This window comes from Triticum aestivum, chromosome 2B, assembly GCF_018294505.1.
Source record: "Triticum aestivum cultivar Chinese Spring chromosome 2B, IWGSC CS RefSeq v2.1, whole genome shotgun sequence".
In the NCBI taxonomy this organism is placed as follows: Eukaryota; Viridiplantae; Streptophyta; class Magnoliopsida; order Poales; family Poaceae; genus Triticum; species Triticum aestivum.
In genome coordinates this window covers 739850401-739994579 of record NC_057798.1, presented here as the reverse complement: position 1 = coordinate 739994579, position 144179 = coordinate 739850401, and the positions used below count along the sequence as shown (strand labels likewise).

The 144179-nt window shown below is 46.9% G+C and overlaps 6 protein-coding genes and 2 pseudogenes across 6 annotated transcripts; 5 read left to right on the top strand and 3 right to left on the bottom strand.

Moving 5' to 3' along the window:
- Window positions 1-5774: 5774 nt before the first annotated feature.
- LOC123047073 (golgin candidate 2) lies at window positions 5775-11820 on the bottom strand. The gene is made up of 10 exons (XM_044470569.1): window positions 11622-11820; window positions 10983-11540; window positions 10128-10238; window positions 9814-9873; window positions 8608-8665; window positions 8378-8433; window positions 8143-8235; window positions 6867-6992; window positions 6466-6513; window positions 5775-6350 (listed from the first exon to the last, which is right to left on the bottom strand). The coding sequence occupies exons 1-10, from the start codon at window positions 11673-11675 to the stop codon at window positions 5988-5990; spliced, it is 1527 nt and encodes a 508-aa protein (XP_044326504.1). The 5' UTR covers window positions 11676-11820; the 3' UTR covers window positions 5775-5987.
- A 136-nt stretch (window positions 11821-11956) lies between these two features.
- Window positions 11957-14855, bottom strand: LOC123047072 (uncharacterized). The gene has a single exon (XM_044470568.1). The coding sequence runs from the start codon at window positions 14831-14833 to the stop codon at window positions 12212-12214; it is 2622 nt and encodes an 873-aa protein (XP_044326503.1). The 5' UTR covers window positions 14834-14855; the 3' UTR covers window positions 11957-12211.
- A 35669-nt stretch (window positions 14856-50524) lies between these two features.
- LOC123047071 (endonuclease 4) lies at window positions 50525-53396 on the top strand. The gene is made up of 8 exons (XM_044470567.1): window positions 50525-50940; window positions 51047-51218; window positions 52138-52230; window positions 52320-52462; window positions 52588-52680; window positions 52765-52832; window positions 52927-52997; window positions 53084-53396. Exons 1-8 carry the CDS (start codon window positions 50824-50826, stop codon window positions 53206-53208), a joined length of 882 nt encoding a protein of 293 aa, XP_044326502.1. The 5' UTR covers window positions 50525-50823; the 3' UTR covers window positions 53209-53396.
- Window positions 53397-78001: 24605 nt separating this feature from the next.
- Window positions 78002-79384, top strand: LOC123039525 (3-ketoacyl-CoA synthase 6-like). Its single transcript, XM_044462658.1, has one exon. The coding sequence runs from the start codon at window positions 78008-78010 to the stop codon at window positions 79382-79384; it is 1377 nt and encodes a 458-aa protein (XP_044318593.1). The 5' UTR covers window positions 78002-78007.
- Window positions 79385-79711: 327 nt separating this feature from the next.
- On the top strand, window positions 79712-88711 carry LOC123039524 (3-ketoacyl-CoA synthase 6-like; annotated as a pseudogene).
- Window positions 88712-116929: 28218 nt separating this feature from the next.
- On the top strand, window positions 116930-118828 carry LOC123039522 (endonuclease 5-like; annotated as a pseudogene).
- Window positions 118829-131772: 12944 nt separating this feature from the next.
- LOC123042381 (3-ketoacyl-CoA synthase 6) lies at window positions 131773-133528 on the top strand. The gene has a single exon (XM_044464850.1). It carries the CDS (start codon window positions 131781-131783, stop codon window positions 133269-133271), a length of 1491 nt encoding a protein of 496 aa, XP_044320785.1. The 5' UTR covers window positions 131773-131780; the 3' UTR covers window positions 133272-133528.
- A 1091-nt stretch (window positions 133529-134619) lies between these two features.
- Window positions 134620-136746, bottom strand: LOC123042382 (uncharacterized). Its single transcript, XM_044464852.1, has 3 exons — window positions 136455-136746; window positions 136135-136359; window positions 134620-135487 (listed from the first exon to the last, which is right to left on the bottom strand). Exons 1-3 carry the CDS (start codon window positions 136481-136483, stop codon window positions 135355-135357), a joined length of 387 nt encoding a protein of 128 aa, XP_044320787.1. The 5' UTR covers window positions 136484-136746; the 3' UTR covers window positions 134620-135354.
- Between the last annotated feature and the right edge of the window lie 7433 nt (window positions 136747-144179).

Below are 144179 nucleotides of genomic sequence, written 5' to 3'. Positions count from 1 at the left end.
TAGTTGTCTATCATCCACAATAGCCTGCCTCAACAATGAGAAACTTGCGTAACTAGTTTTTTGTCGCACTACTATTGTTTGTCGCCTACCATATGCAAAGCAATAAAACACTGAATTTTTTTAGTTGCTTGCATTTGTGACAACAGTTGCCTAATCATGCTCCATACTCATGCTCAAAACAGAAAAACAGAAACATCACTAAGAAATATATCTACTTTTCAACCAAATCTAGTTGCTTGCATTTTTTTACAACAGTTTGCTAGAAATCTTGAAAAAGACAAGGCATCAAGAACCAGCCAATAATTTGTCTACCATCCACAAATAGTCTGACTTAATAATCAGAAACTTGTGTAACTAGTTTTTGTTGCACTAATATTGTTATCGCCTACCATATGCAAAGCAGCAAAACACTGAATCCAAACAACTTTTTTCTACTAGCACCCACTCACCTGTAGTTAAGTTGCAATTATGAAGGTTTTTTAGGAACAGCTTCTCTTCTGGCGGTATGCCCTGGTGCGATCGCAAATATTTAGTCAATGAAGGTTCCTCAATCAATGGATGGTTATGCTCAGCAATAAAATAAGTGACCTCCCAATGGCCATCAATCAATTTTACTATCATCTTGGCTTTGCACCCAGTCTGTATTATCCTTTCTCTTTTCTGTTTCTTCCTCTTCTTCTTTTTGTCAGCAGCATCATCAGCAAACACAATTACATTGTCTTCTCCATCATCATCATTCCCACCTTCAGAAGGATCTTCTAGCATTTCAACGCTAGGTGCGGTCACAGTACCGTGGTCATCGTTTTTGGGTTTGCGAAACTTGTTGCAAACAAACTGGTACTTGTGTATTTCGCCAGTAACAGTAGACCATCTGGAAGTGTTCATCTTGATTGAAAAAACTCACATGCTGAGCATAAGCATTATAGTGTTCTCTTGCACCTTGCAAAGTGTCAAACCTTGTACCTAATGAAGGTTCCTTTGGCTGGGACCACACTTCATCATTGTTGTCAGCGTCTCCCCCTGCACCCTCATGCCCAGCAGTCCCACCTGTTGCACCCAAAGTATCTGTGTCATCAAGTGTGTGCTCTTCTGTGTGCATTGCTTGCATGGCAGGGTCAGCAACATTTTGCGTGGTTGGAGGGTTTGGAGAGTCAGACACGAACTCATGGATATTGTTCAGTAGGGGTGCCTTTTGCGTAGAAGGTTGTGTGCAGTACATGGGCTCAATGTTGTCCACTCCAACATTGGCTGGCAAGTCCCAATTAAGGTCATCCGGCAATTCGTTAAGGTCAATCATCTCCTGCATAATTGGCAAATAACAAACACACAAGTTAGAAGATGGAATCAACTACTGACCAAATAAGTAGGAATAATACATCAACTTCAGGCAACAAAATCAATCAACACGCAATGTCTTATTTCATATTTTGCATGCACCAATCAATACAACAGAATCATAGATGACAAATAACCGTTTTTCTTTTTTTTCAAGTGGAGAAATCAGGGTCAGGGGAAAGAGGTGCAGATGAATGTTGAGTGGGAGTATTATCAGAAGAACATAAGATGACAATCTCAGTGAATCTCTAGTTTGCAAATGTATTGGAAAGTGTTGATATATATGTAGTAGTATAACTACTAAATGACTTGTTTTGTGTTTTTGTTCCTCAAATTATGACCAGTTCTGCTTTTTTGATTGGGGTTCTTCACCCCATGTGTTTCAATGTCATGAGCACAACCGTCCCATGGTTTTTGCCTCGTTTTTTCCACTTCTTACACACTTGCAGGCTAATAGGGGTCGTGAGCTGGAGCAGCAGAAGGTGGCACCAACCACAAGCTCAAGGTACTATTATCACAATCTTTGAACATAGCATTTTTCCATCATAGTTGGGCAGCACAAGCACAAGCACAAGGTCACAAACAACAAACACTTTGCTCACCATGCACATTACTTTTGCCTAAGCACATGCATACTTGCCATGAGTAATGTGGCAACAGGTGGCATGCCTGGACAGTCCTGAACTTGCTCATACTGACACATTTTCTATAGTTGCTTGCATTATTGGCAACAGTTGCCTACTCACCTGACACACAATTGCTTGAAACAAAGATGCTAGTAAGAACATGAACCTAGTTGCTTGCATTTTTAACAACAATTGCCCACCAACCTGACATGCTCTCCCCATGTTATTTTTTTGCTCGAAACAGAAACGCTAGTCCAAATATTTTTTCCTAGTTGCTTACATTTTAAACAACAATTGCCTACCATTGATGCATACTCTTGCTCAAAAAACCTAAGAAATACATCTACCACATCTACTTTGCCTTCAAGAACTAGAAAACTATTCCGGTTTTTGCACTTTCTGTGTTTGTTGCCTACAATGTGCACCAGATTTGTTTGCCCTAAATATGTTGAACTTGTTTGCTCTTGCTTTGCAATACATTTGCCTACTCATCACAGATCTCGTTGCTTACTTTTTTATCCTCTTTCTCCTTCTCTACAGAAGAACAACAGAGCATAGAGAAGACTCATCTTGGACATATGGTAGGGGGAGGGGAGTGGCAGGGGGTTGGGGGTGGAGGTTGTGGGAGATCCACCATGAAGAAAGAACGGGGAGAAGGGTAAAAAACGCACCTCTATTCACAGAAAACAGTTGATCTTTCAGTTGATCTTTTTCGAAGCTCTAGTGTTTCAGATCCATGGCGATGTGTAGGCAGGAGATTTCCTTGGGGTAGAAGAAGGGGAGATATGGGGGAGCAGGTGGAGAGAATGGTTCCTTGGGAGAGAAGGATGGGGCAGAGAGGAGGGGAAGCACGTGATTGCGAGGGAGGGGCAGGTTGGAGGAGATATGGTGGCCACCAGTCTCGTCCTCCCATCGCGGCGTGGGATCTCGCGCGTATACACTGGTGGGACCAGAAGTTTCCTTTTTTGCTGGAGGGGGGCCAGAACTTTCCAAATCTGGCAGGTTGCCAGGGATCCTTACCCAGCACTTAGTTGCTGCCTAGACGCCTCCTATATTTTTTCCGTACGGCGGCAACATCTATATGGATTATAAAGGTAACATATATTTACACACAAGGCTAACACTTCTTCCTTGATGCCTTTCTTTTCTTGGGCTCCTCCTCTTGGTAGAAGATCACATATGACCAACCCCCCTCCTTCTTGTCCTCATCGAGCTGGTACTAGTGCATCACCCACTTGGTATTGTGCCACTTGTCGCCAGAACCAACATAGATCACCACAATCTCCTTCAGCCTGTCTACCGGTAGTTGGCCTTCAATGACAGCCTATTGTCGGTCTTGTGCCACATTATGTTTATGCAGCGCTCTCTCTGTATCTTGTGATGTTTCCTCATTCTAATCTTGTGCGCCTTAGAAGAACGGAAGAAGAAATGTTTGCTCATGTTTTCCATTGTCACACCTGCCCAAGCGATGATCTGATGCAGTAATTAACAATTAGTTTGAGAATTGTCATGTGTGCATGATATGCCAGCGTTCAACATTCTCTTGGGGTGGTGCCTTCATCTCTTCGCGGTGGCGTGTTCACGGTCAAGAACTCGGCTACTCTTCTAGTGCTTTGGGTGGTGTTGCTGCGCTCAACGTCTATGTATATTGCCTTGGGTGTGTGCGTGTGTTGTGATGGCGTGCGTTTGTATCAGGTTGTTGTTGGTCATTGCTTTATATATAAAGCGGGGTGAAAGCCTTTTTGAGTAATGTTCTCTTGGTTGGTTCAACAAATAGGAATATATGGCATGTCTCATACCTGAACCAGTCACATGGTAGTATATGAGATATGTAGGGTAACTACCACCGGGTGGTTGGATGGATTTTCCTTATATATATCGTGCTAGTTAGGAAGGAAGCAAGCAATTTCGATTTGAGTCTCGCCTGAATTTTTTTCATGATGGGCATAGCATATGGCTTCTTTGGTGGCTATAGCAGGTATAACTCATCAATTAGAGAGTGAGATCACGCGCCCTTATCCCTCGCTTTGGCCTCGAGGTGTTCCATCAGCTCCAGGTCTATGGGATCGAACATGAAGCCAATCAACGGGAACGATCAATACTTCATGCACTACACAACGGTTAATCCCAATACAAACGTGATTATGCATCAACCCCTTGTGTGGCGGAAAGATGTAACCGCTAGTCCAAAACTGAAATACAAATATAAGAAAACCCCAAGAAACTCTAGCAAAACCGATAGATTTACAAAAAATCCAACAACAATCCAATCCCTTCTACTGATTAGGAAACTTCTACAAATATCAGAACAACAATCCAATCTCAAGAACAACAGTTTTTTCCTTGCTAGTCCTTCTTTGAAGCTTCAATTTATTTTTGTTGCTTCCTTTTGAGCTCTTCGATTTTCTATTGTTGGGCAACTATTCTTGAGTTCAGGTCCTGTTGATACCTTTCAGTTGACGCTTTCGCCTCTGACTCCTGAGTTGCAACAATCTACATATTTGTTTTTGGCGGCACACCTTCGACTGAGGAGCAGTTTTCTTGACCTGTATTTTCTTCTGCATTATGATTGAATGTTGCTGGTGCAGTGTTAGAAACATTTAATATTTTGGCTAGCACACTACATATGAACTTCAAATATTTCAGAATACTTATGTATGATACTTGTGCAGACCCACTCATCGTCCTATCATTCTTTTTGGTGTGGGTTGCTTTAAAAATCAACTGCGGATGGTTCCTCATTACTTTCTTTAGTCCTATGTACAAGAAATAGGACATGATGAACATCAGTACCACATGTCATATACTTGTCGAGATATGTTGTTAGCATTTAGGTAGTTAAAATACTTAACATGATGTTGTACTGTGAAATCTACTCCCTCCGTCCCATAATGTAAGATGTTTTTTGACACCAGTGTAGTGCCAAAAAACGTCTTACACTATGGGACGGAGGGAGTAGCATTTAGAGCTAGTGGTTTGGTGATGCTTCACACCATTTTGGTTTGCTTTATTCTTTGCAAAGATTCCCTATGATTTGGAGCTTACATTTAGTATGTCATGAAATTATGATGTATGAAAGTATAAGTCGAATCTCACAGATTATGTATCACCATATCTTGTAGTGCTCATCAAACCACTGGTCCAATAGTTCTCCGGAAAAATATAAAAACACTATATGGCCTCAACATCATCGTCTGTTCACGATTAAGTTTTTTAACCAATTTTTAATAGATTGAAGAGAACCTTGTCCAACATCATTTGAGAAGATTTGGGCATATCCAGTGCAGGCCTCCAAAGCTTCAGTGCATAACGGACGGCTAAAGCGTGTTGATAATGTCAAGGAGATCGGGTCGACCAAACTTGACATGGGAAGAGTTTCTAAAGAGAGATCTTAAGGACTAAAATATCACCAAAGAACTACTCCATCGGTCCCTAATGTAAGTTTGAAAAATGTTCTTATATTATGGTATGGAGGGTGTAGTCATTAACATGGATGCGTGAAAGCTAATTATCCATGTGTTAGAACCATGAGTTGGTTACAAGATCTTATGCTTTCAACTTCACCCAACCCAACTTGTTTGGGACTAAAGGCTTTGTTGTTGTTGTAGAGTAATAATTTTTCCTTTGTTGTTGATGTACTCCTTTCGTCCCGAATTACTTGGATGTACTCCTTCCGTCCCAAATTACTTGTCATGTAAACACATGGAAATGGATGTATCTGCGACAAGTAATTCGAGATAGAGAGATTTTTTTTTCTTTTACTCAAGTCAGTTTCTTAAAAATATCTTTGCACACTTAGGAGGCCAATTCATCTTCTAAGGCAATATTCATGTTGTTCATATCTGAGTTGGTATAACCATCCATCAGGTCACCTACCGAGCACAAAACCAGTAATGTCATCTGTAATCTGTCAACAAGTCGTAACGTGCCTCGCTTCTCGCTGCACAGCAATAGGCAAGCAATAGGCTACGTCTATATCTATGATGTACACAACAACAAAAAAATACAGAGAGAGAACACATAGGGTTAAATGCTAGTCTTGTTGATCGACTCCAGAGAAAAGGTGGCGCCGGGGCGGGTGTCAGGCACAGCGGGATGCGACGACAGTATGTACATGACCCATATGTGGAGGCACACCAGGTACACCGCAGCCCCGACCTGCGCCTTCGGGTTTCGCCGGAGGAAGATGTGACCGGCCGAGAAGATGGAGTCGAGCTGCCGTATCGCGTATCCCAGATGCTGCTGCCCCGTCCGTATCCTGTCACGCAGCCTTGGGGAAGAATATGGTAAATATGATTCTTGCCATGTACCGGCCTCGATGTCTATCCTTGACGACGAGCTTGAGGATGCCAGCAACGAGGTGTTGGTGTCGAGCGACCTCGAAACGGCCTGAAGACGATGGACGATGTCAGTTGTCTTGTGTGTGGTTTTAACTGAGTAGATTGACTGGGAATCTACAAACTATGATGAATTGAATATGGTGGGTCAGTTTACATGTGCATACCTCCATTCTCAGTACCAAAGTTGACTTCTCTGAAGACAGGGACTCGACCTGAAAGAAAATATTTTAATCTCAACATTACATAGTGTACCAAAGCATACATCAACCAATGGTTTCAAGGAAGATTGACAGATCCACTATCTAGAAAGATAATGACAAGTTGGATAATGACATTACAATTTACATTAGCTAACAAATTTATAACCAAGCAAAATTAGTCGAGCATTATTTTCCTCCGCAAATAGCTCTTTGTAATAAAAAGGGTGCTGAAGTCCCAAGAAATGCTATAAATATAATCGTTTCCAATCACAATTCAGGAATCCCAAGGCATGCCATAAAATATAATAGGTTTCCAATCATAATTCAGAAATCAAACACTGGACCAGCACATACAAGGAGCTAACCTGCATTTGTTTCTGAATCAACCGATCAGTGAGTTGATCAAGCCTCTTCTTGAGCTCAATTTCAACCTCTGTAGGTTGCACCATGTCCCTTCTTGTCAGCTCAATGTTTTCTTCAATCTTCCTTGCCTATGGATAAAAAAAGGAAATCCCGATGCAGACAATTATTAAATTTTAACTAATTTCTGCAAACAAAAAGTAAAAAAAAACTCAACAGATGACACTCAGGGGCTGTTTGGATAGCTACCAACGCTGGCCATACCAAAATATTGGCGAGCCAACGTTATTTGGCGGTTGTTTGGATCGGGGCCGAAAAATTGGCTCGCCCTGCTTGCCCCAAGCCCCTCCGTGTTACACACGGGCGAAACAAGGGTGCCGAAAAGGTTTGCCAAAAAATTGGCGACGTTGCTTCGCTGTTTCTCCGTGTGTCTGGGTAGTGCATGCAGTATAATATTTGTTTTTTATTTCCAGTAACAACTCAGCTGATTAGCAGGCACGTGTATTGCTGCATGGGATTAGCGCGTGTATTGCTGCATGGGATTAGCAATTCACGGGTGCTGCACGTGATTATAGGTTCCCAAGTGCAAGAACCCCGTTCATTGTTTTGCTGATTTTTTTTTCAAGTTGACTCCTTCTAACCATTAACTTTTGATCAATGTACAGATCGTCAATTATAACCGATCCGTTTAAATGTTTCCTAGAACCAACATAAATCATTATACCCCTGTCGCAAACCAAACAGAAGTCTATTTTGCCAAAATTTAGGAAGATACAATGGCTATGATCCAAACAACAACAACTTGCCAAAATTTTGGCCATGCCCTTGCATTGGTCATGCCAAAAAATTGGTGGGGCAAGATGGGGCACAAACCAAACATACCCTCAGCCTGTAAGCACTGGATAGTACTAAGAATAGCATGCTCTAAGGTGCACATACACAAATAATATTCTACAAAAAAGTTAGACAGCTATGTGCTATTAATATGTGGTTATAATTTATTTCAGCCCCTTTACCCGAGATGATGTAAAGCATAAAAGAAACGTGTATACGGTAAAAAAAAACATAAAAGTTATTTTGACCTATGTGTCTCAAACCAGATCAATGGGATCTCAAAATATTTAGCAAGTTGGCACTCCACTGGAACGAATCCTGAGCAGTACTATGCTAAAGTAAAGAACAATTATTGCATAAAGCAATATGTGGACAGAGTCCCTAGGTCAACATACGAAGTAACATAAATGAACCATCAATTTTCAAGTTATAGCCCGGAGAACATACCTTCTCCTTCAAGCTGACAATTCTATCACAGGTCTGGGTGTATTCTGCATCAATAATTTCGTCTTCCAGCTTTAACCTTCTCAAGGATTCTATCTAAACAAGATCTCAACGAAGTTACAAATGGAGAAGATAAGCCTTTCCTAAGCTAATATTTTAAATCGAATAGCTTAACAAACATCATTTCTTTCATACAGAATAGAAGACAAATAACATCAAGGGCAATCCAAATGCATACTTCATCAACCAAAGGGGCACTTGTCTTCTGTATCTTCGCTATCTTTCTCCTGTACTCTGCTCATTGAAAAATAAAGAGGTATGTAGTGAATATGAAATACTAGTGCTATTTACTAATGAGAAACTTCCTGCAAAGAATGTCAAGCTAATAATATCGAACTGGCGTAATAATCAGAAACAAAAGCATTTAAAGCTCAAAATGAACAGAAAGCCAAAGAATGGCTAACTTACTATCTTGAGCAAAAGTCTTCAAGTCAACTTCCTCTCGGAGATGGGCCACTTGATCAATCTACTCACAACAGAAAGAAAAACAAAATTTAAAACTCTGCTCAACATTGATGTAGCATTCCACTACTCGTCCAATTCTACTACCAGGGTTATGGCAACTATTTTCCACTAGCCACTTAATCATATTTGTGTATGAATACGTAGAGCATGCTCATTTTAGACAATCCCAATCCAACACCAATTACGTCTTAATGGCAGCATTTTAGAAAACAATCAATCCAGAATTGGGACTTGAATTTTGCACGATACAAGCACTAACGAATGGCAGCATTCTCTAAATTCAAAAAAGAAGCATGAAATAAGCTAATCTTCAACTGGCACTCTTATATGCGGTTTGGGCCCACATAGCGTACAATAAGACTTTCTACATACATTCTTCCTTCTTGCTAAATGCCAAAAACTGGGCCATGTATTCTGCACGATATAGGCACTAGCAAATGCCTGTGCCTTCAAATCTAAAAGGGAAGAACAAAATAAGCTAACGTTCAACTAGCACTCGTATATATGGTTTACCCCTGCATACCATACACGAGTTCATATCCTTTTTTCTTCATGATGAAACTGGGGGGGGGGGGGGTCTACAGTAAAAATAGGGAAAACAAATCCACAAATCTTAACATTTTGGCGGTTCTTTGCTCTGCCCACGTTTCGTGCATGTTTTAGAATATTATCGTAAGGGGTCTACAGTAAAAATAGGGAAAACAAATCCACAAATCTTAACATTTTGGCGGTTCTTTGCTCTGCCCACGTTTCGTGCATGTTTTAGAATATTATCGTAATGTTACCAACTACTCCCTCCGTCCCAAAATAAGTGTCTCAAGTTTGTACTAACTTTAGTACATAGTAGTACTAAGCTTGAGACACTTATTTTGGGACGGAGGGAGTATAATACATAGGTAAGTTGATAGTTAATTATGACTGATCCCCGAACCACAAGTATATACTCTATGATATTCTTGTTATACAGTAGACTGTTTCGGTCAAACATAGAAAAAATGTGGTCCACAGCAAAACTGTATATAGTATATACAGAGAAAGTGCGCTTGTACATACAGACAAACTTTTGGTACTAAAAGGAATCGGAAATGAATAACAACAGACAATCAAGTGACATAAAGAGATGAGGTAGAAGAGGAAAATAAAACATACTTGAACTTCCAGGTTCCATTGTTCCCTGGCAAGTGACTTTGCAAGCTCTGCATTTGTAACCTGCATAAATATTTGGTAAAGACATTGTCAAGACTTGTAGTGATTATACGAACTAACATGCCCAGTTTATGCTGTAAGTGGTAAGAGATATGGATCTTATATACAGCAAGTATAAAGCCTAATACACACACTTTTAGGACACTGGGAGAACATAATATTCTCTGCCACGAAAGTAAAAAGGGGTATATTGTGTTGCTTGTTTGAAAGCATGGCAAGAAGAACAGATGCATCATTCTAAACATGGTGACACACACCTCAAGCTCAGCCAACCGCACAAGGGCTTCCATTCTAGTGCTGTGATGCCGTTGTTTCTCTATCTCGGTAGCTTCCATGGTTTCAATCATACTAGTCTGCAACTCTGAAGCCTGCAATTAAACATGAAAATAGTTGGAAAAGAATAATGATAAATAAATATCATTTTCTGGAAATCAAACTCACATGACAACTTATTGTATGAAATTGAGTTGTCAACCCAATCTCGTAATTTACAATGCACAGTTGTGGGAACAGAGCATGAGAAGGCAATCAGCATTTGTCGTGAAATAAGCATCACTTAGTCAACTCTCAACTGACAGTTTGAGACCACTCAAATTTTTTATCCATGAGCAATATTTGCTAAAAAGCCCCATGAGAAACATACCACATAACAAAATCAGTGCTAAAAACTCAGAGCAGTAACAGACTAGTGATAGGCTGATAGCAAGAGCAAAGTCCATCAACATAATTGGAATTCGGGTTATTTACCACAATCTAGAAACAAGGATAAGCCCATACCCAGGTTGCTTACTGCCATTGTTAAGATCAGCATAAAATTGCATAGCCAGGCAAATGTCAAATTGTATCATTCTTGTTAAATGTCTGCTTCCTAGTTTGGGTTTCTTAGTTATTGCTTCTTACAGTACAAGACACTGCCTGAACTGATCCTAATGACATGCATGAACTCCTGTACTAATTCAAGCATTCAGTCAATGGCTCAAGTAGAGTGAACATCAATGCTAAGGCTTACAACATTCTCTGTCAATCCGCTCATTGAGTCATAGGACATAGTAGCAATCTCTCAAACTACACAAGAGAACCTAAAATCGCCACGAAGATTGAAGCAGACCCACCTCCTGTGCTTGCTCCTTCTCACGCACGGCGAGCAGCTTCTCGAGGCTGGTCTTCTCCCCCTCCAGCCTCGCCACGGCCTCCTCCCTCTCTGCAATGGCTCGCGCCGCCATCGCCGCCAGCCGCTCGGCACGCCGCCGGCTCCGCTCCTCCTCCCTCCGCCTCTCCTCCTCCGAATCGTCGCTCCCGGACCCATCGGAATCGTCATCGCTCCCGCTCCCGCTCTCAGACGGGACTCCCTTCTCGGCCTCCTCCCGATCCCTCCGATCCCCCTCCGCCTTTGCCTCGACCGCGACGGCAGGCTCGGCACCGGGCTGATCCTGCGCGGAGAGATCCGCCGCGGCGGAGGCGGAGCGGCGGGGCGCGGAGGGCGGCGGAGCGGGAGGCTGGGAGTGGCGCCTGGCGGCGATGCGGAGGCCGAGGGAGGGAGGCGGGGTCGCCGGCGGCGGCCTGCGCGGGGCGGGGGCGTCGAGGAGCGCGGCGGAGGAGGGCTGCTGGAGGGCGGTGAGGTCGGAGGCGGAGGAGGACTTGCCGAGCGACTCCGCCGCCTGCTGGTCGATCTGTGGGAGAAGACGAGTGGGTGGTTAGAAGAGCTGGAGAGGGTAGTGAGGACGAACGAGAGGGGGGAGCGCGGCGCTTGCTTGGTGGAGGAGGGTTTCCGCGGCCTTGAGCTTGGAGGAGATCCAGCCGGCCATGGCGCCCCGCCGGCGCGCGCGGATTGGAGCGGCGGCGCGGGTTGGTGGATCGCCGGGCCGCGCAACCGCCGACCGAAGGGCGTTTGGTTGTGCGTGCTGCTGACAGACTCACAGATCCATTGTGTCAAACAGCCGGCCGGCCAAACGTTTGTTCATAGGGAATTTCATCGTGCAACAGTTTCTACTTTGGCAACTTGATCATACATCCTTCAAAAAACAAGAACTTTATCATACATACCGGAACACATGGTAATTGCTCAAAGTGAAAATCCATGCTATCATTTTTGTTTGGCGAGAAACTTTATTTGTCATCTTCCACACTTTGTTATACAAATAATGATAACATTTGTTCCCTTTAATCACCTAGTGAAGGTTATCTTTCAATACACTTTAGCTGAATACAGTATATAACAAGTTGACAACTCATCATTACTTCACATAGCATTGTTAGTCTGAATATAGATATGACATGGTAGCCTTCATTCCCTTAGATATGACATGATATCTTTCATTCCCTTTCTGATAGGATGTCCACATCAGTCTAACAACCTCTTTTTGAGCACACGCGGATAACTCGTTAGGCTCTCCTCGTATAACAGCGGAACTGCAGACATAATTGCACTAGGGATTTCTGCATTTAGCTTCTCCATAGACATATTGTTGCTGCATTTCTTCAAAGAGGAAGCCTGGAGTATGTCTTGTCCCGTTACCGATTCCATGCATCCATGTATGTTGTGGCCCGAGCGTGGCCTTTTGCTTGGTCGTTGCAATCCTTCCGAAGCTCTAGGAAGTTCCCTCCTTTTACCGGTGCAACGAGGCATCCCGTCTACTGCGCACAACCTCTCAAGTGTTTTACCAATTGGATCGTAGAGACCAACCTTCCTTCCGGTGCTCAACATTATCCTGCCATCCTTGGAATCAATGGACAACGGAACCACGACATTCGACACAAGAGAGTAGTCGGGCCATGCTTTCAAACATATGGTGTATGCTCTGTCCCACCGATCATGCTCCTGCTTCCATATCTGTAACTCATCCTCCATCGAATCTGCAAGAACAACACACAACGTTCCCTGAAGCTCTGTCACAAAGCCATGCCGACGGCCATTGCTGCACCATCTTGCAATGTGTGAGGGGCAGGGGATGGTGTCATATTCATTTCTGGCAATGTCAAACGCCACTATGACCTGTTCATTGATCGGACCCAGCAAAGGATCGCCCATCCAGTAAAATACCCCAGCCACATAGGCCGGTGGCATGTCATTCACTGGAAGTGGCGGGTTGGAGATACTATATTGGTACCAACTACATCGCTGCCATACCGAGCATGTCAAGCGATAATTGCGAGATCTTAAGTCCTTATGCTTATAACGAATGATTATAGCTATATGCTCCTGATTCAACGGACTGAAACCCAAGCCAATGTTCTTATTACCTATTGAGAAGGCGGAGTTTTGTTGTATACCAGCACAACCATCATCGGGCCTTTCCCATGGTGTACGCACAGATGACCCTGGGTCGGAAGGGATCTTGTAGCAGTAACCTGTGCAAGGGTTGTAAAGATAGTCTTCTTCTGCAGTGCTTACAAGGTTCAAGCCATGGCAAGGCTTGGAGCAAACCACCTTGGTCTCCAGTCTTGCACCTTCACTAGAGCTGGATCCCTCGGAAAGCCATTTCTTGAGCGGAGTGAACCGGAAGGGTGCCTGTTGGGTGCCCTTGCCCACGAGCATGATCTTTGCCCCCTGCTTGTCCATTTTCTTATGCGTTTCCAAGTATGAGCGCGTAAAGACCTTGCCCTCAACCAGTCTGCGCCACTGGGTGCAGACAGTTTTGAACCGTGTGACAGATTTAGCAGGGAGCCGGAGCAAGATCTCCTTGACAGCCTTACCCACGGGAGATGACCATGACGTCTCCTCATTTGTTCTATGGACCGGAGCAAGACTTTCCTTGAATAAGCAGAGATGGAGGGAAGAAGACTCGGCTTGATAGCCTAGGTTTGTATCCTCGACCGAGAAAATGGTTTCGGTGGTTCCGGACGTGGCATCCCAGGCATGCACCTCGTGTTGCGCCGTGCCGATGATGATCTTCTTCCCCGATCTATCATTGCCCGTAACACCAAGGACTCTGACAACCTGAGGCTCAATACGAATTGCTTCAAGCTCGATAAGAACCTCTCTTGTTGTCTGCGCCGACAAATCGATGCGATAATCCAGGGACCAGTCGCCAGAGGTAGAGCCCCGCAGCAGCTTCCATATCTCCAGTATGCTAGGTGAATCGGCACGAAGGTCGCGGGCCATGCATAGGTGGCCGTCAAGCTCCACCAAGTGTGAATTTCTAGACGTTATGAAGGGCGGCGGCTGGACCCATCCGAAAGCCTCCTCTGTGATGGAGAAGGACATGATGGTGGACATGGTTTTCTGAACCAGCGGAAGCATAAGCCAGTGGAGAAAACCATCCACGAACACCGGGGGCAGCTTGTCGAGATCAGCATTTGCAAGGGCAGCTTGAGCAGCTCGGGAGGACGGCACTCCTCCGGCAGCAGGCGTCCACTGGTCACCACACCTGCCTCCAACTCCAAGAGTGTATGTCTCGCATTTGGTAAGGAGCCTGCTGTCCCTAAGCTGCTTGTCGTAGCATGACTGCGTGAACAGCCTGACAACCTTGTACTCCTCGGTCCGCGGATCAAACCCCAGTCCGGCGCTGGATCTCGGCGCGTCGGGGCAAGGAGGGAGCCGCGTGACCGCCCTGGTGGCAGCGTTGAGCACGTAGTAGGCCGGCGGAACGGCGTCGTACAGGAGGCTGAGGCCCCGGCACTGCGCGGCCACCGGGCCGACGAAGTTGCCCCGCACATCGTCGAGGGTGAGGAGCACGTCCGCGCTGGGGCCCGACGGCGAGCAGGAATAGACCGCCGTGGAATTGTATCCCGCGGTGGGCGCGACGAAGAGCAGCCTGGGTGGAGCCGACGCGGCGTCGGCGTCGGCCTTGGCCGCGTGGAGCGTGCAGAACTCGTCGCTGGAGACGTTCGCTGCCCAGGAGCGGCACACGGCGCGGAAGCGGAGCAGGGACTTGATCGGCAGCCGCAGAAGCACCTCCGTCATGATCTCGTCCGGCAGCGCGCTGCTGGACGGGACGATCTTTCTCCTTGTACGATTGCCCATCTTGGCTCGGGATACTTGCTAGTGCTTGATGTTGGCGTGCAATCAGGGCAGCCAGATGCTTCCTATATAGCAGATGAGGACGCATTGTGGACCAACTCGGTTCGGATAAAACGAATCCGACAAGCACCAGAAGTAGAACATTGTCTGATTTGAGGGGGACTCACCTTAGTGTCAGTTTGGGCGTTAAGTTACGTAGATCCTGGGCCGCGCCGCGATTCGCGTTACCGATGGCCCACCTCCTTGTATAGTGCATGTATAGCCCGGCCCAAGTTGAAGTATATCTGTTTATTAAGTTAAAAAAAATGTATATCTTTTTATTTGCTACGTGTATCGCGGCCGCACCTGGCCCCACCATCGTTTGTACCGCCACTAAAAAGCAAGAGTTTTTTTTTAGAACTAAGACACCACATGCGTCCGGTTTTAACTTAATAAAGCCCCCAACAGGCAGCGTAAGAAACACAAGTCTTAATACATCACCAAAAGCCCTTCAGGCCCTTGCAAAAGATGAAAACGATGGAGTCACGACGAAAGCCAAATAGGTCGAAAGCAGTTTACAAGGCAAAAACCCGTACAGAGCGCGCAGGCCCGACAAGCAGCAAAAGACACCACGTCCTAGACCGTGGTTGAAGGCTCCCTAGCCAACACGTACACCTGCTTCAAACGATCTTGGGCAGTCTTGAGAAGTTCAGCATTCTTGCGCCTTCCCAACGGACTCCACTGCTGCAAGAAGAGGTTATATTTGTAGATAATATTAGCCGGATGTGTAGAAAAACATCCCTCGATAGTAAGCTTGTTCCTAGTTAACCACAAAGCCCAGAGGAGTGCCCCTACACAACTCCACATAACACGCTTAGCCGGCCCCTGAATCACATCTAATAAGTGAATAAGCTCTGCCGCCGATTTAGGGTCCCACTGGACACCTGCCGTTGTCCGAACCGCGCTCCATGCAAACCTCGCTAGTGGGCACATAAAGAAGACGTGGTTGGCATCCTCTGGTGCACCACACAGCGCGCAAGGGCCATTGGCTGGGCCATTGCGCTTGGCCACGTTCAGGGAGGTGGGAAGTATATTGCGGAACATTTGCCAGAGGAAGAGTTGATCTACAAAGGCAGCCGCGCTTCCACAACCCTTTGATCACAAGTTGCGCCGGCCCTTGGCACATCTTGTGATATAAAGATTTAACCATGAACTTGCCCGAGCTAGTGAGTGCCCAGCTCACCGTGTCTGGCTGGCCCGATAGGCCGATTGGGCTAATCATCAGAAGCAACGCCGCTAGGCTAGTCTGCTCTTGCCCGCTAAGTTCCCGTTTAAAATGGATTTCCGGTGGGGTTGACGCCAACGCCTCCGCCACCGCCATTGCCGGGTCGACGACAATGTCATACAGGTCTTGAAATTCGGTCCAAAGAGGTTGGGCACCAATCCAGTGATCTGTCCAAAAGCGGGCGGACCGGCCATTCCCAATCGAGAATTTTGCCCCCATGGCAAATGTCGGTTTGATTGCTTGCAGGTTGTTCCAGAAGGGGGATCCCCTCGTCCTCCCTTCGAAGGAATTCCCGTCCGGGAAATACTTTGCCCTTAGGAGATCGATCCGCAGCCTGTTGCCCCCCGGGCAATCTTCCAGATCCATTTACACATCAGAGCGCTGTTCAGGATCCTCATGTTGGTGATCCCAAGGCCCCCAGGGCTTTGGGTTGACACACCCAAGCCCACTTAACCATATGATATTTACGATTAGGGCTCGTTCCTTCCCAAAAGAACACGACGTCGTATAGGAGGCTGAGGCCCCGGCACTGCACGGCCACCGGACAGACGAAGTTGCCCCGCACATCGTCGAGGGTGAGAAGCACGTCCGTGCTGGGGCCCGAGGGCGAGCAGGAATAGATTGCCGTGGAATTGTATCGCGCGGTGGGCGCGACGAAGAGCAGCCTGGGTGGAGCCGATGTGACGTTGGCGTCGGTCTTGGCCATGTGGAGCGTGCAGAACTGGTGGCTGGAGAGGTTCGCCACCCAGGAGCGGCACACGACGCGGAAGCGGAGCAGGGACTTGACCGGCAGCCGCAGAAGCACCTCCGTCATGATCTCGTCCGGCAGCGCGCTGCTGGACGGCATGATGCCCCTCCTGGGATACTGGCTTGTGCTTGAGGGACGCGGGGTTTTCCATTCGCGTTGCGTATGCAGCGCAAATCCAAACCGCTCATCCGAGGTACAGTCTAATCAGCTGGTCCACTGTTTGTTTGCCATGCATGTACTGCATGTGAGGCCACACGCTATGGAAGACATGATATAGATTCGTTTTCTCACTAGCCTTTGCATGCACCGCACTCTTTCTCTCCCATGCTCGAGTTTAGGGCCAAGTTCTTTTACCAAATTCTCTCAGAATCTGATCCCTATATAGATTCTCTCAGAATCTATGTGCCCCATTTGTTTTACAATCCTATCTAGTTATGGTCTAATTAGGTAGGATTGTAAAACAAAAGGGGATCAAAGATTCTAGGAGAAGCAGAGGGGCAGATTCTGAGAGAATCCTGCGAAAGAACTAGGCCTAGATGGCAGACTAGCTGCACAATTTTATCCGGTATTGCATAACTGATGTAGCTAATAACGCTCGGGTCAACAGATTATTTATCTAGTTGCAATTTATAGTGTAGCTGAAAATTCTTTTAATGTATGATGCAAAGTTCTTCGGATGATGAAGCTAAAGTACAACACATGTTAACGCTCGACACCACTAATTACAAGTATAAATTGCTTAAGAACTCTATGAAGGATTATTTGAACTTTACAATAAAGTTAGAAGAAGTTTTGAGGAAAACAATAAAACCATAAAGTTCTTTTAGTTTTGAAGATAAAGTTCAGAAAAAGAGTTTTTTTAATAAAGTACTATACCTACTTTTCAAAAGTTATGAGCTATACAACCAAGTCCGATATGTGCCCTCCAGCGCTCACTAGTAGAAAAAGGCCCATTTGTCCTGGTTCATAAGGCCCATTTGTCCCGGTTCCCGATCTGGGACTAAAGGGTTGGTACTAAAGCCCAATACCTTTAGAGCATCTCCAGCCGCGCCCCCAGAACGGCCTTCTCATGCGATTATTTTGCGCCGGCGCCGAAAAAAGGGCCCAGTCGCGCCCCCATGAGCCCGTTTTTCACCGGCTTGGGCCGAAATCAGCGCCGGCGGACCCAGGCCAAACCCGACGTCCCGGGGGGGCGCCCGGGGGCGTCGGGGCGAGTGTTTTGGCGTGAAACAGCCACGGGCCCGCCGAGTCAGCGAGACGGCCGCTTCGTCGGCCTCATCGCCTCGGTTTCCGCAGGAATCAATGCGAAGGCTGTCGCGCTGCCGCGCCGGTCAGCCTCCATTGATGCCTCACGGGCGGCGCAGTGAAGACGTCGCCGACGCGCGTCCCGCCCGCATGCGCCACGCGCCCGCCCGCATGCCGCCCCCCACCATCTCGCTTCGGCTATAAAAGGCGCCCCCTCCCCGCCGGTGAGCGCCACAGCCTCCTCCTCTCCCTCCCGTGAAAGCTTTCTCCTCGCTGGCGAGCTCTCCCACCACTCCCTTGCCCGCCGACGAGCGAAACAATGATGAAGAGATACCCAGGCGATGGCGCATCGGCGAACGGCTTTGGCCACCGACACCTCTAGGAGCCGGAGGCGCGCCTTCTGTACGAGGCCGAGTACCCGGCGCCCCCTGACATGCGCGTGCCGGGTTCGTGGAGACTGAGTGTCGGCGGCGTCCCGGTGATGCCGGTGCCCGAAGGGGCGGCACGGCGGGCGGAGATCGCCTGCATCCGCTCTTTGCTGATGGAGGAGCAGCGGAATGAGCCGAGGTACGCGCCCGACAGCGAAACGCTGTGGACACTGTACTTCGAGCGCCGCCACGAGGAGAAGATCGCCTCCGTCAACGACATCATCCTCTGCGCCCGCCTCAACTCCGAAGGACGGCGTGAGTGGTGGGGCATCCCCGGCCGTACACTCGACGCCGTCCTAGACCACATCGAGATGAGCAATGTGCCGCGGCTGGAGTACCTGACGCGACCCTCCTCGCGCCGCCGCGGCAGTTCCTAAATGCCGTGCCGAATGGAGCCGGGGTCGTCCTCGTCGTCGGGCTCTGGCTCGCCGGCCCTCCGCCCCATCAAGCCCGAGCGTCATCGTCATCGACAGCGACAGCGACGACAAGGGTGAGGCCGGGCCGTCAGGCACTGTCCGCGACCCCAGCGAGGGATGCAGCAGGGGACGCCGCAGGTGAGGCGCGCGACGACGACGACACCGGCGACTACACCCGCTTCTACAGACTTCTCGGCATGTAGACGGCAGCGGCGGTGATGGTGGCGGCAACGGCTAGGCTTTTTAGTTCGTTTTTAAGTTAGTTCATGCATGTTTTTACGTTTTTGTACAAATTTCGACGAAAAATGGCCGAGTTCATGCAAAAGTCGCCGAGTTTGCAAAAAAATTAAAACGAACTTCGCCGAACCCGCGGTGACCGTGGGCCTGTGACTAGGAGCGAACCGAAGCCCAGGGGGCGATCTAGCACCGGCTCACCCCTAGGCCACTCTTTTTCGGCGCCCTGGGGGGCCAAACGGCTGGAGATGCTCTTAGTCTTGGTTCGCCCAGGAACCAGGACAGATGGGGCTCCACGTGGCCGCTGCGTCTTGCCCAGACAAGAGGGCCTTTTGTCCCAGTTGGTAGCACCAACCGGGACCAAAAGGCATCCACGCGTCAGTAGTTCAGGGGCTGACTTTTTTTGAAGGGGGGGGGTTGGGGGTTTTGGGGGTTTTGTAGGGTTAATTTAGGGGTTTCACATATTGTGTTAGCTAGATAATAGAGAGAAGTGTCCTCTCTTATCTCTGTGCTTGGTCGACGCTACGTACTATACGTATAGAGAGGACTCGACACACTAGGTAGCTAGTAAGAAAATGAAGGAAACCATTAAGTACAGAAGATCGTCATGAACATATATAGAGAGAAGTGATCGACCTCTCCTTCTTCAAGAGATTGGTCGAACAACAAGTTTTCGTATATCTATCCGACGCTACTTGCTACATATATACAATATAAGATCTCTTACAATCCCCTAAAACTACTGGAATCTGGCATTTTGCCGTCTGCCTCCTCTTTGCCGTCCGCCAACTGACGACAAATAGGCTCTTTGATGTCCGCTTCCACAAAGCGGACGACAAAGAAAGGGCTGATGGCAAAAAGGTTATTTGCCGTCAGCTGCTTCTTTGCCGTCAGCCAGCTGACGGCAAAGAGCTAGAAGGCAGACGACAAAGAGCAGGGTGTGCCCCACAGGGCACGGCGTGGCTAGGTCAGCCTATTTGCCGTCAGCCTAGTCTTTGTCCTCTGCCTGCTGGACCTTTGTCGTTCGCTAGCGGACGACAAAGAACGTGCCCCCACTAATTAGTAACAACCGCTCCCTCTCTGTCTCTCCGGCCCCACCCCACTGCTCTCTCCCCTCTCTCTCACCCCTCTCTCCATCCCGCGCCCCCACTCACTCGCGCCCGCACCGCCGCCGCCCCACCCCGCCGCAGCACCACCCCGCCGCCCCGGAGCCATGCGGCCCCATCGCCGCCACCGCCCAGCAACCCTCCGCCCGACCATCGCCGCCCGCCGCCGCTCGGACGCTACCGCCGCCCCACCCCGCTGCAGCACCACCCACCGCCCCGGAGCCCTGCGGCCCCATCGCCCACAACCGCCCGGCGCCCCCTCTGCCCCCGCCAGCGCCACCCCGCCGTCCCGGAGCTGCGGCCCCGTCGCCACCACCGCTGGCGCGCCCTCCGCCCGGCCAGCGCCCCTCCGCCAGCGAGCAACCCCGCCGGCCGGTGCCCCTAGGCCCTGCCGGCCTGCCGCAGGCCTCCCACCCCTACCACAGGTGAGCCCCGGCCACACCCCTCTTCTCCTCTTTTTTTCCCTGTTTTTTCTGTTTTTAGATTAGATTACTTTTAATTTTGTTTTAGATTTAGTTTAGTTCAGATTACTTTTAGTTTGGTTTTATATTTGGTTTAGTTTAGATTACTTTTAGTTTGGTCTTAGGTTTAGTTTAGTTTTAGGTTTATGTTTAGTCATGGAAAAAACTAAGAATAATTAGAAGAAGAAGAGGAGAAGAAGAATATCTAGGTTTAGGTGTAGTTTTTTCTTGTTTTGTTTTAGGTTGATTAGTGCTAGGTGTAAGAAGAGGAAAAAGGAGGAGGAGAAGAAGAAGAAGACGAGGAGGAGGAGGAGAAGAAAGAAGAAGAAGAAGAAGAAGAAGAAGAAGAAGAAGAAGAAGAAGAAGAAGAAGAAGAAGAAGAAGAAGAAGAAAGAGGAGAGGAGGAGGAGAAGAAGAAAGCTAGAGTAGAGGAGGAGAAGAAGAAGACCACCGACACCCTGACCCCGACCCTGACCACCGACACCCTGACACCTGACACCCCGACCACCAACACCCCGACCCCGACCCTGACCACCGACACCCCGACCCTGACCCCGACACCCTGAGACCCCGACAATCGACACCCGGAGCCCCTACCCCAATCCCCGACCCCCGACACCCTGACACCACACCCCGACCCCGACCCCGACCCCGACACCCTGACACCCCAACCGCAACACAACACCCCGGCACGACACCCCGACACCCTAAAACCACACCACACCACGACCCCAAAACCTTGACACCCCAACCCCGAAACGACACCCTGGCACGACACCCCGACCCCAACACCCCGACACCACACCCCGACCCCGACCACCGACACCCCGACACCCGACACCCCGACCACCGATACCCTGACACCACACCCACCCTTACCCCCAACCCCCGACACCCTGACACCACAACCCAACCCACACCCCGACCCGACCCCGACACCCTGACACCCCGACCCCGACACGACACCCCGACCCCAACACCCGAACACCACACCCCGACCCCGACCCCGACCCCGACCATCGACACACCGACCCCAACCCCGACACCCCGACACTCTGAGACCCCGACAATCGACACCTCGACCCCTCCCACCCCGACCCCGACCCCCAACACCCTGACACCACACCTTGACAGCACACCCCGACCCCGACCCCGACACCCTGACACCCCGATCGACCCCGGACATGATTATGATACAAAAACATCATATATATTTGTGTTGATCGGGTGTATTTTTATTATGTTCATGATGATGATACACTTAAATTATATACATATTATTATGTTCATGTCAGGTATCCAATTTTTTTATGTTGTACTAATTTCGTTTACTTTTTGTCATTGCAGGTGTTGACATGATGGTGGGCAAGGGTCCAAAGCGCCCCGAGCCTCCTGCGAGCGCTACTAGGAGGGGTGGTTCCATTATTCCACCCCAGCCCCTCCGGAGAGTGTTGCTAGACAGTATGCAGACAACTCTGGCGGGCGCTTCTTCTTCGGCTGGGAGAGGTCAGGGGAGGACGAAGAAGGCTGGTAGAGGTGGACGTGGCAGCGGGAGAGGTAGGAGGGCTGCTACACCTTCCTCGCCGCCACCCTCAGCTGATTCACCTGACCATAGGACTGCTCAGTCTGACGTGGACCCGTATCGGACTCCAGTCCATGAGCCTCTGGTCGCTGATCCTTCGCGCCCACGTGAGTCCGGTCCCAGAGTCTTCGTCCCAGAAGACTCTAGTCACGGGGTCTTCGTCCCAGAACACTCCGATCCCGCAGTCTTCTTCCCATGAGACTCCAGAGGCTAGTGGCCCAGAGGATGGTAGCGAGGATACCTTTTCAAATGATAGCTACAGCGACGACGAGATGGTTGAGAAGGGAAAGAAGGTCTACAAGCTTGGTTGTACAAAGCTCCCGCCCGTGCCGACGACCCCCGACCAGAGGTGGTTGATTGCGCCTAAATGGTTGAAGTAAGTGCATTTACTATTTTTTAACCTTTTGCCTTCATGTTCCTTCAAATTAATATCTAATGCGTTGGCCTTGTCATACTGCAGGGGCTGGGTATACCCCCGTGACCGTGGTGTCCTCAGGCCCAACCAGGTCCTTGGCACACTTTGCCGGCAGCACTTCCCTGGGTGGGTCATGATGCCTGGTGAGGGTAAGGTTCCACAACTAGCACTGAGCTGGGAGCTGTACTCTGTTGCCCCGGCCCCTCCAGGGAGATGGTCGCTGGTGTTGCGTGCGAGACGGTGGCCGACATTGTGTTCCGTCGGTTTTGGGTAAATTTCTCCTTTACAGAATTAAAAATGAACACTACCTAGCTAGTGATTGTACTAATCATTGTTGTCTTCTTTGATTGTAGACCTTCTACAGGGTTTTAGAGGGAGAACAGGAGGCAGCAGCTATGGTTGTCGAAGCCGAGTGCAAGCGCCTACTTTAGAACTTATGGCATGAGGCTCGGGTGTAGGCCGTTCAAGACTATTATGCCTCGAAGGGTATTAGGAGGGCCAAGAAGAAGTGTTGCGACAAGTTTCTGAGTAGGGAGAAGTACTTGGCGGTAATTATACCTATTCTTAAGGCCTTGAACTTAGTTTTCTCGATTTGATTCGTAGTGCTGAAATTTCTCTTGACTCACTTAGGTGCCCCCGAGATGGTGTGTGGATAAGATGGACTGTTGGGAGGTGTTGGTGGATGCGTGGTGCTCTCCCCAATGGCTAGTCAAACATGAAAGGGCTAAGGATAAGCACGACCAAATGGAATGTGTGCCACACCATCAAGGAAGCTCCAACCTGTTTGAGTACGGGGATAACTGGGTATGTGGTTTGCTACATGATTCATGCAATTTCATTCTTCATGGTAGCATTTATCCTTTCCAAAATGACTTAATATGCTTAGTTAGTTAAAAAAGGCATACCTACCTTCGATAGTTCATTTATGACATATTTAGCTCTAAAATGACATAATAACCTTTAGATACTCTATAAAATGACTTAATATGCTTTAGTTAGTTAAAAAAATGGCATAACTACCTTCGATAGCTCAATAACGACCTAAACTAATCTTAGCTAGTTCATTCATGACATAATTAGCTCTAAAATGACATAATAACCTTAGATAGCTCTATAGAATGCCTAAATATGTTATAGTTAGCTAAAAATAGCATAACTACCTTGGATAGCTCAATTTTGACATAATTAGCATACTTTGGTCAACAATGGCATAATAATCTTGGTTACCTTGAAAATGACCTAAACTTAGATTATTTTCCTCGAAAATGACATAATAACCTTTCTTAGCTCCAAAATGACCTATTTACATAGCAATATCATTCTTCATGCTAGCTTGAGCCCTTAACTAATATTTTGTTCCTCTCTCTCAAGCGCACCACCACAAGAAGCATGTGCCAAGTTTGTTCGACCTCTATGGCATGGCCCATATGGCCCCGTACAAGAAGGCCAAGCCATTCACGGAGTCTGACCTAGATCATCCAGAGAGCTTCACCAACATCTCCTCCCACCACAAGCTTGTGAAGTATAGAGACGAGGGGAAGACGAGGAAAGGGGATGACTTTAACCCGAGCCAGGATCCTTTTGATACAGAGCTGGTGATGATTTCTGGTGGCGGGACGTCCCATGGCTCTCAAGCCATTGGTGATGGACTGATATGTTGTCCTAATACTCTCCCGTAGATCAAGAAGGGCCTGAGTAGCACTGATCCTAAGATAATGCCTCGTGCACGGCCCGCGGAGCTCGCCATCGCGGTTAGTTATACGGACTCTCTCACCTTTCCTCCATTGCATTGTGTGTGCGTCCGTCGATGATTACAATGCTAACGAGGAGTGATGTGTTGCAGGCAGCGGTTGAGAAAGAGAGATTGAAGACCCAGACGCTTTTGGAGGAGGAAAAAAGGGAGGAGGCTGATACGTCTCCAACGTATCTATAATTTTTGATTGTTCCATGCTATTATATTACCCCTTTTGTATGTTTATGGGCTTTATTTTACACATTTATATCATTTTTGGGACTAACCTACTAACCGGAGGCCCAGCCCATATTGCTGTTTTTTTGCCTATTTCAGTATTTCGAAGAAAAGGAATATCAAACGGAGTCCAAACGGAATGAAACCTTCGGGGGCGTGATTTTTGGAACAAACGTGATCCAGAGGACTTGGAGTGCAAGTCAAGAAGCAGCCGAGGCTCCCACGAGATAGAAGGGCCCCCCCTATAGGGTGCCCCCTGTCTCGTGGGCCCCTCGGGCGGCCACCAACATACTTCTTCCTCCTATATATACCTACGTACCCCGAAAACATCCAGGAGGCGAACGAAACACAATTTCCACCACTGTAACCTTCTGTATCCGCGAGATCCCATCTTCAAGCCTTCGCTGGCACTCTGCCGGAGGGGGAATCAACCACGAAGGGCTTCTACATCAACACCATAGCCCCTCCGATGAGTTGTGAGTAGTTTACCATAGATCTACGGGTCCATAGTTATTATCTAGATGGCTTTTTTCTCTTTTTGGATCACAATACAATGTTCTCCCCCTCTCTTGTGAAGATCTATTCGATGTAATCCCTTTTTGCGGTGTGTTTGTCGAGATCCGATGAATTGTGAGTTTATGATCAAGTTTATCTATGAATAATATTTGAATCTTCTCTGAATTCTTTTATGTATGATTGAGTTATCTTTGCAAGTCTCTTCGAATTATCAGTTTGGTTTGGCCTACTAGATTTATCTTTCTTGCCATGGGAGAAGTGTTTAGCTTTGGGTTCAATCTTGCGGTGTTCTTATCGAGTGACAGAAAGGGTTGCAAGACACGTATTGTATTGTTGCCATCGAGGATAACAAGATGGGGTTTATATCATATTGCTTGAGTTTATCCCTCTACATCATGTCATCTTGCTTAAGGCGTTACTCTGTTCTTATGAACTTAATACTCTAGATGCAGGCAGGAGTCGGTCGATGTGTGGAGTAATAGTAGTAGATGCAGGCAGGAGTCAGTCTACTTGTTATGGACGTGATGCCTATATACATGATCATGCCTAGTTAATCTCATAATTATTCACTTTTCTATCAATTGCTCGATAGTAATTTGTTCACCCACCATAATACTTATGCTATCTTGAGAGAAGCCACTAGTGAAACCTATGGCCCCCGGGTCTATCACTTATCATATTTGCTTTCAATCTACTTTTATTTGCATCTTTAATTTTTGCATCTATATTATAAAATACCAAAAATATATTTATCTTATCTTATTATGTTTATTAGATCTCACTTTTGCAAGTGGCCGTGAAGGGATTAACAACCCCTTTATCGCGTTGGTTGCGAGTTCTCAGTTTGTTTGTGTAGGTGCGTGGGACTTTTGAGGAGCCTCCTACTGGATTGATACCTTGGTTCTCAAAAACTGAGGGAAATACTTACGCTACTATTGCTGCATCACCCTCTCCTCTTCGAGGAAAACCAACGCAAGCTCAAGACGTAGCAAGAAGGATTTCTGGCGCCGTTGCCGGGGAGGTCTTCTCTCAAGTCAAGACATACCAAGTACCCATCACCAACCCATCTCCCTCGCATTTACATTATTTGCCATTTTCCTCTCGTTTTCCTCTCCCCCACTTCACCCTTGCCATTTTATTCGCCCTCTCTTTCCCAATCTCCCCCTCTCTTTTTCGCTTGCCTTTTTGTGCTTGCTTGTGTGTTGGATTACTTGTTGCCATGGCGCAAGATAATACCAAATTGTGTGATTTCTGAAATACCAATAATAATGATTTCCGTAGTACTCCGATTGCTCCTCTTAATGATGTTGAGTCTTGTGAAATCAATGCTGCCTTGCTGAATCTTGTTATGAAAGATCAATTCGCCGGCCTTCCTAGTGAAGATGCCACTTCTCATCTAAACAACTTTGTTGATTTGTGTGATATGCAAAAGAAGAAAGATACAGATAACAATATTGTCAAATTGAAGTTATTTGTGTTTTCACTTAGAGATCATGCTAAAGTTTGGTTTTCTTCTTTGCCTAAAAATAGTATTGATTCTTGGAACAAGTGCAAAGATGCTTTTATCTCTAAGTATTTTCCTCCCGCTAAGATCATCACTCTTAGGAACGATATTATGAATTTTAAACAACTTGATCATGAGCATGTTGCCCAATCTTGGGAAATAATGAAATTGATGCTTCGCAATTGCCCTACTCATGGTTTGAATTTATGGATGATCATACAAAATTTTTATGCCGGTTTGAACTTTGCTTCTAGAAATATCTTAGATTCGGCCGCGGGAGGCACATTTATGGAAATAACGTTGGGAGATGCTACAAAACTTCTTGATAATATTATGGCTAATTATTCTCAATGGCACACCGAAAGATCTTCTAGTAAAAAAGTGCATGCTATAGAAGAAATCAATGTTTTGAGTGCAAAGATGGATGAACTTATGAAATTATTTGCTACTAAAAATACTCCTCTTGATCCCAATGATATGCCTTTTTCTTCCTTTATTTAGAATAATAATGAATCTATGGATGTGAATTTTGTTGGTAGGAATAGTTTTGGAAACAATGCTTATAGAGGAAACTTTAATGTTAGACTGTTCCCTAGTAATTCCACTAATAATTATGGAAATTCCTACAATAATTCTTATGGTAATTTTAACAAGATGCCCTCTGATTTTGAGAATAGTGTGAAAGAATTTATGATTTCTCAAAAGAATTTTAATGCTTTGCTTGAAGAAAAATTGCTCAAGGTTGACGATTTGGCTAGGAACGTTGATAGACTTTCGCTTGATGTTGATTCTCTTAAACTTAGATCTTCTCCTCCTAAGCATGATATCAATGAGTCTCTCAAATTAATGAGAATTTCCATTGATGAGTGTAAGAAAAGAACCGCTAGATTGCGTGCTAAAAAAGATAGCTTTATAAAAGCGTGTTCTTCTAGTTTCCATGAAAATAATGATGAGGATCTTAAAGTTATTGATGTGTCTCCTATTAGATCTATGTTTTGCAATATGAATTTTGATGATTATGGGACTGATGATGAATCAACTTTTCCTAGAAGGCGTCCCAAGAATTCGGAGTCTTTAGATTTTGATGCTAAATTTGGTAAAAGTGAGATTGGAAAACTCACAACTTTAAATAGCATTGAACCCACTATCTCGGATTTCAAGGAATTTGATTATGATAATTGTTCTTTAAAAGGGTGTATTTCCTTGTTGTAATCCGTTGTTAATTCTCCTCATGCTTATAGTCAAAACAAAGCTTTTACCAAACACATTGTTGACGCCTTGATGCAATCCTATGATGAAAAACTTAATTTGGAAGTTTCTGTACCTAGAAAACTTAATGATGAGTGGGAACCTACTATAAAGATTAGAATTAAAGATCATGAGTGTTTTGCTTTGTGTGATTTGGGTGCTAGTGTTTCCATGATTCCAAAAACTTTATGTGATGTTCTAGGCTTCCATGATCTTGATGATTGCTCGTTAAATTTGCACCTTGCGGATTCCACCATTAAAAAGCCAATGGGAAGGATCAATGATGTTCTTATTGTTGCAAATAGAAATTTTGTGCCCGTGGATTTTATCGTTCTTGATATAGATTGCAATCTTTCTTGCCCTATTATTCTTGGTAGACCTTTCCTAAAACGATTGGCGCGATTATTGATATGAAGGAAGGGAATATTAGATTCCAATTTCCATTAAAGAAAGGCATGGAGCACTTTCCAAGAAATAAAGTCAAATTACCTTATGAATCTATCATGCGGACTACTTATGAATCAAGTGCCAAAGATGGCACTCGTTAGATCTATCTTTGCTTTTATGCCTAGCTAGGGGCGTTAAACGATAGCACTAGTTGGGAGGCAACCCAATTTTTCTTTATGTTATTTGTTTTTGCTATTGTTTAGAAATAAATTTTGCATCTACCTTCTGTTTAGATGTGTTTTTATCTTTTAATTAGTGTTTGTGCCACGTAGAACCTATAGGATAAACTATGATGATAGTTGATTTGATTCTGCTGAAAAACAGAAACTTTGCGCTCATGAGAAAAAAAATCAATAAATCACATAAACGTGATTTTGCATTGATTATTTTTTCTGCTGATCAATAAACAAATTTTCCAGTATGTCCTATTTTGGTAGGATTTTTAGAGTTCCATAAGTTTGCGTTAGTTACAGATTGCTACAGACTGTTCTGTTTTTGACAGATTCTGTTTTTCGTGTGCTGTTTGCTTATTTTGATGCATCTATGGCTAGTAAAACAGTTTATAAAACATAGAGAAGTTGGAATACAGTAGGTTTAAAACCAAAATAAATAAAGAATGAGTTCATTACAGTACCTTATGTGGTGGTTTTGTTTTCTTTCACTAACGGAGCTTATAAGATTTCCTGTTGAGTTTTGTGTTGTGAAGTTTTCAAGTTTTGGGTAAAGCTTTTATGGACTATGGAATAAAGGGTGGCAAGAGCCTAAGCTTGGGGATGCCCAAGGCACCCCAAGATATTCAAGGATAGCCAAAAGCCTAAGCTTGGGGATGCCCCGGGAAGGCACCCCCTCTTTCATCTTCGTTCATTGGTAACTTTACTTGGATCTATATTTTTATTCGCCACATGATATGTGTTTTGCTTGGAGCGTCATGTATTATATTAGTCTTTGATTTTTAGTTTACCACAATCATCCTTGCTGTATACACATTTTTGGAGAATCCTATTTGATTAGAGTTTGCTAGAATACTCTATGTGCTTCACTTATATCTTTTGAGCTTGATAGTTTTTGCTCTAGTGCTTCACTTATATCTTTTAGAGCACGGTGGTGTCTTAATTTTGAAGAAATTTCTAGTCTCTCATGCTTCAATTATATTATTTTGAGAGTCTTTTAGAACAGCATGGTATTTGCTATGGTTACAAATTTGGTCCTAGAATGATGAGTATCCAAGTTGGGTATAATAAAAACTATCATAGAAAGTGAATTGGATGCTATGATCAATTTGATGCTTGATAATTGTTTTGAGATATGGAGTTAGTGATATTAGAGTCATGCTAGTTGAGGTGATTATGAAAAATACTTGTGTTAAGGGTTGTGATTCTCGTAGCATGCACGTATGGTGAACCGCTTTGTGATGAAGTTGGAGCACAATTTTATTTATTGAGTGTCTTCCTTATGAGTGGCGGTCGGGGATGAGCGATGGTCTTTTCCTACCAATCTATCCCCCTAGGAGCATGCACATAGTGCTTTGGTTTTTGATGACTTCTAAATTTTTGCAACAAGTATATGAGTTCTTTTGACTAATGTTGAGTCCATGGATTATACGCACCCTTTCACCCTTCCACTATTGACAGCCTCTCTTGTGCCGCGCAACTTTCGCCGGTGCCATACACTCACCATATACCTTCCTCAAAACAGCCACCATACCTACCTATTATCGCATTTCCATAGCCATTCCGAGATATATTGCCATGCAACTTTCCACCGTTCCGTTCATATGATACACATTACTTTTGTCATATTGCTCTTTGCATGATCATGTAGTTGACATTGTATTTGTGGCAAGGCCACCTTCATAATTTTCATACATGTCGCTCTTGATTCATTGCATATCTCGGTACACCGCTGGAGGCATTCATATAGAGTCATACCTTGTTCTAGCCTTGAGTTGTAATTCTTGAGTTGTAAATCCATAAAAGTGTGATGATTTTCATTATTAGAGCATTGTCCTAGTGAGGGAAGGATGATAAAGACTATGATTCCCCCACAAGTCGGGATGAGACTTCGGACTTTACAAAAAGAAAAAAAAGAGAGAAAAAAAGAGAAAGGCCAAAAAGAAAAAAAGGAAGGCCAAAGAAAAAAAGAAAAAAAAGAAAAAAGAAGAAAAAAATAAAATAAAAAAAAAGAGAGAAGGGACAATGCTACTATCTCCTTTTTCCACACTTGTGCTTCAAAATAGCACCATGATCTTCATGATAGAGAGTCTCGTATGTTGTCACTTTCATATACTAGTGGGAATTTTTCATTATAGAACTTGGCTTGTATATTCCAATGATGGGCTTCCTCAAAATGCCCTAGGAGTTCGTGAGCAAGCGAGTTGGATGCACACCCACTTGGTTTCTCTTGTTGAGCTTTCATATATTTATAGCTCTAGTGCATCCGTTGCATGGCAATCCCTACTCACTCACATTGATATCTATTAATGGGCATCTCCATAGCCCGTTGATACGCCTAGTTGATGTGAGACTATCTTCTTTTTTTGTCTTCTCCACAACCACCACTCTATTCCACATATAGTGCTATGTCCATGGCTCGCGCTCATGTATTGCGTGAAAGTTGAAAGAGTTTGAGATTATTAAAGTATGAAACAATTGCTTGGCTTGTCATCGGAGTTGTGCATGATTAAATACTTTGTGTGATGAAGATAGAGCAATAGCCAGACTATATGATTTTGTAGGGATAACTTTCTTTGGCCATGTTATTTTGAGAATACATGATTACTTTGATTAGTATGTTTGAAGTGTTACTATTTCTTATGTCAATATGAACTTTTATTTTGTATCATTTGGATCTAAACATTCATGCCACAATAAAGAAAATTACATTGAGAATTATGCTAGGTAGCATTTTTTTACATCAAAAATTTCTTTTTTATCATTTACCTACTCGAGGACGAGCGGGAATTAAGCTTGGGGATGCTTGATACGTCTCCAACGTATCTATACTTTTTGATTGTTCCATGCTATTATATTACCCCTTTTGGATGTTTATGGGCTTTATTTTACACATTTATATCATTTTTGGGACTAACCTACTAACCGGAGGCCCAACCCATATTGCTGTTTTTTTTTGCCTATTTGAGTATTTCAAAGAAAAGGAATATCAAACGGAGTCCAAACGGAATGAAACCTTCGGGAGCGTGATTTTTGGAACGAACGTGATCCAGAGGACTTGGAGTGCAAGTCAAGAAGCAGCCGAGGCTCCCACGAGATAGGAGGGGGCGCCCCCCTATAGGGCGCACCCCCCTGTCTCGTGGGCCCCTCGGGCGGCCACCTACGTACTTCTTCCTCCTATATATACCTACGTACCCCGAAAACATCCAGGAGGCAGATGAAACACAATTTCCACCACCGTAACCTTCTGTATCCGTGAGATCCCATCTTGGAGCCTTCGCCGGCACTCTGCCGGAGGGGGAATCGACCATGGAGGGCTTCTACATCAACACCATAGCCCCTACGATGAGTTGTGAGTAGTTTACCACAGACCTACGGGTCCATAGTTATTAGCTAGATGGCTTCTTCTCTCTTTTTGGATCTCAATACAATGTTCTCCCCCTCTCTTGTGGAGATCTATTCGATGTAATCTCTTTTTGCGGTGTGTTTGTCGAGATCCGATAAATTGTGGGTTTATGATCAAGTTTATCTATGAATAATATTTGAATCTTCTCTGAATTCTTTTATGTATGATTGATCTTTGCAAGTCTCTTCGAATTATCAGTTTGGTTTGGCCTACTAGATTGATCTTTCTTGCCATGGGAGAAGTGTTTAGCTTTGGATTCAATCTTGCGGTGTTCTTACCCAGTGACAGAAAGGGTTGCAAGACACGTATTGTATTGTTGCCATCGAGGATAATAAGATGGGGTTTATATCATATTGCTTGAGTTTATCCCTCTACAGCATGTCATCTTGCTTAAGGCTTAACTCTGTTCTTATGAACTTAATACTCTAGATGCAGGCAGGAGTCGGTCGATGTGTGGAGTAATAGTAGTAGATGCAGGCAGGAGTTGGTCTACTTGTTATGGACGTGATGCCTATATACATGATCATGCCTAGATAATCTCATAGTTATTCGCTTTTCTATCAATTGCTCGACAGTAATTTGTTCACCCACCGTAATACTTATGCTATCTTGAGAGAAGCCACTAGTGAAACCTATGGCCCCCGGGTCTATCTCTTATCATATTTGCTTTCAATCTACTTTTATTTGCATCTTTACTTTTTGCATCTATATTATAAAATTCCAAAAAATATATTTATCTTATCTTATTATCTTTATTAGATCTCACTTTTGCAAGTGGCCGTCAAGGGATTGACAACCCCTTTATCACGTTGGTTGCGAGTTCTCAGTTTGTTTGTGTAGGTGCGTGGGACTTTTGAGGAGCCTCCTACTGGATTGATACCTTGGTTCTCAAAAACTGAGGGAAATACTTACGCTACTATTGCTGCATCACCCTCTCCTCTTCGAGGAAAACCAATGCAAGCTCAAGATATAGCAGAGGCGGAGTGGGAGAGGGAGAGGGAGAGGGAGGAGACGACGGCTAAGCTGTTGGAGGAGGAGAGGAACCGCAACGAGGCGTCTCACCGGGCCCTATACGAGCTCATCGTGGTATGTTTCTCGTGCATATTAGCCCAATCATGCACGTAATGTTCACATTACTAACTAATATGACTAACTCGTGAGAACCAAATGTGCAGACCATGTGTGAGAAAAATAGTCAGGCCCCTCCGCTGATGCCCTAGATTGCTCCGGCGACCACGGTGAGTTTGATTTGAATGGTCCTTAGTTACTAATATTCACATTTCAGTTTGAATCATGCTAATGAGACATTATTGGAAATGATCTTTGGTTCAGCTTCGCTCCCAACAAGCATCGACCAATCCTTCTGCATCTGCCAATGTCGGAACCCCGACCGGTCCTTCACCTCGGTCTGCCACTGGCATAGCCCCGACCATTCCTACACTTCCATGATAACGGTATTTTTCTTCTTATTTAGCCTGTTTAGTCCATTTATGACATAATTTAGCCTATTTAGTCCACAAATGACATAATAAGATGAAGAAAATCAAGGAAGAGGAAGGAAAGAAGGAATAGGAAGAAAAGAAGAAGAAGAAGAAGAAGAAGATCTTCTTCTTCTTCTTCTTCTTCTTCTTCTATTCTTCTTCTTCTTCTTCTTCTTCTTCTTCTTCTTCTTTTCCTCCTCTTACTTGTTTTTATTCGTAAAAGGCATCATAACCTTGCTAACCTCATAAATGTCATATACTTAGCTTATTGTCCTCTAAAATGACACAATAAGCTTAGTTAGGTAAAAAATGGCATAATTTGCTACGTTAGCTCAAAATGGCATTTTTCTTCTTATTTAGTCCATTTATGACATAATTTAGCCTATTTTGTCCACAAATGACATAATAAGATGAAGAAAATGAAGGAAGAGGAAGAAAAGAAGGAATAGGAAGAAAAGAAGAAGAATAAGTTCTACTTCTTCTTCTTCTTCTTCTTCTTCTTCTAGTCTTCTTCTTCTTCTTCTTCTTCTTCTTCTTCTTCTTCTTCTTCTTCTTCTTCTTCTTCTTCTTCTTTTCCTCCTCTTACTTGTTTTTATTCGTAAATGGCATCATCACCTTGCTAACCTCATAAATGTCATATACTTAGCTTGTTGTCCTTTAAAATGACACAATAAGCTTAGTTAGGTCAAAAATGGCATAATTTGCTACGTTAGCTCAAAAATGGCATTTTTCTTCTTATTTAGCCTATTTAGTCCATTTATGACATAATTTAGCCTATTTTGTCCACAAATGACATAATAAGATGAAGAAAATCAAGGAAGAGGAAGAAAAGAAGGAATAGGAAGAAAAGAAGAAGAAGAAGAAGTTCTACTTCTTCTTCTTCTTCTAGTCTTCTTCTCCTTCTTCTTCTTCTTCTTCTTCTTCTTCTTCTTCTTCTTCTAGTTTTTTTCTTCTTCTAACTTTCTTGTTTCCCATTTTGCAGATTTAATTCACTATATGGAAGCTTGCATGGATGGAGTGCTTGCTTTTCTGTTCTTCTTTTCGTTTCTATCGAAGAATAATGTGGAACTTGTTATATGGATGCATGGAACAATGTGTTGGATGAACATTGTGATATTAGTGTAAGATGTATGGATGAAACTGTGTTTCTTATGTATGTATGTTGTCATGGATGGAGCTATGTGTTGGATACATCATATGTCTGCTGTGCCCGTGAAAAAAAATATGTATAGCTGTGTGTGAATTCCAGTGAAATTAAATGGATATAAATAAAAACAGGGGATATATAGCCTCTTTGCCATCCTCTAGCGGACGGCAAAGAGCTTTGTCGTCTGCTAGTAGACGGCAAAGAGGACACGTGGCAGCTACCTGTTGAAACTGTGAACATTGGCTGCCTATTTGGACAGTTTGCCGTCCGCTGGCGGACGACAAAGACCTTTGAATCTTTGTCGTTTGCTGGCAGACGACATAGCTGGCCATGTGGCAGCTTCCTAGTGCTGGCCTAACTGAGCTCTTTGACGTCCGTCAGCAGACGACAAAGAGCTTTGACTCAGTGCCGTCCGCTGGCGGACGACAAAGAGCGTCGTTAACCCCTTAACAGCTCTGACGCCACCCCACTGCCGTCCAGTGTCTTTGCCGTCTGCTGGCCTCAGATGGCGGACGGCACAATCCTTTGTTGTCCGTTTCTAGGAAGTGGATGGTAAAGAAGGCCTTTGCTGGCACCTGTTCAGACAGACAGTTTGCTGTCTACTAGCGGACGACAAAGTGTTCAGACGGACAGTTTGCCGAGTACTAGCGGGCGGCAAAGAAGTTTGCCGTCCGGGATCTATTCCTTTGCCGTCTGCCATGGCGGACGACAAAGAAGCTGATTCCAGTAGTGTAACATCTGAACTCAAGTTCCACATGGTATTCTCCGTCTTTATTGATGACGTGGTAGAGAAAGAATCCCGCCAATTACTTTGAATTGCTAGTATGCGGTCAAGAAAGAACATCTGAACTCAAGTTCATCCCGCATCTGAAACATCTAATTTGAAGAAGGGGGTCAATACATTATATATGAATGAAACTCAACACAAACGATGGTAATAAAATAAAATTGTGAATATTATTGCTTACGTACTTCATATTGTTTGTCAGAGTAGCCCCACTCATAGGTCGTGTGGCGGATGAACTCGCAAATGTATTTTTGACAGAAATCATTCCCGTGTTCCCGCCACAACCACTTTAAAAGAAATAGAGGCCAATCAAACTGATAAGCAAGCATGCTAAATGGTATTGATGAAACTAGCTAGAATCAATGGGAGATGCGTGGAACTAGCTAGTAGTACTTACTTTCGGGTGTTTAAATCGCAGCTCCGCCAGCAGTCCCAGAGCTTGTGCGGTGAACTATTTCCAAACCCTACCAGACAAAGAAAAAAATTACTTGATATCAAGAAATGAACAAAGTTGCCAATATGGTGTGATAATGATCGATTGAACTTACTTCTCGAGCATTTTAGTCATGGTCGCATACTCCTCGGGATCTTTTCGTCTCGAGTCTATGACGTTTACTAGTCCCTTCTCAAGCTTAATCTCTAGCGGAATAAAGTGGAAGCTGCGCACTCATGCATAACTCATCAGTTACATTACTATAACCTCGAGTAATAAGGGAAACTGAATATGCACAAGACAATAACACCCACTTGAATTCGTAAGGAAAGAGTATTGTATCTTTGTTTTGATTTAGAAGTAACGATCGTAGCAAGTTGGCCTCGGTTTGTTTAGCATCATGTTTAACACTCCATTCATCTATGAGATTTGTGTTAATGAACCCAATATCACCGATTTGTCTTTTCTTGGATTCAGCGATCTTCAATCTGCATAATATAGCGAGGATAATTATATATACATGCAAATGAAAGAGCTGAGCTATATATAGAGACTTAATTACAGAAGTAGTACTTACAGACAGTAGCAAGTGATGATTACTTTGTCGAGGGCCTTTTGATTGAAAACTGGAAGAACTCCTCATATGGAATAGACAACAAATCAATTCCAACGAGGTCGTGCTCCTATTTAACTCTCAGCGTCAAAGTATCCTTCCCACACTTGCTGCAGATGTCATGTACCCATCATGGAATCTTTGCATCATCGTTGTTAGAGGAGGATGACCAGGTTTGACGAGAGGCTTACCGTGCCGGTATCTGAATGTGTCCACCTCTAGTGTATCAAAAAGTGCAACGTCAGGCATGTAATCTCTAGGATTGGTACTGGGCAGCATCCCTGGAAGATTAGCAACGATATCGCTATACACCTTGAGTGGGGGGCATGATTGCTTTGCTTGTTCACCAAGCTGGGGAATTGTTTTCCCACTTATTTGTTCTGCTAACCTTTGATCACTGCAGGTACTTACCGACCGCTTCGCGTCCATATATGTCCTTTCAATAATGCGTTCATAGTTGGTTTGTGGTGGACACGTTGGTGCTCGCTTCAGGGCATCCAAAGTGCGCTTCGCTTTCACCAGATCTAGCTTATCCTCCGGAGGTGGATCTTTCTTAGCTCTTACCGCTTCAAAGAAGTCGTTCACTTGGCCTTGAACGACCTGCTCGTTTTCCTCCACGGTCATCTCATATGGTAACTTCTCTATAGGCTTGCGAGATGGACCGAATCTGTATTGCCTCCCGCCTCTGGCTGTACTGCTAGACGCTGGAGCAGCCGGAGCGGCTGCGGCTGTCTTCTTTTGTTGCTTACGAGGCACTAAAGAAGGAGGCGGAGCACTACGACGTGCCGGAGCGGCCGGAGCGGCAGCGTCTTTCCTCCGCCGTTGCTTACAAGGCGGAGAAGGAGGAGGCGGGCTGCTCGGACGCACTGGAGCAGGCGGAGAAGGAGGCCTAGGCGGAGTACTGCCGCTCTCACACGTCGGAGCAGGAGGCGGAGTGCCCTGATTCGTCGGAACGCAATCCATAGGATTTTTCAATTATTATTTAGATTTCATAGAAAAATTCAAACCACTCTAATCTCATGTGAAGATTCCTATGTTTTTCTCGTGCTCAGTCGAACATTCATGCAATCCCATTGTATCCGAGATGACATTTTATTTCCATTTATTCAAAAAAAAATTTATTTCATTGTTTTTCCTGTTCTCGCATGTTAGAAATATTGGTAATAAAAAGGCCGAGTAAATTGCTTAAAACCACAACTTTGAGGGCTAGGTTTGCGAAAAACACTAGGATACAGAATCGCTGCAGAAAGCACCATGTCTCACGTAATTGTTTTGCAAAAACCACTGATCGGCGGATCAGGCCGTGTTTAGTGAGTTTATGACAGGTCGGGCCCGTTTTTCGCCTACGTGGCACTCTAGGCCGTCCCAACAGCCGGCAGACGGTGTTAGACGACGCAGTCATCGCCGTTCGTTCCTTTAGCTGTCTAAAGCGTGAACTGTTGCCACTTTTCCACTCTTCTTGCTCACTCCTCGCTCGTGCATCTCTCGCTCAACGCTCTATTCTTGGTCGCTGCATCCGTCGCCGCCGCGCCTCCGCAGCGCCATGGTGTCGTGGAGTGATGGGTCGGATAGCAGCAAGCACACCAGGGAGTACATGAGCTCAGCTTCCGATGACGGCGCCATTAAGGTTAGTTCACAGAGTTAGGGTTAGGGTTTGATATTTGGGGATTTCTCGAATGAGCTTCTTTTCAAACAATGGACCAAATCTCTGTCATTCCTTTACACTCCAGGTTCCAGCTAGTACCGAAGACTCGGATTTCGAGGGCTCTAAGACAGATATGTATGTTTTGTGCCATGGACACGGGAAGGTAGCAGAAAGGCGTGTTGCCTTCGAAGGGATTCACACTAGCAGGAGGTTTCTTTGTTGTACAGAGAAGGTATGGTTCCAACTTAACTATGACAGATCTATCATGTGTTTGCACTGGCAGGCATGTATATTTGGGGAAGTTGTTGATTAACTTAACAGATCTGTCATTTGTTTTCTATGGACATGTAATGTGGCACTCCAGTAGGCATTATATTATATTGTGAGTTTGGACAGTGGATTCATTAATTGTTTACTCTGCCAGCATTGTTTAGTCTGGCTAGCAACATTGTTTAGTTAGGTCATTTTGTTAACTCTGCCAGGTTAGCTTATTTTAAGATAGAAGATGCATGGTTTAGCACACCAGCATTGTTTAGTCTTGATCTGGCAACATTGTTTAGTTAGGTCATTTTGCTAACTCTGCCATGTTAGCTTATTTTAGGACAAAAGATTCATGGGTTAGCACACCAACATTGTTTATTATAAACTAATCTAGCCTATCATTGTAAGCAAGTCACTGTTATGTAATTCTTTATGTTAATATTGTTTTTTAGGAAGGTAAAAATGTGGACTAGTAGAGTGGATTGATCCATCTTGGCCCAATACCCTTGAGAATGCACTGTCCAAGTTATGGTCTATGTATGAATAGACTAAGATAGACAGGACTGAGGAATGTCTGATGCATTCATTTGCTGTTCATGACCTGACACAAGAGAACAAGAAACTCTAGGCAGCCTATGAGAAGTTGGTTGAAGATGTCAATGCACTTATGGATGCCCAGGAGAAGAGGGCAGTGATACAAAGGAAAGATGTTGAAACCACCATGTTGTAGGAGAAGTATGACACTGTGAAGAACATAGCAGCTGCTCAGGCAACTGTCATTAGGAACATGAAGTTGAAGCTAGCTGAAGAAAGGAAGAATTTGCATATCCACATTGATGGGCTCAAAAAGACAGTTGAAGAGAGCAATGTGAAGCTGGAGGGGATCAAGGCCATCATAAATGGATAAGCAGTGCAAGAAGAATGGGCAATATCATTTGGCATTTGCTGACCTTTTGCAGGGTGTGGTTTGGCATTTGTTGTAATGATAGTAGTTTAAATTCTATTAACTATGAGTACTCTTGAACTATGGATATGTAATCTTAAGTAAGATGTTTGCATTTGAACTAGTGCTGAATGTGGTGGTATTTGAACTAGTGGTGAATGTCAAGCTATGATTATGTATGGATTTGAACTAGTGCTGAATGTGTTGGTATTTAGAGATGGTTGATGACCCACAAGTGTAGGGGATCTATCGTAGTCCTTTCGATAAGTAAGAGTGTCGAACCCAACGAGGAGCAAAAGGAATGACAAGCGGTTTTTAGTAAGGTTTTCTCTGCAAGCATTGAAATTATCAGTAATAGATAGTTTTGTGATAAGGTAATCCGTAACGAGAAACAAGCAATGAAAGTAAATAAGGTGCAGCATGGTGGACCAATCCTTTTTGTAGCAAAGGACAAGCCTGGACAGGTTCTTATACATAGAAAAGCGCTCCTGAGCACACATGGGAATTATCGTCAAGCTAGTTTTCATCACGCTCATATAATTCACGTTTGTTACTTTGATAATTTGATATGTCGGTGGACCGGTGCTTGGGTACTGCCCTTTCTTGTACAAGCATCCCACTTATGATTAACCCCTATTGCAAGCATCCGCAACTACAAAAGAAGTACAAGAAAGGGGCACCTTCTTTTGTAGTTGCGGATGCTTGCAATAGGGGCACAGAAGTAAACCTAACCATAGCATGAAACATGTGGGTTCGATTTAGGGGCACAGAAGTAAACCTAACCATAGCATGAAATATGTGGATCCAAATCAGCCCCCTGTGAAGCAACGCATAAACTAGGGTTTAAGCTTCTGTCACTCTAGCAATCCATCATCTACTTATTACTTCCCAATGCCCTCCTCTAGGCCCAAATGATGGTGAAGTGTCATGTAGTCGACGTTCACATAACTAGCATCAACTACAAGGAGTAATCAACACTACTAGTGACCCACAGGTACCAATCTGAGGTTTTGAGACAAAGATTGAATACAAGAGATGAATTAGGGTTTGAGAGGAGATGGTGCTGGTGAAGATGTTGATGGAGATTGGCCCCCTCCCGATGAGAGGATCGTTGGTGATGACGATGGTGATGATTTCACCCTCCCGGAGGGATGTTTCCCCGGCAGAACAGCTCCGCCGGAGCCCTAGATTGGTTCCGCCTCATGGCGGCGGAGTTTCATCCTGAAAGCTTGCTTATGATTTTTTTCCACGGTAAAAGACTTCATATAGCAGAAGATGGTCATCGGAAGGCTGCCAGGGGGCCCACAAGGCAGGGGGCGCGCCCTGGGGGGGCACCCTCGTGGACAGGGTGTGGCCCCCTGAAGTTGATTCTTTCGCCAGTAGTTTTTATTAATTCCAAAAATGACTTTCGTGGAGTTTCAGGACTTTTGGAGCTGTGTAGAATAGGTCTCTAATATTTGCTCCTTTTCCAGCCCAGAATCCCAGCTGTCGGCATTCTCCCTCTTCATGTAAACCTTGTAAAATAAGAGAGAAATAGGCATAAGTATCGTGACATAACGTGTAATAACAGCCCATAATGCAATAAATATCAATATAAAAGCATGATGCAAAATGGACGTATCACTGGTTAATGTTATCTTAAGTAAGATGTTTGCAATTGATGATTTTGGCTTTAGTATGTTTCTCCTCAACTGATGATTGTGAGTAGGGTCAAGTGAGGGTTTTTGGCTTTTTGTCGACGCCGAGGTTTCAAGTAGGGTCAAGTGAGGGTTTTTGGCTTTTTATCGACGCCGAGGCATCAAGTAGGGTCAAGTTAGGGTTTTTTGGCTTTTTGTCGACGCCGAGGCATCAAGTAGGGTAAGTGATGGTTTTTGGCTTTTTATCGACGTCGAGGCATCAAGTAGGGTCAAGTTAGGGTTTTTGGCTTTTTGTCAACGTCGAGGCTTAGGGTCAAGTTAGGGTTTTGGATTTTTATCGATGCTGAGGCATCAAGTAGGGTCAAGTGGTGGTTTTTGGCTATTTATTGACGCCGAGGCATCAAGTAGGGTCAAGTTAGGGTTTTTGGCTTTTTATCGACGCCGAGGCATCAAGTAGAGTCAAGTGATGGGTTTTTGCTTTTTATCGACGCCGAGGCATCAAGTAGGGTCAAGTGATGGTTTTTGGCTTTTTGTCGACGCCGAGCCTTCAAGTAGGGTCAAGTGAGGGTTTTTGGCTTTTTATTGACACCGAGGCATCAAGTAGGGTCAAGTTAGGGTTTTTGGCTTTTTGTCGACGCCGAGGCATCAAGTAGGGTCAAGTGATGGTTTTTGGCTTTTTATCGACGTCGAGGCATCAAGTAGGGTCAAGTTAGGATTTTTGGCTTTTTGTCGACGTCGAGGCTTCAAGTAGGGTCAAGTTAGGATTTTTTTTTGCTTTTTATCGACGCCGAGGCATCAAGTAGGTTCAAATGATGGTTTTTGGCTATTTATCGACGCTGAGGCATCAAGTAGGGTCAAGTTATGGTTTTTGGCTTTTTATCGACGCCGAGGAATCAAGTAGGGTCAACTGATGTTTTTTGGCTTTTTATCGACGCCGAGGCATCAAGTAGGGTCAAGTGATGGTTTTTGGCTTTTTATCGACATCGAGGCATCAAGAGTATCACAGCATCAAGACTATCACATCATCAAGAGTATGACAACATCAAGAGTATCACAGCATCAGGAGTACACCATCACCGCAAGAGTATCACAGTACTACTAGAATGCCATAGTTTGACACAAATTGATCATCACAGTTGATCATCACAGGACTACTAGAATTCCAATGTTTGACAGAAGGATCATAACTGGAGTAGCAGAACAGTACCAACACAACATAGTTTAACAACACAACCAAAATGCCATAGTTTGATACAGCATCAAGACAACATTGTCACCATTCTGCACCAGAGACAGTCAAGTATCCCTTCATTCTGTTGCTGGGCCTCCTAACTCTCTAGGAACCATCAGTTGGTCTTTGAGGCATGAAAGCTAACTTTGGTCCCTTTGCAACAGCTGATGAAGATCTGGTTGCTGGTGCCTTACCCTTGGGAGCAGCTGGTGCCTTACTCTTGGGAGCAGCTGATGAAGATTTACTGTTTGCTGCCTTACCCTTGGGAGCAGCTGGTGCACTAGCAGCAACTGATCTAGTTGGCCTCCTATCTGGTGTGGTATTAGTAGCAGCACCTGTTGCAGCAGCAGATGTTGCCCTCCTTGCCGGAGCTGGACTGGTAGCAGATGTTGCCCTCCTTGATGATCCACCAGCAGTGGTAGCAGCAGAGGCTGCAGTCCTTGCTGGTGCTGGTGTACTTCTACTATCAGGTGGGTAAGAGCTGGTGCTTGGCTACAATGAAACAAGTAGTTTAATATTAGTAAGTAACAAAGTAACAACAAATTTAGTCCTACTATTAGCAGAGTGGCTACCTGATGTTTGTTCTTTCTCACAGCAAGTGCAGGCTTGAGAGCATCATGGTAATTGGTGTACCTATGGCCCACCTTATTACAGTTGGAGCAGGTAATTGAGGCCATCCTTGAAGTGTCTTTGGGAGCTGGCTTCTCAAATTGGCCCTTTCTCCTCTTAGTCTGTGCTCTGCCCTTGTGTTCTTTGAAAACAGGAGCCTCAGTGTCCAAACTATCTGTCCTTGGCCACATGTCAAGGCCAGGTACAGGATATATTATAGGACTGTAAGCTGCCAGGTACATAGGTTTTTTTGAAGAAATCATGAACAAAGTCCTCTGGCTGAAGCTTAGCCTTGTGTATAGCAGAAACATCATGATTGCAAGGAAATGATGTCATATCCCACTTCTTACACCCACAAGTCCTATGTGCTAGGTTGACAACATATGTTCTCTCCCCACTAGTAACTTGGTAAAGGTTGGGGCTAGCCATCAATGATTGGCAGTTTCTAGACCACTTCTTTGCTTCCTCCAATTTCTTTGCATATGTTGGACAAATCTCCCATCTGACAGTCTGAGTCTTGGTTCTATTTGTATTAAACTTGACCATTAACTTTGTTCTAATTCCATCAACCATGGTCCTTATTGGCTTAGCCCTGACATCTAGAACCCACTTGTTGAAAACCTCACTTAAGTTGTTAACTACTAAATCTATTTTGCAATTTGTGTCCATGGCATGTCTGGCCCAAGTGTGCTTTGGGATTTTACTAAGCCAAGCTCATGCCGCCTCACACTCTCTCTTCAACTCATCCATTGCAACATTATAACCATGTTCAGTGTATGAGTAACTTGCTTCATCCATGTATTTCTTTAATTTTGGCCCTCTAAACCCAGCATTTTGAAAGTTCTGGTAAATGTGTCTGAGGCAAAACCTTTGTGGACAATTGGGAAAGACTCTGTTTATGGCTTTAAGCAGGCCCTGTGTGAATTTAAGTAAAGCTTAGTGACTAACTTAGTGACTACATCTATATGAAAGTAACTACTATAAAGAACTAAATGATTGTGTACAGAAAGTAACTACACCTAAATGCAAGTAACTACTAGAAAGAACTAAATGAAAACTAGAAAAGTGGATTTCATTACCTTCTGCCTATCAGAAATTATTGTGTAGTTACCAAACTTCCCAGATTGGCCTCCTAGTGCTACCTTCAGCTGATACATAAACCAAGTCCAGGAATCTGTGTCCTCCTTATCAACAATTCCAAAAGCAATGGGAAATATATTATTGTTCCCATCTTTCCAGTAGCAGTAAGGATCTGTTGACTAGTAGTGAGCTTTATGAAGCATCCATCCAGACCTATAAAAAGTTAACAAGTCAGCATGAACTAGTTGAAAACACACATTAGACCTATACCAAGGAATTACCTATGAATGGTCTGCAGCCATTGAGAAACCCTTCTTTGCATCCATTTAGGCAAAATAATAATGCATGAAACCTAGGGTTTTTGCTTGGATGCTCCCTCAGATGTCTTTTTTTCACTATACACCTTGAACCCGGATTAGTATCTAGCACAGCCTGCAAATAATCCCTAATCCTGGTGTACTGGGCCTTCTGATATCCTAGCACAACATTCTTTGCTGCCTTCTTAGCCTTGTATTCCATGTGGGTTGATACTTCCACTCCATACTTGGTCTTTGCAATGTTAATTATAGTAGTGATTGTTGTGCATGGGTCATTTCTGATTGCTTCCTCACAAAATTTTGCAACCCACTTAGCAGTAACTTTTGTGTTCTCTGACACAGAAGGGCAAGTGTGCACCACATACTGCTTCCTTATGGTAAATGTCTTCTCATTTGCAATCTGAGAAGCTGCTACATAAAAAGGACATGTCTCATCTATGCATTGTGCTATAACCTTGTCACTGCAATTTCTATGGTACTCATAGTTCCTGTTCTGTGCAATGTGCATTGTTTGAAGTGCATTCCTGAACTAGTACACATCAATGAAGCAAAGATGCTTCACAAATTGCTCAGCTGGGTGAGATCTCTTCTCATCATACCATAACCTTTTCTTCATCTTCTTAGCTCTGGATTTCCTGCCATTGGGCAAAACATATGCCAATGCCTCTGCACCATCATCATCTTCCACACCCAAGTCCATTGGTTTCCTGTCTTCAACAGAAGATGGTATCCAGTCCTCCTCAAACAACTCCTCTACACTTGCATGTGATCTTCTTGTTGGGCCTTTTATGTGTTTCTTCTCCTTTTTCTTCTTCTGTCCATCTTGCCCTACCTGCTCCTCTTGTTCCGCTTCCTCCTCCTCTTCCTCCTCTGCATCCTCTTCTTAACTTTCAGGCTCATATAGTGCATCCTCCTCCTCCTCTGCCTCATATATTTCCCCAACATCTGTGTCCCCTTCAAAATGAAGGAGTGGATCTTCCCTCTATCTTTTCATCTCCTCAAGCCTAGCAAGGATATCACCATATTCTTCCAAATTATCATCATCACTGTCCTCCTCATTATCCATCACTGCAGCTTTTCTCTTCAAAGAAGTGTCCTTCTCTTTATTTTTCTTATTCTTCCTAAACATTTCAATTTCCTTCCTCCTTGTCTCCTCCATAACCTTTTCAATTTCCATTTGCTCCTCTAAATTCTATACATGATTTTCTTCCACTTGTACATAAGCTAAAGCAAGTTGCTCCTCCAAATTGGTGCTATGCTGTGTTTGAAACTGTATGGGCATTGGCTCCACTTCTGCTGCTTCTGAACTTGCTGCTGCTACATGCACATTTGGTGCACTGAACAACACTCCTTCTTCATCTATCTGATACAGTTTGGGCTCTCCAATTTATTCTAGAGGGATTTGCTGCTCAATAACATTGGAGCTGGTGTTTGTACTTGCAGCATTGGGAGAACTAGCCCTAACAACTGTCACATTCAATATCTTCTGATTTTGCAATGCTATGTTGTCTAGAATTTCCTCAAGCTTATCATCATCATCTATTTCTTCCATTCCTTATATCCCTAGCCCCGGATCCCTAACATAGTACATGTAATCTTTAAATCCATAACCTTCTGTTTCTATCAGTGCTACTAGGTTGTAAAATGTTATGTCTGACATCATCATAGATCTCTCAATGTTGTCTCTGTCATGGAAATGCATCCTCAATTCTCAAACCTCATCATCCAGAATACAAATAATATAAAATACATAGCAGTATAAGTGCTTAATTAAAACCGAATAACACTAATGAAACAACTCATGTTAGTGCACTAAAACAATGCTTTGTCACTTATAAAGCAGATAACGGGATAACTCAATTAACCAAATGTCCAATTAATACAGCACCTTAAATCAACTAAATCGGCTCGTTTCTAAAATCAACTAATCTAAAAATGTCAACCCTAAGGCACAGGACAAACAAAGCACAACATCAGAACTAATATAAAAATGTCAACCCTAGGGCACAGGACAAACAAATCACAACATCTGAACTAATCTAAAAAATGTGAACCCTAGGGCACATGACAACAAAATCACAACATCTGACACTTGTATTCCATCTGATAGGATAGAGCAATATGAACCCTAACCCTAGGAGTACCCTGGCAATGCAATTGAATGGAGAACGGGAAGGGAAGAGCAAAGAAAAGTGGATCTCACTATACGCCGCCGAAGGATGACCCGATGAGCTGGCTTCACCGCCGTGGCGAATGCTCTGGCCGCCCTCTATTCCATCGAATACTGTGGGTCCTCCTCCTCATCTTCCTCCGTCGGCTTTCTAGGGTTCGAGCTCCCGCAAAGCTCGCCTGGATCCACTGCAGGTCCTCCTCCACTACCTACGATGCGTGCGGCGCTGCCGGACGGAGCGCCGCCACCAGCATCTCCACCTTTCGCCGAACTATGCATCTCTGCAGTGCAAGGGGCGGCGGGAGTGAGGGGGCGAGGGAGAGAGGGAAGAAGAATAGGGGAGGGCGACGGCGGCGGGAGCGAGGAGGAGGGGGAAGAAGAATGGGGGAGGGCGACGGCGGCGGGAGCAAGGAGGAGGGGGAAGAAGAATGGGGAAAAGAGAAGGATGTGGGGATGACTAAAGACGAGCCCTAACGGCGTCGTCTAACACCGTCTGCCAGCTGTCGGGACGGCCTGGTGTGCCACGTAGGTGACAAATGGGCCCGACCTGTCATAAACTCACTTAACACGGCCCGATCCGCCGATCAGTGGTTTTTGCAAAACAATTACGCGAGACGTGGTGCTTTCTGCAGTGATTCTGTATCCTAGTGTTTTTATGCAATTTACTCTAAAAAGGCCCTTACTCTCCTATTCTGATGGTGCCGCGGAACTCCAGTGACGACGTCTTCGGCACGTCATGAGCATGTGCGAGATAGAGAAGTTGGAAGGATTCCTGAAGATCGGATTATGTTTTTTCGCTTATGCCATGGACTTCCTTGCAATTATAGTTATCTAATTTAAACCCTAACTCTTTCAAAAAGGAAATGAATAAAATAAAAATAAAGTTACCCTGCTTTACCTTCTACAGTAGTTGAGATAAAGAGATTGACTCTTATCAGATGATGAATCCAGTGCTTTTGCAAAAGATACTGCTGTTTGTGCTGCTACTTGAGCAGCATATTGATTATTCGGAAGTATAGAATAGACTAGGATTCGGTCCTGGCTTGTCTTGTACTCCAAGTTGGTCTTTGTACTCCTATATATACGCACACGAGGCTCAAGCAATACAATGAACTATTCCATCAATCCCTCTCTCCCTTCTAACATGGTATCTATCGTAAGTCGATCCTAAACCCTAGCTGCCGCCGCTTTCGCACATGCGCGCCGCCCCCGGGGCGGTCGGCCTCCATGACCGCCGCCGGGGGCCGCGCCGCCCGTACCTAGGGTTCGTCCGCCGGTCGTGTTGACCTTCTGCCCTAGAGAGTCTTTTTCTCGAGCCCTTGCTCCGGATTTTTTCGCTCTCTCGCCGGTCGTTTTGATCGGCGTTTTTCTTTTTAGTTTTCCGATCTATGCTTGATTGGTTTGCGTCGCCCGCCGCCGCCGTCGACACCGAGCGCCTCTACTTCGACCCTGGCGCGACCAGCCGGCCTCTCCTCCGACCCGGCAGCCACGCACGTCGAGGCGGCCCGTCAAGGCCAGCCGTCGTCCGCGCGTCGGTCCACCCGTCGCCCTGCGCCGGCCTTCACCGCCCTGCTCCAACCGGGACACCTGCATCGCCCCGACTCGGCGGCCACGCGCCATGCGACGGCCAATCATAGTCATCGCTCGCGTGCCGACCCGCCCATCGATCCACATCACCCGCCTCCGCCGCGTCTACACGGCGGCCCGGTGGTCTACCTCGCCGGCCTCATCCTCGGCTGCGTCGGGACGGCTGCGTCAGGCTTGTCAGCTGCCTCAACTCGGGCGCCGCTGCTCCGTTGGTCGCTCGGGCCTCGCTGCCCGGGCGCCGGTGTTGCTTTGGCAGCCCGGGTGCCGGTGCTGACAAGCTCATCCGCACGACGTCTCACTTCACCCGTCATCGCCGACTTCATCTCGGACTCCGCCGCCACCACGCCTCCACCGAGCGGCGTCCCCGACCTCGCGCGCGATCGGCTTGATCACCCGTTGGCCGCGGCGATCCGCCTCATCTACACCGCGCGACCGACCTGGCCAGTCGGTTACGCACGCCTCCGTAGGTCCCGTGAAGATCGTCCCCGAGTTTAGCGCGCCTCTCCATCGATCGAGCATTGGGCTGCCGCTGCATCGCCCCGTCGGGCAGCAGCGCCGCCGCCCCGTGGTTCTGCTCACGGCTGTATCGACCCGTGCGTCGCCCCTTTGGGCCGTAGTGTCGCGATACGCGGTCCCCGCCGCCGCCCCCAGGCCGTCCCCGCGGCTGCACCGACTCGTGAACCGCCATTGCGTCGCCCCTTCGGGCCGCAGCGTTGCAGCCTACGGTCCCCGCCGCCGCCCCAAGGTCTTCCCGCCGTCGCCTCGACCCTCCTGCCACCGCTGCATCGCCCTTTCGGGCCGTAGCGCCGCAGCCCGCGATCCACTCCGCCGTCACCGCGCGTCGACCTCCCGTGGTATGCGCGGCACCGTCTCCCTTGGCGCGGGAATGCCATCGTCCGCGCTGGTCTTCTTCACGCTGTCAGGGTTCTTCGCCTACTTCGAGCACCGCCGCCGCACTCCTAACCTAGTCGCCGCCGCCGCCGTCAGGCCGCCGCCGCCGCTCTTCTTTGGCCGTCACCGCCGCTACCTTCGTAGCCGCCGCGCCGCCTGTCCACCCCCTTCGGTCTTCGTCCAAGCACCAGCCCGTCGCCGGCGTCGCCGTCATCTACCGCGACCACTTCGTCTACTCCGACCACCGTTGGTGACATCGGCCCCGCACCGATGGGCGCCGCAATCGTCGTCGAGTTTTTCTCTGCTGGCCCCTCCGACTTCTCCGACATGGAGCACAGCTCGTGCAGGTCCCTCATCTACGCATGCCCGGTGCTGGCAACACTGATGCGTGCCTTCATCCACGACGTGTCCCCGGGCCTGGCAAGCCTGGTCGGCGCTTCGTCAACTTCGTCTTCGTCCGTCTACGCATGCCCGGTGCTGGCAACACCGGTGCGTGCCTTCGTCCACGATGTGTCCCCGGGCTTGGCAAACCCGCCGCGACGCGTCGTCAACACCATCATCCTTCCGGCGCACACCTACTTCGAGACCACTGTGCCCATGCTAACTCGGCGCCCTCTTGCGCCCGTGGCTCCACGGCGACTTCCTCGACACCGGCCACCTCGACTCGACATCGACCACGGCATTCTTCGCACGGCTACCTCGACCACGGCTCCACCACCCACGCTCTCGGCTACATCGACAAACGGCACAAAGGGCTACCACCTTGCTTGAGCAACCTCGTCGGTTTCCACTTCAGCCACGACTTCCGCGATGCGTCGATCGTTACGACTGTGGGGGGTGTCTGTCGGCTTGCCTCCGGATTCTTCTCTAGTCTCACCGTCTGCGTCGCTACCGTTGTGACTGCGGGGGATGTTGAGTATATTGATTATGAGGAAGTATATGATAGACTAGGATTCGGTCCTGCCTTGTCTTGTACTCCAAGTTGATCTTTATACTCCTATATATACGCCCACGAGGCTCAAGCAATACAACGAGTTTACTAGTCTATCCCTTCTAACACTACTTATAACTTTTCTTTGCAAAAACGGAAAGTTTGTGTATCGTTTCATTGATAGGTACTCCAGTAGGAGAGAACCTGCTACTAATCTATTTTGTTTAGAGGTATTTGTTGTCAGAAAATTGTAGAATTTTCGAGTTTTCTTCACTCTTTTAACTTTACTGTTCATAACGAGTGCATTTGAGCTCAGTATTAGAATGACACTTGCACTAATACCACTGCGCTTTATTGCTTTTGTGAAACCGAGCGCTGCTGGATGCGGAAGTTGAACACCATGTGGAGACCTGCACCTGCCTATTTGTTTACCCCCCACCAGCGTTCAACTTGGCAGGCAACACGGCAAATTCAACGTGCAACTGGGCACCTCCTCCCAATCCCAAGACGCCAAATCCAATGCATCCATGCACCTCCGACCCAAACCTGCAGTCGGGTACCAGTAGCGTGCAAGCCGACGGTGCATGCCTTTGTGCTAAGGCCTTATCCTCGAATTGTTTAAGGCAGGCGCGTGAAGGCATGCTCTGTACCCGGGTCCAAAGCGTGAAGAATCGCTGTGCAGATCAGGGCAGAGTGCTCGTTGGGAGTGGACATGAACACGCAGTGCGCGTGTGCGATCACAGGAGCCACCATGATTGCAGCCACCATGACTCCAAGCAAGTAGGGCAGGGGAGATGCTCCACGTTCGCATGCCCCGAGCAATCGAGCTTGCCAAGCTTCACGTGGTCGTGCCAGTCCACTCCCTGGCTTGGAGGTCTCCCTCGATTTCACCTCCTCCGGTTGTTTAACTGGGACCAATGTGGGCGGTTGTATAAACGAGTAGGCGTGCCGCACAGAGCAAGCAAGAGGCCGCGCGCAGCACAGTGCCGCAGCCGCTGCAAGACGCAAAGAGAGAGCCAAGCCTTTTCCCTTTCGGAAAGGACAGACAGAGTCGAGGTACCGCGGCTAGGGATGGGGTTCCTCCCGCTGCTTCAGGTCGTCCTCCTGGCCGCCGCGGCGGCGGCGAGGGCTCCGGCGGCGCGGGCGTGGGGCGAGGAGGGCCACTTCATGACCTGCAAGATCGCCGAGGTACGTACACCAACCACCGGACCAGCTCTAGTGGTCAGTGCTCACTCCTATCTGATTCGTCCGGTAGACTGAATAATGCCGGGGCTGAGATCGATTTTCCGTGCAGGGTTTTTTGACGAGCGAGGCGTCGGCGGCGGTGAAGGGGCTCCTGCCGGAGTGGGCCAACGGCGAGCTCGCGGCGGCGTGCTCGTGGCCGGACGCCGTGCGGCGCCAAATGCCGTGGTCCAGCTCCCTGCACTTCGCCGACACCCCCGGCGACTGCAAGTTCAGCTACGCCAGTAAGTGCTCGCTCCTCTCCTGACTGTCCTGCATAGATACACTACACTCTGAAGTCTGAACTCTGAACCCTTCGCCATCGACTCCCATAAGCTTGTGTTGATGTGGATCCAAAATTTTGAAGTAAGTACTAGTAGTTCTTGATCGATTTGCAAATATTAGTCAAATTTCTCAGTCCACAATCATACTTGTCTAGAAAAAAATATCTGCAAATATTTTATAGAGGTAAATACACCAGTGGTGCTTGAACTTGACACGGATGTGCAGTTTAGTGACTGAACTTGTAAAATACATCGAACTGGTTTCATAACTTGGCATGGACGTGCATATACGGTTCAAATGACCTTTGTATCCGTCCGCCACGCTGATGAGGCGCGCCAACATGGCATGAGACCCGCTGTCAGTGACTGTACAACGGAGACAAGGGTGTGTGGCTTGGTTTTTTTGCGGAGACTCCTCTGGAATTAATTTTCATACAATAAGGCCCTTATAGAGAATCTGACAAATTTGTTGCTTCGTGATGATTCATAACCTTGCGCTATAATTAATTTCGTACTATAATTATAAAATACTAAAAGACTAGCGTTGTGGTGGTTAGAAAGGGCGACCTACAAGTCAAGTGTATGCTGGGCTAGCCAGTAGACCACTTCACATTTAGTGTTAATTTCGAAATAGTAGTTAGTACTGCTTTCTTAGTCAAATGGCGAAACTGAATCTGGTTTCGTGTAGGTGAGTGATAGTACTAGTTGAAAAGTATTTCCACTTTGTTGTCGCCCGTCTCCAAGCGCTCTCTCTGGTTCCAACGCCAAGAGCTCCAGCTCCAGAGTGTATACCGGAATCTCGCGCCTGTTACCGAAGCACAGCTAATTTGTTGAACGGGGCACGCCACTGATATACCTTCCTTCTATCTGAACTCAACAGGGGACTGCCACGGCACGAAAGGGGAGAAGGACATGTGCGTGGTGGGAGGCATCAACAACTACACTGCCGCGCTCCAAGACTCATCAAGCCCGTGTAAGCATATGTACTTATACTGAAACCTACTGACAGAGCACACAACAACTTTGGCTCACTGCAATATGGTAGTACTCTATATCATTCAGATAATCGGACGGAGAGCCTGCTGTTCCTGTCGCACTTCCTGGGCGACATCCACCAGCCCATGCACTGCGGCCGCACCGCCGACCTCGGCGGCAACACCATCGTCGTCACCTGGTACAACACGACCAAGACCAACCTTCACAAGGTATACGTCGGCTCCATCGATGCATTGTTGCAGAAATCAGCGACCACTTGACTGGACCCATGCATGATGCATGGTTCTTCTCTGCTCCCCTGCCTAACATAACATGGGTGCATATATGGTTTCAGGTGTGGGATGAGAAGGTCATCGAAACGGCCATGAACAGGTTCTACAAGGACGACCGAAGCGCCATGATCCAGGCCATCAAGCTCAACCTTACCGTAAGCTTGTCACTTCAGGCTTGAGCTTTAATTAACCTTGAGCTGTGATTGAGTTCTTGAGTTTACCTTTTTTTTCTCCGACAGAACGAGTGGTCTAAAGAAGAGAATCAGTGGGCGGCGTGCTATACTCGAACCACAACCTGTGCTGACAAGTAATTAAGCTCGTCATGACAATATGCCTGAATCTAATTTAAGCAGCAACCCTGAATCTTCAGAAACTGACGGATGGAAGTGCTTCTGGTGCAGGTACGCAGAGGAGAGTGCGGAGCTGTCGTGCCCCGCGTACGTGGGCGCTGAGCAAGGCTCCAACTTGGAAGGTAAGAAGTGATGAACAGTTTATGGTTTGTATGGAAGAAATGTGGTTGATCAGTCGTCTTGGGATTAAAAATGTCTGTGCATGCAGATGAGTACTTCTTCTCGGCGCTCCCGGTGGTTCAGAAGAGGATTGCCCAGGGAGGCGTCAGGCTGGGTGCGATCCTCAACCAGATCTTCAGTGGGAAGAACAACAGCAGCATTCAGAGCAGCTAAGGTCCATTAGACGAAACTAACGAATGAGATTGTGCAAGGGGTTAGCCCAAACGTTATGAAGGAGAATAAGGTTATCATGTTCGTCTGACCATGTTGACTTCATACTATGTAAGTGAGTTGGTCAGTGCGTACTTCTGTAATCGAATCCAGTATTTCCTGAATGTGATGATATAAATTAATCAGTGTTAGAGGTTACTGGTAACACCGAATATGTGCACTAAAGTACAGTTACCAGACACTACAACAAGCACCGGGAGGAACACATACAGGCGTGCGTGACTGTCAGTCACGTGCAGCCTGCCTCTTGGTAAAGGAAACATAGCACACTGTTTTTGCCCCTTCTGATCGGCCTCCAATGTCACTGAGAAATTGCCATATTAGCTCCAGACTGACACTCAAATTAAACAGTAAGTACTGCCTTAGATGGTTACAGTAGGAAGTGAAATTGTAGTAACTGCATGGCAGAAGTGATGGCCGTAGTGAGCCGATGAATTAGGTGATGGAAGCTAGCTAGCTACTGTACATGTGATCAATTGAAGGATTTCACACAATTTCGCTGCTGCTTGTGCACAAGGTAGTGAGGAGTCGCCCTGATGGACGACGCACACAACCTGTTTGTTGAAATTTCTGACAAATGAGGAGGACAATTTTGAGGGATGCGGATGGATGAGAGGAAAAATGAGGGGTCAAAATGGATTGAGGGGACCGTTTTGTGCAGTCTGCTGTAGATACTCTCAAGCTATGAAAAAACTTTAGATGTGTTTGGTTTATGCCCAAGGTTGCCCCACCAAAAGATTGGCTAGCCAAAATATTGGTTGAGATTTTGGTTGCCCATGGCTTGTTCAACATTGGCAAAAAAAAAATGAACTAGAGTTGGCTAGAGTTTATTGGCATGCCAAAAAATTGGAAGGATCCAAACAAAGACCAATCTTTGGGTCATGACCAAAATTTTGGTAGGGTACACTTTGACCACAATCCAAAGATACCCACCTCATGACAAAGGATTCCCTATAAAATAGGAGACTAGATCGCAAAATTCTGGACTTCTAGATGGCTTGGTGGATTAGCGTCTTCTGAGATTCTCCTGATCTGTTCAAGATTGCTCGTTTGAAGTCCATCTCTGTTGCCGAGGCTGTCTCTCAAAACAATTGGAAGAAAGGATTACACCACCCAAACCCCACCGCCCAACCGGAGCCAACCAGCCAAACCACAGCCCAACACCATGTGCCATCGAGGTTGCGCCGCCACCCACGTTATCTCACTGTGAGCACCAACACGATGGCAAGAAGACCGGAGAGAAGAGCCAAGCGACAGGAGCAGCAGCACCAAGGCCGAGCGGGAGGGAACCACCTCCACTTTCGTAGTGTGAGAGGCTCGCGCCTTCGGTACCGTCGCGGCCACCTTCCGGACACGACAGCGGGGCATCTCAGGCCACCCCTGGCCCGGCAGGGCCGATACGGGCCCGCTAAGCCCCGCCGGCCACGCTGCAGCAGGCCAGCGTCAGCGTCGCCAGCACACCGCCGTTCATCGCCGCTCCCCCACCTTCTGGGAGTCACACCACAGACCCGCCCCGCCGCCGGCCCGCCTAGGCCCAGATGGGTCCCGGAGGGCCCAGATCTAGACCGAGCGCATCCGCCAGGACGCGCCGCTGCGCCACCCTGCCGCCAACAACGGCGCCGCCACACAGCCGCCCGCCCATGCCGCGTCGGGGACACCCCCCCCCCCCCAGCCAGACCGCCGCCGCCTAGGAGCACCCGGGAGCAGCTCCGCCCCGCGTCGGAGATCCACCGGAAGAGGAAGGTCAGGGGCCGCCGTCACCAGCATCCCAGGGGCCAGGCCGGCCGCGGGCGCCAGCGACGGCGGCGGGAAGGAAGGGGAGATGGGGGGGATTGGAGGAGGAGGGGGTCGCCGCGCGGCCGGTCGCCTGCGGGGGCGACACGGTCGCGAGAGGAGAAGAGGGAAGGAACATATATCTTGGAGAACCAACCCCGATGTGCATCTTTCTGACGAGGAAAACTCCATATCCTGGAGATGGAATGACCCGGGCCAATATACTACAGTCACGGCCTAACTTTCAAAAGCTTTGGAAGTTACAAGTGGAACCCAAGTGTAAGTTGTTCCTCTGGCTTTGGATTAGACACTACAATTTTTTTTGAAGCGGGGCAAAAGATTTGCCATTTTCATTTTTTTAAGGAGAAGAGAGTTGCCCGGTTAATTAGAGGAAGACCGGACGAAAACCTAGATACAAACCCCATAAGGGGCACACGCGTGCGACCTGGCCAAAACAACGCCAAACAGTCGACCGCAACGTCGAGGACATGGCAGCTCCGATTTTGCTGACGAGCATCACAGGAGAACGTTGCAAGCCTTGCACCGACCTAGTCCAACGCAACCTGGAGAGCACCGCACGCTGAAAACCGCCCTCATGGAGTCATCGTTGCCACAGCGGCCCCGCCTCCTGCAGCTCCGTCGTCTCTGTCACAACCAGAAACCAGCATGGGCACACCCATTGGTGCACCGTACCTTTGACATCAAAAGGACAAGCCACGACTCGGGCATTGCTTGCCACCATCGTCGTTGCCACACGCGTCGCAATGCCACACCAACCTCACCGTCGGCCGAGCACCTGCCGACCGCGATGCTGTGCACGTCCAGCCTACATGAAGCACAAAAGGGACCAAGATCTCCAAGACGGTGCCCCCAAGAGGCAAAACAACGTTGCAGACGCCGCCGCCGCCGCCTGATCCAACCAGGATCCTGATTTTCGCCCGGAGATCTTGACCCGAGAGATGAGAATGCACAAATCACCACGACGGAGCCTCCAAGGAAGAAAGTGACGCCCACGAGCACCGCCGCCGCCAGCCGGCAAACATCGGCCAAGCTTTCGCCCGGATCAGCAACACCACCACTCCCACGCGGCCGACCGACGCCAACCAGCACCTCCACTGACCCGCGCACCCCTGCATAGCAATCGCGCCATCGCCAAGCAGGGACCACCACCACGCCTCGCTGCTGAGCCAACCTGCCCCGACAGGAGAGACGAGCCTCCCTCCACCAAGCACACCGCGGCCACCGCGACGCCCACGCGAACTCCACGGTTGCCAACACATCAACCACCGTTCTGGGGCCGCCGCCCCGGAGTCCAACATCGCCACGCCAGGCCGGCCCCATTGTGCTATAGCCACCGCACCATGCAGTCACCGCACCGTAGCAGGAAACCACCGCTGGTCGGCTGAATCGACCACGCCCGGCCAGATCAGGCAGCAACTAGCCCTCCCATGGACCACCATGAAGGAAATATGCCCTAGAGGCAATAATAAAGTTATTATTTATTTCCTTATTTCATGATAAATGTTTATTATTCATGCTAGAATTGTATTAACCAGAAACTTAGTACATGTGTCAATACATAGACAAAACATAATGTCCCTAGTATGCCTCTACTTGGCTAGCTCATTAATCGAAGATGGTTCAGTTTCCTACCGTAACCATAGACATGTGTTGTCATTTGATGAACGGAATCACATCATTAGGAGAATGATGTGATGGACAAGAACCATCAGTTAGCTTAACATTATAATCGTTACAGTTTCATTGTTACTGTTTTCTTCATGACTTATACATGTTCCTCAGACTATGAGATTATGCAACTCCCGAATACCAGAGGAACACTTTGTGTTCTATCAAACGTCACAACGTAACTAGGTGATCAAGAGCTCGAGGGACGTCATCAGGATGAACGTGTGCAGAACGCGAAGGTGCCGTACGTTCGGTGCTTGGATCGGTTGGATCGTGAAGACGTTCGACTACATCAACGTTAACTAAACGCTTCCACTTTCGGTCTACGAGGGTATGTGGACACACTCTCCCCACTCGTTGCTATGCATCTCCTAGATAGATCTTGCATGATTATAGGATTTTTTTTGAAATTACCGCGTTCCCCAACAGTGGCATCAAAGCGAGGTCTATGCGTAGATGTTTTATGCACGAGTAGAACACAAAGAGTTGTGGGCGATAATAGTCATACTGCTTACTACCAATGTCTTACTTTGATTCGGTGGTATTGTTGGATGAAGCGCCCCGGACCGACATTACATGACCGCATTCATGAGACCGGTTCTACCAACGTACTTTTGCATATAGGTGGCTGGCGGGTGTCTGTTTGTCCAACTTTAGTTGAATCGAGTTTGACTACAGCCGGTCCTTGTTGAAGGTTAAAACAACACACTTGACGAAAAATTGTTGTCGTTTTGATGCGTAGGTAAAAACGGTTCTTGCTAGAAGCCCGTAGCAGCCACGTAAAACTTGCAACAACAAAGTAGAGGACATCTAACTTGTTTTTCAGGGCTTGTTGTGATGTGATATGGTCAAGACATGACATGATATAAATTGTTGTATGAGATGATCTTGTTTTATAACAAAGTTATCGGCAACTGAGGACCCATATGGTTGTCGCTTTATTGTATGAAATGCAATCGTCATGTAATTGCTTTACTTTATCACTAAGCGGTAGCGATAGTCGTAGTAGCAAATAGTTGGCGAGACAACAACGATGCTGCAATGGAGATCAAGGTGTCAAGCCGGTGACGGTGGAGATCATGACGATGCTTTGATGATGAAGATCATGAGCACAAGATGATGATGGCCATATCATGTCACATATTTTGATTGCATGTGATGTTTATCTTTTTATGCATCTTATTTTGCTTAGTACGGCGGTAGCATTATAAGATGATACCTTACTAAATTTCAAGGTATAAGTGTTCTCCCTAAGTATGCACCGTTGCTACAGTTCGTCGTGCTGAGACACCATGTGATGATCGGATGTGATAAGCTCTACGTTTACATACAATGGGTGCAAGCCAGTTTTGCACGTGCAGAATACTTGGGTTAAACTTGATGAATCTAGCATATGCAGATATGGCCTCGGAACACTGAGACCGAAAGGTCGAACGTGAATCATATAGTAGATATGATCAACATAGTGATGTTCACCATTGAAAACTACTCCATCTCACGTGATGATCGGACATGGTTTAGTTGATTTGGCTCACGTGATCATTTAGATGACTAGAGGGATGTCTATCTAAGTGGGAGTTCTTAAGTAATATGATTATTTGAACTTTAATTTATCATGAACATAGTCCTGATAGTTTTTGCATGTCTATGTTGTTGTAAATCAATGGCCCGTGCTACCGTTCCCTTGAATTTTAATGCGTTCCTAGAGAAAGCTAAGTTGAAAGATGATGGTAGCAATTACACGGAATGGGTCCGTAACTTGAGGATTATCCTCATTGCTACACAGAACAATTACTTCCTAGAAGCAGCGCTAGGTGCTAGGCCTGCTGCAGATGCAACTGTGGACGTTGGGAACGTCTGGCAGAGCAAAGCTGATGACTACTCGATAGTTCAGTGTGCCATGCATTACGGCTTAGAACCGGTACTTCAAAGACGTTTTGAACGTCATGGAACATATGAGATGTTCCAAGAGTTGAAGTTAATATTTCAAGAAAATGCCCAAGTTAAGAGATACAAAGTCTCCAATAAGTTCTATAGCTGCAAGATGGAGGAGAATAGTTCTGTCAGTGAACACATACTCAGAATGTCTGGGTACCATAACCACTTGACTCAGTTGGGAGTTAATATTCTTGATGATAGTGTCATTGACAGAGTTCTTCAATCACTGCCACCAAGCTATAAAGGCTTCATCATGAACTATAATATGCAAGGGATGACGAAAACGGTTCCCGAGCTCTTCGCAATGATAAAGGCTGCGGAGGTAGAAATCAAGAAGGAGCATCAAGTGTTGATGGTTAACAAGACCACTAGTTTCAAGAAAAAGGGCAAAAGGAAGAAGGGGAACTTCAAGAAGAACGGCAAGCAAGTTGCTGCTCAAGGAAAGAAACCCAAGTCTGGACCTAAGCCTGAAACTGAGTGCTTCTACTGCAAAGGGACTAGTCACTGGAAGCAGAACTGCCCCAAGTATTTGGAGGATAAGAAGGATGGCAAAGTGAAAGGTATATTTGATATACATGTTATTGATGTGTACCTTACTAATGCTCGTAGTAGCACCTGGGTATTTGATACTGGTTTTGTTGCTCATATTTGCAACCCGAAACGGGGGCTACGGATTAAACGAAGATTGTGTAAGGACGAGGTGACGATGCGCGTCGGAAATGGTTCCAAGGTCGATGTGATCGCCGTCGGCACGCTACCTCTACATCTACCTTCAGGATTAGTTTTAGACATGAATAATTATTATTTGGTGCCAGCGTTGAGCATGAACATTATATATGGATCTTGTTTGATGCGAGACAATTATTCATTTAAATCAGAGAGTAATGGTTGTTCTATTTATATGAGTAATATCTTTTATGGTCACGCACCCTTGTTGAGTGGTCTATTTTTACTGAATCTCGATCGTGGAGATACACATGTTCATAATATTGAAGCCAAAAGATGCAAAGTTGATAATGATAGTGCAACTTATTGTGGCACTGCCATTTAGGTCATATTGGTGTAAAGCGCATGAAGAAACTCCATACTGATGGGCTTTTGGAATCACTTAATTATGATGCACTTGGTGCTTGCGAACCATGCCTCATGGGCAAGATGACTAAAACTCCGTTCTCCGGAACAATGGAACGAGCTACTGACTTATTGGAAATAATACATATCAATGCATGCGGTCCAATGAGTGTTGAGGCTCGTGGCGGGTATCGTTATTTTCTTACCTTCACAGATGATTTGAGTAGATGTGGGTATATCTACTTAATGAAGAATAAGTCTGAAACATTTGAAAAGTTCAAAGAATTTTAGAGTCAAGTATAAAATCATCGTAACCAGAAAATAAAGTTTCTATGATCTGATCATGGAGGTGAATATTTGAGTTACGAGTTTGGTCTTTATTTGAAACAATGTGGAATAGTTTCACAACTTATGTCACCTGGAACACCATAGCGTAATGGTGTGTCCGAACGTCGTAACCGTACTTTATTGGATATGGTGCGATCTATGATGTCTCTTACTAATTTACCACTATCGTTTTGGAGTTATACTTTAGAGACGACTGCATTCACTTTAAATAGGGCACCATCAAAATCCATTGAGACGACGCCTTATGAACAGTGGTTTGGCAAGAAACCAAAGTTGTCATTTCTTAAAGTTTGGGGCTGCGATGCTTATGTGAAAAACCTTCAACCTGATAAGCTCGAACCCAAATCGGAGAAGTGTTTCTTCATAGGATACCCAAAGAAAACTATTGGGTACACCTTCTATCACAGATCCAAAGGCAAGATATTCATTGCTAAGAATGGATCCTTTCTAGAGAAGGAGTTTCTCTCGAAGGAAGTGAGTGGGAGGAAAGTAGAACTTGATGAGGTAATTGTACCTTCTCCCGAATTGGAAAGTAGTTCATCATAGAAATCAATTTCAGTGATTCCTACACCAATTAGTGAGGAAGCTAATGATGATGATCATGAAACTTTAGATCAAGTTACAACAGAACCTCATAGGTCTTCCAGAGTACAATCTGCACCAGAGTGGTACAGTAATCCTATTCTAGAAGTCATGTTACTAGACCATGATGAACCTACGAACTATGAGGAAGCGAAGATGAGCCCAGATTCCGCGCAATGGCTTGAGGCCATGAAATCTGAGATGGGATCTATGTATGAGAACAAAGTATGGATTTTAATGGATTTTCCCGATGATCGGCAAGCCATAGAAAATAAATGGATCTTCAAGAAGAAGACTGCCGCTGATGGTAATGTTACTGTCGACAAAGATCGACTTATTGTGAAAGGTTTTCGACGAGTTAAAGGAGTTGACTACGATGAGACTTTCTCACCTGTAGCGATGCTTAAGTCTGTCTGAATCATGTTAGCAATTGCCACATTTTATGATTATGAAATTTGGCAGATGATGTCAAAACTGCATTCCTGATTGGATTTCTGGAAGAACAGGTTGTTTATGATGCATCCAAAAGGTTTTGTCAATCCAAAGGGTGCTAACAAAGTGTGCAAGCTCCAGCGATCCATAGGTTCAGCCATAGGTTCAATCATGTATGCAATGCTGTGTACTAGACCTGATGTATGCCTTGCTATAAGTATAGCAGGCAGGTGTGACGTCCGGATAGTTACGCTAGAGTAAGCCTCTGCTAATGGTGCCACGTCACCTCGGTTACTGTTGATAAACTCAAGTTAGTTCAAAAATGATTCAAATTAAAATATAAAATATAGGCAAACAGTAAAATTTTCAAATATCAAAACTAAAATAGTTCGGGTTGTGCCAAATAATGCATAGGTAATTATGATGAAGAAACCATGCTTTTATAAAATGCCTAAGTACTCCAAAATGAATAAAGTAGTAGCAAAAACAATTATTTGAATGCTTTAAAATAATAAACAAATATTGTACTAGTTTATCTAGTGACCAAACTTTTTGTGGTGGTACTAAATAATGGCTAGTATTTGTTTTGACAAGTGGCACTTCTTACAAAATTCTTTTGGTGGCTCAACTTAAATGCAAAACATGAGCTAAGATTTAAAACAAAGAATTAAAGAGAAAAGAAAAAAAGGAAAAAGGGCCTACAAACTACTTCGCCACTCGGCCATAAGTGGCCACGCGGCCCAGCTCACCTTCCCATCTCCTTCCTGTTCACAGAAGCCTCGTGGACAGAGGGGGCGCATCCGTGGCCGGGATGGCAATGCACCGGCCATCCGGTGAAGCCCCGACGTCCTATAGGTACCCCGACGCCCTTTCCCGAACCCTAGCCTATCCACTCCTTACCCCTCTCTCCCTCTCCCGTTATAGAAGCCGCCCGCCGCCACCATCGCCGCCACCTCGTCGATCCGGTGGCCACCGGCCTCCCCTCCTCGTGCCAAGGCGTCCAGGAGCTTCACCATCATCGTCTCATTCGCCTACGTGCTCTGAATCGAGCCGGGACAGCCCGTACGCTCGCCATCGAGCTCATCTCCGCCGCCGTTCGTCGTTGGTTCCGACGGCTTCACTGCACCCCGCGCCTACCCGAGCGTCTCCCCGTCAACGATGTGAGCCGACGCGCTTTTCCCCTCTGCCTTCCCCTTGATCTGCATCCTCTGACCGCCGTGCTCGTCATTGTCGTCCCCGCGCTCAGCCGCCATGGCCGGAGCTCGCTCCGCGCGTGCTCGCCCGCGGCCCTGACCACGTCCGTTTCCCCGCTCACCCCAGCGCGCGACCGCCTCGCCACCTAGCTACTTAGCTTGCTCGAATTCGAGTCGCAGCACCACACTCGCACACATCCGAGCCCCGACCCCCGCTCTACTTGTCGCTGCTGTTGCCACCAGCCACCTCCGGCCAACCCGCCGCTGCTAGCACTGCCGATGCCCTGTGCATGCGCCGCCCGCGCCTTGCCTCCCTCCCGTGTGTGTGCTGCTGCTACTGCCTCGTGCCCAGCCCAGTCCCCCTTCCACTGCCGACGACGTCTGCCCGGGCGCCTCGCTGCACCTGCCGGAGACCTCCCTTTCCCGCACGCCTCCTCCCCATGCTCACCCCCTGTGCATGTGGCCGCGCCCCCAGTCGCCTCCCTGCTCGCGCGACGCCGCAGGGCGCCGGTGCTCATCCGCGCATGCCGACAACAGCGCCGGCCGCGCCCGTCGCCCCCCGCGGCACATGCTGCCTGTTCAGGTGGCCCCTTGTCGGCGGCGCCTTCCGCTGCTGCTCCGGCCACCCCTCCGCCGCCTCCCTGGCTCCGACCGTCGGCGCCTGTTGTGCCGTGTGTGCCGGCCGGGGGGAATCCCAGCCGAGGCCATGGCCTCGCCCTCGATGGGCGCTCACGCCTGGTAACCGCTCGCCCGGGCACCCGTTTGGCCCTATGGGCCACTGTCCAATGGGGCCCCCATGCCCTTGTTTTAAAAAAAGGAATTATAAAAAAGAGAGAATAATAATAATAATTAATTAATTAATTATCTAAATAAATTAACTTATTTAATCCTGATTAGACTAACCTAATCACTAATTAAACTAATTGATCTGTTTTAGTTAATCACAGTCAATGACAGACGGGCCCCACTGCCCTGTTTGACCGGTCAACGGTCAACGCTGACTGCTAGCGTCACGCTGATGTCATGATGACACAATAAACATTTTTGAATTAAATAATTATGTTATTTCTAAATATAATTTAAAACTTTGAAAATTAATATAAAATAAACCGTAGCTCTGTTGAAAAAATTTTGTACATGAAAGTTGCTCAGAACAACGAGACGAATCCAGAAACGCAGCCCGTTCGTCCGCCACACATCCCTAACCTATCAAACTCGCAACTTTCCCCCTCCGGCTCCTGTGTCCGGAAACACGAAACACCGGGGATACTTCCCGGATGTTTCCCCCCTTCACCGACATCACCTCATACCGCGTTAGGGCACGCCTAGCATCACATTTTGCTTTGTCATGCATCGTCATGCATCTGTTTGCATTGTATTCATTGTTTCTTCCCTCTCTTCTTCCGCTAGACACCGAGACCGACGCGCTGCTACCCAGTACGACTACGGAGTTGACGACCCCTCTCTCTTGCCAGAGCAACCAGGCAAGCCCCCCCCCCCTTGATCACCAGATATCGCCTATTCTTCTCTATACTGCTTGCATTAGAGTAGTGTATCATGTTACTGCTTTCCGGTAATCCTATTCTGATGCATAGCCTGTCATTGTTGCTACAGTCATTGATACCTTACCTGCAATCCTAAATGCTTAGTATAGGATGCTAGTTTATCATCATTGGCCCTACATTCTTGTCAGTCTGCCTTGCCATACAATTGGGCCATGATCACCCGGGAGGTGATCATGGGTATATACTATACATATATACATATATACATATTACAGATGGTGACTAAAGTCGGGTCGGCTCGAGGAGTACCCGCGAGTGATTCACGGATTGGCGGCTGAAAGGACCTTTGTCCCGACGGCCCTCTGTGTGGATCTTTGTGGCGGAGCGACAGGGCAGGTTGAGACCACCTGGGAGACAGGTGGGCCTGGCCCTGGTTGGCGTTCGCGATTGCTTCATAATAACACGCTTAACGAGATCTTGGTATTTGATCTGAGTCTAGCCACTGGCCTATACGCACTAACCAACTACGCGAGAACAGTTATGGGCACTCGACGTCGTGGTATCAGCCGAAGCCTTCTTGACGTCAGCGACGGAGTGGCGCGCGCCGGATTGGACTGGAACGCCTACTCTTGTATAAGGGAGGCTAGGTCTGCTTCCGGCCGCCCTCGCAACATGCAGTTGTGCAATGGGCGATGGTCCCAGACCCCTGCGCGCATAGGATTTAGACCGGCGTGTTGACCTCTTTGTTGGGCCTAGGTGGGGCTGCGACGTGTTGATCTTCCGAGGCCGGGCATGACCCAGGAAAGTGTGTCCGGCCAAATGGGATCGAGCGTGTTAGGTTATGTGGTGCACCCCTGCAGGGAAGTTAATCTATTCGAATAGCCGTGTCCCTCGGTAAAAGGACGACTCAGAGTTGTACCTTGACCTTATGACAACTAGAACCGGATATTTAATAAAACACACCCAGATAAGTTCCACAGACAACCCGGTGATCGCTTTTCCACAGGGCGACGACGGAAGGATCGCCGGGTAGGATTATGCTATGCGATGCTACTTGGAGGACTTCAGTCTACTCTCTTCTACATGCTGCGAGAATGAGGCTGCCAGAATCGTAGTCTTCGATAGGACTAGCTATCCCCCTCTTATTCTGGCATTCTGCAGTTCAGTCCACCGATATGGCCCTTTACACATATACCCATGCATATGTAGTGTAGCTCCTCGCTTGCGAGTACTTTGGATGAGTACTCACGGTTGCTTTTCTCCCTCTTTTCCCCTTTCCCTTCTACCTGGTTGTCGCAACCAAACGTTGGAGCCCAGGAGCCATATGCCACCGTCGACGACGACTACTACACTAGAGGCGCCTACTACTACGTGCAGGCTGCTGACGACGACCAGGAGTTGTTTAGGAGGATCCCAGGTAGGAGGCTTGCGCCTCTTTCGATCTGTATCCCAGTTTGTGCTAGCCATCTTATGGCAACTTGTTTACTTATGTCTGTACTCAGATATTGTTGCTTCCGCTGGCTCGTCTATGATCGAGCACTTGTATTCGAGCCTTTGAGGCCCCTGGCTTGTATTATGATGCTTGTATGACTTATTTATGTTTTTAGAGTTGTGTTGTGATATCTTCCCGTGAGTCCCTGATCTTGATCGTACATGTTTGCGTGCATGATTAGTGTACGATTGAATCGGGGGCGTCACAAGTTGGTATCAGAGCCGACTGCCTGTAGGAATCCCCCTTCCACACTCCTTGGCCGAAGTCGAGTCTAGACATTGCAAAACTTTCACTAACATGGCTGTGTGTCTTACGGGCACACGTCGCCATTGGGTGGTAGTAGGATCTTTTATTCCTCGCCTTTACTCTGGGTCTCTGATATCTCTTCTATTCAGGTTAAATGATTTGCTAACTTTAACTCTAGGTTCTCGTAAATACTTTCTCCCGGAGAGCCCCTCGGTCCGGACGATCGCTTGCTTCACCAGAAGATACCGAAGACACTCTATGATGTTCTCCCGAGACCTTGTGCCCGTCGCTTTTGCAACTCCCTACCACCGATATATCCCTATGGATAAATACATACACTTGTCGCTTTTATGTTTATTCCCAGTTGATCTTGTTATTACAAGATACACCGAAATTCTCTCTATTGTTCCGAGAATACTTTGTGCCTACTGCCTTGCATTTCTTTGCCACCTGAATACCCCTATGGATAATTACTCGCACTTATCGAGTATCCGCTCATCCCCAGATGATTCATGTATTTCACAATAGTCTTGAAATACTATTCGATCCTCCAAAATTCCTCAGTTGCTTATTGCTCTGCAATACTAGTCTGCTTGCATTATGGATGCTTTCGATAAGTCTGGCAATATTCGTTAGTATCCTTAGACACCGTGATTTTGATCCTATTGATTCAAAATGAGTGTGAATGCACGCAATCATCAGTTGATCCTTTTAAATTATCTTTCCGACTCAGACGTCACTTTAAACATGAGCTTGATCTCGACCAATCAAATTGTTGTCGATTTTACCCCTAAGCTTACTCAACTTATCCATCCTTAATCAGAGTGTTTGCTTCTGATCCTTTGATTTGGTAATCATAATTCCTTTACATGTGAGCTTTGAATTAGTCAGTTGCTCCTATAATCCAATGCCTTCGCATTGTTTCTTCCTCTGGTTGTGTGCCGATACTCACATCAGTTTCACTAAGGACTGTCAGATCCTTTGTTGAAATATCATTCGACAGTGTCCTTCGTATACAAAAACCTCGAGAAGTTCTTTCCCTGATACATAATGCCTTAGGTAAATTGTATCCTCTATTTTTGTCAACCATGCTCTACTATCGAGCTTGTGTTAGTTACTATTGAAGCTTGTGGTATATGTTTCCACGATACCCTGACGGGTTGAACCTATGCCTTCCTTAATATGTGTGAACTCGAAATTTTTCATGAGTCATACTCATCTGGTATTACACCAGGTAAAACTTTCAACACTAATGCCTTTATCAAAGCGAGAAGTGAATGGGAGGTTATACATTGAAGAAGTGGGAGTCGACGTTGAACCTTGCGTTCATGCCCATGGACACGATGTATAACTTATCATGGAAGCTGCTCGTAAAAATAGTTACCCCCTTGTTATAAGTTCATCCTGTATCCGTGGTTCGATCATTTATGATCGAGGTTTCCGACCATGTTCTTCTTTAAATACCATTTCTCGTGCAAGTTTAAGCACTTGTATTCTGTAGAGTAATACCCCAGTCCAACCTCTACTTTGATTTTTCCTCGAGTATTACCCCCTGGTATCTCGAGGATATCAACCAATTGCACTACATCTTATGCATTTCTGATGAAGAAGTGCCTTTCCCCGTCATAGTCACTCCACGGGTTCTGGGTTGCCGTCAACCGAGAACATCGATAAGTGAATAGATTCCGCGCTCCGATACGATAACTCTAAGTAATTTCCATTGCTTATGAGTTTAATAATCCTTCAATTCATTCCTAGCCTGATTGGCTATATCATTATCGTGCAACTTTTAACTGTGCTACCTGGTCCTTATTCCCGGAGCACCACTTTCGACAATGAGCTAAGCTTACGTCGATTTTCCTCATTATATCATTTCGCCTTGAACAGCAAGCTTGATTTCGAGTTTGTGTCGTACTCATGGTTCCAATAACCTTTCGCTTCGTCATTCCTTTGACTTGATGTCATCGTCGGTTAATTGCATCTTCATGAAATCTCTCGACAAATGTGTCGTGATCATCATCATCATCCCGAGCTCTTCTAGGATAACAATTGAATTCATGATGAGAAAGACCATCCTTGCCCTCGATGATTAGTGTTATCATCGACCACTCTACTGTCTTCCCTCCAACACAAACTTGTTCATGTTTTGTGTTATACCTTTGAGTTCCTTGCTATCCAGTATTTGTTCTTCTTTATCTTGGAGTATTACCATCTTTTATGTCAAGGATGTTGTGAGGACTGCTCCACCTCTTAAGGAATTCTTGGTATTGTGATACTTCTCACCCTCACCATTCTTTCTTGGTCCGCGTGTTGATTCTAATTGGGATACCAACACGTGAACCATGCTGCTTGGATTCTGTACTTCTAGCAACCCTATTGCTTTGAAGTTAATGGTCGACATTTAATCCTTAGACCATTGGTTATCGAATCACCATCCTAACATTGATCCTGCTACCTAAGCCCATATTTCGGGTGCACCTTTCAACCAGTGATTAATTGTGTATGTTTCCCTCGAGTATACATCATTATATCATTTGATCTGTTAAATGTTATCTCCTTGTTCACATAATTGTGGAAATCCACCTTTTTGTAAATCTCAATGAATTGTCGCTGAGCCCATCAACCACCTCCTCACCCTCCCCTTGATTTAAGGATGAACTCCTGCTTTGGAACTCGCTTCCATAGTACATTTCCAGAGAATCTTACAATGTCGTCTCGCCAAATTGTGTTGCACCCCTTCCTTCTCAGGCATCCTGAGTCTGAGGTATCATGACCCCAACCAGATTTGAAACTCGGCCAGATATGATGGTTCGGATATTTTCCAAGAGTCTTCGCATTGATCCTTATATGAATCGATAAGGTGATGTCACGCCTAGCACACCTGGCCGGAGGACCTGCTGTTATGGTTTCCTTTTTAACAAGGTCAACCATTCTTCAATGAGGAAATTGTAAGACTTATTCTATAAGTTGTTCCTGATGAATCCTTTGTCTATCCAAGTCCGACCTTTTCTTGAAGACCTTGTCAATGCTATCTCGAAGCATGTCTGTGGTGCTTCGATTTTCAAAAAGAACATTTGAAGCCCAATGCTAAATGTTACTTGCTCAATTATCCAAACACCGTTGCATTGGTAATGTCATGAAATTTCTCTCCTCTTTCCTAAAGAGTTTTCTACATTATATCCTGCCAAGGATATCATGCTCTGCTTGTCCTTGGGAAGGGTATACCCCTGATATATGTGTTTAAACACATTTTCCTTTCCATTGTTCCAATTACTCTGATAATCATATTTTCCTTTCCATTGTTTGGTTTAACCTTTCTTGTGATCTATATGATCTAAGCGGTAATATTCTCCTGATTATGAACACATCTCGGTGTACAATTCTGTCAGCAAGACGCTGTTGCTATTGTTGATGACATTCCGGTAGCCACCGCTGGACAAGAACTTTGCCTATTGGTCCGCCTCGTTCAACGAGCAGGAAAATGGTTCTGTTCGTCCCTCGCCCTTGGTACCGACGTTGTTGCTGACATATAACTGACAGGCTACCCGCTGACACGCCTTGCTATCATGACCATGCCAGATGTCACCACTCCTCCTACTTTTATCCCACATGGTGGGCCCATAACCCACAGTTCCACAGGATCGAAACCTGACTCTCCTGTACACCACCTGTTCCCAAGGTTGTTCCTCGCGCTTGACTTTGTATGTAATTCACGGACCACTTGTCTAGTGATCTATTCAGGTATGAGGCACAATACCTATTCTCGTTGCCCTGACACTCTTTCACCTTCTGATTAGGCATCGAACGATTGCCTATCCGTTTAAAACTTCTCATGGTACCTTCTTACTTGGCTCTCGATATATTTTTAAGTTTCAAATCGAGAGACACTTATGCTTCTTCCCTGAGTTAACCGTCTGATGCTCGATCTTGTTAGAATCCATCCATATAGAGTTTTCCCTGCTTACCCTTTCGTAAGTACGGTGAAGATCCTGAAGGAAGGACGGACGGCAACTTCATCATAATGACCTGAAGCAGAGGAATGAAGACATCAACGCTATGGATCGACCACCTCGAGAAGAGCAACCAAGGCCGAGAAGATTCGTTAGGATTTCGTAACCAGACCTTTCCCCCTTATTCCACCACTTAAATCTCGGTACGAGATTTCTTGTAGTGGAGGAGAATTGTGACGCCCAGATAGTTAAGCTACAGTAAGCCTCTGCTAATGGTGCCACGTCACCTTGGTTACTGTTGATAAACTCAAGTTAGTTCAAAAACGATTCAAATTAAAATATAAAATATAGGCAAACTATAAAATTTTCAAATATCAAAACTAAAATAGTTCGGGTTGTGCCAAATAATGCATAGGTAATTATGGTGAAGAAACCACGCTTTTATAAAATGCCTAAGTACTCTAAAATGAATAAAGTAGTAGCAAAAACAATTATTTGAATGCTTTAAAATAATAAACAAATATTGTACTAGTTTATCTAGTCACCAAACTTTTTGTGGCGGTACTAAATATTGGCTAGTATTTGTTTTGACAAGTGGCACTTCTTACAAAATTCTTTTGGTGGCTCAACTTAAATGCAAAACATGAGCTAAGATTTAAAAAAAAGAATTAAAGAGAAAAGAAAAAAGGAAAAAGGGCCTAGAAACTACTTTGCCACTGGGCCATAAGTGGCCACGCGGCCCAGCTCATCTTCCCATCTCCTTCCCATTCATAGAAGCCTCGTGGACAGAGGGGGCGCGTCCGTGGCCGGGATGGCCACGCGCCGGCCATCCGGTGACGCCCCAACGTCCTATAGGTACCCCGACGCCCTTTCCCGAACCCTAGCCTATCCACTCCTTACCCCGCTCTCCCTCTCCCGTTACAGAAGCCGCCCGCCGCCACCATCGCCGCCACCTCGTCGATCTGGTGGCCACCGGCCTCCCCTCCTCGCGCCAAGGCGTTCAGGAGCTTCACCATCGTCGTCTCGTTCGCCTACGTGCTCTGAATCGAGTCGGGACAGCCCGTACGCTCGCCATCGAGCTCATCTCCGCCGCCGTTCGTCGTTGGTTCTGACGGCTTCACTGCATCCCGCGCCTCCCCGAGCGTCTCCCCGTCAACGATGTGAGCCGACGCGCTTTTCCCCTCTGCCTTCCCCTTGATCTGCATCCTCTGACCGCCGTGCTCGTCATTGTCGTCCCCGCGCTCGGCCGCATGGCCGGAGCTCGCTCCGCGCGTGCTCGCCCGTGGCCCTGACCACGCCCGTTTCCCCGCTCACCCCAGCACGCGACCGCCTCGCCACCTAGCTGCTTAGCTTGCTCGAATTCGAGTCGCAGCACCACACTCGCACACATCCGAGCCCCAACCCCCGCTCTGCTTGTCGCTGCTGTTGCCACCAGCCACCTCCGGCCAACCCGCTGTTGCTAGCGCTGCCGATGCCCTGTGCATGCGCCGCCCGCGCCTTGCCTCCCTCCCGTGTGTGTGCTGCTGCTACTGCCTCGTGCCCGGCCCAGTCCCCCTTCCACTACCGACGACGTCTGCCCGCATGCCTCGCTACACCTGCCGGAGACCTTCCTTGCCTGCACGCCTCCTCCCCATGCTCACCCCCTGCGCATGTGGCCGTGCCCCCAGTCGCCTCCCTGCTCGTGCGACGCCGCAGGGCACCGGTGCTCATCCCGCGCGTGCCGACAACAGCGCCGGCCGCGCCCGTCGCCCCCCGCGGCATGTGCTGCTCGTTCGCGTGGCCCCTCGCCGGTGGCGCCTTCCGCTGCTACTCCGGCCACCCCTCCGCCGCCTCCCTGGCTCCGGCCGTCGGCGCCTGTTGTGCCGTGCGTGCCGACCGGGGGGAATCCCAGCCGAGGCCATGGCCTCGCCCTCGATGGGCGCTCACGCCTGGTAACCGCTCGCCCGCGCACCCGTTTGGCCCTATGGGCCACTGTCCAGTGGGGCCCCCATGCCCTTGTTTTAAAAAAAGGAATTATAAAAAAGAGAGAATGATAATAATAATAATTAATTAATTAATTATCTAAATAAATTAACTTATTTAATCCTGATTAGACTAACCTAATCACTAATTAAACTAATTGATCTGTTTTAGTTAATCACAGTCAATGACAGACGGGCCCCACTACCCTGTTTGACCGGTCAACGGTCAACGCTGACTGCTGGCATCACGCTGACGTCATGATGACGCAATAAACATTTTTGAATTAAATAATTCTGTTATTTCTAAATTTATTTTAAAACTTTGAAAATTAATATAAAATAAACTGTAGCTCTGTTGAAAAAACTTTGTACATGAAAGTTTCTCAGAACGACGAGACGAATCCAGAAACGCAGCCCGTTCGTCCGCCACACATCCCTAACCTATCAAACTCGCAACTTTCCCCCTCCGGCTCCTCTGCCCGGAAACACAAAACACCAGGGATACTTCCCGGATGTTTCCCCCCTTCACCGACATCACCACATACCGCGTTAGGGCACGCCTAGCATCACGTTTTGCTTTGTCATGCATCGTCATGCATCTGTTTGCATTGTATTCATTGTTTCTTCCCCCTCTTCTTCCGCTAGACACCGAGACCGACGCCGCTGCTACCCAGTATGACTACGGAGTTGACGACCCCTCTCTCTTGCCAGAGCAACCAGGCAAGCCCCCCCCCCTTGATCACCAGATATCGCCTATTCTTCTCTATACTGCTTGCATTAGAGTAGTGTAGCATGTTACTGCTTTCCGTTAATCCTATTCTGATGCATAGCCTGTCATTGTTGCTACAGTCATTGATACCTTACCTGCAATCCTAAATGCTTAGTATAGGATGCTAGTTTATCATCATTGGCCCTACATTCTTGTCAGTCTGCCTTGCTATACTATTGGGCCGTGATCACTCGGGAGGTGATCACGGGTATATACTATACATATATACATATTACAGATGGTGACTAAAGTCGGGTCAGCTCGAGGAGTACCCGCGAGTGATTCATGGATTGGGGGCTGAAAGGACCTTTGTTCCGACGGCCCTCTATGTGGATCTTTGTGGTGGAGCGACAGGGCAGGTTGAGACCACCTGGGAGACACGTGGGCCTGGCCCTGGTCGGCGTTCGCGATTGCTTCATAATAACACGCTTAACGAGATCTTGGTATTTGATCTGAGTCTGGCCACTGGCCTATACGCACTAACCAACTACGCGGGAACAATTATGGGCACTCGACGTCGTGGTATCAGCCGAAGCCTTCTTGACGTCAGCGACGGAGCGGCGCGCGCCGGATTGGACTGGAACGCTTACTCTTGTATAAGGGAGGCTAGGTCTGCTTCCGGCCGCCCTCGCAACGTGCAGGTGTGCAATGGGCGATGGGCCCAGACCCCTGCGTGCATAGGATTTAGACCGGCGTGTTGACCTCTCTGTTGGGCCTAGGTGGGGCTGCGACGTGTTTATCTTCCGAGGCCGGGCATGACCCAGGAAAGTGTGTCCGGCCAAATGGGATCGAGCGTGTTGGGTTATGTGGTGCACCCCTGCAGGGAAGTTAATCTATTCTAATAGCCATGTCCCTCGGTAAAAGGACGACCCAGAGTTGTACCTTGACCTTATGACAACTAGAACCGAATACTTAATAAAACACACCCAGATAAGTTCCACAGACAACCCGGTGATCGCTTTTCCACAGGGCGACGGCGAAAGGATCGCCGGGTAGGATTATGCTATGCGATGCTACTTGGAGGACTTCAGTCTACTCTCTTCTACATGCTGCAAGACGGAGGCTGCCAGAAGCGTAGTCTTCGATAGGACTAGCTATCCCCCTCTTATTCTGGCATTCTGCAGTTCAGTCCACCGATATGGCCCTTTACACATATACCCATGCATATGTAGTGTAGCTCCTTGCTTGCGAGTACTTTGGATGAGTACTCACGGCTGCTTTTCTCCCTCTTTTCCCCTTTCCCTTCTACCTGGTTGTCGCAACCAGATGTTGGAGCCCAGGAGCCAGATGCCATCGTCGACGACGACTACTACACTGGAGGCGCCTACTACTACGTGCAGGCTGCTGACGACGACCAGGAGTAGTTTAGGAGGATCCCAGGCAGGAGGCTTGCGCCTCTTTCGATCTGTATCCCAGTTTGTGCTAGCCATCTTATGGCGACTTGTTTACTTATGTCTGTACTCAGATATTGTTTCTTCCGCTGGCTCGTCTATGATCGAGCACTTGTATTCGAGCCTTCGAGGCCCCTGGCTTGTATTATGATGCTGAAATACCTGTAAAGGACTAAGGATATGTTTCTCGTTTATGGGGTTGACAAAGAGCTCGTCGTAAATGGTTATGTCGATGCAAGCTTTAACACTGATCCAGATGACTCTAAGTCACAAACTGAATACGTATTTTTATTGAATGATGGAGCTGTCAATTGGTGTAGTTCCAAGCAGAGCGTCGTGGCAGGATCTACGTGTGAAGCGGAGTACATAGCTGCTTCGGATGTGCCTATGTAGGATCTAAGAGAACCAGAAACGATCTACGTGGCAGGATCTAAGAGAACCAGAAACGATCTCGAGATTGAGCCAGAATTAATCAGATTCATGTAGAAAGATTTCATCGTAAACACCCCATTTCTAGCACACTTCCAATGTGTCGAATCAGGTTGGTCGGATAATTGAACATCTATCAATCTCCGGACCAAGTTCATCCAGGCAGTCCATCGCTCACCAACTAACGCACTCTGACCTGGATATTCAAGGGAGCTATTTGAAATACTGTGCCTATGTAATCCTCCTTACATTGCAAGATGTTATATAGGGTGGGATATTGTATAACTAGGGAGTACTATTCTTATTCTCATGTATTTTAGTGATCTAAACGCTCTTATATTTCTTTGCAGAGGGAGTATCATGTACATCTAACCATGTTGACTTCATACTATCCGTGAAGATCCGAGGTTGAACAATCGTTTGCTTTGCTTTTGAAGTAAAGAAACATATGCCTGAGTTGTAGAAAATGCGAGAAAAATAGATAGCCCAAATTAGTTGGTTACTGCGTTTAAAACCTCATCAATATCTATGGTCTAAGGGCATCTCCAATGCGCCGTGCCGTAAAACGCTCGCAAACGTCCGGACCAATGCGTTCGAACCTTTTTTGTCATCCAATGCAATGCCACATACGTCCGCGTGTTTGAATTCTCGCAAATTGAATACAAAGCGGAGAGGTTTGCAGGAGTCTGAATGTCCGCCTCGCGGATCAAAAACCACCACGTACCTGTGCCACAGCTTCTCTCCTCTCCATCCACCCAGGATGGCGGAATGCCGCTACTATTTGGTGGAAAGAGTGACGTCCGATTAACACAAGCTATTTGGCGGAAGGGTTGCAGCTCATAAACATGTACTAGAAAGTTTTTTTTTTTTGAGGGAAACATGTACTAGAAAGTTAACACACAATTGATCGGTTACATGCATGTTGCAAATAAATATAGAAAGTTAACATGATCAGTTATTTGAGGGAAGAGTGGAAGGCCTTCTAATGACCAACGTTTATATTATAGACTAGAACGTCAAGGCGCGCTTTGCCGCGCCCGCCATCTTGATGAAAGAGTATCGAGACAGTAGAAATATTGGTGAAAAAAATGGAAGGTATAATTATCAATGGAGATTAGAATTATAATACACAAGTCAGCTTCATGAGATTTTACAAAATCCGTCGCAAATCCATAAGAAAGAATTACTGAGAATGTTCAAAAGATCAACAGAATACTTATGAGCTTTGGTGTGAAGTATATAAATGAAACAGGATATTGGATTTAGCATTTCAACACTAAACTGCATAATGAAAGGTTGTGCATCCCTCATCACTCGATGAAGAGGGCGAGGGCTTTCCCTGGTTAAATAATAATAATATTTAGTCACGTAATAAGCAACCTTTCAAACGGATACCACACAAAAACCTAAAAATGAAAAGAAAGAACGTCTCAAAGTCTAACGTATTTTTTTAGGAAGATAGAGAACCTAAGTAGATTCCCTATCCTGAGGGAAAAAACGAAGATAATATAAATATATAAAGTTGGCCTAATAATTGCTATACCCTGCCGAAGCTAATGCAATTATTTTGAACATTCTGAAGTTGTTGCAAAAACTGCTGCAGTGGGCAGAACACTTAAATTATAATCGGTATTAGTGGCCATGCAAATGTATGAAATACAGGGTACATGTCAAGGGCTCCATTCACCATCACAGAATCCGAATAGAAGAAATGATACCAAATAAACACCTTAGTCTATCTCAACAGCAGTATCAGATCATCCGTTGTTTGATAGGGTACCCTATATTAATTCCTTCCATCAAGAAGCTGAAATAATTATATGTCCACAAATTGTGTTAGCATAAGGAAAAGAATCACACAGAAGGCAGAGGGCTGCATACTATGCTGCAAGAACTTGAATTGTACTATATCTACGGATGCCATGAAGCGTAGTATTTACCTCATCGCTCATCCTCAAATGCTATTTCTACTTTATTTCCTGATTTTTTTCTTTGAAAAAATCATATCCTTTAAATTTCCTAGTCACAGGATAGCAGATTACTTCTGGCGACACGTCCAACAATTAGAGGACAACTCTAGTAAAGAAATTCATTGATCCGACACCAGACAGGGTCAAAATATATAGATAGTACTACCTTAGATAACACATGGTCTGGAAGAGCATCATTTAAAGCAATTTTACTGGTGTCGTGGTGTCACAGGACAAACCTGCAACTCGGTGGACGAAATATATATCAAGCAATCAAAACACCTTGAATTGTTCATTCCTGTAAATTTTTCATAATCTTTACTTTTAGTCAAAATTAGCTAGGTTTGGAAATTGCAATCTGAGAGCAGCACACCATATCTCAAACCGATAAGGAATTTGGACCTCGGCATCAAACAGAATTACCAGAAACTGAATGAATTGCACGTATGAAAAATAACCTCATCTTAGTAACTCTTGGCCCCCAACGAAAGTATGAAACCTCAGCATCAGACAGAATTAGCATAAACTGAATAAATTGCAGGTACGAAAAATAACCTCATCTTAGTAACTCTTGGCCCCCAATGAAAAAGTTGGATAACGGGGGCACACCAGCAGTTTGATTTGCCAGTTTTCCGATTGAAACCATTGGCATGAGATAGCGCAATTCTTCCCCAATTAAGTATAAAACCATCAACAGTAAACCCTAAAATTTAATTTCTCAAAAAATAATTCCTAATCAGTAAAGAATCAACAGAAAGATAGTGCATGTATGAGATTGAAACCTAAGAATTAACATAGGGCGTTGGGTGAAACGAAGCTTGAAGAGGGAAAAACAAATCCGATTTCAGTTTTCCTCTTGCTCATAACCATACGCAGCGATGCACCATCGCACATGGCCATGTGTTTCTACTTTCTACCACTCACTCGCCATCGCTAGCACATGCAATAGCCGCCCTAGCGAACTGTTAGGTTTTTGTGGGGAACAACAGGGTGAGCCGGTTCTCCTGCCGCTGGTTAAGGCACAGAGGCGGCGCCAGTTAAGAAGGGGCTGCGGAGGAAGAGTACATGGCGGGTGGTTGGCACCGACGTGGAGGCAGACGCACAACAGAAGCTCGCCGACGGCGGCGGCGCATCGCGGAGGGACAGTGAAACTGTTAGTTCGGGAGGATTGGTTTTTTTTAGGGCAGTTCGTCCGGGAGGATAGCGTCTGATGGTAAGACGTGGGCCTTCTACGGCCCAGTAACGTAGAGAAACGCGAGCTCGTTCCGCGGAGCAGCGGCCCTCGAGACGGTGCACGACGCGCGGGGGCGACCTGGGACAACCCAACTTTGATCTGCATCGTATGTTCGAAGATCCGATGGCTGAGACAGTTAAATCGCTGTGGAGGCTCGTAGCTAGCTGTGTTATATTGTTTTTTATTTAATAGTTAATTGATCGGTTATTTGGTGGAAAGGTTACGCTGACAAGCTATTTGGCGGATGGGTTGCAGCTCTTGCAAAGTTATTTCGCGGACGTGAATTAGGTTGCAGCTATCTCAAGTAAGAAATCATCATTGTGTATTGCGCAAGGCTACATTCGAGGTATAAGGTTGGATGGTCAGTTCACGTATCTGGGTCTACGAACACATTCGCAGACGTTTAGTGTATCTGATTTGCGGCACGGAGATGCCCTAACTTACTTCCTAATAATCCGTAAGAGGTCTCGTAATGTGAAAAACATGGCTACGCACTAACGTGCAACATGAATAATATGATAGGAATATGGCTGGGAAGTTGGCATGCACGGTCTAATACTGCTGGAAGTTAATTTGTTCTAGCAGTGCATGGCTATGACGTTTCCGAAAATCTCCCACCAGTACAGTTCCGTGCACAAGCGTACACTAATCAAACTACCCAACAACATGAGTTTGGGCTCTCATCACAAGCATCTGAGATTGCTATAAAATGGAAACAATTGCTTAACTTTCATTATACCATCCTGCTACCAACATCATCGTCACCACAATGACACTCACAGCTGCGGTCCTCCCAAAAGTTGCACAATGGCTTGCCGCTGCACACGAGTGTGTGACACAACCCAGTCCTATCCATCTACTAGTTGTCGCTCTTCTAATCGTCACGGCTACCGCCTACCTTGCACTCCGTCCTAAAACCGTATACCTTGTTGACTACGCTTGCTTCCGGCCAAGATCCAACTTCAGATACACAAAGGCAACCTTCTTCGAGCATGCACACCTCTCACCTTTCCTTGATGATTCTACCACCAACTTCATAGCTGCTATTCTTGACCGCTCAAACATGAGCGATCAAACGTACGTGCCACCTGCGTTTGGCTATATTGAGCCATACTGTGGGCTTGATGAAGCACGCGCCGAAGCAGAGTTGATTGTCTTCCCAGTGATCGATGACCTTTTAACCAAGACACGCATCAACAACAATGCGATTGGTGTTCTTATCACCAACTGTAGTTTATTTTGCCCGGTACCATCCATCAGCGACATGATTGTGAACCGTTACAAGTTGCGAGATGATCTCCGCATCGTCAATCTCTCTGGGATGGCATGCTCTGCATCATTGACCGCCGTGGGGCTCGCGAGCAACATGCTACAGGTCATGCCTTGGGGTTCACACGTGTTGGTGGTGTCGACGGAGATCATAGGGCCATCCTACTATGCAGGAGATAATCGTTCCATGTTGTTGGGTAACATCTTGTTTCGTATGAGCGGTGCTGCCAAGCTTTTGTCTACTTCTAGATCCAAGGCTAGGTTTCGGCTTCAGTATCTTACACGAACGATCACAGCAGCAAATAATGATGCCTATCGGTGTGTGTATCAGGAGGAAGATGAGAAAGGAAACCTTGGGATCGCTCTCTCTAGAGAGCTCATGAATGTCGCTGAAGACGCACTCAAGGCCAATATCATGGCAACTGGGTCTCTTGTCTTACCGGCGTCAGAGCTTCTCAAGTTTTTGTTTTTCTACGTGACAAAAAAGATGCTCTTCTGGTGGAAGGTTGGACCATACATCCCCAACTTTTCTCTTGCATTTGAGCATTTCTGCATCCACGCTGGTGGACCAGCGGTTATCACCTCAGTACAACATGGACTCAATCTATCAAACAAGCATGTTGAACCATCGCGGATGACGTTTCATCAATTTGGAAACCAAATGAGCGCATCCGTGTGGTACGAGTTGGCATACATAGAGGCTAAAGGCCAGATGAAGAAAGGCAACAAGGTGTGGATGATCGGATTTGGTGCAGGATACGAGTGCAACACAGCTGGGTGGGTGTGTATACAACCATCTTCTGATGTGGATGGACCCTGGGCTAACTACATGGATCATCACTCAACGATGTCTCCAACAAATGCTAAACAAACATAATTACTAGAAGACAGGGGCGGATCTAGAGATGAATGATGAATCTACCCTGATGCACTACTTTTCTATGGTTTTAGAAGTTTCAATGAACAATGTACTTATTTACCGAACAATAGTGTATTTCATGGAATAATGTATAATGTACGAGGACAATTAAATGGCAAGCAAACTGCTTGATACAGAAAAATATATGAAAAGGATAATGTGTCTTCTCTCAATACATTATAAGTTTGCCCGTGCCCATGATTCTGCAAGAATACATCATCAAGTTAAAATAGGCAAGTGGAATATAATGGAATGGCCAAATGAAAGCATCAACCACGATGATTGATGTTCCCAGTGATCGATGACCTCTTGGCCAAGACAGGCATCAACCACGATGTGATTGATGTTCTTATCACCACCTGCACTTTATTTTGCCCGGTACCAACCATCAGCGACATGATTGTGAACCGTTACAAGTTGCGAGGTGATCTCCGCATCATCGACCTCTCAGGGATGGCATGCGCTGCATCATTGACCGCGGTGGGGCTGGCGAACAACATGCTACAGGTCATGCCTTGGGGTTCACACGTGTTGGTGGTGTCGACAGAGATCATAGGTGCATCCTACTATGCAGGAAATAATCGGAGATGTCTCGTAAGGCGACTGGGGGGGGGGGGGGGGGGACGAGCGGGGAGACAGCAGGCGCGCCGCCTCGCCTCTCCGGCAATCGACGGCGGGTGGGGGGCCGGTTTTGGGCACTCGCAGACGCTGACGAGGACGATGCAGATGGAGATGTGGACGAGTCTCGGCTATCTCCACCGTCGCCGACTCCCTCTGACCAAATCTGCGAGTTCTTCAATGCCGGATACATGGAAGAGGAAGCGGTGACGACCATTGACAAGGTGCTGCCCCTTGATGATCCGGCCAGGATAGGGCTGCACGCGGGCAAGAAGAGGAGATGGTGTGCCGAGTGGTTCATCGGAGAACGTCGGCGACGGTGGTCAAGCCTTGGAAGGGCCCTATCCCGAAGGTCAGTCTTCCTAATCTTACCGTTTTCGATTTAGTTCGGCCGGAGTCATGGATCGTCGTTAAGAGAAAGAAGAAAGCTCGCCGGACGGTGGCTAGATCGGCGCCGGCGGCGTCTGCGCCGGTCATGCCCGGAATTCCGGGCATCGGGATCGCTGCCGACCGAGCGCTTCGTTTGAATTTTTTGCTTGGCCGAGAGGGGCCGATTCAGTGTGCACATGGGCCGAGTTTGGTTGGGCCGGGGTTAGATGGGTATGAGGCCCAGGCTAAACCGCTGCCAACCCAACTAATCCTGGTGACGGACCGAAGTGAGTTCGGTGAGGTGGACGGGCCGGGAATGGCTGGGTATGAGGCCCAGTCAGGTCGAGTCCTGATCGCTAATGTGGGTGACGGAGTATGCCGTGATCGACCGATGTTCCCTGTCTCTTCCTCGCCAACAAGGGTTTTTCATCGCCGGAGTCCGAACCTTCGTTCTGCTGGGGGTGGTCGTGCTCGGCGAATTCTTCCACTTGGGGTGATGGCGGGCCGCAGTGGTGCGCTGCCGCCGGGGAAAAAACCCGTCGTGCCCTCCGGGTCCGGACGCGCCGGGGTTGCACCGCCGCCGGGCGCTGGCGGTGGCCGTGGCGCGGTGCTGCCGCCGGTCCCTGGGACTGGCCGTGGAGGGGCGCCTCCACCGGTTTCGGCTGTGGGTCGGGGCATGGCCACGGCCGGTGCGGCTGCGGGCCGTGGTAGTGTGTTGCCCGGTGCCCACCCGCCGGCGACTGGTTCGGCTGGTCTTGCGGTCGAGCGTGGTGGGCAGCTTCCTGGACCTTGTCCACCGGCGCCTGGGTTGGCTGGGATCGCCGCTGCGGGCCAGGGTGGCGCCGCACCGAGGCCGCCTGCGCCGAGGAACCCGGGGCTGACGATCGGGCAACAGCCGAGGCCGGCCCCACTGCCTCACCTCGTCTCCAAGCCTACGCAGAGCAGGGCTGGGACGGTGCAGACGCAGGCACCGCCTTCGCCTCAAAACTCTGGTGTTGGAGGTTCTTTTGCCGCGCCCCGGGGTCAGTGGGGAGATGATGGTTTTAATGCTTATGAGGTTGGTCAGCACCGTGGCTCCTCGTCGACGGGTGATGGTCGAGGATATGCTTGGTAGAGCGATGGCTCGGCAGCGCGACCGTTTATGGGTCCCCCAAGAGGTTTTTTTGAGGGGGCGTCTAGCCCGGGCTATCGACAGTGGGGTGGTTTCCGCGGTCATCGTGGTGGTCGTGGTGGTCGAGGTGGCCGGTACCGCCCACGACAGCCTCATCCGCCCGCTGTCGAGCAGATGGCCGTTGACGGGTATGTTGAGGAGCCGGTTTTGTCAAGTCAAGCTATGGAGGTGGTGTCGGCACTAGCTCATGCTGAGATACCCGAGAATGAGTCCGGGTTGACAACGTCAGTGGAGGCGACAGACAGGGCTGAGTCGGAGAGGGCATCCAAGTGGGTGCGTAAGAAAGAGAAAATGTTGTGCTATCAATGTGGTGGGAAGGGTCATTTTATTGATGAGTGTGTGGCTGAACTTTGTGGCACTTGTGGCAAACCGGCACATGATAAGGGGACTGTCCGTTTTTGCGAGATCAGGCACCGACTCTCATGATGTATGGAGTGTACTGTGCTGAACTCACGTTCTTTGAGTCTCCTACTGAGAGGGAGGTTCCTGACGAGACTCTGAGTTTGATGACTGGGATAGTCAAAATTACCAGAGGAGAGGTTTCTGAGGCACATATTGTGCGGAGGCTGAAGGAGCTAGCTCCAGGTGATTTCCAGTGGGAGCTTGTTAGTCTCAAGGAAAAACTGTTTAGGGTTGAGTTCCCTTCGATTGAGGATCTACAGAGACTTCTGAGTTTTGGGATGTGCAAAGTGTCGGGTACTGATTGTGTCCTTGAGTTTCACGAGTGGAAGAGGGTCGAGCCTCAGGGTAAGCCTCTGACTCAGGTTTGGCTGCGTTTTTCTAGGGCTCCCTCGAAGCCGATGCATGATGCTAGGGTTGTGGCTAGTTTTTGTATTATGGTGGGGAGACCGGAGCGAGTGGATATGGACTTTACCAGAGCTCACGGGATAGCCCGATTGCTGGTCAGTGTTCTGGATATTGAGTACGTGCCTAAGGTGGTCAAGTGGGCATATCAAGGCCAGATCTATAACCTCGTGATTGAGTTTGAGGATGAGAGTCTGTTTGCCGAGGCGGCTAACGGGACTGATATTGATATGCACGAGGGAGATGATAGCTCGGGACTTAAGGAAGCGTCGGCTGCTGATAGTGGACGAGAGTCGTCTACTACACCGAGAACTGTTTCTCAGACGTCAGGGGATGGGATGGTACCACCCTCAACGGTGCCTACGACTACTCTGAGATTTGGGTCCTTCGAGCCGGCTTCTGCGCCTCTAAGACTTTGGAGTGAGCGGGTGGAGTCTGATGAGGTGTTTGAGCACACGTTACCTATTTTGGAGTTTGAGGAACCTGTGAGTCCACTACTTGGGGTTTTGCTGATCCGGGCCAGGAGTGAGGAGGAGGTTCCCTCCCACATGCTCGTTGATTTTCCTCAGGTCGAGGGCATGGCGGTGGAGGTCTTTCTCCCAGGAGGGGGTCCGGGGATGGTGATCTCGGATCCCTCTACTTCTGTCGTGATGCCGGAGTTGCAGGTGGCGGTTCCATCTTTTGATGGGGGCTCGGGGCAGCTGGCCTCGGCGCCCTCTTTTTCTCTCGTGGTGGACAAGGTCCTGGTGGTGGAGGTTGTTTCTTTGGGAGGGGGTCCGGGGCAGCTGGCCTTGACACCTTCTTCTCCTCTTGCCAGACCAGAGATGCAGGCGGCGGCTCCGCTTTCTGGAGGGGGCTCGGGGCAGGTGGCCTCGGGGCCCTCTTCTCTTGGGGTGCCCAGGGGGGTCAGCCCACCTGGGACGCCGGTGACTCCTCCTGGTCGAAGGGCCGGGGTGGATGGGGAGCTCGGGCAGGCGGCCCAGGTTCCACCTTCCCCCAGCATGGTGCAGTCTCTCTGTGGTGGGGCGCGGCAGACGTTGCTGGTGCCGTTGAGTGCCCCTTCACTTTCCGACGGTCCAGCTGGTTCATCGATGGAAGATGACCGGCTGCGTTCTCGGGATGGCGCAGGAGGCCCCACAACGAGCAGGGCTACTCGGGAGGAGGTGATTGCGTTCGGTGGTATTCCGGATCCGGTCTCTGAGGGGCGACGGTTGAGCAGCCGTCTCCAGGATCATCCGGAGGTGGACGACATACAGCAGCGGTGCGCCATGAGGGCGGCCAAGCTTCATGACGTGGAGGTCACTACTGGTATGTCGGTTAATACCTCTAATTCTATATTGCATTTTTCTAATGATGAGATTATTAATAATGCAAACCAGCTAGGAATTTCACTAGGTAGTAATGATAGTGAAATTTCACTTTCTGTTAATGATATGCTGGATTTAGAGGCAGAGCGGGCTTTAGAGATGATTCGTAACTTAGCTGCGGTTAAACCCATGAATGATTCCGATATTGATGCATTGGGGGTCAGGGTGCTCGATAATTTTTGTGCGGATCTTGCTCCTCCTCTTCCTGAGCCTGAGGAGGAGGATGAGAGTGTGGAGAATGTTGAAGTTTGAACTTCTGAGCCTGGTTGTGAGGACCAGCTGGAGAGTAAGAACATTCCTAAACACAAATGGAAGCGGAAGATCTACCCGGATTCCGCAGTGCGTAGGAGTGCTCGGATCCGAACAACTAAAAAAATTCCATGATGAGATATGAAAGGAATCTTTTGGAATAGCAGAGGTCTAAAAGACTTGGCTAAAAGAAGGTTTCTTGCAGAGGCATCTATTGAGCATAGGTTGGACTTTATCGCATTGTCGGAAACTGGTAGAGAAAACTTTTCGCCACAGGTTCTCAATACTTTATTGTGTGGTATTGATTTTTACTGGCATTGTCTGCCACCGCGAGGAAGATCGGGTGGGATCTTACTCAGGGTTAGATGTGATTCGCTAGAAGTCCAAAGTCTGGTCATGGGAAATTTTGCTGTTAAGTTGAGGGTGCGGTCGAAGGCTGATGGGTTTAACTGGGCTTTGGTGGCGGTATATGGTGCCGCACAACCCGAACTAAAAACGGATTTCTTGGCTGATCTGGTTAGGATTTGCGGTTCAGAGCAACTTCCTATCCTGGTGGGGGGTGATTTCAACATTATCAGAAGGCGCGATGAGAAGAATAATGATAATTTTGACGGCAGATGGTCGTTCATGTTTAATACTATCATTGAAAGCTTGGATCTGAGAGAGATAGAGCTTTCGGGCAGAAAGTTTACCTGGGCTAACGTGATGCCAAACCCGACGTTTGAAAAGTTGGATCGAGTCCTGGCTAGTGTCGAATGGGAGCAGAAATTCCCCTTTGTAACAGTTCAGGCTCTTTCTCGTGGTATTTTTGACCACACGGCTTTATTTCTTGACTCTGGTGAGGCCACCCATTTGGGAAATAAAAATGCTTTTTCTTTCGAGCTTGCTTGGTTTGAGAGAGAAGGCTTCTTTGATCTCGTAGCCAGAGAGTGGGCTAAGGATGCAGGAGGTAGGTCTGCGCTTGAGCGTTGGCAGAATAAGATTAGGCACTTGAGAAGTTTCCTATGTGGGTGGACTAAGCATATGAGCAGGATTTTTAAGGTAGAAAAGGAACAACTCCTTACACTTATTCAATCCCTAGATGTAAAAGCAGAAACCACGGTTCTGCCAGCCTCGGAGCTTCATGCCAAGCTTGACGCGGAGATGAGGCTGAAAGAGCTTCTTCGTGAGGAAGAATTAAAGTGAGCGCTCCGGGCCAAGGTCCGAAGAGTAGTCCAGGGGGACGCGAACACTCAATTCTTCCACATGATCGCTAATGGCAAGCATAGAAAGAAGAGGATCTTTCAGCTTGAACAAGATGAAGGAACGATTCTTGGTTAGGAAAACCTAAAGTTATACATTACTGAGTATTACAAGCAGCTGTTTGGGCCTCAGGATAACTATGTGTCGCCGGATGAGTCTAGGATTGAGGATGTGCCTCAACTTACTGCTGTTGAGAATGATATTTTAGCTGCTCCTTTTTCTGAGAAAGAGGTGTTTGAGGCCATTTCGCAGATGAAGAATAATAAGGCTCCTGGCCCAGATGGTTTCCCGGCTGAGTTCTATAAGAAGTGTTGGCATATTATTAAAGGAGATCTGTTGCCGTTGTTCCACGATTTATTCTCTGGCCAGCTTCACCTTTTTCAGCTGAATTTTGGAACGATAACCCTGCTTCCCAAGAAGACAGAGGCAGTGAGAATCGAGCAATTCAGGCCTATGTGTCTTCTTAATGTTAGTTTCAAAAAATTTACCAAGGTCGGGACGAGTAGGTTCACACAGATTGCGCATGTTGTGGTGCAGCCTACTCAAACTGCTTTCATGCCGGACAGGAACATCCTCGAAGGGGTTTTGGTCCTTCATGAAACGCTCCATGAGATTCACACGAAAAAACTTGATGGAGTTGTTTTTAAGGTGGATTTCAAGAAAGCGTACAATAAAGTCAAATGGCCATTCCTTCAACAGGCCTTACGCATAAAGGGTTTTGATGAAGCTTGGCGACGCCAAGTAGAATCTTTCACACAAAAAGGAAGTGTTGGAATTAAAGTGAATGACAACATAGGTCATTATTTCCAGACACACAAGGGCTTGAGGCAAGGTGATCCAATGTCTCCTATTCTGTTCAACATCGTCGTTGACATATTGGCAATCTTGATAGGTAGGGCAAAGGAGGCCGGTCAGGTGGGTGGCTTGGTACCTCATCTAGTTGATGGTGGTGTGTCCATCCTGCAGTATGTTGATGATACAATCATCTTTATGGAGCACGACTTGGCAAAAGCGAGAAATATGAAGCTGGTGTTATGCTTATTTGAACAATTGACCGGTTTGAAGATTAACTTTCATAAAAGTGAGTTGTTCTATTTTGGTAGAGCTAATGAGGAACAAGAGGCTTCTAAGCAATTGTTTGGATGCGAATTGGGAGCACTACCTTTTACGTACCTGGGCATACCCATTCACCATCGTAAGCTGACAAACAGAGAATGAAAGTGCATCGAGGATCGGTTTTAGAAGAAACTAAGTTGCTGGAAGGGCAAACTCATGTCATATGGAGGCCGATTGATTATTATAATTCGGTGCTCACGAGTATGCCTATGTTTCTCTTATCCTTCTTTGAAGTCCCAGTTGGGGTTAGGAAAAGGCTGTACTTCTATCGACCCCGTTTTTTCTGGCAGAGCGATGAACTAAAGAGAAAATACCGACTCGCCAAATGAGATATCATCTGTCGACCAAAGGACCAGGGGGGTCTTCATATTAAGAATATTGAAGTCAAGAACAGATGCCTTCTTAGTAAGTGGCTGTATAAGTTATCAATTGAGACCGAGGCTACTTGGGCGCAGATTCTCCGTAGCAAGTATCTGCATTCTAAGACTTTGTCACAGGCGACAGTGAGACCGACTGACTCGCCGTTTTGGAAGGGGCTTATGAGAGTCAAAGCTGCTTTCTTTAATAGAACAAAGTTTATTGTCGGTAATGGTAACACCACTCGCTTTTGGGAGGATACTTGGCTTGGTGAAACGCCGTCGGCGCTTCAGTATCCGTCCCTGTATGATATTGTGCAGCGACGTGATGCTCTGGTTGCAACGATTATGCAGTCCATTCCCCTTAATATTCAGTTTAGGAGGGTGCTTTTGGCGACCGGTGGGAAGCTTGGCTTCATCTGGTGAGTAGACTGATGGAGGTTCAGTTAGCTCATCAGCCCGATCAGTTGTGTTGGAAAGCTTACTAGGTCTCGAGAATTCACTGTCAAGTCGATGTATGTCGATGTCATCAACTCTAGTGTTATTCCTAGTTCCAAACATGTTTGGAAAGTCAAGGTTCCTTTGAAAATTAAAGTGTTTATGTGGTTGTACATAAACAAGTCATTTTAACAAAAGATAATTTGATTAAGCGCAACTGGACAAGATGTACTAGGTGTAGTTTCTGTGATCGGGACGAGACAATCAAGCACCTTTTCTTTGATTGCCCGTTGGCGAGAGTGTTGTGGCACACGGTGCAAATTGCCTTTAACATTACTCCTCAGAATTCGGCCAGTTCGTTATTTGAAACGTGGCTTGTTGGGATAGAGTCCGAACAGCTATACAAATCCGCATAGGAGTATGTGCATTGTTATGGGCAATTTGGAATTGCAGAAATGATTTGGCTTTTAACAGAACAACAACTATTCATGTTTTGCAGGTTTTATTCCGAGCTACTGCGCTGATCCGTATGTGGTCCTTACTCACTCCGATGGAGGCCAGGAGCGTTTGGTTACTGGATCTGTCCGGTGGGAGATGGTAGCGCGGGATATCTTCAACCGGTTTGGATGGCGGTCATGTAATAGGATAGGCGATTAGTTTACCTATCTTTCTTATGCCAGCCGGTTGTGGCTTTTGGGCCTTTTGTTTTTGGCATTGAGGCTTTTTGTGAGCTAGCCATTTATTTATTTTCAAACTATAAGACCTTGTTGAACTTCTTTATCTATCTATAAATGTGGACATATGCTTCGTTCTGATGCAGAGGCCGGGGAGTCCCCCTTTTCGAAAAAATGCAGGAAATAATCGTTCCATGTTGTTGGCTAACATCTTGTTTCGTATGAGCGGTGCTGCCAAGCTTTTGTCCACTTCTAGGTCCAAAGCTATGTTTCAGCTTCGGCATCTCACACGAATGATCACAGCATCAAACAATGATGCCTATCGGTGTGTATCAAGAGGAAGATGAGAAAGGAAACATTGGATTGCTCTCTCTAGAGACCTCATGAGTGTTGCTGAAGACGCACTCAAGGCCAATATCATTGCAACTGGGCCTCTCGTCTTACTGGCGTCAGAGCTTCTCAAGTTTTTGTTTTTCTACATGGCAAAAAAGATGCTCTTCTGGTGGAAGGTTGGACCATACATCCCCAACTTTTCTCTTGCATTTGAGCATTTCTGTATCCACGCTGGTGGACCAGCGGTTATCACCTCAGTACAACATGGACTCAGTCTATCAAACAAGCATGTTGAACCATCGCGGATGACGTTTCATCAATTTGGAAACAAAATGAGCGCATCCGTGTGGTACGAGTTGGCATACCTCGAGGCTAAAGGCCAGATGAAGAAAGGCAACAGGGTATGGATGATTGGATTTGGTGCAGGATACGAGTGCAACACAGTTGGGTGAATGTGTATACAACCATCTTCCGATGTGGATGGACCCTGGGCTAATTGCATGGATCCTTACTCAGCAATGACTCCAACGAATGCTAAACAAATATAATTATTATGTTGCCATTTACTACTACTAGAAGACAGAGGCGTATCTAGAGATGAATGATGAATCTACCCTGATGCACTACTTTCCTATGGTTTTAAAAGTTTCAATGAACAATGTACTTATTTACTGAATAATAGTGTAATTTATGGAATAATGTATAATGTATGAGCACGATAAAATGGCAAACAAACTGCTTCATACAGAAAAAAATTATATGAAAAGGATAACGTGTCTTCTCGCAATACATTATAAGTTTGCCAGTGCCCATGATTTTTCAAAAAATCATCAAGTCAAAATAGGCAAGTGGAATATAGTAGAATAGCCAAATGAAAGCATTTAACTGGCTAGTTACATGCACATTACCTTCTAGTACATTCTAGCTTTTAAAGCCATGCACTCAACCACTTGAGACATGAATAATTGACAAATTGAATGCATGACATATAGTCAATGCATTGATTCCCAAATAAGACAACTAGTGAAGGGAAGTTACTAAAACCCCAACCATACAAATTTAATAAAGTAAGAATTAAGTAATGCCCAAAAATTTTCTTGGTCCCATACTGAGCACACATGGATACCACTAACCCACTGTGACTTGGGGTGCGTTTTCCCCCTGCCCTAGCCGCCGCCACAACCACGCGACTAGGGAGGCAGATCATCTTCCACCGATCTCCACCTACCAGGACGTTGGCCCTCTCTCCCTCCGGCTGCTTCTCCGGCAGCAAGAGTTAGGATTTGGATTTGTAGGTCATGGTGCGTCGTTGGGATGGTGGGAGCGACGCTCGGGCGAATAAATCTGCCTCAACTCCACTCCCACACTAGCGATGCTCATCATGGCGGCGTCTCGAAGTTGATGGCATCGTGTGTTTGCCGATCCTTCAGATCGGCGGCGTTAGGGTTCATGGATGGTGTCGACGAGGTGGCGGCGGTGACTCGATCAGGTGTGTCTCTCCTTCTGCTCTGTCCCCGTTGCTGCGGCGTTGTCTCCGACGTCATGGTGGAGCAGGGAGGTTTTGTCGTCCAAGAGTACGCGCAGACGGTTGTCTACGCAAGTGACAACTGGAAGATGGTGCATCTTGTGCTGGGTTTGTGGTTGAAGGCTGACAGTTCTGGTTTCCTCCGACGACAACATAGTCGTGTGGGGATCTCAGTTCTGGAGTTCGATGGCATGTCCAGGGACATGTTACCCTGGTCTGATTCTTTCAACGGCAATGGCTTTGCTTCAAGCAAGCTACTTTGGATGTCTGTAAAGCTGCTGATCAGCGATGAAGCCGCGTCGAGCTCCGGTGAAGAGGTGATCTGTCTCATCTTCCTTAGTGCAGAGGGATAGGCGCTCATTTTTTGCATAGGATTATCCTATCTTTTCAGTCCTGTAATGTCGATATTTACGTGGCTTGTAACTGAATCTTTATTTTCATTAATGAGACACGTATTATCATGAAAAAGACTGGTGACTTGGGGTATCGGGGTTCTATTTGACAAGTTTAGAGCAAGGCAGTCAGCAACACCCAAGGACCAAGCACGGACTCCCTACAGCCGCCGCCTCTACCTCCTCTAAAAAAAGCAGCTAGGGTTTCTGCCTCTCGCCGGCTCCGACGCAGGTCCGCCTCGTCTCCGGTGGCCCTAGGGCCATGGAGGCGCGGTGGATCCTGCCAAGGGCCGGCGGGAGGGCTTCGTTTTTAGTCGTTTCTTTCAATTTTGTTAGGGTTTGTGTTCTGCTCAGGAAGACGAAACGGCGGTGGTTTTCTGAAGATGGAATAAAGGTCTCCCCGCCTAGCCCCCGTTTCAGTGGTGCGTCTAGCATCGTTGGTGGGCGTGTGGAGGTGTGTATCCGGCGGATCTATCTTTGGTGGATTTGCTCGGATCTCGTTGGTGTTCGTCTACGTTCGTGTGTCTTCGGATTTGATCCTTCCGATCTATGTTATTCTTCATCTGCAGCGATTGTTGTTCTGGTGCGCTGGTCCTATGGGGGCCTTAGCACGAGGACTTCCTGACTGTCTACTACAACAAGTTGTGCCCGACTCTGACGATGAAGGGGCGATGACGGCGGCGTGCCTTCGGCTCGCTTTAGTGCTTGTAGTCGTCGCTAGATGGTCTACGGATCTAGATGTAATTTTTATTATTTTTAGTATTCGTTGTACTGCCATGATTGAAGATGAATAGATCGGAAAATTTTCCGAAAAAAAACACCAAGGACCAAGGAGTACAGGACGCTCGCATGTCTACGGATCTCGAGGGCTGCTGCGAGATCCGAGGTTAGCTGCACCGTGAAGCCAGGAGTATAGGAGCGTGCATGCACTGGGAAGTAAGGAGACATTTGGTAGACTACATCGTTATTGGTCTGCTGACATCTGTGACTCAACTGGGATATCCTAAGTAAATACAGGCAGAAAACAATGTTGTGTGGATAGTTTGGTAGGCTGCATTAGGGAAGCAATTTTCCCTCGTCGTTTGGTGGCCTGCGTCTGGGTGATGCAATACGCGGTGTCTGGTTACATAAATTGCACGATTAAGAGTTAAACACTACACATGATACACACAGTTACAGTAGAGTATATAAGTATAGATCCATTCGTCTACTGGAGTAAAAAAGACGTACAGCAAGAAAGTTCTGTGGAACAAGAAGATGAAGCTAGTGGTCAATGGAAATTCAAACAGACGAGGGCGTGCGATGGATTTTCCAAAAATTTTCTAAACACCACACGAACACCTTAGTACAGTATAATAGGGAGATACACATGTGCTTATCTACGACCGTCGAAACAGAAATCATACAACACAAAAGTCATGTGAACCAGCGGGATGAAGCTATTGGTGAAAAGAAATTTCAAATGGTCAACCGTGCGCACCTGTGATGAACTTCTCAGTCGGTCACCCATCCTCAAATTTTTTCAGTCAAGCACGCTTAAGTTTGAGTTTTCTTTCGGATGGGAAAAAGAAGGTGCACCTTGTTCATATGAGTAGTTTGTCATTCCTACTAAGCCGGGATGTCACATAATCATATCATGTAACTTAGCATAATAAACTCACACACTGCTTATTCCTCTCCGCCTTCCACCATCATCGTTGCTACACGACTTACAATGCAACACTAACCTCGCACACCGCCCGTCGGGTACCCACTGAGGGCCGTGCCATGCACGCCCAGCCTGTAGGAAGAGCAAATGGGACAAAAATCATCAAGACGACGCCCCATAGATGAAGAACGATGTCTGAGATACCCTCGTCGCTCGATCCTACAGTAGGATCTACTCTCGCCCGATGATCATCACCTGGGAAATGAGGATGCTTAGTTCTCCTCGACGGTGCCTCCAAGAAGGATAGTGACTCCCGGGGCCGACGCTGCCAGACGACAAGCATCGATAAGGCTTACATCTGGAGACACAACCACCATCCCAACGATGTCGGCCAGGACCAACAAGCACTTCACTAGCTCGCACACCCCTGGCGTGGCAACGACGCCATCACCGCACATGGCCACATCATCCTGCATCGCCTGCAACCGCGGGCGAGCTAGACCGACAAATCTAGCGCCCACCACCCGTTGCACTCCACGTTGCCATAAGCAACTGCCGAACAACACGTGAGCTGGGAGGGAGGAATGTCACCCCATCCCAAACACATAGGATCAAGTCGCAAGAAATCTTTTGCACAACCCACCACCCCGGCACACCAAAGCTTCTCGCTAGATCCCACAATGCGGAGGACGGGGCCAGAGCCGCCCGGGTCTGACGAACGGCCACAACATCATCGCCAGAGGCCTCCAGACGTCGGTCGATGCAGATCGCGTGGGGACGCCGACCCAAAGTAGATCACATGTGGACGAACAACTTGTTAGACTGTATATACGTAGTCTCCGTACACATATATTGTAACATTGTATTGTACACCGTGGGTACCTCTATATAATGAAAGAGCTACATCCCGTTTAGGGTGCCGAGCATTTCCCAACATATTACGTTTTACATGGTATCAGATTAGGTTAAGATGGCTTCCGCTGCCTCTACCGCCGCCGCCGCCGCCAGTGCGCCGACCTCTGTCCCCGCCTCCTCCGTCACTGCACCGGCCCTTGGATCACCGTTCCTGGCCTCGCGCCCCCTTGCGATGGCCCATGGCGCTCCTCCATCGCCGGGGCCCCTGATCGGATCGGCCCCCCCTGGCGATCACGCTGCCTCGCCGAACGTCGCGGCTGGCGAGCTGTTCTCGTGCGGCGCTCCTGCCACGGCTCATGGGGGGCCGCCGCCGCCGTCGTCCTGGATGGCGCCTCCTTCCGGTGCGCCTCCTGCCTCGCACCACTACGGCGTCCCATCGTCCTATCACTACGGTGCGCCACCACACCAGCCCTACCCAGTGCCGTCGCCGTCGACTCATGGGGCTGCGGCTGTGCAGTCCTACGCGGTGCCCCCGACGCACCGCTACCCTGCACCGCCCCAACCCTACCCGGCTCCGTCGCAGCCGTCCCATGTGGCTGCGGCCACTCTACAGTATGGGGCGCCACCTGCGGCTGCCTTACAGTATGGGGCGCCACCTGCGGCGTCCTACGGCGCCCCGGCAGCTGGCCCTATTGGGTCCTATCCGTCCTACTCAGGACTGGCTGCACATCCGTCGATGGGCTTCTACGCACCGTCGCATGCTCACGGTGATCAGGCTGTAGTGCCGTCGCCGTTTTACTTCTGGCACCTGCTGCCGGTGAAACTCACGCCGGACAACTACTTGTCTTGGCGTGCTCAGGTGTTGCCTCTTCTGCGGAGTCGTTATCTGAAGGGCTACCTTGACGGGTCCATCCTGTGTCCACCCCCTCATCATCCGGCTTATCATGCATGGGTGGCCCAGGATCAAGCCATCCTCTCCGCCATCCAGTCCTCGCTCGCTCCGAGCATCTCGTCGCTGGTCATCTTCGCCGCGACGTCTCGGGAGGGGGCGGCTCTTCACACCAGCTTTGCCTCTCAGTCTCAGGCGCGTGCTCACTCTATCTGCACCAAGCTGGGAGAGACCAAGCTTGGTGACCTCAGCATTATGGACTACTTCAACAAGATGAGGGGTCTCGCCGACACACTGGCCTCGATTGGCCAGTCTCTGCAGGACGAGGAGTTCACCACCTTCGTTCTTAACGGGCTTGATGATGATTATGACAATCTTGTTGAGAACGTTCATGGTCGTGATGATCCACTTCCACCTCGCGAGCTGTATGCCCGACTCCTTGGCCGTGAACAATGCATCAAGGCGCGCCGTGTCTCCCCGGGTTTTGCCTCCGCCAATGCCGCTACTCGTGGCAAACCTTCGCGGTCATCATCTTCAGGTGGCAAGCCGGCACTGTCCTCACAGCTGGCCTCGCGTGGCAGTGCACCATCCATCACGGGTGGCAACCGGCCGGTTGCTTGCTGCTCCTCCTGCGGTGCCCCGTAGGCCTGCCAGCTGTGTGGCCTTGAGCGCCACATCGCCTCTCGCTGTCATCGCCGCTACAAGTAGGATTTTTTGGGCCTTGACAACAATGGTAAAGGGAATGACAAGCAGGCCGCCGCCGCCGTGACGAGTCATGATCATGGTCGCACTCCGTCCTACTCCGTTGATCCTACGTGGTATATGAACACCGGAGCTACCAACCACCTCACCGGCGAGATGGGCAAGCTCTCTACTCAAGAGCCATATCGTGGTCATGATCAGGTGCACACCGCCAGTGGAGCAGGTATGCACATCTCTTATGTTGGTCAGACTTCTCTCCTTGCACACAATTTTCGCAAACTACAACTTTCCAATGTCCTTTGAGTTATCTCTGCTACGCGTAGTTTGTTGTCTATTCCTCAACTTACTTGTGATAATAATGTCCTTGCTGAGTTTCACTCTTTTCGTTTATTTATCAAGGATCGGGACACGAGGGCCGTGCTGCTTAGCGGTCGTCTTCGCCATGGCTTGTACGCGCTTGATGCGCCGCGCACACCAGGGGCGGGCCCAGGATTTCAGAAGTGTGTATTCAAATTTTTGAAGGCTAACATTTGGTTTATAGATTCAAATTGAGAGTACCAAATTTTATAAGTAATGCTCGAATTCATAATTCAAAAATATTCTCTGCAAGTTAAAATAGCAAATTGCAAACAATAGTAATGTGTATTAGACTACTTAATAACTTTAAATAATTCCAAGTTTCTCTTGTCTAAATAATTCATGAATTCAAAGCAAAGTGTAAACAAATACAAAATTTCAATATGTATAAATAAGAAGCCAACTAGCCAAATTAACTTACTTGCTTTATACATGTATGGGATGTGGAAGCCGACTAGTGACTAGAATGTGATCGACGTCGACAGAAATCCAGAACTGATTATTGCCGCAACCCTGATCCGGAGCACCGAGGTAGACACTTTGGGAGGGATGCATGATGCAAGGTCTGCGTCGCAGCACCGCCCACCAGCCCGTCGCCCATGTGTTCCTGCGCCCGTGCCCTGGCTGGATGCGCCGAGGACGATGTGCCATCAGATTCAGAATTGGGGACTTGTGGAGGCGGCGTGCCGGTTGGTTTGATCGATCAATCTCGTGCGAGAGGTAGGCTGCGTCAATTTTTTAATTGGGCCGGTAGCCTGGGAGGAGGAGGTATTACCTTATTGGGGTATTGGGCTAGTCGTATGGGGAGGGAGAGTGTTCCAGGACACTTGGACGTGGGCTCAATGCTTGGCAGGCTCGTAGTTGTCTCAGTTTGACTATTTTTCTATACATATACGTAATATGCACTATATATATGAATTCTTTTCACAAAATTAATGGGTATTCAACTGAATACCCATGAATTGAAGTGGGCCCGCCCTTGGCGCACGCCCTCCATGCAGCCTTCTCCTCAGGCGTTCAGTGGTGTTCGTGTGTCTCCTACTCACTGGCATGCACGCCTTGGTCATCCTGCAGCTCCTATAGTTCGTCGTGTGTTGCATCGTTATGAGCTACCAGTTTGTCCAATAAAATTGCTGAAACTGTTTGTGATGCCTATCAGCAGGGCAAGAGTCACCAACTTCCGTTTTCAGAGTCTAGTCGTGTTGTGAAACATCCTCTTGAGCTTGTGTTTTCTGATGTCTGGGGTCATGCCCAGACATCCGTTAGTGGTCACAATTATTATGTCAGTTTTATTGATGCTTATAGTCGGTTTACTTGGCTATATCTTATTAAACGTAAGTCTGATGTGTTCAATGTTTTTATTCAGTTTTGAGCACACGTTGAGCGTCTCCTTAAACAGAAAATCATCTATGTTCAATCCGACTGGGGTGGTGAATACCACAACCTCAACTCATTTTTTAACAAACTCGGGATTTCGCATCGCATGCCATGTCCTCATACACATCATTAGAATGGAACTGCCGAACGTAAGCATCGTCACCTTGTTGAAACTGGCCTAACCTTGCTAGCTCATGCATCTGTTCCGTTTTGATTCTGGAGTGATGCTTTCTCCACAGCCTGTTTTCTCATTAATAGGCTTCCCTCACGAATTCTGAAAATGCAAACCCCGCTTGAACTCTTGCTTAATGAGATCCCAAACTACACGTTCTTCAAAGTGCTTGGGTGTGCATGTTGACCTCACCTACGCCCATATAACAAGCGTAAGCTAGAGTTTCAGTCTAAAAAGTGTATTTTTCTTGGGTATAGTTCCCTCCACAAAGGGTACAAGTGCCTACATGTTCCAACAAATCGCGTCTACATCTTTCGTGACGTTGTGTTTGATGAAAATGTGTTCCCCTTTCACGCACTTCTGACTCACTCTGCCACTCCTATATCATCAGTGTCTGTGTCTGTACCTTCGCCTGATCAATTTGTAGATGTTGCATATGCCCCTGCGCTGCTTCTTAATCATCCTGCAGGTATTGGATGTGGTGCCCGTCTCGAGCTTCTTGATGAACATGTCATGGACGTGACGCACGTTCCGGACGTGCATGTGCCATGCATGACGGGTGGCAACCGCCAACCCGCCCTCGCCTCCTCGGTGGAGGCTGCCTCGCGGGTGCCTGCCTCGCCCGACACACGTGCGCCTGCCTCGCCTAGGCCAGCGCCGGCCTCGCCCGACCCACGCGTGCCCACCTCGCCTGGCTTGCGGGCCTCTACCTCGCCTGGGTTGGTGCCGGGCTCACCGGCTGCTGCCTCACCTGGACTGGCGTCGGTCTTGCCCACCCAGACGGGCCTGCCGCCTGGACTGGCTGCCTTGACTGGCCCGACAATGTTGTCCCCTGCCCCGGCCAGTCCTGCTTCGGTCTCCGGTTTGCCGACAAGCTCTGCCTCGGCTTCCTCTGAGCCGGCCTCGCCTGGTTCCACACCGGCCTCGTCGCCGCCGCCTGCGGTCGCTCTTTGCCCTCGCACACGGAGCCAACATGGCATTTTTCGTCCGAAGGAACGCACAGATGGTACGGTTGCGTGGCTTGTAGCGTGTATGGCCCATACTACTGTTGATCCCACTGCTGAGCCTCATCATTTTCAGAATGCACTGAGTATCCCTCACTGGCGTGCTGCCATGGAGCAGGAAGTTCAGGCTCTTCACAAGAATGACACCTGGCGTCTTGTTCCTCCAATTCCTGGAGTCAATGTCATTGATTCTAAGTGGGTGTTCAAAGTCAAGAGACATGCTAATGGTTCCATCGAACGATACAAGGCATGGCTAGTCGCCAAGGGTTTCAAACAGAGGTATGGTCTTGATTACAAAGACACGTTCAGTCCAGTCATCAAACCTACTACCATTCGATTATTGCTGTCTCTTGCTGTTACTCGTGGATGGTTCCTTCGTCAGCTTGATGTGCAGAACGCTTTTCTCCGTGGCATTTTAGAGGAGGAGGTTTATATGCGTCAGCCGCCTGGTTTTGTTGATCCAGCACGTCCTCATCATCTCTGTCGACTGGTTAAGGCGTTGTATGGACTCAAGCAGGCCCCTCGGCATGGCATGCCCGCCTTGGATCTGTTCTTAGGGCTCTTGGGTTTACTCCCTCCACTACTGATACCCCATTGTTTCTCCTACAGCGTCCTGAGGTTACGATGTACCTCCTGGTTTATCTTGATGACATCATTCTTATCAGTTCCTCTGATGCTGTTGCTGATTGACTGCTCTCAGTGATAACTTTGCTGTCAAGGATTTAGGTGCTCTGCATTTTTTTCCTTGGTCTGTAGGTTTCCCGTTCTTCTGCTGGGCTGACTCTTACTCAGAAGAAGTACTCCTTGGACTTATTGCGGCGTGCTGGGATGCTTCAGTGTAAACATGATGTCACTCTGATGTCTGCCACTGATCGGTTGTCTGCTCTTGATGGAGACTCTCTCTCGTCTGATGATGCTACTGAGTATCGCAGTCTTGTTGGTGGTCTGCAATACCTCACTATTACTAGGCCTGATATCTCTTATGCAGTCAACCGTGTGTGTCAGTTTCTGCGTGCTCCCAGGACATCTCATTGGTCAGTTGTGAAGCGTATTCTGCGTTATGTCTGTCTTACTGCCTCCTATGGTTTGCTTCTCCAGCCTGCACCATCGTGTGAGCTCTCAGCTTTCTCTGATGCAGACTGGGCTGGTAGTCCTGATGACAGGCGATCCACGGGAGGATATGCGGTATTCTTTGGTTCTAACTTGATCGCCTGGAATGCTCATAAGCAGGCCACAGTCTCTCGCAGTAGTACCGAAGCTGAGTATAAGGCTGCTGCTGATGCAACTGCTGAGATCATATGGGTACAGTCTCTATTGAGAGAGTTGCGTGTCTCTCCGGCTCAGCCTCCAGTTTTGTGGTGTGACAACATCGGTGCTAATCTGTCATCTAACCCGGTGTTTCATGTTAGAGATATATTTGGGTTACATGTATTTGGTAGTTTAGGATTCCTACCTTATCTCTAGGAGAGGCTTCTTGCCCTCCAAGCCTTGTACTCAATATATACTCGCCCTCGAGGCTCAATAATATATCCATCATATTCTGCAACAATTTCTCTCTCTCCCTTCTAACATGGTATCAGCCTAATCACGATCCAAATCCTAGCCGCCGCCGCTTTCGCACCCACGCGCCGCCCCCGGGGCGGTCGGCCTCCATGACCGCCGCCGGGGGCCGCGCTGCCCGTAACTAGGGTTCGTCCGCCGGTCGTGTCGACCGGCTACCCTAGAGAGTCTTTTTCCCGATCCTTTGATCCAGGTTTTCTCTCTCTTGCCGGTCACTTTGATCGGCGTCTAATTTTTGGTTTTCCGGTCTATGTGATCCGGTTTGCGTCGCCCGCCGCCGCCGTCGACCCCCGCGCCTCTACTCCGACATCGGCGTCGATTTCACTGGCTGCTTCGTCATCAACCGCGCGGCAAGGCTGGACGCGCCGCCCAAGGGACGCCTTCGTGCGTCGCTGCCGGCCGCTCGTCCGCGTGGTCTCCATCGCCGGTCTGTCTTCGTCGTCATCGCCCGGGACATCACCGACAATGTCGCCATTGACTCCGATCTGCGCGTCGTCCCCGCCATGGCGCATACAACGGCACCGTCGGTCTGATCAACCGATACGTGCCTTCATCCACTACTACTACTACTACTACTACTACTACTACTACTACTACTACTACTACTACTACTACTACTACTACTACTACTACTACTACTACTACTACTATGCACATCTTCAGGGGGAGTTCTTCTATATCTTGCAATCAAATTCCTCAATATCAGTACTTACACTTCATATGTTTATCCCCATTGAAAACTTAACCTATATTGTCATCAATCACCAAAAATGGGGAGATTGTAAGTGTATCTAGTGCCCCTTAGTGATTTTGGTGTATTGAAGACTTATAGGTTAAGGGACTAATGCGTTTGTGAGTGTACACAGGTTTATAAGTCTATGAGGAGTTTGATATTTACAGAGAAAGTCGACCCCTAAAAATGAATATCTTCGACTGAAGATTTTGGTATTCCTGAAGACTTTCGTGAAGACTTTGAAAGTGAAGAAATTGGTGTGTCCGTGAAGACTTGATTTTCATGCGAGGAATATGAAGCTTGAAGACTTTCGTTTTCATAGTTTTGTTTTTCTCTTTCTTGAGTCATAGGAAACACCGTACTGTTAAAGGGGGTCGGGGAAATACTAAGGAAAAATTTCCATGTGATGCTCAACTCAAAATCCTATACCTACCAATCCCTTCGAGTGAAGCCTTTGGAAATCTCATACAGTTCAGTCAATTTCTTTAGTGACAAAGACGAAGTTCTTCTGCTCGCTGAGGAATTTGTTCTGACTGAGGAGTTAGGAATTCGCCAATGCGGATTGCCTACACAGTGAGGAACATGATAGCCCTGAAGAATTTGAGAGTCAAATTTCCGACCATTGCTGTGCTGCCCGCCAGCTGAAAGGATCGAGATGGACCTAGAGGGGGGTGAATAGGTACAATTACAATTTTTAATTATTACTTAGCAATTTTAGGCAATAATGCGGAATATGAAGATGAGCCTAACAATTGCACGTGAGCACAAAGTACTAAGCAAGCAACACAAACACGTAAGTAGGCAAGCACAATATGATGTACGTAAGTGTAAAGAGACAAGTAACCACAAGTAGAGAGTTAGGGTTAGGAATAACCGCAACTCCGGGAGACGAGGATGTATGCCGATGTTCACTTCCTTGGAGGAAAGCTAGTCACCGTTAGAGAGGTGGATGTTACCACGAAGGCACACCAATGCCACGAAGGCTCACCCTATTCTCCCTTTGAGACAACACCACGGAGGCATTTCTCAACCACTAGTGGTAGACCTTGGGGTGGTCTCCAAACCCTCACAAACTTTTCCGAGGGTAATCACAAAGTTCGATTCCTCTCCGAATGACTCCTACCGCCTAGGAGTCTCCAACCTCCAAGAGTAACAAGAACGATGGGGAAAAGCTCAAAACTTGCTCAAATCACGAATTCCTTTGGTGCAAAGAAGGGGAAGGAGTGGATCTATCACTTGATTGGAGAACTTCTCTCAAATGCTCCTAGAACACTTGGAATCTAGGATTTGGTGTGGATGAATGAGAGAGAGAGTGAGGAGTGTTCTTGATAGGCTCAAAGTAAAAATAGTCAACCCTATCTCGTGGAAGGGAAAGGTATATATATAGGTGGTGGGTAAAAGTGACCGTTTGGAGAAAGATAAGTGTACAGGATGGGCCGGACGTCCGGAGAACGTCGGACATCTGGAGGCACAAATAGGTCCGGACGTCCGACAGTCATTGGACGACCGGCCGCTGCGAAAATGTGAGCCACAACCCAGTGTACAGGATACATACGTCCGAGCTGGGCTGGACATCCGGAGCACGGACGACCAGAGAGTTCCGGACGCCCGTAAAAATGCTTCTATTGTTAAAGTGTCGGACGTCCGGAGAGTTCCGGACATCCGTAAAAATGCTTCTGTAAAGGAACACCGGACGTCCGGAAGTGGCCAGACGTCCGGGCAATCAAGAGGGACCGGACGTCCGTAGAACACCGGACGTCCGAAGGCAAGGTATAGAGAAAGTGGCTTTTGAGCAAGTTTTTCACTAGATCCATCGATCCCCTCTTAATGGTGCGGGATCCCTATACTCAAGAACAAACCATAAATGAAGTCAACATCTTGTATCTCCATTCTTGAGTTGCATGCTTTTTATCCCTAGTCATGATCCATGCACACGGTCTTTGAGACACAATCCTGAGATATACTTGATAAACATGATTAGTCCCTAGCATATGTGTTGTCATCAACATCAAAATATGATTAAGGGCATGATTGCACTTTCAATCTCCCCCTTTTTGGTAGTTGATGACAACTCATATGCATACTCATAATAGTAATCGGAAGTATTTGTTGTGGAGCTCAATAACCATAATAAGAATGAGTAGCGAGCGAGCTCCCCCTCAAAGTGATACCATAGATACTAAAAAAAATGATGAGGGCTCCCCCTCAAAATGATGCCCCCAGTATAACCAAATCTCATACACACGATAATCAAGAGTTAAACTTCATATAGATTCATCACATGTAGATTCACCAAATCTCAGATTCAACAAACTCATAACATAGGTTCAGTACAAGCTAAAACATAACCATAACAATAAGTTTGATTACATAATGAGCTAGAAAACATGCATATAGAGCCTACTCCCCCTTTGGCATCAAGTATCCAAAAATAGAGAACTAGGGGGAAAACATAATAGCATTAGAGATCATCCTCATCATCATCATCATGAACACCACTGCCACCAGCCTCGTCGAAGAAATCAGCCCACTCAGGACCGGAGGGAAAACCAAAGTCAGAAGGGGGGTCTGCAGGAAAACGCTCATCGTCACTCAAATCATACACTCCTGAGTCTCTCAGACGAGCCTTCAGAGCGTTCTTGGAAGTGACCATGCGAGTGACCACATCGTGGTGTTGGGAGCAATGGCAGGTGAACATCTTCATCATGGCAGAGTGAGCCTTCCCAAAAAAACGAGCAATGCGCCCAAAGGGGGCAGCACTGGAAGGAGGATGGGTAGCATGAGAAGGAACACTAGCGGCGGTGTGACTAGCAGTAGCGGGAGGAGGAGGAACATGATCAGCCGCCATGTGAGTGGGAATGACCCATCGCTCATGTACATGAGTGTGGGCAATAGGAAAGGGAGCTACACTTTCGATAAAAGCCTGAATGAAAGGTGCATGAGGAAAAGCCCTCTTGTGCTGGAAGCTAGCAAGGCGGATCTCATGCCATAGAAAGTGTGGAACATTGATCTTCCCTTTAGGAGATGTGAAGAGGCGATGCATGAGATCAATGCAGTAGCTGCTGCAGGAGCCCTTGTCACCCATCTTGGGATAGATGGCGGATGATACACTGATAAATGATGTTGAATGGAAAGCGCCAAATGGAGACTTGGTTTAGACCCTTTTGTTTTTCAGTGGCAGACAAAGTTGGTATAGGTCTAAGGAGATCCGCACAGACCGCAATGCCCTTGGGCTTATGGTTGGGGTCATCCTTGTGGATTTTGAACCCAGTGTCGGGAAATCCAAGGGCAGTGACAAACTGAGCATAAGATGTGTGAGTGCAGTGTCGGAGGTCATCCATGTGACAGTGTTATCAGGAGCAAAGTAACATGTGGCATAAAACTGATGGATGGCAGCGTGGTTAAAATCATGTTGAAAGGCGAATGGAGCAGCTAGATTGGACGACTCAATGAGCTCAATGGCTCCCGGATATTTCTCGGATGAGTGCGAATGTGCTCAAGATCAATGCAAACATGAAGTGACAAGCCTTAGGGATGACAATCGTGGTGAAGATGTCGGCTTGGACATTTGTGCGAAAGCGACTATCCTGAGAATCCCTAACAACAGTAAATTGATCTACATCACGATGCAATTTAAGATATGAAGCTTTGGGGACCTCATTGAAACGCTTAACATGACGGCCGAGTGGCAGTGGAGGCTCAATTGAGATGTGGCGAGCATCACCGTGGGGTTGCACCGGAGGAGGAGGAGGGTGAAAGGTTGGACGACGAGTGCCCGCTTGGGTGCAGCGACGCGAACACCAACCATCGGGGCCGGATCCACCTGCTCAAGCTCATCCTCAAAGTCCGACCCCCCTCCCCCCGAGGAGGAATCACTGGATGAGCTGGGAGGACAAGCGGCACGTTTCCGAGGGTGATCTTCCTCCTGGGAGTCGTCGGAGCCACCACGACGAGACGGACGAGCCGGCCCTCCGGCGACTTGCTTGCGAGCTGAGTGCTTGGACCGAGGCATCATGACCTAGGGGAGAAGGAAAGCACATATCAACACCCCTCCATAGATTAGGGTGAATGCATGAGGGGGGAAGGTTATGCCCTACATTGAAGGGAGGAAGAACACGGAGGAGACGAGCGGCTGGACCAAGGAGAAAACGCCAAGCAGGTGGCCGTCGGGCTTGAGCAGCGCCAAGCAGGGCCGCAGATCCGCGGCGGAGAGGAGCCCCGGCGAGGGGTACGTCAGTGTGCGGCCGCGGTGAGTGGCCACACAGCATGAGTGGCGGTGGCGGCGGGGAAATAGCGGATAGAAAATGTGGATTGTTGAGAAACCCTACCGCGCATTATATATAGTGGCCAGTAAAAACGTCCGGACGGCTGGAGCCTACGGACGACCGGAGTCGAATAGGCATCCGAACGACCGGCGGGGTACGGACGACCGGAGTCGGGACCAAAAGAAAATAGAGGATGACAGAGATGATTTTACGGACGACCGGCGGCCTCGGACGACCGGCCAGATTGTAACAGAAAGTTTATTACGGATGTCCGGAGACTTACGGACGTCCGACGTTTCGGCGTCTAGGCCAACTAAGGGAACCAGAGAGGATTTCACAGACGTCCAGAGAGGCCGGACGACCGGCCGATGGTAATTAGAGAAGAATTTATGAATGTCTGGATTCCTACGGACGACCAGCATTGAAGAACCACACGGATGTCCGAAACCTACGGACGTCCGCCGCCAGAAGTGTGACAGGAGGCAAGGTGTAAGTGTTGATCATGATAAGGAGAAGACAATTTTCATCCACAGTAAAAATTTATTTATGTAGTAACTAATACCCTACCCCACTCAATCATAGCCATATACTACAAGTGGTGGCTAATGCCACAATGTCTGAGTAGACATGACATGACACGGAAAGATTTGAACTTTGAGTGCATAGTCACTACTCCATCATGTTAAAGCACCATAGGCCTAGACCCATGGTTACTTTGAGAGTGTTGGTTCTTTTTATGCATTAAGTAGGGTGAGAACATTCATGAATTGAATGTCTCCCCCTAAGTATATGCCTACATCATGACAAGACATTAGATTCATGCATGAATGGGTACTAGATTTCACATAATGTTGTCAAGCTCCAAGATACCAAGTTCACGCCTAAGTCGACAGAACCTTGCTTCATCTAAAGGTTTGGTGAAGATATCTGCTAGTTGAAAATCTGTGCCAATGTGATCAATGTGAATATCACCCTTTTCAACATGATCTCTCAAGAAATGATACCTAATATCAATGTGTTTGGTGCGGAGATGATCTTTGGGGTTCTCAGCAATATTGATGGCACTTTCATTATCACACAGAAGAGGCACATTTCTATAGGTGATACCGTAATCCTTCAAAGTTTGCCTCATCCATAACAACTGAGTTGCACAACTAGCGGCAGCAATGTATTCAGCTTCTGCGGTAGAGAGAGCAATACAATTTTGTTTCTTCGAGGACCAACTCACCAAGGATCGTCCAAGAAACTGACATGCACCGGATGTGGACTTACGATCCACTTTGTCTCCAGCCCAATCCGCATCCGTGTACCCAATGAGATCAAACTTAGCATCCTTGGGGTACCAGAGGCCCAACTTTGGGGTGTGAACAAGGTATCTAAGAATATGCTTAACCGCCTTATGATGACTTTCCATAGGGAAAGCTTGAAATCTAGCACACATGCATACACTGAACATGATGTCTGGTCTAGATGCACAAAGATAAAGCAATGAACCAATCATAGAGCGGTAAGTAGATGGGTCGAAAGGAGTACCATTTGTGTCTTCAGTGAGAGTAATTTTGGTTGGCATGGGTGTCTTGCATGGACTAGCATCAGACATACCAAACTTTTCTAGAATATCCTTGAGGTACTTTGCTTGAGATAAGAAAATTCCTTCTTGAAATTGTTGAATTTGAAATCCGAGAAAGAACTTCAAATCCGTATTGAGTGACATTTCAAAATTCTTGGTCATTGAAGCCGCAAACTTCTTGCACAAATGAATGTTAGGAGAACCAAAAATGATGTCATCTACATAGATTTGGCATAGGATCAAATCACCCTTGTCCCTCTTAGTAAAAAGAGTGGGATCGATCACCCCTCTCACAAAACCATCATCGAGTAAAAACTTCTTCAGATGATCATACCAAGCACGAGGTGCTTGTTTGAGGCCATACAAAGCCTTATGAAGTTTATACACATAGTCTTTGTGAAAGGGATCAACGAACCCGGGTGGTTGTGACACATATACTTCTTCTTGTAGAGGACCGTTAAGGAAAGCACTCTTCACATCCATTTGATGTAATGTAAAACCATTGAAAGCGGCATAAGCAAGTAAGATGCGAATGGATTCAAGACGGGCAACGGGGGCAAAGGTCTCACCAAAGTCCAAACCTTCAACTTGTGAGTACCCTTGTGCCACTAACCTTGCCTTGTTGCGGATGATTACACCATTTTCATCTTGCTTGTTCTTGAAAATCCATTTTGTTCCAATGACGTTGTGCTCGGTAGATGGCCTCTTGACTAATGACCACACTTGGTTGCGTTCAAAACTGTTCAACTCTTCTTGCATAGCAACTAGCCAATCGTTGTCCATCAATGCCTCTTGTACCTTGAGTGGCTCAATACTAGACACAAACGAGAAGTGAGCACAAAAGTTTGTCAAATGTTTACGAGTGACTCTACCTTCCGAGATGCCGGTGAGGATTTTGTCAACATCAACACGACCGGCCACTCGAGGCATGATGGAGGTGAGGGTTTCACGAGGTTCAACTTCATGTCCATCATCCACATCTTCAACATATGGATCATTCACGTGTGGAGGAAGATCTTCTTGTTCATGTTGCATTTGTTGAGGTTCATCATCAATGATTGGACTTTCTTGTTCTTGCTCTTGATGATGATCTTGTTCTTGATGATTATCATTAAGAGAGACTTGATCATCCTCTTCAACTTGGGCTAAGGGTATCGGTTGAACAATAGGAGCTTGTGGTGGTATGGATGTTGAAGTAGTTTGATGATGTGTGAGACCTCCATCTTCTTCTTCATCATCATGAGGTTCTTGTTCCATAGGAAGAAGTGCACCAACACCCATGGTCAAAATGTCTTGAGAAGAATCTTCTTCACCTACATCACTTAGATCAACTTGCTCCCCATGGGAGCCATTAAATTCATCAAACACCACGTCACAAGTTTCTACAACACATCCATTGGATTTGTTGTAGACTCTATAGGCGTGAGAGTTTGATCCATAACCAACAAATATACCCTCAATTGTTTTGGATTGAAATTTTCCTAACCGTTCTCTTTTGTTGAGGATGAAACATTTGCACCCAAATACACGAAAGTACTTGACATTTGGCTTGTTTCCAGTTAGAAGCTCATATGGAGTCTTTTCCAATATAGTGCGGAGGAAGAGCCGGTTTGATGCATGGCATGCGGTATTGACAGCTTCGGCCCAAAAACTATGTGGTGACTTGTATTCATCCAACATGGACCTTGCCATCTCTACAAGTGTACGGTTCTTCCTTTCGGCTACACCATTTTGCTGAGGAGTGTATGGAGCTGAATATTGATGCTCAATCCCTTCATCACTAAGAAATTCTTCCAAGGTATAGTTCTTGAACTCAGAGCCATTGTCACTTCTTATTGCCCGGATTTCTTTGTCAAACTTGCGTTGGGCTTGCTTGGCAAAATCAATGAAGGTGATCTTCGTTTCGTCCTTGGACTTGAGGAAGAACACCCATGTATATCTTGAGTAATCATCAACAATGACAAGCCCATACTTTTTCCCACCAAGACTATCCCATGAAGGAGGCCCAAAAAGATCCACATGAAGGAGCTCCAGGGGCCTTGAAGTAGATACTATGTTCTTGGGTGGGTGCTTTGATTGATGTTGCTTCCCGGCTATGCATGCACTACACACACGATCTTTCTCAAAAGAGACATTGGTTAGTCCAAGGATGTGATTCCCCTTTAAGAGATCTTGAAGATTTCTCATGCCGACATGGGCTAGCCGGCGATGCCATAGCCACCCCTTGTCAGCCTTGGCCATTAGACAAGTTGCATGGAATGTGCTCTCTTTCGAGAAATCAACCGTGTAAAGGTTGCCATCCAACTCTCCAACAAAAGCCACTTCGAGAGTATCTCTCTTAAAGACTTTCACATCCGTTAGTCCAAAGAGTGTATCATAACCAACAGAAGCCAATTGGCGAACAGAAAGCAAGTGGTATTTAAGGGATTGGACAAGCATAACATTTGCAAGAGACATGTCGTTTGTGATAGCCACCTTGCCCAACCCGAGTACCTGTCCTTTTGAACCTCCACCAAACATAATGCTCATGAATGGTTGAATAGCTTCCATGAAATCGTAGAGCAATTTGCTATCTCCGGTCATATGATTTGTACATCCACTATCAATCACCCATTTCACTCCACCGGAGAAGCTTACCTACACACAATTAGGACTTGGTTAGAGGCACCCATTTTGCAATGGGACCTCTCAAGTTAGTTACAAGGGTCTTAGGGACCCAAATAGCATAGAACCGGAATGCATTTCGAGGACCAACAAATTTTGCAAAGACTTCTCCATCCTTAGTCTTACGAAGTACATAGGAAGGAGGCATGAACTCTTTAGGCTTGTTGAGAGTGGGCATGCCCCTTGTGGCCTTCCCACTCACAACCTTACCTTTCTCCTTGTGCCCTTCTCTTACAAATGTTTCTTTTAGAGGAGTTGTGCACTTTTGGGAGGACGTCTTCTTCTTGCTTGTGCTCGGGTCAAACCCAAGTCCCTCTTTGGCAAACACCTCATTGTGTTGGCTCAAAATCTCATCAAGATTCTTTTGCCCTTGAGCACATGTCATGAGACCTTTCTCAATTTGAGCCTTGAGAAAACGATTTTCCTCAAGAATAGATGCTAGATCACTACTAGAGTTAGTAGTACAAGCATCAACATTTATAATAGGGGAAGAGTAAGCCTTGGCTAAAGTTTCAAGATAAGTAAGTTTGAGCGTCTCAAAACTCTTTCTAAGAACGGTGAGCTCTCCTTCCTTAGTCTTGAGAGACACGGATAGAAGCTCACAATCCTTAGATAGAGAAGCATGAGACTTCACAAGCTTACTTTTATCATTCATTAACTCTTCGCAAGAGTCAATAGCCTTTTTCAAGGAGGCAAGATCATTAGTGTGAACATCAATATTTGCACCAATTTTTAAGCATAGTTCATCATTTCGTGCTTCCTCATATTGGACTTTCCGCTCAAGGATTTCACACTTTTCCTTTTCCTCGGTGACGAGGGTTTCGAGTTCCTTAATGGTGATGGTGTGCTTACTCACCATCTCCATAAGCATACGAAACATAGTGAGTTTCTTTCCTTTGAGGGAGCACATGAACTTATTAAGTTTAGCAATCATAGGATCATCTAGATCATCATCCTCATAGCTATCCTCCGCATCAAGATACTCATCACTAGGAGTAGAAGGTGTGAAAAGAGGAGGATTTGATCGTGGAGTTACCTTGACCTTGTCAGAAGAGCTTTGGTCCTCTCCTTCTTCAACCATGGCCTTTGCCATTAGGCACTTGTGAGCGTTGCCCTTGTAATCTTTCATGTAGTTGTAGGTGACCACGTCACCACTCTTGTTTACTAACCTCAAAGTGTTTTGAGAGTCTTGAGCAACTCCGGCAACACCACTAACATCATCCGGATCAGATTCTTCTTGAGCAACCATTGCCTTTCCATCTCTCTTCTTGAGCTTGGAGTTCAAAGGATTTGGCAACTTCTTCTTGGGAAAGGTCTTGGGAAACCTTGGTTTATCTTCTCTCTTCTCATAAGGGCACTCGTTGGAGAAGTGATTGGTTTCTTCACAGTTGTAGCATTTTCTTACTTTCTTCTTTTGAAATCTTCCCTTGAATTTTCCCGCGCTAAACTTCTTGACAAAAAGAGCCATGTCTTCATACGAAGGGCCCTCGTCGGATTCAATCTCATCACCATCTTCATCATCATCATCATCTTCTTCTTCTTCACTTTGCTCATCTTCACATACTTGCTTGGCCTTCAATGCAAGATTGATCTTTGATGATGGGGAACCATGCATGGCAAGATGTTTTGTGGCATTAGCCTTTGACTCTTCAAATAGTTGGAAGGTGGATATGATGTCATCTGTAGTCATTTCCTTGAAGGTATGGTGTTGTCTTATGTCCCACACCATTTGATGGTGATATGGAGCAAGAGCATGAAGCAACTTATCCACAAGAAACCTCTTAGTCATGTTGAATCCATCTTGTGTCTTGTCACACTCACATGACTCAATATCCGCAGTGAGAGTCATGAGACGCTCAAGGAGTTGATTGGGGGTTTCACCTTTTTCCATACAAAAGTTTTGCAATTGCCCCTTGGCAATTTCATATTGAGCACTCCGGAGGGTAGAAGTGCCAGTCCTGGATCGTATAATACTTTCCCATAGTTCCTTGGCACTTGTGATGTGTATGAACGGTCTCCTTTGCTTTTCATCCATACCTCTCCTTATACACATGATTGCCGTGTCATTGAGGTTCTTGTCATATATTTCTCTTGGTGTGGGGTTCTTTGGATCAACCACATGATAGCCATACTCTATGATCTCCAGCATCTCATCGTTTCCATGTCGAAGATGATCCTGCATAGCAACTCTCCACAAAGCAAAATCGGAAGTAGCACTAAGTAAAGGAGGTTTGCCTTGAGGATTATATCTTGGTTTCTCAACCTGAGGTCTTGCATAAAGCCAAGGAACACTGGCGTGTTCATTGCTAGGACGTTGTTGACCAAGTGATGAAGTAGGCATGGTTGGCCTCAAACCCACACCACTTGAGTGTGGTGCAAGCACCGCGAACAACGTGGCTAATCTCAGTTGGACCAATGCCTCAAGAGAAGCATCATGCTCCTCTTTTTGCTTAGCAAGGGCCCGTTCTAGATCCTGAGACGTAAAGGACTTGACTTCAGAAGAAACCTCGCCTTTATCCTTAGGATCTACAACCAGGGGAGTCCCATCTGGGTTCATCTCACTCTGGGGCGGTTAAGCCACAATAATAGAGCACGAGGCTCTGATACCAATTGAAAGGATCGAGATGGACCTACAGGGGGGTGAATAGGTACAATTACAAATTTTAATTATTACTTAGCAATTTTAGGCAATAATGCGGAATATGAAGATGAGCCTAACAATTGCACGTGAGCACAAAGTACTAAGCAAGCAACACAAACACGTAAGTAGGCAAGCACAATATGATGTACGTAAGTGTAAAGAGACAAGTAACCACAAGTAGAGAGTTAGGGTTAGGAATAACCGCAACACCGGGAGACGAGGATGTATGCCGATGTTCACTTCCTTGGAGGAAAGCTAGTCACCGTTAGAGAGGTGGATGTTACCACAAAGGCACACCAAAGCCATGAAGGCTCACCCTATTCTCCCTTTGAGACAACACCACGGAGGCGTTTCTCAACCACTAGTGGTAGACCTTGGGGGTGGTCTTCAAACCCTCACAAACTTTTCCGAGGGTAATCACAAAGTTCGATTCCTCTCCGAATGACTCCTACCGCCTAGGAGTCTCCAACCTCCAAGAGTAACAAGAACGATGGGGAAAATCTCAAAACTTGCTCAAATCACGAATTCCTTTGGTGCAAAGAAGGGGAAGGAGTGGACCTATCACTTGATTGGAGAACTTCTCTCAAATGCTCCTAGAACACTTGGGAATCTAGGATTTGGTGTGGATGAATGAGAGTGAGAGAGTGAGGAGTGTTCTTGATAGGCTCAAAGTAAAAATAGTCAACCCTATCCCGTGGAAGGGAAAGGTATATATATATATATATATATATATATATATATATATATATATATATATATATATATATATATATATAGGTGGTGGGTAAAAGTGACCGTTTGGAGAAACATAAGTGTACAGGATGGGCCGGACGTCCGGAGAACGTCGGACGTCCGGAGGCACAAATAGGTCCAGACGTCCGATAGTCATCGGACGACCGGCCGCTGTGAAAATGTGAGCCACAACCCAGTGTACAGGATACGGACGTCCGAGCTGGGCCGGACATCCGGAGCACGAATGACCGGAGAGTTTCGGACGTCCGTAAAAATGCTTCTATTGTGAAAGTGTCGGACGTCTGGAGAGTTCCGGACATCCGTAAAAATGCTTCTGTAAAGGAACACCGGACGTCAGGAAGTGGCCGAATGTCCGGGCAGTCAAGAGGGACCGGACGTCCGTAGAACACCGGACGTCCGAAGGCAAGGTATAGAAAAAGTGGTTTTTGAGCAAGTTTTTCACTAGATCCATCGATCCCCTCTTAATAGTGCGGGATCCCTATACTCAAGAACAAACCATAAATGAAGTCAACATCTTGTATCTCCATTCTTGAGTTACATGCTTTTTGTCCCTAGTCATGATCCATGCACACGGTCTTTGAGACACAATTCTGAGATATACTTGATAAACATGATTAGTCCCTAGCATATGTGTTGTCATCAACATCAAAATATGATTAAGGGCATGATTGCACTTTTACCAGCTGTCCCAAAATATCTTATCCACCTAACGGTCATATCAGACAAGGGCATTTATGTCTTATCATGTCGGGTTGCTCCCTAGGCTATAAATAGCCACCCCCTACAACCACTAGCTGGTTGGCTGCTCCGAGAGAAACTAACACTTGTCATTTGAGAGCATCCCATCCTCCGAGGACTTTGAGCGAAAATCATCGAGTGAGGAAAAACCCAAACCCAAACACCTACGAACCCAAAGTGATTGAGCATCACTAAAGAGATTGATCCTGCGTGGATCCGACGGTTGTTACCTTTGAAGACTGTGCTTCTTCCATACGGTTAGGCGTCATGGTCTAGAGCATCCAAGAGGAATTGTGGATCGCCGAGTGATCGAGTTTGTGAAGGTTTGGAAGTCGCCTGAAGACTTACCACGAGTGATTGGACGAGGTCTATGTGACCTTAGTTCAAGGAGAATATGGTGAGGACTTGGTGTCCTGAGCTGCGTGCTTAGCGACTGGGTGTCCGAGACTGTGTGTCCTCGAGTTTAAATACTCAGCTGCTCCAACCAGACGTACAACTGAGACAACAGTTGGAACTGGTCTACCAAATCATTGTCTTCACCAACCTTACTGGTTCTATTTCCTCAACTCTTTCATTTCCTCATTACTGTGTTGAGTGATTGTTCATATCTGTGTTTGAAGACTTTGACTGAAGACTTTCTCAATTTCCTCAGTTCAATTTCTTCAGTTTGTTTGTCTTCATCTCTGTACTCTGTGCTTGTCTTCATTTCATCATGATGACTATGTCTGTATCCTGTTATGCTTACTTCTGAGTACTTATTCCGCTGCAAGTAGTTCTTCGCTAAGGAATTTCCTCACACGACAAATTCCTCAGTGAACAATTCATAAAAATTGCCTATTCACCCCCCCTCTAGTCGATATAACGCACTTTCAGCCTTCATGCTTAAAATAGACCTGGCTAAAGCTTTTGATCGCTTGGAATGGAATTTTATTGTCTCAGCTCTTTCTCGTAAAGGGCTGCATGGTCATTTCATCAATCTTGTGCATGCTTGCATTTCCTCACCTAATTTCTCTGTCCTTATTTATGGTCAGCCTTCGCCCAAATTTAAGTCTCGCTGAGGTGTCAGACAGGGTTGTCCTATGTCCCCTTATCTTTTTGTTCTTGCTATCAATGAGCTTTCCATCATGCTTAATGAAGCTGCGCAGGACAATCATTTGTAAGGCATCATGCTAGGACCAAATTGCCCTGCTATTCACTCTCTCCTTTTTGCAGATGATCTTTTGGTCTGTGGACAGGCTACTGCTCAGGAGGCCCAGACTATGTCTTGTTTGATTCAACATTTTTGTTCCCTCTCTGGTCAAACACCTAATTGGGACAAATCTGATGTTCTTTTTAGCACCCATGTTCCTCAAAACATCATTACTGATATTAAACATACTTTCCCTATTGCTAATCTTGATGACAGATTCACTCACCTTGGTCATCCTTTAATTTTACCTCCTAAGAATAGAGCTTCGGCTTATAACTTTGTGATTGACAAGTTCTCGAATAAGCTGCCCTCTTTCAAAGCTAATATGCTTTCTCATGCAGCTCGTCTCGAACTCATTCAGTCTGTTTTTTCTGCTATTCCGGTCTACTACATGGCGAACATTTTGTTCTCCAAAAAGCTCATTCCTAAGCTAACAACTATCATCAGAACTTTTTGGTGGACAAGTATTAGAGAAGATGGTTCAAGAAAAGGACTTTGTCTCAGAGCTTGGAAGGATATAGCAAATTCAAAGGAAGAAGGAGGCCTTGGGATTAGAAATCTTAAAGCAATTAATGAAAGTCTCATCATGGCGACAGCTTGGAGGTTGGCAAATAATCCCACTTCTCACCTCTCCTGTATACTTCGTGCTAAGTACTTTCCTAGTACTACAATTGGAGGGAAACTTCTTCTCCTCCTAAGTCTGGTTTCTGGGCTTCAATTCTAAAAATGCTTCCCAGGCTTTCTGAACATGCTTTCTATCAACTTACTACTGGTAACATTTCTTTATGGAGTATGCCTTGGTGCCCTCTTTGGAAGTCTATCCATGATTTTCTTATTCCTCAAAATGCAGGATTTATCTATCCTTCTTTGGTTAGTGATTTGTGGCTCCCAGGGCACAAAACCTGGAACCATCACTTAATTTTCAATCTGTTTCATCAAACTTTTGCTTCTCAGGTGGTTACTGTAGAAATTATTGATGATGACATAAATGATCTTCTATGCTGGCCTCTGGCCACTAATGGCATATGTTCTCCTAAATCTGCTTAGAAGCTTTGTTTGCAGGAGATACACAACAATCCAATTGCAACTCCAATGTAGGTTTCTTCAGATCTCAAAAAATTGCTTAAGATAGTTTGGCGTGATAAAGATTTATTGCCAAAGGTTCAAACTTTTGCTTGGAGGCTGTTGAGAAGAGATTTGCCAACAGGTATGAGAGCGTGTATGTTTTCCGTACATATCTCTCAGATTTGCTCAAGATGTGACATGCAGGAGGATGAAATGCATCTTTTTTTCCTTTGTGACTTTGCCAGAGCGGCCTGGTTCTCGAAACCCTGGTTTATTAGATCTCATGATTTAGTTCAAGGTCTCAATTATGTGCATTTGGCTATTGCTCGACTTCTTTCTTCTAATCACCCACATGCTTCTTTAAAGAATGTCCTCAATTTCTTATGGTGCATGTGCAAAATTAGGAATGACTTCATATTTCAGCGTAAGAAGCATCAACCTTATCAGGTTAATATTTTAGCTGCTGCCATGGATCATTCCTTGCAAAATGACTCTCTATTAAATTTAAACAATTCTAATAACCTGAACAACCAACATGAGTTGCAGATTTTGCCCCCTCAAGGTAATACTATTAATTCTGTTACGCTCCTAAAGGGTCCTAAAATCTACACTGATGCTGCTTTTAAAACTAAAAAAGCTCCAAGTTTTTACTTTGGTCAGACTCGGACAGGAATTGGAGTTTTCTTCTGTATTCCTTTGTTACAAGATGAACTAAACATACAGGTCCAAGCTTCAGCTCTTCCAACAACAACACCTCTCCAGGCAGAAGTTCTTGCGCTCGAATTTGCAGCTCATCTTGCCAGTGTTCTTCATATTCAACGTCCTGTCTTTTTAACAGATTGTCTTATGCTAGCTTCCGTGATTGCTTCCAGAAACTTATTGCATTCTGCTGCCCCTTGGAGTGCTACAAAAGATTTAGCTGCTATTCTCAATTTAACGTCTCATATGCAGGCACAGATTTTTCATATTTCTAGGAATAACAACGGGGTGGCACATAATCTTGCTAAGCAGATTTATCAGAACATCTATGCTCCACCTATGGAATGTTCCCATAATCCCCATAGAAATGCTCTTTGTCCTGTTATTTCATCCTTGCAAAACACCGCTCTTTCAGGTTTCCATATTCATAAGGTGTATTGTTTCTAAGGTCATGTGCTAAGTTGCAGATTTCAAGCACTATGGCTCTTCTTTTATTTCAAAGGATGTGATCAGGATGCCATCAATTTAAAAAGGACGAAGTCTCACAGATTCTTCCGGCGATCATGCGTCAAGGGGTGATACAAGTGCTACCATTTCTTTTGAAGGGCTTTTGCTGTGTTTTCTTTTAGCCCTCTCTCTTTTCTTCTGTCCTTGCTGAGTTAGATGATGTTCATCTGGTTGATCTTCATTCAACCTACCTATGCTTCCCCCTCCAGCTACTCTGTTCTGGCTGTTCTCCTCTTCTGATTTTTAGGCCATTGTAATATCTCCTGTACTATGATCAATGCTGGAAATGAAATTTGGGCACCTTCTGGGTGCCTTGCTTTGTTCAAACAAAAAAAACTCCCAAGCAACGCCCGGTCCCTCCCTCCCTTGAATGCCTCCGCGCGCGTGGAACACGACTCGCTAGTCGCTACGCCCAATTTGCCTGTGGGCGCGCGGTTGCTCAGACAAGATAAGGTAGGCCTGCGGTGCAGTGCATGTCCATCAGCCAACGCAATGTTGCCGGAGACTTTTCTCAAAAGGTCAGCACTCTCGGCCTCTGCATCTGGACGATGCATACATCCATTTTATTAATTATTGACACAAGACATTACAAAGTCATACAACAGTAAGACTAAAGCCACCGTCCATGCAACATTTGTCGCTACTCCTATCCAGTTGATGAAGGGACGCTGATAGTCTGGGCCTAATTACAAACAGACCTCGCAGCCAAACCTAACATCTAAGACCTGAGGTCCCTACCAGGACGCCTGCCGGGTATGGGCACCCACCATTCTGGCATGCTCCTCAACCAGGACGTCTGCCGGGTATTGAGGCTGCCGCAACCACCAATCCATCTTCAGAGTTGTACTGTTGTATTTACCTTGCCCGGTCTAGCTGCCGCCGATGCTACCACGACGCCAGACAGCATCACCCTCCTGCACGAGCCCATCTCCGCGCATCGGGCGCCGAGTCTCCACTGCGCCACGCCGCTGAGATCCGCCGTCATCAATGGGAAAGATGAAACACTGCTCCTCCTCTTGTCCCCTCCAACCAACACTTGCTCCAAAACGATGACCCCAGGAGGAAGAACGACACCGAAGCTGCCGTCATCGTCTGATTCGGTAGACCCGGATCTAGGGTTTCCCCCAGAACATCCGGATCAGGTTGACATGACCTACAACTACGATGCCTCAAGAAGGGGACGACGTCCGAGATGTCGCCATTGTCCGCCAAGACTGCAGTCAGGCGCGATTTTCACCCGAGGCCACGTCGTCCCAATCTCGCGGCTGGCTGGAACCGTGCGGAACCTCGCCACGAAGACGTACGTCGCCGTCTATACTCCGGCAGAGATCCGGCATCTCCTCACCGGCCCCTCCATGCGCCGCCGGTCGGCAGAAGGCCTTCCTGCGGCGGATCCGATCGGGGCGTTGGATCCGCAGTCACCGCCTTCACCATCTCCGACCAGAACAGCCCACCCTCCGGATGGGGCGCTACCACCGTCACCGTCCATTTCAGGGCCACAGCTCCGCCAGCTATAGTGCTTCGGCCACCACCGCACGGCCTGGGGTCGCCGCCCCATCCGCCGCCTTCGGATCGCACGAGAGGAGCCACCTGCTGCCTCAGATGAGATCCACAACATCCACCTGCGACCACCGGCCAGGCCCAACGCAGCCACCACCTCGCGACACGCAGGCCGCCACAGCCGCGCCGCACACGACGCCGCCGCTCTCTGGTGATGGGTGAGGCGGAGTCGCACTCTCTGGCACCGCTACGGGTGACCGGCAACCCTGGCGCTGCAACCACGCCGTGGTGGACGTGTCCGCTCCGACCATGACGGATCCATCATCGACCTGCCATCGATTGACGTGCAAGCCACCGGCTGCGATGAGGAAGAGCACGGCATGCGAGACGACGGCGCCTCAAGTCTCGTGAGCCGGTCCTTGTCCCATGTTCTACTTTACGCCGCCGGCGATTTGCACCTCCACTCTGAGGGGCTCAACCGGCTGCTAGACATGGATACAGTGAGAAAAACAAGGACTGTCGCCGATGTAAATTTAGACTAATTTTGCGTTGCATGTAATCATATGAACTTAATAATTTTAAAATGAAGTAGCTGGTTGTGTAAAATATTGTTTATGGGTTGACCGTCACTGTCCGCGATGCGTCCGGGCACGTCGGTGCACTGTTTCTGTTTGTGATATGCCCGGACGCGTCCACAGACGTTTGAGCATGGGAGTTCGTGAATATGCCCGGACGCGTCCATGGATGTTCAAACTGTGTAATGCTGGACAGGGGACTGCCACGGTCCAAAAGGGGAGAAGGACATGTGCGTGGTCGGAGGCATAAACAACTACACCGCCGCATTCCAAGACTCCTCAAGCCCGTGTAAGCATGTGTACTTGTTGAAACCTACTGATAGGGCGGCGCACAACAACTTAGTTACTCCTGCCTGACTGCATGGTATGGTCATTCAGATAACCGGACGGAGAGCCTGCTGTTCGCCTGTTCCTGGCGCACTTCCTCGGCGTCGTCCACCAGCCCATGCACCGCCGACCTCGGCGGCAACACCATCCTCGTCACCTGGTACAGCACAGCCAAGAGCCCAAGACCAACCTTCACAAGGTACGTCTGCACTCCGCAGTACAGCATGGGTGCATAACATGGAGACTTGGACCCAATCACTGCTCTTCTCTGTCCGTTCCTCTGTCTAACGCATCATGGCTTTCAGGTGTGGGATGACAAGGTCATCCAGACGGCCATGAGCAAGTTCTACAAGGACGACCTAATCACCTTGATCGACGCCATCAAGCTCAACCTTACTGTAAGTCTGTATGTAAGCTAGTAGTATTTCATTTCAGGCTTCAAAGGCTGTCAATTTCTGACGATCCGGAATTGTATGCAGTTTCCATGAATGTAGATTATCATGATGAGAGCTTAATTACTTGTCAGCACTTAAGGCCAATGCTGAAGCCTTACATACAGACTTAGAAGGTACTCCACGTACACCGGTACGCCGAGGAGAGCGCGGAGCTGTCAGTGCCCGGCGTACGTGGGTGTTGAGCAATACTCCAACTTAGAAGGTACTCCAGGTCAACCTCAGTAATGACCGATTTACTGTGTGATACTTATGATCCTCTTGGGATTGAACTGCATGTATGTATGCAGACGAATATTTCTTCTTGGCGATGCCAGTTGTTGAGAAGAGGATTGCCCAGGGAGGCGTGAGGCTGGCGGCCATCCTCAACCAGATCTTCACTCAGAAGAACAACAGCAGGCTGCAGAGCCTTTGAAGTCTGACAGAAATTAAGCAAGCAATACATTGACGGGGCCTGCGCTAGCTATGAACTAGTCGCAGAATAAGATAAAAATCATAAAACTTTTCTTGGCCATGTATGTTAGCTTCATCAGATCACAAATCACGGTTATTAACATGTAGTCTTAATTAATCAGTACATACGGCTGTTGTCAGGCCCAGTGTTTTGTTTTGCTGAAGGTGATGAAAATAATTGGTACGTGGCAGAGGTGACAACGATTGAAGCAGCCATGCATTGTTGTGTTCCACGCTTGCAAAGCGCAAACACAACGCAAGGGGTCTAGCTAGCTACTGGTTGGCGTATTTGATAAAAAGATACCACAATTGGGTTGGTGTCCCACAGAACTACAATTTTTAAACTTTAACCAAAACTATCACTTTTTTCATAATTCATCCTGAAAAACTATAACTTTCGGTTGATGACCGTTTTGCCGAAAAAGGGTTTCCCCCCGCTTTGTATACAAAGCAACCGACCAAGCCGTACAAGGATAGGTGTTGGGGCGGAAGCAGGACAGTCACGCCCAAAAAAAACGATAGAGAAAGAGTAAAAGAAACAAATGCCGACAACGGCGGATCAACGAAAACGAAGAAGCCTCGCGAACGCTGCGCCCACCGGGATCTTCCACTAGGCTCCAAGACTCCGAAGCGCCGGCACCTATCAACACCTCCAAGAAGGATCGCGACGATGACGACGCTGCTGCCAAGGGTTTCCCCCGGTACACGACGAGGCGAGAGGAAGGGTAGCCCCCGACGCCCTCCCGAAAGGTCAGGAGGCACAGACAGGCGCCACCGCGCCGGTGTCGGCCAAGCCGACAGGGTTTCCCCCGATCCCAACCCGCACCTCGGGCGCTCCAGAGCCAGCCACCAAACCAACCACCACCCAGCGCCAACACGGTCAAGAGGCCCCCACGCCGTCTCACCACGACACCGCGAAGTGAGGACAACACGGCGAAGAATCAGAGCCGGGACTAGGGCAGCAGCACCGTCGGCACGCGGGAGGGCCCCACCTCCACCGTCAGCGACGGTAGCCGTCCGGATGCAATAGCAGGAGCACACCAGGCCCGTAGGCCCACAGGCCCGGCCGAGCCCTCGTGGGCCCGTAAAGCTCCCGCCCTCGCGCTGCTGCCGGCACGCCATCGACGCCGCCGCCCACATCCGAGCCGCTCCTCCTCCACACCGAGCCGCAGACAGCAAGGCCACGCCGGCGCCGGCCCGCTAGGACCCAGATGGGCCCCTAAGGGCCCAGATCTGGGCCGGGGCCCCGCCGCCGGCCACCAGCACCACCAGGCCACCCCGCTGCCAAGAGGCAGCGCCACCACCGCGCCGGCCGCCGGCCCCTGCCACCAGGACGCCGGACCACCGCCCGCCGAGCTGCACCCGCCGCCGAGCCCTTCCCCGGGAAGGGCGCTGCGACCGTTTTAGATGTTTTAAACAGAAAACTTACATTTGTGGCCCACATGTGAGGCCCACGTGTCGCTGATGGCTAACGGACGGCACCTGACAGTCGTTAGCGCCGTGGCTGGCTATGACCTAGTCCAACCACGTCAAAGCGGCCGGCTGGCTCAATCTCCCCCTCCATCGCTTACTCTCCCGAGCTCATTCTCTGCTTCTCTCCTCTCCTCTTTTTCTCCTCACAACAACGAGAGCTCTGACGACGACATGAGTGACTTTAGAAGCATGCAGATGGAGCATTTTGTAAGTAATTTCTCTGCTAGTGTTAGTATTATGGTATGAAGATATTTGGGATTTCTTTGATTTGAGGCATTATCTGTCAATTCACTTAAAATTTTGTGGTGATGTTGTTGAAGCAAACTCTTCACAGGGTGGTGGAGCTAAGTTGGTCTGGTGTTGTTGAATCTGAGCCTGACTGCATCCTGCACAGGCAGAGGCCTGGCAAATTTGTTGCTTTTGAAGGCACTAACATTGAAAGGAGATACATAAGATATGCTACTGAGGTAATAAACAAAGTGTTCATGGCTCTGTTTTATTCATTTTGTGCTATGTAGTGAAAACAGAGCACTGTTTAGTTACTCTTCTTGTGAATGTTGCTTAAGTGGAACAACATTGCTATGTATGAATTCTGTAATTGTATTATAGAGCACTTACAAACAAATCACTTGAAATTAGATGCAGTTAACATATGAATGTAACTGACAAAAAATGCCATTGTGGTGTTGTGTAGTGGTAGATGCTCCTTGGCCTCGGATCCTACAGAAGTGCCTAACCAAGAGATGGGATATGTATCATGAACAGAACCTTGGAGGACAATGAAGCTCATCACTGAGAGGTAGCAAAACTTAAGAAGGAGCTTGATCAGCTGGGCAATCAGTACAACCAGCTTGTGAATGATGTATCCACGGCGTTGCTAGAGCCGCATATGCCGTTAGAGCTCTGGCAGCTTCTCCATGGCGGCGACTTAAGCCTGGCATCTTCGTTCACTATAAATTGGCTCCTCCCAAGCTGCTCTCTCGATCCACACCTCCTCCATTGGGCACAAATAGACCGAAGCCAAGCGGGGCAAGGCCAGGAGGGCCTCCTGCCCCGGATCCTTGCTGGAGTTCCGCCGCGAATCCCCACGGTCATGACTCAACTCTGGCCCTCCTCCGCCTCTACAACCTCTTCGGGCAAGTTCATCTTGAGCTCCTGAGCACGCCTAGGTGGCTGGTTTGTCGGATTGACGCCAGGAACGCCAACTCTGATGAGCTCCGCCGCCTGCCTTCTCCGGAGACAAAGCCCGCCTCGTTCTCCGTCCACCTTGGGCAGAGCTGTGGTACGTGTGTATTCCCCGTGCTCCCTTGGATCCATTCCACCCATCGCTGGTGATCGTCATGGCCTCCTCACCGGAGACCCACTGCCGGCAATGCCGCTCCCCATCGCTCTCTCTGTTAAACCTGACGATGGTCCCCACCCGTCAGCCTCTCTTGTCCCTCCCAATGTGTTTTCTAGTGGAGGTGCCCGCGAAGAATACACCTGCAACATGGCCCTCTCTGGAAATTTGATTTAATTCATGTAAATTGAACTTTTGGCCAGAACTTTGACCACCTCTCGCTTCTAAACTATAAGTCCAAATGAGTTGAAACTTTTTTTCTATAGTTTTGTACTGAGCTATTCTTGTTGCTGGTAAAATTTGATATTTTTCCTTACTGTCTAGAATTTCTGTCAACAGAAAATGTTTCATGTGACATTTTCTTTTTGTCATTTATATTATTTTTAGAAGAAATATGGAAGAAGACTAGGAGTATTGTGACACTCCTCTAGACTAAGGCAAGCCATGTCATCCACTTGCATGATGGCATCGCAATTGCCATGGTTCCTACTTGAATATTTGCATAATAGTTGGTCATTTAATCATTTTCAGATGCTATGAATACGTTTGTGAATCCGTCATCACTATGCCATCCTCATTTGCATCCAGTGGACTAAATGATTCATTGTTAATGCTAAGATTCATATGTTAAATCTTTGTATTACTCATCCATGCTAGTATTGATATTATGCTCGTATGCATTGCATCAAGTTTTTTACTGTGGTTCCGATCATCGAGTCATAGTGCCACCGAATCGAGCTCACTAGTGCAGCCACATTTTCCTAGATGGGGAGGCCCTAATTCGATCTATTGTTATGCCTCTTGCCGGTACCTCCAACGAGGAAAGATTATATGTGCGTGCTTGATGGAAATATGCCCTAGAGGCAATAATAAAATGATTATTACTATATTCCTTCATCATGATAAAGGTTTATTATTCATGCTGGAATTGTATTGACCGAAAACTTAAATACATGTGTGGATACATAAACAAATACCGTGTCCCTAGTGAGCCTCTACTAGACTAGCTCGTTGATCAAAGATGGTTAAGGTTTCCTAACTATAGACATGAGTTCTCATTTGATAACGGGATCACATCATTAGGAGAATGATGTGATGGATAAGACCCAACCATTAGCATAGCATATGATCGTTCGGTTTATTGCTACTTCTTTCTTAATTACAAATACATGTTCCTTCGACCATGAGATCATGCAACTCTCGGATACCGGAGGAATACCTTGTTGAAGGGAATGTTGCATGGAAAACAAAAAAAATTTTACACACACGCAAGATCTATTCATGAAGATGCATAGCAACAAGGGGAAAGTGTGTGTCTACGTACCCTCGTAGACCGTAAGCGGAAGCGTTTGACAACGCGGTTGATGTAGTCAAACTTTATTCATGATCCAACCGATCGCGTACCGAACGTACGACACCTCGGCGATCAGCACACGTTCAGCTCGGTGACGTCCGCGCCTTCTTGATCTAGTAAGATGACGAGGTAGTGGATGAGTTCCGGCATCACGACAGCATGGTGACGGTGATGGTGAAGTTATCTCCGCAGGGCTTCGCCTAAGCACTACGAAAATATGACCGGGGTGTAAACGATGGAGGGGGGGGATGTCGCACACGACTAAGCAATTGTCTGTGGTGTGCTAGGCGCCCCCCCTCCCACATATATATAGGTGGGAGGGAGAGGGGAGAGGACAAGGGGCGCCCCAAGTAGGACCGAATCCTACTTGGGCTCATGCCCTTGGTCGCACCCCCTTCCTTATTTGTCGGAGGGGGGAAGGAAAGGGGGGGAGAGGGAAGGAAGGGGGAGGCCAAATCCCCCTTTTCCTTTCTCCCATGGGTTAGCTGCCTTGGGGGGCGCGCCAGCCCCCTGTGGGCAGGTGTTCTCCCCTCTAATGGCCCAATAGGCCCATCACCCTTCCGGGGTTGCCCGGTACCCCCACCGGTACTCTGATGATCACCCGGTACACTTCGAAACACTTCCGGTGTCCGAATATCATTGTCCTATATATCAATCTTTACCTCTCTACCATTTTGAGACTCCTCATCATGTCTGTGATCTCATCCGGGACTCCAAACAACATTCGGTCACCAAATCATATTACTCATATACCACTATATCGTCAACGAACGTTAACCGTGCGGACCCTACGGGTTCGAGAACTATTTAGACATGACCGAGACAACTCTCCGGTCAATAACCAATAGCGGAACCTGGATGCCCATATCGGATCCTACATATTTTATTAAGATCTTTATCGATCGAATCGTAATGACAATATACGTAATTCCCTTTGTCTATCGGAATGTTACTTGCCCGAGATTCGGTCATCGGTATCTTCATACCTAGTTCAATCTCGTTACCGGCAAGTCTCTTTACTCGTTCTGTAATACATCACCTCGCGACTAACTCCTTATTCATTTGCTTGCAAGCTTATGATGTGTATTATCGAGAGGGCCCAGAGATACCTCTCCGATACTCGGAGTGAAAAATCCTAATCTCGATATATGCCAACTCAACAAACACCTTCGGAGATACCTGTAGAGCATCTTTATGATCACCCAGTTACGTTGTGACGTTTGATAGCACATAAGGTATTCCTCCGGTATCCAGGAGTTGCATAATCTCATATTCGCAGGAATAAGTATTTGACATGAAGGAAGTAATAGCAGTAAACTAAATGATCATTATGCTAAGCTAACAGGTGGGTCTTGTCCATCACATCATTCTCCTAATGATGTGATCCTGTTATCAAATGACAACACATGTCCATGGTTAGGAAACCTTAACCATCTTTGATCAACGAGCTAGTCTAGTAGAGGCTTAATAGGGACACAATATTTGTTTATGTATTTACACATGTTTTAAGTTTCCAATCAATACAATGCTAGCATGAATAATAAACCTTTATCTTGAATAAGGAAATATAAAATAACAACTTTATTATTGCCTCTAGGGCATATTTCCTTCAGTCTCCCACTTGCCCTAGAGTCGATAATCTAGTTCACATCGCCATGTGATTTAACACCAACAGTTCACATCATCATGTGATGAACACCCATTGTTCACATCGCTATGTGACCAACACCCAAAGGATTTACTAGAGTTAATAATCTAGTTCACATAACCATGTGATTAACACCCAAAGAGTACTAAGGTGTGATCATGTTTTGCTTGTGAGAGAGGTTTAGTCAATCGGTCTGCCATATTCAGATCCGTATGTATTTTGCAAATTTGTATGTCTACAATGCCCTGTATAGAGCTACTCTACCTAATTGCTCCCACTTTCAATATGTATCCAGATTGAGACTCAGAGTTATTTGAATCAGTGTCAAAACTTGCATGGACGTAACCCTTTATGACGAACTCTTTATTACCTCCATAACCGATAAATATTTCCTTAGTCCTCTAAGGATAATTTTTGACCGCTGTCCAGTGATCTACTCCTGAATCACTATTGTACCCCTTTGCCAAACTCAGGCAAGGTACATAATAGGTCTGGTACACATCATGACATACTTTATAGAACCTATGGCTGAGGCATAGGGAATGACTTTCATTCTCTCTCTTTCTTCTGCCGTGGTCGGGATTTGAGTCTTACTCAACTTCATACCTTGCAACACAGACAAGAGCCTTTCTTTGACTGATCTCTTTTGAACTTCTTCGAAATTTTCCCAAGGTATATACTTTGTGAAAGTCCTATTAAGCGTCTCGTTCTATCCCTATAGATCCCGATGCCCAATAAGTAAGTAGCTTCACTGAGGTCTTTCGTTGAAAAATTCTGATTCAAGTATCCTTTTATGCTATCCAAAACTTCTATATCATTTTCAATCAACAATATGTCATCCACATATAATATCAGAAATGCTACAGATCTCCCACTCGCTTTCTTGTAAAAACAGGCTTCACCATAAGTCTGTATAAAACCATATACTTTGATCACCTCATCAAAGCGTATATTCCAACTCCGAGATGTTTGCACCAATCCATAGATGGATCACTGAAGTTTGCACATTTTGTTAGCACCTTTAGGATCAACAAAACCTTTTGGTTGTATCATATACAACTCTTCTTTAAGAAATCCATTAAGGAATGCAGTTTTCATTTCCATTTGCCAGATTTCTGGATCATAAAATGTGGCAATTGCTAACATGATTCAGACGGACTTAAGCATCACTACGGGTGAGAAAGTCTCATCGTAGTCAATGCCTTGAACTTGTCAAAAACCTTTTGCGACAAGTCGAGCTTTGTGGACAATAAAATTACCATCAACGTCACTCTTCTTCTTGAAGATCCATTTATTTTCTATGGCTTGCCAATCATCGGGCAAGTCCACCAAAGTCTACACTTTGTTCTCATATATGGATCCTATCTCCGATTTCATGGCCTCTAGCCATCTGTCGGAATCTGGGCTCATCATAGCTTCTTCATAGTTCGTAGATTCCCTTTGGTCTAGTAACATGACTTTCAGGATAGGATTACCGTACCACTCTGGTATAGATCATCCTCTGGTCGACCTACGAAGTTCAGTAGTAACTTGATCTGAAGTTTCTTGATCATTATCATTAGCTTCCTCTCTAGTTGGTGTAGGCATCACGGGAACGATTTCTCTGATGTGTTACTTGCCAATTCGAGAGGAGTTACAATTACCTCATCAAGTTCTACTTTCCTCCCACTCACTTCTTTCGAGAGAAACTGCTTCTCTAGAAAGGACCCTTTCTTAGGAACAAATATCTTGCCTTCGGATATGTGGTAGAAGGTGTACCCAATTGTTTCCTTAGGGTATCTATGAAGGTGCACTTCTCTGATTTGAGTTCGAGCTTATCAGGCTGAAGCCTTTTGACATAAGTGTCGCAACCCTAAACTTTAAGAAATGACAGCTTAGGTTTCTTGTCAAACCACACTTCATACAGTGTCGTCTCAACATATTTAGATGGTGCCCTATTTAACGTGAATGCGGCTGTCTCTAATGCATAACCCCAAAACAATAGTGGTAAATCGGTAAGAGATATCATAGAACGCACCATATCTAATAAAGTACGGTTACGACGTTCGGACATACCATTACGTTGTGGTGTTCCAGGTGGCGTGAGTTGAAACTATTCCACATTGTTTTAAATGAAGGCCAAACTCGTAACTCAAATATTCGCCTCCACAATTAGATCGTAGAAACTTTATTTCTTGTTACGATGATTCTCCACTTAACTCTGAAATTCTTTGAACTTTTTAAATCTTTCAGACTTGTGTTTCATTAAGTAGATATACCCATACCTACTCAATGTTGGGTGACGTTGCATGGAAAACAAAAAAATTCTACGCACACAGAATGATATATCCATGGAGATGCGCATAGTAACGAGGGGGAGAGTGTGTCTACGTACCCTTGTAGACCATAAGCGGAAGTATTTCACAACGCGGTTGATGTAGTCGAACTTTCTTCACGATCCACCGATCGAGTACCGAACGTACGACACCTCCAAGTTCTGCACACGTTCAGCTCGGTGACGTCTCTCGCCTTATTGATCCAGCAAGATATTGAGGTAGTAGATGAGTTCGGTCAGCACGACAGCGTGGCGACGGTGATGGTGAAGTGATCTCCGCAGGGCTTCGCCTAAGCACTACGAAAATTTGACTGGGGGAGTAAACGGTGGAGGAGGGTGCCGCGCGGCTAGGCAATTATCTGGGTGTGCTAGGCGTCCCCCTCCCACATATATATAGGTGGGGAGAGGAGGGAGCAACCAGCAGGGCACCCCAAGTAGGCTGAATCCTACTTGGGGTCCTCCCAAGTGGCGCGCCCCCCTGCTATATTTGTCGGAGGGGGAAGGAAAGATGGGGAAGGAGGAAGGAAGGGGGAATGATATGTCTCCAACGTATCTATAATTTTTGATTGTTCCATGTTGTTACATGCAAGATCCAATGGTTTAAAAAATCAATAATATTTTCAGAAAATGTAGTTGTTTGAGCTATAGCAAATGCGACCCCCTCCTACCGCGGCGCACCCCGCGCGCGTCACGGGGGCTCTAGATCCGCTGCATACACAATCCCCCCCCCCTCATCTGCTCCTCCTCGTTGTTGCCGGAGGGTGTCACCGGGCAAAGCCGGTGCGACGCTGACAGCGGCGGGGCTTCTCTCCTTCCTCCCATGGCCGGGATCCCAGCGGCGCGGGTCAGCCGCTCGTGGGGGAGCTGGGTCCGGCGGGGTCCCTGATGGCGGGGACTAGCAGCTGTGTCGGTGGGGACTAGCAGCTGTCGGCGGGGACTAGCAGCTTTGGCGGCAGGGACTAGCGGTTGAGGTCGTCGTTGGCTCCAGTGTCCTAATTTGTTGGGCCTTTCGAAGCTTGTTAGCTGTTCCGTAGTGTTTTGTATCTATGTCGATCTTCTTTTCTTTTGTCTTTCTTTGTTGTGTTGGTGGTTGTAATGAGTGGTTGGTGTTTTATATATAAAGCGAGACGAAAGCCTTTTCTGGTATAGCAAATGCGTGAAAATGGATTTTATTTTATTTTCCGACAAACAAATAGGTGGCACGTATATATGCATTCCGGCACAGGTGCATAATCCGACCCAATCTATCACTTCTCAAGAAGGGAAATGTTTCCACCCGGTGCGCCGGCCAAAACATTTGGCCGGATGCAGGCAGGCGTTAGACATGGTGGGGCCAGGCAGTGCTTTTTTCTCTCCCGATCCCCTTATCTGTTCCAGCTTTCACGCCCAGCACACACAGTGTTCGCTCTCCTCCACTCATTCCCCTTCCTTCCTCCATCTTCTTTTTCCCTTCCACCTTTCCACGCCGGAGCACAAGTCAAGGGCATTGCCTCTTTTTTTCGCTGCTGGCCAAGACCGTCCTGAGCTGCGACCGGCAAAATAGAGGAGTGGCGGCGCTGCAGATTTGGAGCAGGAAGAGCGGTGCTGTGGAGACAACTCTGCGATGCGGGACGAGGAGAAGAGTTGCAAGGTTGTGCGACTGGTGGAGCTGGAAGCTCAACTGGCATGCGCGACCATGCCGGCGACTCCTCGATGTTGTAACTGGCGGTGTCGAAAGCTTCTACCAGCGTGCAAAAAAGCTACGACCGGCAACGGCGAAAGCTGCAATTGGGCGGCCATGCTGACCACGCGCGGCGTCCACCGATGTTGCAACTGGCGGAGCTAAAAGCTTCTACTGGCGAGCTAAAAAGCTACGACCGGCAACAGCAAAAGTTGCATCACCAGATGCTGCAACCAGCAGTGCACCATGGCCTGGACGGTGTCCACAGGATGCTACGCGCAGCGACGCGTAGACGCTGCAACCACCAGAATGAGATGCTGGAACCGTCTAGTCAAAGAGCTTCCACCGGCGAAAAGGAAAACTAGTGCCGAGGCAGCTGCTACAACCCGGCGAAGACAGAGTACTGCCGAGGAAGCTTCGACCGGCGTCACAAAAAGCATCAACCACGACGACATATGCCTGGGCTGGCTACTGCCAATACCAAAAAAGCTACAACTGCATTGCAAAGAGCTACAACCGACGTCACAAAAAGCTCCAACCACGGTAATGGATGCTAGGCCTGGCCACTGCCACATGAAAAAGCTGCAAGGGACGAGGAAGAAAACTACAACCGGTGTCGCAAAAAGCTACAACCAACGACAACGGAAAGCTATGGCTGGGCGTCGACGAAAGCTGCAAGCGTCCATAAGAAAGCTTCAACCGGTGAACGAGGGAGCTACATCCACGCCCTGGGGATGCTAGAACCGGTCTTCAGGGATGCTACCACGGAATATGCTAGAGCCGGTATCCTACAACCGTGACTTGAAGAAGCTGGAACCGGCTTGTGTGGATGCTACAACCATGGCTGGGTGAGCGGACCGCCGAGCTGATGTGTGGATGTGGCGACGAGCGCACCGGCGAGCTGCTGCAGCGGCGAGCACACCGGCGAGCTACTGCCATCACTAGTCGCATGGATGGAACCGGCGGCGAGGACGGCCGGCGAGGGCAGCGATCGGCGCCGAGGATGGCCGGCGAGGGCGGCAACCGGCAGCGAGGACGGCCGGTGACGAGGACGGGCCGGCGAGGGCGACGTCCACAGAAGGTGTGCCCTGGCGAGATGAGGGGACCGACGAGATGTGGGGGACCCTTCGTACGAACTCGTGAAGAAGACGCAGTGGACGGTTACGATCCACGAAATCGGACGGCTGTGCGCCGACCGGCCCAAATTTGGACCGGTGCGCCGACGCCTATCACTGACCTTTCAAGAAACAAAGCAGTCCACTAAAAAACAAAGTAGTTTTATTGCACTATAGCAATTGCGAGAAAATATATCTCCTTTCATTCTTTTTCCCGCAAGCACAAAGCTGCCATGTATCGTTAAAAAATTTGTTTTATGTGAACCAACATGTGGTTGGATGGTTAGAGGGACGGTGGTATTTCCGGCACACCAGGGTTCAAGTCTTGATGCTCGCATTATTACTAGATTTATTTCAGTATTTTTGCTGATGCACTTTCGATGGGAAAAGATGTTTTCGTCGATGACGAGACGCCTAAGGTGACTTCGTAAATCTTAAGATGATATGCCGCCTCCTTTTCTCGAAGGTGCTCATAGGGGTAAGGTGTCCGTGTGTACGTTTATAGATGCGAGTGTATGCGCATATATATGAGCGCTAGCGTCTGTACTATGTTAAAAAAATTGTTTATGAAAAAGAAAAAGAAAAGCCAAAATACAGAAAGTGCAAGAAAAATAAATATCCCTAATTAGTTGGTTTGTTCATTAATAATCTTTTTCAATATATGCGTTAAAATGTCTTCTTAATAATCTACATCTATATCTATACCTCTATACCTCTATACTTACTGATAAAGCAAGGTGCGTTCCGTCAAATTTTTCATCCGTTCATCACTGAAAAGAATTTTTTTCTATCCGAGGTGGTACTAAATTCTTATGTGTTTGTCTGCTAGAAAAAGAATTTTCGTGCGTGGGCCGTGTGCTGTGGCCCAACGAAGCAAGCCCCTTTATTTTTCAGCCCACGCAGCTGCGAAAATTCTATTTTCCGCATGGGGCGATAAATAGTAGGAGTTTCGCACATGATAACCTATAATGGGCTGGCGCATTTTCTTTATTTATGTGTTTTAGTTCTAATTTTATTCTCCTTTCCCTATCTCTTTTTCCCGTCTAAGTTCATTTTTATTTTATAATTTATTTCATATGTTAAAAATTCTCAGGAAATGTTCAGAACTAAAGAAAACAAATTTTGGAAAATTTTCAAAATTCGAAAATTTCGTTGCTATTTTGAAAAATATTCAAAACTTGCAAAAAGTTTTTCCAGAATTGTTTGAGATTTCTAAAAATAAAATGGCATTTCGAAAAATGCTCTGTATTCAAAGAATAATCCTGTTTTGTGAAATTCTCACAATTAAAAATAATGTTTGTGTATAAAAGATGCACATTTTCTAAGAATCTTATGAATTTTCCATACATGTTCCCATTTAAAAAAATGTTCACAAATTCAAATCATGTTCATATTTTTACAAAAAATGTTGTTGTTTTCAGAAAATATTTGTGAATTTTATAAGATGTTCCCTTCCATATTTTGTTATCTTTTTTCCAAAAGTGTACATAATTTTTAAAAAACTATTCAGGATTTAAAAAATTGTTCATGTTTCCTAGAATGTTCAGAAAATTCATACCTTAAAACCCCCTCGATTTAAAGGATGATTAAATAACTTATGGGCCTTCTCTGGCATACGATGACGCAACAAAACTCTTAAATGCCCTCGACCAATGAATGAAAAAAGTAGTGGATTGATTCCTTCACACGCGGCGAAACCGAGAAGTTAAATGTTCCTTTTTCATGTGCACACACGGTTTTGCTTGTGCATATAATTCTCATTAATTTTAAATGCATACTATTTTATCTCCCGTTGCAACGCACGGCCATATGTGCTAGTCTTTTTTAATGAGAGTGTTCCTGTTGTGCAGTGTGAAAAACATGGGTTACACACTAGTGTGCGACATGAAAAATATGCAAGTACGAAATATGGTTGAGAAGTAGGGATGGAGGATCTCATATGTACGATCATTGCTCAAGGACTGCTAGAAATTTATTTGAAATAGATGTGATGTTACGTATTTCTCCCATAAGATTCTCAGTGTAAAGAAACGTTCAAACATATGCAAGGCCCTTGTATAAATATCCCATTGTTAGGCCTTGGTTGCTATCCTCGTCAACATATGCACGCGACGTACACCACATTACCCAACAACATGAGTTCTCATCTTCAACACTTAAGATTGCTATACCATCGTGCTGCCAACACCCTCATCCTGCGAATTGCCATTGCAACTACACTCGCTGGTGCCGTTCTCACAAAGGTTACACAAGGGGTTGTCTCTGCACACCAGATTGTGCCTCAATCCAGTGCTATCTGTCCCATCCACCTATTCCTCGTCGTCGTTCTTTTCATCGTCACAGCAACATTCTACCTTGCACTCCGTCCTAGAACTGTATACCTCGTTGACTATGCTTGCTTTGTGGCAAGCTCCAAGTTTAGATACCCAAAGGCAACCTTGCTTGAGCATGCACATCTCTCGCCTTTGCTAGATGATTCTACTACCAACTTCATAGCTACTATTCTGGAGCGCTCAGGCATGAGCGACCAGACATATGTACCACCTATACTTTCCTATATAGAGCCATATTGTGGGCTTGATGAAGCACGCGCGGAAGCAGAGTTGATCATGTTCCCGGTCATTGATGAACTTTTTGCCAAGACATGCATCAACCGTGATGCGATCCGTGTTCTTATCACTAACAGCAGTGGGTTTAGCCCAGTACCATCCAACGCTGACATGATTGTGAACAGATACAAGTTGCGAAGTGATATCCGCCTCATGAACCTTTCAGGGATGGCGTGTACTGCGTCAGTGACTGCGGTGGGAATTGCGAGCAACATGCTGCAGGTCATACCTTGGGGGTCATACGCATTGGTGGTATCTACGGAGATCATTGGACCATTATACTATGCAGGAAATATGCGTTCCATGCAGTTGTCTAACATATTGTTTCGTATGGGCAGTGCCGCCAAGCTCTTGTCGACTTCTAGGTCCAAGGCTCGATTTCGGCTTGAGCATTTGGCCCGGACGATCACTGCAGCAAATGATGCTGCCTACCGGTGTGTTTATCAAGAGGAAGATGAGAAGGGAAACTTTGGGACTGCTCTCTCTAAAGACCTTATGGGTGTCGCTGGAGATGCACTGAAAGCAAATATCACGGTAACCGGACCTCTTGTCCTACCGGGGTCAGAGCTTCTCAGAGTTTTGCTCTATCGCATGGCAAAAAAGGTGATCGGCTCAAGGAGGGCGAGACAATCCATCCCCAACTTTTGTCTTGCATTTGAGCATTTCTGCATCCATGTTGGTGGACCAGCGGTTATCACCTCAGTACAACATGGACTCAATCTATCAGATAAGAACGTTGAGGCATCGCGAATGACGCTACATCGATTTGGAAACCAGTTGAGTGCATCGGTGTGGTATGAGTTGGCATACATCGAAGCTAAAGGCCAGATGAAGAAAGGCAATAGGGTGTGGATGATTGGGTTTGGTGCAGGGTACGAATGCAACACTATTGGGTGGATGTGTATACAACCATCTTCTGGTGCACATGGACCCTGGGCTAGCTGCATCCATCGTTACCCAGTGGATGTCTCCAACAAAGTTTAAACTGAGAGGATAATGACATCGACATCTACTACTACTACTGCTGATGCTCCTCCTCCTCCTCCTCCTCCTCCTGCTCCTACTACTACTACTACTACTACTACTACTACTACTACTACTACTACTACTACTACGTCAACATCTAGAAGAGCACATAGTATGATGATCCGACAAAAAGACATGACTTCTCAACTCTATTGCCCAAAAGTCCATGTTCTTATTTAGAGAGGGTAGAATAGTCATATGTTGGGCACTTTAGAGATTATCCAAGCGAATGTTTTTCTCGAAGTCATTGTATCGGCTTTGCTAGTTATAACTTGTAAGTTGCTTGAGGACTTCCTGTGTCTAATTTGATTCCCAAAAAAGTGCAACTTTAAAAAACACATTACTCCGTGTATATTTGGATGGGGGGGGGGGGGGGGTGGCACTGTGAGAGGAGGCTGATGTCTATGGCGAGCATGAGGACGCATGCATGAAGTTGTGTAGACAGGGTCAACTGGCGAAAGTGCTTTTGTGAGCCTGAGCTGCAGTGATCCCGAAATCTGTACCACTACTTCATCTTACGATCGATGCAACCAGAGGTACTGGTACAGGCATAAGGCCCACAAGTCAAATGCCGTTCAATTAACCCCGTCACGTATCGCTATGACGGGACAGAAGGAGATACACGATGTGGGCCGTCTCAGCCAAGATTCTGGTCTAATGTGGACCGGCAAACCCATTTACTACAAACCACCATAGGACCTACCAATCTTCCTAGCCTCAAAAAATAAAAACTATCAATCTTTCTCAGGACGGCTCGGCTCTCTTCTTATTCTTCAAGATTCAATCCACCCCCTCGTAGACTAGTGTTTCAATCAACTCGAATTAGTCCCAGCACTTCGTTCCACAGCATGTCAGCATTAGCTAGCCCAACCATTCAGCAAGCAAACAATGCCATGCAGCGGTATTTGGTTTCTGAAAGCACCTCAAAACAATATATGGCAGCACCTCAAAACCTGGGATCAAGTTCATCTGGACACACAACATATCTACTCATCTACCAAATATAATACTGTAATTACCATGAAACATGAAATCAACCCCACCTGAACATCACATTTCTTGGATATAGACAGTGAATCAAACACTAGTAATTCGGAAACAGGGTATCATCACCACCTGAAGATCACTACCCTACTTGTAGTCATCCTAAAGAAACCATTGTTTTTCTCGTTAAAGAACGACAGCATTAGCAACAGCAAGCAATATTTTTAAGTCTGAAAATGTCCTATCTAGCATACTAGAACTTAAATTATTCTTTTGGTACTCTGCTAACACACATGTTATGTTCATCTAGGCTCAAGATTTTTTTTACAGGAACCACACAACTTAGTATCATCTGTCTAACATAGTTCTACAACCGGAAAGCTTGATCACTCGGATCAATTATTTGAGTCCTAGTTCAGCTGCTATGTGACAGTTGTTCCTGCGGCGACCTTCAACACCACAGTTTTTTGCATCTGGCTGGCTTACGAGGCTGCTTCGGAACATCTGCCTGATCAGGGCAGATTGTTCGTTTGTGCCCTTGCCTCCGAGTCTCCGGCATATATTGCAGAATTTTGTGCGTTACTTAAACCTTCATACAGAGCCTTCTCGCTACTTGTGGTAGGCCTCCCAATCTCTGTAAACGGCTTCATTTCAGCAGCATATTTCTTGAACAAGGAGATTAGATGCTCATATGCTTTCACACTGCTGTCCCCCATGCGCACAAGCTCCATCGCATGCATATACATATTGAAATGCCTGTAACTAAATGGGTTTTGTTGAGCATGGTCCCTCAGCTGGTACCTGTGTCAGATTAGGCGGGAGGATATCCCGTGCATCTCTGGTCCATCTTTTTACTATATGCTTCTTTGGGATTTTTGTACCTGCATCGAATCAGTCTGCACTCATCAAATGATTCAAGAGCAATCATGAACAATTTTCACATAAATCTTAATTGCATAATTAACAGTTCAGGACTACCTTCAGTACATGGCTGCATAGCAACCCCATGTGGGCAAACTGCCTGCATTCACATTCAAATTAGCAACATATGTTTTACCTATTTCAATCTCCTCCATCTGGTATGCACCACACTCTTGTAGTATATGGCCGAATTGCCCAAACATAGCTCTGGTATATATCTTGCCAGCATGTCTTTCGGTTGCCATGCTTGCTCGCATAAGTGGCCTCCCCTGCAAAATCAGCGATTTGACGTTGTCAGACAACTACTTGTCATTATTTAGAAAAAAAAACTTTTCCTATTTTCTAGTAAGTATCTTGTAATTTTTGTTCGGTTCTCCTTATAATTTTCCTCAGACTCCCTATCAAACATCAGTCTCATGTATTTCCTCACAAACACATGCATGGGACAGCTTGGAGACACAAAAAATTTCAGCTTATGGTTAGCGCTCTCACTCCACTGCGTACTGGTCATCTTAGCACAAAACACACATGTGAAGTAAGACTTCGTCCACTTGTGCCATATCTCATAAAATTGTGTCATGTATGCATGGTTCTTCAGTTTGTATAGCCTGACATATTGAGCAGCCAGTGCAGATCCTAACAGGACTGAATTCAATTTTTTACCAGGCTCAATTTTGGCTTACATTTTTTCATTCTGGTTCGCTAACAATCAAGCACAAAGTTGTTTACAATACAATTTTTTCATGACAAACTACCCAAACTACAAAATTCAGTAGTCCACACAATATTCACTAAAATCACTCCATATCCATTCAAATTACTTCTATCATACGTACTTACATTTTTTACCAAATGACATTATTTCAACTCAGTGCTAAGACCAAAATTAAAATTATCTCAATCCATAACTTCACACCTTTTAGTCGAGCCAAGAGTTTTCGGGTCAACATGTTCTATGGAGTTCCCTGGACCTTGAGGCTTCTCTGCACTGCCTGCACCTGGAGCAGCTTCCGGAGCACAAAGCTGCGCATCTGCACTTGAAGCCGTCAGGGCCGACACCTTGACCAGCGGCGGCGTCATCACAGGGTAATGAAGGGGACTCATGGGGATGTTGTTCTGGTTGACCTCGAGCAGAGTTGTGCTGCTCCACCAAGTAGCCCGCAGACTAATCAGATCTAATGCGAATCATAAGTCTAGAAATTAACGAACAATCATCAAGGGCGAACAGATCCATACCTATTTATCGGCTGCATCAAGAACTCCATAGTTGCCGGATCTGCCACTCGCCTTCTAGAAAGAACTTTCTCCACCGGCTCGCGTTTTTTCAATAATGCAAGATCCAAGGAGAAGAGGTAGGAGATAGTCGCTGGTGCCCATTCACAGCCGCAATAACTGCAACAACTGCGGGCGTCGCCCGCAAGCAGCAATTCTGATCCACGAACAGATCTGCGCCCCGCCACTTGAAGCACTCGCAGCTGCCACTTCAGCGCCGGGCGGCGATCTAACAGGGTGATGCAGCGGTTCCATTGGTAAATCGCTGTCGGTCACCTCTTCAATCGGAGTTCTACTGCACACACACAGAGCAAGCGCTCAAGATTTAGATCCCCCACTTTAGCAAAACCAAATCGCAGACCAGAAAGAGCAGACACGGGCAGATTTCGCACCTGTTGAACGGCTGCGTCAAGAACTCCATGCATGCCGGAGCAGAGATTCTCGAACCCTAGATCTGCTGCTATCGCTACCGAGCCGCCCCGATAGAACACAACCGACAGGTGCGAGAGGAAGGAGCCACCATATCCACCTACCCATTTCTTCATTTACTCCAGCCCATTGACGTCGTTAACGGACACTGATCCACGGACCAGGAATTGGCTGCGGACTCGAGCCACGGCTCTGACGCCGATCGGCCACAGCCTGAAACGGAAATCCCGTTCTGCCCCACCGCCCAGGGGATTCCTCCTTTTCTTTATCTCTGCCACGTCCTCTGCTGGGCCCGGCCTTGGTCATGTGTGTGAGGTAACGCGAATCGCGACGACATATGGAGCGTGACAGATTCCGAGAGCCTGTGTGCTCGGGATCAATTACTCCGCGTCCGTCAACTGGCTGTTTTTCATGTGAAAAGGCCCAAGGCCATATATTAAGTATCACAAGTCATTGCAAACACATTCATGCAAAAAGATAAAATTAACAATCAAATTCTTGGGAGTGCCCAAGTCTTCTCACTCTTGCATCCGCCAGCGACACGCCATGAGCATAGCTTAGTCCCGCTTTTGGGCCTCCGCCTTGACCGAGTAAATTTTAATAAATCTATGAGCTTGTAGAAGCAGCGGCCGAAAAGTCCTTGATGCATATCAGGAAAGTCCGGAGGCCGTGATTCTGCGAACCAAATTGCTGCCCTGGAGAAGGAAATGCCAAAAAAGGCATGTAGAAACTTCGAAGACCATGAAAGCCGGCTGAATCCGGATAGATCCATCAAAAACTTAAACCGACTAGATCCCAGAAAACTCATGGGAGACACGGCTCCGCACGCCCATCGTCGGTGATAAGCACACCGGCGTAGCAGAAAATAAGTGGGGAGAGCGTTATTCCTACGCTGGGACAATGTTGCCGCCTCCAAACCAGACATGAAGACTCCCTAAAGAAAACTTGGAAAAGAAAATCACCCATGTTGCTGCAGGACAAGTCTGAGTATGAAGTTGAAGATCGCCGCACTGGATCTCTCCAACTGCCACCGGCTTCGCCAACACCGCCGTATGATGCAACAATAATTGGTACGTGGCACTGATCTTCTCTGGTCGTTCCTCTGTCTAACGCAACATGGCTTTCAGGTGTGGGATGACAAGGTCATCCAGACGGCCATGAGCAAGTTCTACTTCTACAAGGACGACCTGCGCACCATGATCGACGCCATAAAGCTCAACCTTACTGTAAGTCTGTCTGTAAGCTATTTCATTTCAGGCTTCAGCATTGCCCTTGCCCAGGGAGGCGTCAGGCTGGCCGCCATCCTTAACCGGATCTTCAGCGTGGAGAACAACGGCAGGCTGCAGAGCCTTTGAAGTCTGACAGAAACAAAGCATGCAAGACAGGGACTGGGCCTGCGCTAGCTACGAACTAGTCGTAGAATAAGATAAAAATCACAAAACTTTCTTGGCCATGCATGTTAGTTTCATCAGATCCAAATCACGGTTAATAACTTTATTAATCAGTACGTACGCCTGTTGTCAGGCCCAGTGTTTTTGTTTTGGAGCAATTTTAACATGCTCGTGGCTGTTTTGTTTTCGTCCATGTTGTTCCGATCAGAAACAGGAATTAACTACCAGAGTGCAGATCATGCGTGTATTTTTTTGATGCTATTCTCAGATTGTTTAGGACGGACTAGCTGAGCAAGCCATCGACCGGTGCTTTTTTTTAAAGATAAAAGGCATACGCCTGACTGTATAAATAAAGCCACCAGAAAGAGTAGCACAACCAACATCCAAGCAACCACAGTAACAGGGCGGGCAAAGAAAAGGAGTTCAGGTACATGGCTATCCAGCCAGATATGGCACGCAGGCCAGAAATAAGACTATTAGAGGAGACTCCAGGGTTTAAGAATCTTCGAGTTGTCTGCGCACCAAGGACGAAATCGTAGCCCGAATCTTGGACGCCATAGCATCGAAGGCCTCGTGATCAGCATCCCTAGTCAATGATCTCCACTGCTGCAAGAATATTCAAGTTTTAAATAAGCAATTAGCAGGATTAGCTGGGAAGATATGCTCGATGGTAAACTTGTTTCTAGTGGTCCACAGCGACCAACAGATCGCTGCAAACCCAACCCAGAAGACCCTTTTTGAGTTCCCAGATAAACCGTTGACCAATCCCCTAAGATCCTCGAAAGAAGAGGGGTTCCACGACACCTGGAGCCAGGAGCGGATGCAACACCAAACAAATTTAGCCAAGGAGCACCGAAAGAAAATGTGCTCCGTTTTTTCAAATTCCCCACACAAGGCGCATGTATTCGAACCCGGGCTGTTCCTTTTCAGGATTTGGTCCGCTGCGGGAAGCTTCCCACGAAAAGCTTGCCACAGGAAAATTTTGATCTTAGGTGGGACGCGGGCACTCCATATGCACTTGAACTTGGAAGTAGGGAGCCCGAAATCGGTTTAGCGTACAAGGATTTCACCGAAAAGCGACTAGAGGCAGAGTGGGGCCAGACCACCGAGTCCTCTTCCTCCGAGAGCAGAGGGAAGCAAGCCGTAAAACGATGCCAATCTTCCAACTCTTCAGGAGAGAGCGTTCTACGAAGGTCCAAGTCCCAATTATTCACCCAGAGCTCGGAGATTGAGATCTCCGGGTCAGGACAGTAAGAAAACAAAACCGGGAATGTCACCGCCAGGGTGGCCTCCCCACACCACCAATCTAACCAAAAGCGAGTAGATTTGCCATTCCTGACAACAAATTTGACCAGAGACTAGAAAAACGGACGAACTTTGACGAGGTCTTGCTAGAATTTGGATCCTCCTGAAGCCGGCGCAAACATGGGGCTAGACTCAAGGAAGTATTTAGCTTTGAGAATGCTAAGCCACAACCAGGCCTCCGTAGGGGACATGATTTCCCACCACCACTTAATGATGAGGCATTTGTTCATGACAACAGTGTTACTGATGCCCAACCCCCAATGTTTTTGGGTCTGCAAATAAGCTTCCATTTCACCATCCTATATTTATGCTTGTTGTCCGCCGAATTCCAGTAGAAGGCACCGCTGTGTTTATCAAACCCAGCGTGGGTCCCTCCCGAAGGGATGTAGAAGCCCATCAAGAACATGGGGAGAGAGGAGAGGCAGGCATTGAGTAAGGCAACCTTGCCAGCTTGGGTGTTGTAGTGGCCTGATAGCCCACAAGTATAGGGGATCACAACAGTTTTCGAGGGTAGAGTATTCATCCCAAATTTATTGATCCGACACAAGGGGAGCCAAAGAATATTCTCAAATATTAGCAGCCGAGTTGTCAATTCAACCACACCTGAAAGACTTAATATCTGCAGCAAATTATTTAGTAGCAAAGTAGTATGGAACTAATGGTAACGGTGGAAAAAGTAATAGTAGCAGTTTTGTAGTAATCGTAACAATGGCAACGGAGAAGTAACTAAGCAAAGATCAATATGTGAAAAGCTCGTGGGTAATGGATCAGTGATGGATAATTATGTCAGATGCGATTCCTCATGCAACAGTTATAACATAGGGTGACACAGAACCAGCTCCAGTTCATCAATGTAATATAGGCATGTATTCCGAATATAGTCATATGTGCTTATGGAAGAGAACTTGCATGACATCTTTTGTCCTACCCTCCCATGGCAGCAGGGTCCTATTGGAAACTAAGGGATATTACGGCCTTCTTTTAATAGAGTACCGGACCAAAGCATTAACACTTAGTGAATACATGAACTCCTCAAACTACGGTCATCACCGGGGGTGATCCCGATTATTGTCACTTCGGGTTGCCGGATCATAACACATAGTAGGTGACTATTGACTTGCAAGATAGGATCAAGAACTCACATATATTCATGAAAACATAATAGGTTCAGATCTAAAATCATGGCACTCCAGCCCTAGTGACAAGCATTAAGCATGACAAAGTCATAGCAACATCAATCTTAGAACATAATGGATATTAGGGATCAAAGCCTAACAAAACTAACTCGATTACATGGTAAATCTCATCCAACTCATCACTGTCCAGCAAGCCTATGATGGGATTACTCGCGCACGGTGGTGAGCATCATGAAATTGGTGATGGAGGATGGTTGATGATGACGATGGCGACGGATTCCCCTCTCCGGAGCCCCGAACGGACTCCAAATCAGCCCTCCCAAGGAAGATTAGGGCTTGGAGGCAGCTTTGTATCGTAAAACGCGATGAATCCTTCTCTCCTGTTTTTTTCTCCCCGAAAGTGAATATATGGAGTTGGTATTGAGGTCGGTGGAGTCCCCGGGGGGGCACGAGGCAAGGGGGCGTGCCCCAGGGGGGCGCCCTGCACCCTTGTGGACAGGGTGTGGGCCCCCTGATGCTAATTCTTTTGCCAATATTTTTTATTAATTCCAAAACATGTCTCTGTGGATTTTCAGGTCATCCCGAGAACTTTTATTTCTGCACAAAAATAACACCATGGTAGTTCTGCTGAAAACAGCGTCAGTTCGGGTTAGTTCCATTCAAATCATGCAAGTTAGAGTCCAAAATAAGGGCAAAAGTGTTTGGAAAAGTAGATACGTTGGAGACGTAGCACGGCCTCTCCATGGCAACACCCGGTTGCCCACCCACTACTAGGGAAAACCTTATACACAGAAACGTACCAGTAGCGCGGGCCAAAAAGAAGCGCTACTACAATTTACCACTAGCGCACGTCAACCAAACGCGTTGCAGCTAAGTTTGTAGCAGTAGCGCGTCTCATGGAAGAAGCGCTACAACTAAAATTCCCCTACTGTTCTCGCCAGGCTACCAATAGTAGTAGCGAGCTTAGGCAAAGCGCGATGCTGCTAAGATTATTGTAGCAACATGTTTTACGCAAAAAGCGCTACTGCTAATGAAAGGAAAATAAAATGAAAAACATATATAAAAGTAAATGAAAATGAAAGAAATAGAAAAAGGGGAAGGAAAAAAAAGAAAATGTGAAGGAAAATAAATGAAAAATAAAAATAAAGGAGAAAGGCGTAGCAGCAGCGTGCTTTCAGGACAGGCGCTATAGCTAACTTAGCAGTAGCGCGTGTTGTCATCCAGCGCTATAGCTAAGTTAGCTATAGCTAATGTAGCAGTAACGCTTTTCCTGGCACGCGCTACTGCTACTTTTGACTTAACCGCGCGTGGTTCTTCTTCCCCACGGCCACTTCCCTCAAATCTAAATCGTCTGTTGTCGCCGCCATCGTCGCCCTACATCGCCGTTGGCCGCCGCGCGCTCTCTCGTCGCCCTTCGTACGCCCTCGACGCCGCCCCCGACCCCGACCTCGACGCCGTGTGCCCCTCCCTCGGCATCTCCCTAACTCCGCCGGCACCCGAGGTGAGCACGCCTACACCTCCTCCTCCTCCCCTACCTCTGCCTAGCTAGGGTTCATCAAATATTAGAGTTCATCTAATTAGTTAGGGTTCATCAAATTAGATGCTAATTAGGGCAGTAGTTGTATATGCTTAATTGTAAACTAGGTGTTAATTAGGCAGTAGTTGTACATGCTTAATTAGTTTTTAGGACAAATTCCTAGGGTTCATCAATGGGTGCTTAGTTGAACTAGTTTATTTTTAGTCAAAACTAGTTGAATTAATGGAACTAATTTTTTTTAGTAAGAAAATCAATAGAACTAGTTGAACTAGTTTATTTTTAGTAAGAACTAGTTTATTTTTATTTATAGTAAGTGCTTAGTTGAACTAGTTGAATTAATACAACTATTTTATTTTTAGTACGAAAATTAATAGAACTAGTTTACTTTTTTAGTTGAAGCAATTGTTCCCGCATCGACATCGATGATGCCTATCCCGCATCCTCGTCGTCGACTCAGCGGAGAAGGCCTGCTTGATCAGAGGGGCCATGTCCGGGACTGGGCTCTGCCGGGCTGGTACTGGGATGTGCTACCTTTCGGGAGGCGCATCTTGGTAAGGAGTCAGCCCATCATTGACCCGAACCTTCTTTGGTGGCGGTCGCATGGGCCAGTGACGGTGCGGAGGCTTGAGGACCCCGTGGAGGTGGTACGTCACCGTGTCAGTGAGGAGGACGAGCACGTCCTTCGCTACATGGTTGCATTGGAGGGCAAGTTCTCCGATACCTAGCAGGTTCTTCAGAGATCTCACTGGAGCTATGATCCTATGATGGTTTCTTCTCTTTGGGTGTCCACCGCCCGGGCCGATACCCGTCGTTCGCTAGGGTTTTAGCTGTATTAGTGAGGTAATATGTATGATACTATTCGAGACGTATTAGTGATAATATTTGACGATGTACGGACGCAAGAGATGATTTAGTTTTGCTTATTGAATGCATGCTAATTTGAATACTAATTTATTTTATGATTTAGTTTTGCTTATTGAATGCTGAAATTGGAGAACTACTCCTATTTTGCATGCTGAAATTGGAGAACTACTCCTATTTTGAATGCTCAAATTGAAGAGCACTATTTTGAATACTAAATTTTTCAGCCAAATCTTCATGTCGTCGCCGCTGCCGTCCCCGTCACAGACGCCCTCCGACCTCGAGGTGAGACTAGCCAAATCTCCATGTCAATATGAGTCCTATAAGATATTTTGAAATGTTTTTGTTCATATTTTCAACCATTGAAATGCAATGACCATCAAGTTTGAATGTAATGACCATCAAGTTTGAATGTAAATAGGATACGTGCTTGTCCAAGTGGCCATGTTTGCAGGTAACACCTCCGAGTGGCCTATGTTTTGCCGAAGTGTTGATTAATTTCTGTTCCGGCAAATTTCAGTCGCTCGATATGTCCTTTTTTAGCAAAGGTCATGCCGGATTTTTCGTGAATTTTGGCATGACTTGTGCTAGAATATGTAGGAAATATCGAGTGGCCTGGGTTTTCTAGAAAGATAATTAAATGGCATTTCGTGTTGACTTTAAGTCTATCGAGGCTCCATACATGACAATCAAAAAATGAGTGAGGGAGAAAGTCTGCACCATATATGAGAGAGGAAGAAACTCGACTATTGTCGTGGGGGTCATTTCTCCTTCTTCTCCTTGTGCTAGACCTTTGTTATGCACTAGGGGAAGGTGGAGTAACGACCATCACCAACAGTCGAAAAATCTGTGAGGGAGTGTCCACCATATATGAGAGAAGAAGACTGTTGACTGTTGTCGTGGGGGTCGCTTCTTCTTCGTTCCCATGTGCTAGACATTTTGGTTTAATACACTCGGGGACGAAGGGAGGAGCGACCATCACGAACGGTCGAATATATACACCACGTGAGCTGAGAGTTTTTTCAAAAAA

Excerpts from the sequence above, each read along its gene's own strand:
- LOC123047073 (XM_044470569.1), bottom strand. The coding sequence starts at position 11,675 with ATGGCCGGCTGGATCTCCTCCAAGCTCAAGGCCGCGGAAACCCTCCTC. Across the intron at positions 11,541-11,621 it reads CGGAAACCCTCCTCCACCAA|ATCGACCAGCAGGCGGCGGA; the intron begins GCAAGCGCCGCG and ends CTTCTCCCACAG. Across the intron at positions 8,236-8,377 it reads GTGCCCCTTTGGTTGATGAA|ATAGAATCCTTGAGAAGGTT; the intron begins GTATGCATTTGG and ends GATCTTGTTTAG.
- LOC123047072 (XM_044470568.1), bottom strand. The coding sequence starts at position 14,833 with ATGGGCAATCGTACAAGGAGAAAGATCGTCCCGTCCAGCAGCGCGCTG.
- LOC123047071 (XM_044470567.1), top strand. The coding sequence starts at position 50,824 with ATGGGGTTCCTCCCGCTGCTTCAGGTCGTCCTCCTGGCCGCCGCGGCG. Across the intron at positions 50,941-51,046 it reads TGACCTGCAAGATCGCCGAG|GGTTTTTTGACGAGCGAGGC; the intron begins GTACGTACACCA and ends TTTTCCGTGCAG. Across the intron at positions 52,681-52,764 it reads CCATCAAGCTCAACCTTACC|AACGAGTGGTCTAAAGAAGA; the intron begins GTAAGCTTGTCA and ends TTTCTCCGACAG.
- LOC123039525 (XM_044462658.1), top strand. The coding sequence starts at position 78,008 with ATGACACTCACAGCTGCGGTCCTCCCAAAAGTTGCACAATGGCTTGCC.
- LOC123042381 (XM_044464850.1), top strand. The coding sequence starts at position 131,781 with ATGCACGCGACGTACACCACATTACCCAACAACATGAGTTCTCATCTT.
- LOC123042382 (XM_044464852.1), bottom strand. The coding sequence starts at position 136,483 with ATGGAGTTCTTGATGCAGCCGATAAATAG. Across the intron at positions 136,360-136,454 it reads TTGATGCAGCCGATAAATAG|CACAACTCTGCTCGAGGTCA; the intron begins GTATGGATCTGT and ends TTGGTGGAGCAG. Across the intron at positions 135,488-136,134 it reads ACTCTTGGCTCGACTAAAAG|GGGAGGCCACTTATGCGAGC; the intron begins GTGTGAAGTTAT and ends CTGATTTTGCAG.